The sequence below is a fragment of the Poromitra crassiceps genome, assembly GCF_964638095.1.
Source record: "Poromitra crassiceps genome assembly, chromosome: 6".
NCBI lineage: Eukaryota > Metazoa > Chordata > Actinopteri > Beryciformes > Melamphaidae > Poromitra > Poromitra crassiceps.
In genome coordinates, this window is record NC_139627.1 from 51,870,097 (window position 1) to 52,014,275 (window position 144,179).

The following is a 144,179-nucleotide window of genomic DNA, read 5'->3' on the forward strand; positions in this document are numbered from 1 at the left end:
GGGTATTTGCTTGGTCTGTCTTGGATTGGATTGTCTTGGATCAACAAGTACATTCATACTTTGACAAAAGGGTTTTTAGCAGGAAGGACGACTAGTTTTCAGCTGCAAAATCTTCGATCATCTGCATTTACTGTACATTACTAATTCTGAATTAGGCCTGACGACTCGACTTTGTACTCTAATTCAATGCGATTTCAACATTACGACGATGATCTCATTAGACAAAGCAGGGTCTGGGAACTTGACATAGCACCTGAAATAATCTACGCAACTTAAACACCTTTGATGAAGACAAGAAGAACTAGATTTCTAAATTCACATTTTGAAGCTGATTCATGTAAAGCAAGATAAAAAAAATATTAAGGCCTAACATGGGTATGTCTCATTTTGGCTATCAACAGATTGTCAAACCCTAGAAATGAGTGGTCGGACAATAGATATCTAGTTATGAACTTTCTAAACAAAAACAAACATGGCTAACCTTAAATGCAATTTTTTTTTAAAGGCGTTGGCAGCTGTGTTAACACTATATGAAGTACATCATTTCAATACTCCAATTGATGATCAAAGCAGACAATAAAACATAACTAAAAAAAACGATGGAGAAACTTGCAGCAAATCTGAATACCGAGCCATTTAGACAATGTCACGTCAGAGGGGAAGGAAACCTCTATGTCGACGCAGCCTCAATAGGTGTCAAACCGTTTCCAGAGTGAAGCAAAGAAACGCCAAAATGTTCCTTCTGGATGCTCAAATGGCTTGTGGAGGGCTTACGTAGTTCCCGGTCTCTTTAAGGACGCCGTGACAGTGTGGGGTGAGGATGTGGCGCCGCTCCAGTGGCCAGGGCTTAGTTGGCACAGAGACGCGAGACGTTTGATACACAGCGTTGACGACATCGCCACTCGATGATGGATGGCCGGTGGAACGCGCCACAGATGTACCGGGCACGGATGACGGGACACGGCACAGGGGTTGGTAAGAGACGAGGAAGTAGGGGAGGGGGGGGGGGGGTGGTACCACAACAACACACTAACAACAGGTTCTGATGGATGAGAGATGAGCTGCTGGACCCTGACAGCTGCCCCTCTGCAGGAAAAGCTCGCCCTGCGCCCCACCTCACTACGGAGCAGCTCACGAACACTGTCCGCTCCAATGCGGATCTGTGGGAGGATCCTTCCAACTGGATCCACCCCACCAAACGCGTTATCTCTCGTTTGGGTTGGCCAGAATTTAAACAGGGAAAAGTGAAGCTATAGCTGCTACTGCGACCTCGACACTAAGCTGGGAGTACAGTGGAGTAGGAGTGCAACCTTTAGAGTATTCCTTCAGTAGGGCGTTGGTGTTTCACACGGTGCAGACAGAAGTGACAGAAGACAGGAGGGACAGTGTCCACGTCACTAGCGTGATCATGGGTTATGCATAAGCCACTGCTTTGGGCTTTGAAATGGAGGCACAGGGCATGAATGAGATTCACCATGCAGGCAAGACCGCAGCATCACATTGCAAACGGAGCATGTTAACGCCGAGAAGCACAATATCCACACGTCCATCTCTCCCCTCCTTCGATAACACCCCCCTCCCCCCCCCCACCCGCCTAGAAGCCAAAGTCGAGAACGATGCGGTCTTCGAAGATGGCGATGAGCAGCATGATGCCGAACCCGGTCAGCAGGCCCAGGTTCTGGAGGACAAAGTGTCCCAGCTGGCAGCGCTTGTGCTCCTCACTGTCCCCGTGAAGCATCTCCGGCAGCTACAAAACAGAAGGAGGTGACCAGTTGGGACGGGATAAAAGACTTCCTGCAGTAGCAAATAAGTCTCCAGACATGAGATTAGGAAGAGTTTGAGTTTGAGTTTAATCATTCTGGCTTGCAATACACGATTGAATTATGCAGAATGTACACTTGAAAAAAACAACAAAAAATACACATACATTATGCATTATTAAAACAGACCGCAACATCAAAAACACAATCAACGCTACAGCCCATTAAAAAGCCTGACGCCACAAGAGATGGTGGACTGACAACGAGTGAGAGAAAGTTAAGATAATGATCTCTTGAGCAATATAATTATGACAACCTGGCAACTTACCATATCCACCAGAGCCACGTAGAGGAACATGCCTGCCGTGACGGCGAAGATCCAGCTGGTGACGTTGTGTGTGTAGGTGCCCACAGCTGTGCCGATCATCATGCCCACATAGGCCATGAGGGCAGACAGCAGGTTGTAGACGATGGCCTGCTTCACACTCATGCCCGCTTTCAGCAGCACCGCAAAATCACCTGTCAGTCACACACAAGAGACACACACTCATTTCAACGTGATTACATCAACTCACAGGCACCTGTCCCTCAACCCAATGCATGTGTGTGTGCGCACACACACACACACACACGTACACACACACACACACACACACACACACACACTAGGGCTGTGAATCTTCACTGGCCTCACGATTCAAATCAAATCCCCAATTGTCTATATTATTACTGCACATGGCTACCTTTCCATCAATTAATACAAGCAGTCAGATAAATATCAAGTCCCTTTTTTTACTTAGAAAGTGCTTTAAAATCTGAATGTCAACAGAAATTTAAACCTAAACTATTCATCTGTCAACGATTCAATTTGATTCACACGTCCGCATCACGATGCATGGATTAATTTCTTGACACCCCTAACACGCGCGCACGCACACCCACACGCACACGCACACCCACACCCACACGCACACGCACACACACACACACACACAGAGCAAGCAGATATGCATAAGCAATAAGCAACAAAAGCAAATATTTTGCCCGCCAGTTCGTGATCCAATTTTGGAGACGTGAAAAACGGTAAAAATAAAGAAAGTGGTGTGTCAATTTCTTTTTATATATATATTTTTTGGATAATTTTTTGGGCATTTCACCTTTATTATATAGGACAGTAGGCAGACAGGAAAGGTGGGGAGAGAGTTGAGATGACATGCGACAAAGGACCGTGCGAAGGGCCCAGCCTTCGTGGTACGCGTGCTACCAGGTGAGCCACCAGGATGCACGTGTGTGTCTAAACTTTTCACTGGTAGTGTGTGTGTGTGTGTGTGTGTGTGTGTGTGTGTGTGTGTGTGTGTGTGTGTGTGTGTGTGTGTGTGTGTGTGTACATATACACACATATATATTTATTCTAGGGGGGCTCCGATCCAATTTTTTGCCACCGATCACCTATGGGAATCATTGCCTATCGCCTATGGGAAATATCTGCCCAACCGATCATGGATCACCGATATATAAACTCATCAAAAAAAGTTCCGAAACGTTATTCCGGTCGATTATTTCTCCCCTTTAATAATACCAATTGGTATTGTATTTTATATCGTTAGAAAGCCTGATTAGTCACCTTTACAACGGGGTACAACTTGTAAGGACCGTGCATTCATGGACTGAGCAACACAGCTAAACGTGAGGGGTGGCGCCCCAATTTTTTTTGCCAAAATCTCCTGCAATATCCTTCTGTTGGTATTTGAGAGAAGGAGAGGAGAGAGAGATGCATAGAGAGAAGGGGTGGCCTACATTTCCTCCATAATGTAATGAGCCACCTCTTTTCCTTGCTAATTACTACAGTGAATATATCAGCACTCTGCTCTCCTCCATCCATCAAATGCTGCCTGTTTACGCGTCACTCCAGTGCCCCCCCCCCCCCCCCCCCCACTTCAACTTCCTCTGGCACTTCCTGCCTCCTCGGTTCCACTCCGTCACACGCACTCGGCGACGCCTGCCGCCGCCTCGTCTACCGCAATTAACACACCCATCACTGCCAATTAGCTTCACGATGGGTGGTTAAAGAACCCCCATAATCATGGTCTCTGCCTTCCAGCTGTCAGTCAGGGTAGCTTTTGTGTTCAGGAGGTGCACTCATCAAACGACCGCGGCGGTCTGGCACGCGGCCCTACGGAGGTGAGGTGACTGCTGCCAAGTCAACAGCGAATGGGAAATTGCTTGCGGCGAAGGAGAACGATCTCACGAATCTGCACGTCACACTGTGGTTTCGAGACAGGGTTCGTGTTGCAGCTAGCCATCTGCAAAACCCGACTTTCCAGAGGTTGTTTCGAGGCACCAAAACACAATTGGGTAAAGACAGAAAAAAAGGAACGGTTGGAGCAGAAGGAAAAGACTTGGCGCTCTCGTCCTGTACAGCCTCAAAGAGACTCTCGTCCTGTACAGCCTCAAAGAGACTCTCGTCCTGTACAGCCTCAAAGAGACTCTCGTCCTGTACAGCCTCAAAGAGACTCTCGTCCTGTACAGCCTCAAAGAGAGAGCCTAGATAAGGTGTGGCGCTGCCGTGCTGCTGAAGGAAACGGCACATCCTTCAATGCAGTTCCTTGCAGTGTCACATCCTTCAAAGCAGTTCCTTGCAGTGTCACATCCTTCAAAGCAGTTCCTTGCAGTGTCACATCCTTCAAAGCAGTTCCTTGCAGTGTCACATCCTTCAAAGCAGTTCCTTGCAGTGTTCGCTATGCACCAGATCGGCAATACGTCATTTTGTAGGCGGCTGCTGGCGGCACACGTTCCCGCCCCCTTTTAGGGGGGAAACGCAAGCCTCTCCCCGTTGACCTCAATGTAAAATAGCACTACCAAAAAAAATTATAGAAAAATAACAGAATCAATCTCGTTTATTAATGAACCCAAAACACCATGACATGACAATATATATTACAACTTGGCCGGCCACACAATGTGCAAGATACATGGTAAATATGACTTTGACCCGTCTAAAATCATGTGACTCATGACCCGTCTCTGACCTAGTTCTGGTGTCTGTCTGCCTGTTGCTAATTTAGTCTTCCGACATGAAATGCTGTTGTAGTGGAGCCCAGCGTCGCTGTAGGCTACTTGGCTCTGGGCTGTAATGTAAATATGTGACATGAGTCACATGATTTTAGATGGGTCAAAGTCATATTTCCGGTGTATCGTGCCCATTCTATGGTCAGAGGAGTTGTAATATATTGTCATGTCATGGTGTTTTGGGGTCATATAAATTAGATTGATTCTGTTATTTTTCTATATTTATTTTGGGTAGTGCTATTTTACATTGAAGTCAACGGGGAGAGGCTTGTGTTTCCCCCCTAAAAGGGGGCGGGGCCTAATTGCAGATCTGATGTTACTGTATGCTTCATCCTCCTTTTGTAGCCGCAAATGTTTTCCACAGCGGCCCATTTCCCCCTTTTTTAACCTTGGAGACACCAATAACACTAGGATGCTGTTAGTCAACACAAGGGTGGGCAGGTACACTAAAACACACAGTTATTCTCTCTCTCTCTCTCTCTCTCTCTCTCATTTGACAGTAGTCTATTTATCAACCACAGAAACAACGCATGGAAACTTGGCTACGACGGGAGACATCATTAGTACTGATCTAGTGTGGATGGTCCCGCACACGTTCCTCGTCTCTCATCCTTCTCTCTCCCATCTCTCCAAGTCTCTCTCTCACTTGTACGTACAGAATCAGAGGAGGAGACCTTGCTATGCGCACTAGTTGGGACAAACAGGTTCACTGTTGCTGCATCAAACACTAGTACAGATAGAGTCCTCACAGAGAACAGAGGACATGCAGATAGGGTCCTCACAGAGAACAGAAGACATGCAGATAGGGTCCTCACAGAGAACAGAAGACATGCAGATAGGGTCCTCACAGAGAACAGAGGACATGCAGATAGGGTCCTCACAGAGAACAGAAGACATGCAGATAGGGTCCTCAGAGAGAACAGAAGACATGCAGATAGGGTCCTCACAGAGAACAGAAGACATGCAGATAGGGTCCTCACAGAGAACAGAAGACATGCAGATAGGGTCCTCACAGAGAACAGAGGACATGCAGATAGGGTCCTCACAGAGAACAGAGGACATGCAGATAAGAGTCCTCACAGAGAACAGAAGACATGCAGATAGGGTCCTCACAGAGAACAGAAGACATGCAGATAGGGTCCTCAGAGAGAACAGAAGACATGCAGATAGGGTCCTCACAGAGAACAGAAGACATGCAGATAGGGTCCTCACAGAGAACAGAAGACATGCAGATAGGGTCCTCACAGAGAACAGAAGACATGCAGATAGGGTCCTCACAGAGAACAGAAGACATGCAGATAGGGTCCTCACAGAGAACAGAAGACATGCAGATAGGGTCCTCACAGAGAACAGAGGACATGCAGATAGGGTCCTCACAGAGAACAGAGGACATGCAGATAGGGTCCTCACAGAGAACAGAAGACATGCAGATAGGGTCCTCACAGAGAACAGAAGACATGCAGATAGGGTCCTCAGAGAGAACAGAAGACATGCAGATAGGGTCCTCACAGAGAACAGAGGACATGCAGATAGGGTCCTCACAGAGAACAGAGGACATGCAGATAGGGTCCTCACAGAGAACAGAAGACATGCAGATAGGGTCCTCACAGAGAACAGAGGACATGCAGATAGGGTCCTCACAGAGAACAGAAGACATGCAGATAGGGTCCTCACAGAGAACAGAAGACATGCAGATAGGGTCCTCACAGAGAACAGAAGACATGCAGATAGGGTCCTCACAGAGAACAGAAGACATGCAGATAGGTCCTCACAGAGAACAGAAGACATGCAGATAGAGTCCTCACAGAGAACAGAAGACATGCAGATAGAGTCCTCACATAGAACAGAGGACATGCAGATAGAGTCCTCACAGAGAACAGAGGACATGCAGATAGAGTCCTCACAGAGAACAGAGGACATGCAGATAGAGTCCTCACAGAGAACAGAGGACATGCAGATAGGGTCCTCACAGAGAACAGAAGACATGCAGATAGGTCCTCACAGAGAACAGAAGACATGCAGATAGGTCCTCACAGAGAACAGAAGACAGAGAACAGAAGACATGCAGATAGGACCTCACAGAGAACAGAAGACATGCAGATAGGTCCTCACAGAGAACAGAAGACATGCAGATAGGGTCCTCACAGAGAACAGAAGACATGCAGATAGGGTCCTCACAGAGAACAGAAGACATGCAGATAGGGTCCTCACAGAGAACAGAGGACATGCAGATAGGGTCCTCACAGAGAACAGAAGACATGCAGATAGGGTCCTCACAGAGAACAGAAGACATGCAGATAGGGTCCTCACAGAGAACAGAAGACATGCAGATAGGGTCCTCACAGAGAACAGAAGACATGCAGATAGGGTCCTCACAGAGAACAGAAGACATGCAGATAGGGTCCTCACAGAGAACAGAAGACATGCAGGGACTGTTGGGGGAGAATTCATGCATCCGCAGCTGCACGTCTGTACGAGTCTCAGTGTGTTGAGCGATGAGTGCCAGGCACGCTCTGCCATCTCCACTGACTGACACATTGACAAGCCATTTCGCTGCTGTCAGACAAAACCCATTTAGCTGGAAAAAGGACATTTTTCAGCGGTGAAGAGAAGAATGATTATTTTCTTATTGACACCCGTGGGTTTTTAGCAAGTTCCAAGGGAGCAAGGGTCACGAAAAAACTTTAAATTAACGCACAAAGAGAAAAGAAAGAAAAAGAGCAGCGATATGTGATGTGAACTGGCTGTGAGGCCTTGACAAAACCAGCATTGTTCTACTCATTGAATGGGTCGACTGTGCAAAGACTATAGTGGGTAATGAAGTCAATGACTTGTGTGAGATAACGGATGGGGCAGTCCACTTACCGAGTTCATGAGGTAATTCATGGCAGAAGACTGCCACTGATGTACTGATGCCTCCTGTGATGTTTGCACTGAATGCTGCACCTATAGAGACAGACAGCGATTCAACAGGTCTTTAGGGACAAGTCTGCACAAATGTAAATGACCAAATGCATCCAATGTAGATTAAAGTGATTCTGAAATGGGCCTAAAGTTTTTAGAAGCCGTATCCAAAGCTAATAATTTAAAGCGCCGTTCAAGTTTTGCTATTGGAGAAACTGCGCCCTCTGGGTGCAATAGCATCGGTATTGATATCGCCGTTCAAAGTCAACAAAACACAGCGCCAGAAAGCTCTATGTACATGTTGTGACATCGGATACTCAAGGCTTTACGCCGAAACGTCCGATTTTTCTCTGCCCAATAAAAGGCTTTTTTTTTTCAAATTAGCCTACCGTGAGTGCCGGCTCTCCTCTTACATCAGATACTCACCACGTGATAGAATAATAATCCATAGTTACGTGAAACGTCATTTTCGTAGCAAATCCGCACCAAGTTACTTCCTTGTTTTAGTGAACACAGCATCTTGCCTCCGGGACGCAGGCACCAAACTGCTTAGTCCCAGGAGAGGCCTTTGGAGGGCGGTGTGTGACCAATAGAGGTGACATTCTCCCTGTTACAAGTCACTCTACCATCTTCACTGACTAAAAAGCTGCTATATTAAGGTGAAAAAGTTACTGATTGGGGCTTTATGTAGTTGAAACTGTAACACAATTGATAAATCACCTCTGTTAACACTTAATGAATATTCACAGAAATATTGTTTTTTTTTTATGAGACTGGGAGGCATAAATTATGACTACGTGCTATGGTGAAATAAATTTTGGCTACATGATATTCTAGGTTGATTATATTTGTGGCGCTAATTATGTAATGCTTCACTGTGCACTATTGGGCAGTTATATACCTTGCTTACTAATTCTTATTCATTATTTGCTTTAACCATTTACTGTTGAGGTGACATTATGAATGTGAGAGAACTTTTTTCAGGTATTCCAACATCTCTTATTTTGATTTCATTTTGTATTTTTGACATTGTGGATTGTCCATTATGTGATGTTTGAACCTCTTGTCTTTTATGTGGACCCCAGGATGTTACTGCGCTAATGACTAATGGGGATCCTAAATAAACAATACAGAATTATTTGATTCATCCGTTTCAGCCTGATGCCATGATGAGGAGTAACTTGTTATTCCTATGAATTGTGTTATCCCACCAGTCATCCAGTCTATAGATTTGTCTATACATGTAGTTTTACTCTATAGTTTTGGGAGACCGGTGTTTCTTTTAAATACTGTATTATTCATGATCAAATAGCTATACTTAATTACAAAATTACATTACGTATACAAACTTCTAAGTGCAGTGACGCACAGCAATTCTTGATTCAAAATCAGAAACTCTGACCTATGGCGAGGCCATCGCTGAAATTGTGCATGCCGTCCCCCATGATGACCATCCAGGCGATGCTGGCGATGCCGGCGTCCTTCATCTCCTGGTCCGAGTGGCAGTTTCCACCGTGCGAGTGTCCGTGGCCGTGCTTCTTGGCCTTGCGTCCGTTCTCCTTGGTGGGCGACTGCTGCTCGTGCCGCGGGTCTGCGGGCGCCAGCGGGGTCTTGTTGGTTGGAGAGTCTGGCGTCTGGAGCTCTGTGAGCTGCGTGTCGTTGTGGCCGTTGTCACAGGAGATGGCCAAGCTGCTGTCAGGACCTTGGGGGGGGGGGGGGGGGGAGAGCAAACCTTATTGTGGAAACCTTTCATCCAGGCTCAAATCAGGGCCTGTGTCCACCTAGCGTCTTTTCCTCAGGTCCAGCGTCTTTTTTCAGTTGTTTCCAATGGGGGGAGAGCGTATGCGAGCGCACACGGACGTCTAGAGAAAGTGCGCTGCACCCAGCATCTATTTTCAGAGCGCTCCGGCGTTTTTGTGCACCGGCCCCCAGCGCTCCCAGCTGAGAATAATTTAACTTTTCAGAAAGACGCTGGTGTCGGGTGCTCCTTTTCTGGCAACTAATCATATGGAGAAACTATCGCAACAGAGACAGAAAGGCTCAATTGTGGGAGCAGATTGGCAAGACACTTCATATTTCTGGTGAGTGTTGTGCTTACTGCTTTTAATAGCGTAGCCTACCTGTGTTGTTAGCTTGCTAGCTGTCAGCTATCAAGCTACTACTGCACTGAACTAACGGCGGAGCGCTCTGAAAATAGACGCTGGGTGCAGCGCACTTTCTCTACACGTCCGTGTGCGCCGGCATACGCTCTCCCCCCATTGGAAACAACTGAAAAAAGACGCTGGACCTGAGGAAAAGACGCTAGGTGGACACAGGCCCTAAAGCTGCACACTGGTGCTCTTTCTTTCTGGACTGTAAACCTTACAGATCCTGTGAATACTGCCCGTTGTTCCGCAGATTGCTTTTGTTCACCGGCAAATACTGTGTCTTGAAGCGTTTATTCTGCACCCGGCATGAATATGACTTGTGTATTATTCTGCACCCTGCATGAATATGACTTGTGTATTATTCTGCACCCTGCATGAATATGACTTGTGTATTATTCTGCACCCTGCATGAATATGACTTGTGTATTATTCTGCACCCTGCATGAATATGACTTGTGTATTAGGTGTCTGTCTGCACCCTGTATGAATATGACTTGTGTATTATTCTGCACCCTGCATGAATATGACTTGTGTATTAGTCTGCACCCTGCATGAATATGACTTGTGTATTAGTCTGCACCCTGCATGAATATGACTTGTGTATTATTCTGCACCCGGCATGAATATGACTTGTGTATTAGTCTGCACCCTGCATGAATATGACTTGTGTATTATTCTGCACCCTGCATGAATATGACTTGTGTATTATTCTGCACCCTGCATGAATATGACTTGTGTATTATTCTGCACCCTGCATGAATATGACTTGTGTATTAGTCTGCACCCTGCATGAATATGACTTGTGTATTATTCTGCACCCGGCATGAATATGACTTGTGTATTAGTCTGCACCCTGCATGAATATGACTTGTGTATTATTCTGCACCCTGCATGAATATGACTTGTGTATTATTCTGCACCCTGCATGAATATGACTTGTGTATTAGTCTGCACCCTGCATGAATATGACTTGTGTATTAGTCTGCACCCTGCATGAATATGACTTGTGTATTATTCTGCACCCGGCATGAATATGACTTGTGTATTAGTCTGCACCCTGCATGAATATGACTTGTGTATTATTCTGCACCCTGCATGAATATGACTTGTGTATTAGTCTGCACTCTGCATGAATATGACTTGTGTTCTGCAACCTGCATGAATATGACTTGTGTATTAGTCTGCACCCTGCATGAATATGACTTGTGTATTAGTCTGCACCCTGCATGAATATGACTTGTGTATTAGGTGTCTGACCCTGCATGAATATGACTTGTGTATTATTCTGCACCCTGCATGAATATGACTTGTGTATTAGTCTGCACCCTGCATGAATATGACTTGTGTTCTGCACCCTGCATGAATATGACTTGTATATTAGTCTGCACCCTGCATGAATATGACTTGTGTATTAGTCTGCACCCTGCATGAATATGACTTGTGTATTATTCTGCACCCTGCATGAATATGACTTGTGTATTAGTCTGCACCCTGCATGAATATGACTTGTGTATTATTCTGCACCCTGCATGAATATGACTTGTGTATTATTCTGCACCCTGCATGAATATGACTTGTGTATTATTCTGCACCCTGCATGAATATGACTTGTGTATTAGTCTGCACCCTGCATGAATATGACTTGTGTATTATTCTGCACCCGGCATGAATATGACTTGTGTATTAGTCTGCACCCTGCATGAATATGACTTGTGTATTATTCTGCACCCTGCATGAATATGACTTGTGTATTATTCTGCACCCTGCATGAATATGACTTGTGTATTAGTCTGCACCCTGCATGAATATGACTTGTGTATTAGTCTGCACCCTGCATGAATATGACTTGTGTATTATTCTGCACCCGGCATGAATATGACTTGTGTATTAGTCTGCACCCTGCATGAATATGACTTGTGTATTATTCTGCACCCTGCATGAATATGACTTGTGTATTAGTCTGCACTCTGCATGAATATGACTTGTGTTCTGCAACCTGCATGAATATGACTTGTGTATTAGTCTGCACCCTGCATGAATATGACTTGTGTATTAGTCTGCACCCTGCATGAATATGACTTGTGTATTAGGTGTCTGACCCTGCATGAATATGACTTGTGTATTATTCTGCACCCTGCATGAATATGACTTGTGTATTAGTCTGCACCCTGCATGAATATGACTTGTGTTCTGCACCCTGCATGAATATGACTTGTATATTAGTCTGCACCCTGCATGAATATGACTTGTGTATTAGTCTGCACCCTGCATGAATATGACTTGTGTATTAGGTGTCTGACCCTGCATGAATATGACTTGTGTATTAGTCTGCACCCTGCATGAATATGACTTGTGTATTAGGTGTCTGTGAAATAAGCGTGTGAACTGTTGTGACCCTGCCCCTCAAACAATTGGAATTGAGATTTGTTAAGAAGCAGAATCGATAAGCAGAATCAGAATCATTAGAATCCAAACGATACCAACCCTATGCCTGCCTGCACCGAGCAATCGTCAGTTGTGGCGTTCATGCTGCAGTACAACCCACACACAAACCCAGGGGTCAAGTGTAGCGGCTCTGCTTACCTTCAGTCAGCGGCGTGAGGTGGAGCCACTCGGTGTCTGAGCGGCGGTTCAGCTTGTGATCCGACAACTTTCTGCCAATCTTGCCCTCCTCCTTCAGCTTCTTTGCGTCCTGTGAGGGAGAAGATGGCTCAGTTTCACACTCCATCTACAACGACTCATCCATTTTAAACACATCACTCTTGACTCATAAATAACCCCGACTGCATACTCTCCCCTTCAACAAGTACTTTTTAAGTTAATCTCTGGCTTGAGATGAACTAATAAAAAAATAAGAAAATACATAAATAAATATATCTATATCTATATATCTATATATATACATCTATATATATATATATATCAATCAATCTTTATTTCGTAGACACAAGGTCCATTAAAAACACATACAACAATAAAACCACACAATACATACAAGGAACACACATTACAAAAGGCTGGCATACCAGTGTTTCCATAAGGCTGACTGGTATCGTGTGTCACTGGACTTGGGGTCCACCAGTAGCACCAGTAGCATCTAATATATATATATATATATATATATATATTATGTATATATCGCTCTCACTCAAAATATAAGCGATGTCATGTATAGTTTTTGAGATATTAAGCTTCGTTTGGCACAACTCATACTAGATAACTGCCGCGGTTCTGGGGGCTTTGCAGTGTCGTGACGTCACGCTGATTCCTCGTACAGGCTAACTGTGTATAGGGGAGTAAATATGTGAGCAATTGAGGTACGTCATGCAGCCTAACCCAACAGCGCTCCCATCGGGTACAGCTGGGGTCTTCTCCATCTTACCCGTTGGTCTTTGTAGTGCTTGAACATGCCGATACAGTGTTCGATGATGAAGAGGAGGTAGATGCCGGCCAGCGCCGTCAAGCCCTTCCACACCCCGTCAAAGGCTATTAACAGATCCTCTTCCTCCTCCTGCTTTTCCCCATCCGGGCTGTGGTCATGCTGCCCTTGAGACTGTATGTGTGCATGAGAGGGAAGAGAGAGAGAGAGAGAGAGGGAGAGAGATAGGGAGGGAGGGGGAGAGAGCGAGGGAGAGAGAGAGGGAGAGAGAGAGAGTCGGAGAGAGAGAGAGAGAGGGAGAGAGCGAGGGAGAGAGGGAGAGAGAGAGCGAGGGAGAGAGAGAGAGGGAGGGAGAGAGAGAGAGGGAGAGAGAGAGAGAGAGAGAGAGAGAGAGAGAGAGAGAGAGAGGGAGAGAGAGCGAGGGAGAGAGAGAGGGAGAGAGAGGGAGAGGGAGAGGTAGAGAGAGCGAGGGAGAGAGGTAGAGAGGGAGAGAGAGCGAGGGAGAGAGAGAGGGAGAGAGAGAGAGAGAGAGAGAGAGAGCGAGGGAGAGAGAGAGAGAGAGAGAGGGAGAGAGAGGGAGAGAGAGAGAGAGGGAGAGAGAGAGAGAGAGGGAGAGGGAGAGAGAAAGATGAGAAGACAACAGGATTAGGAGATAAATGTAATTTCCAAGAGCAGACTTAGATGAAAGTGCGTATGCCTCCTGCCAGCGAGAGAGATAACATGAGATCAGTCTAAAGCTGAGAGAGATAACATGAGATCAGTCTAAAGCTGAGAGAGATAACATGAGATCAGTCTAAAGGCTGAGAGAGATAACATGAGATCAGTCTAAAGGCTGAGAGAGATAACATGAGATCAGTCTAAAGGCTGAGAGAGATAACATGAGATCAGTCTAAAGGCTGAGAGAGATAACATGAGATCAGTCTAAAGGCTGAGAGAGATAACATGAGATCAGTCTAAAGGCTGAGAGAGATAACATGAGATCAGTCTAAAGGCTGAGAGAGATAACATGAGATCAGTCTAAAGGCTGAGAGAGATAACATGAGATCAGTCTAAAGGCTGAGAGAGATAACATGAGATCAGTCTAAAGCTGAGAGAGATAACATGAGATCAGTCTAAAGCTGAGAGAGATAACATGAGATCAGTCTAAAGCTGAGAGAGATAACATGAGATCAGTCTAAAGCTGAGAGAGATAACATGAGATCAGTCTAAAGCTGAGAGAGATAACATGAGATCAGTCTAAAGGCTGAGAGAGATAACATGAGATCAGTCTAAAGACTGAGAGAGATAACATGAGATCAGTCTAAAGCTGAGAGAGATAACATGAGATCAGTCTAAAGGCTGAGAGAGATAACATGAGATCAGTCTAAAGGCTGAGGGAGATAACATGAGATCAGTCTAAAGACTGAGAGAGATAACATGAGATCAGTCTAAAGACTGAGAGAGATAACATGAGATCAGTCTAAAGGCTGAGAGAGATAACATGAGATCAGTCTAAAGGCTGAGAGAGATAACATGAGATCAGTCTAAAGACTGAGAGAGATAACATGAGATCAGTCTAAAGGCTGAGGGAGATAACATGAGATCAGTCTAAAGACTGAGAGAGATAACATGAGATCAGTCTAAAGACTGAGAGAGATAACATGAGATCAGTCTAAAGGCTGAGAGAGATAACATGAGATCAGTCTAAAGGCTGAGAGAGATAACATGAGATCAGTCTAAAGACTGAGAGAGATAACATGAGATCAGTCTAAAGACTGAGAGAGATAACATGAGATCAGTCTAAAGGCTGAGAGAGATAACATGAGATCAGTCTAAAGGCTGAGAGAGATAACATGAGATCAGTCTAAAGGCTGAGAGAGATAACATGAGATCAGTCTAAAGACTGAGAGAGATAACATGAGATCAGTCTAAAGGCTGAGAGAGATAACATGAGATCAGTCTAAAGCTGAGAGAGATAACATGAGATCAGTCTAAAGCTGAGAGAGATAACATGAGATCAGTCTAAAGGCTGAGAGAGATAACATGAGATCAGTCTAAAGACTGAGAGAGATAACATGAGATCAGTCTAAAGACTGAGAGAGATAACATGAGATCAGTCTAAAGACTGAGAGAGATAACATGAGATCAGTCTAAAGCTGAGAGAGATAACATGAGATCAGTCTAAAGGCTGAGAGAGATAACATGAGATCAGTCTAAAGGCTGAGAGAGATAACATGAGATCAGTCTAAAGGCTGAGAGAGATAACATGACATCAGTCTAAAGGCTGAGAGAGATAACATGAGATCAGTCTAAAGGCTGAGAGAGATAACATGAGATCAGTCTAAAGGCTGAGAGAGATAACATGAGATCAGTCTAAAGGCTGAGAGAGATAACATGACATCAGTCTAAAGGCTGAGAGAGATAACATGAGATCAGTCTAAAGGCTGAGAGAGATAACATGAGATCAGTCTAAAGACTGAGAGAGATAACATGAGATCAGTCTAAAGACTGAGAGAGATAACATGAGATCAGTCTAAAGGCTGAGAGAGATAACATGAGATCAGTCTAAAGACTGAGAGAGATAACATGAGATCAGTCTAAAGGCTGAGAGAGATAACATGAGATCAGTCTAAAGGCTGAGAGAGATAACATGAGATCAGTCTAAAGGCTGAGAGAGATAACATGAGATCAGTCTAAAGGCTGAGGGAGATAACATGAGATCAGTCTAAAGGCTGAGAGAGATAACATGAGATCAGTCTAAAGACTGAGAGAGATAACATGAGATCAGTCTAAAGGCTGAGAGAGATAACATGAGATCAGTCTAAAGGCTGAGAGAGATAACATGAGATCAGTCTAAAGGCTGAGAGAGATAACATGAGATCAGTCTAAAGGCTGAGAGAGATAACATGAGATCAGTCTAAAGACTGAGAGAGATAACATGAGATCAGTCTAAAGGCTGAGAGAGATAACATGAGATCAGTCTAAAGACTGAGAGAGATAACATGAGATCAGTCTAAAGACTGAGAGAGATAACATGAGATCAGTCTAAAGACTGAGAGAGATAACATGAGATCAGTCTAAAGGCTGAGAGAGATAACATGAGATCAGTCTAAAGACTGAGAGAGATAACATGAGATCAGTCTAAAGGCTGAGAGAGATAACATGAGATCAGTCTAAAGACTGAGAGAGATAACATGAGATCAGTCTAAAGGCTGAGAGAGATAACATGAGATCAGTCTAAAGACTGAGAGAGATAACATGAGATCAGTCTAAAGACTGAGAGAGATAACATGAGATCAGTCTAAAGACTGAGAGAGATAACATGAGATCAGTCTAAAGGCTGAGAGAGATAACATGAGATCAGTCTAAAGACTGAGAGAGATAACATGAGATCAGTCTAAAGGCTGAGAGAGATAACATGAGATCAGTCTAAAGGCTGAGAGAGATAACATGAGATCAGTCTAAAGGCTGAGAGAGATAACATGAGAGTGCAGTGAACTGTGGAGAAATAGGTCAGTAGTCACTAGTGGATGGAAGAGTTGTATCCCAAAATGAAATATAGCACCTGCCAAGTAAAACTCACTTTGGATTCTTATTGAAGTTGGTAGTTATCCGAATACCTTTTGTTTGATCTAATAGTGACATTTTAGATGGAATTTGGAATATTGACCAATGGACATGTCACATTTCTTATATCTAAAATATATAGCATTTTGGAATAACGTGCATTTGTATATAAAAGTAAAGAGCACAACTGTGAACTAAAATATACATCAATTAGACTGCCAGAAAAATATTATCTATTAACACTTTCAGTGCCACGGCCCTTGGGCAAAAGGTTGCTTGCTGTGCCACATAGGCCGCAATGCATTTTAAAACAGTCATATAATTTCTTTAATAATTACTATGTAAACACTGAACACGCACAAATAACGATGAGACTCTCTTCTATCACCTGCAAAAAAAAGTTTATTGATCCCATTTTCCGTTCTTTAGTTATGAGCCGGAGAAGATAGCTTGATTGAACGAAAAACAGAGCTTTTTTTCTACGAGCTGAGATAATGAGCCTTTTGTGAAATTAAACATTTCAAGCACATCACTGACTCTGAAGCTAATTTTCTGATGTAGTCACACCTCAAAAATAATTTCCTTCAATAAAACAGTGAAGGCAAGGGAATTTTGTTTGGAAGAATAATATTTTTAGCTGAAACCAGCAGCGCTGGCGCCTGCATGCGCTGCTGGTTGCAGCTTCTTGCTGATCTTTTGCTGCTGGTGGGCATCGGATATTCTGGCTTGCGTTTGCCAACCCTGTCCTGCTGTCTGGGTCTGTGTTGTGTACTTGGCTCTGCGTGCCCACCTCCCCCCCTCCTCCTCCCCCCCCCCCCCCCGTTGTGGGAGGAGTGTCTCTCTGCTCTGCTGTTTTCTCTGCCTGTGCTCAGCACTGAAAAAGTCCGCTAGATCCTGCTTTTTTACAGCCGCGTGTACCAGCTCCCATGCTTCGAGTTGAGAATAATAACAAATCCACGGCTGATCATGTGTTGCAGCGGACACGGAGGCTGTTGCAGCGACACGGAGGTGCTCAATTGTGATAGCAGATTGGCTGCTGCAGGGGCACAGCTAAACGTTGCTTCAATGAAGCAGCTGCATACGGACGGATGCGATGCGATTTCCTTCCCCCCAATGACTTCTTCTGTGTGTTTCACTCCACGTTCTCTCATCTGGAGAGCGCTGTCGCCACCTAAGGGTTCTGTAAAATAGGTTAGACACATTCAATACCTCTGAATATTGTAAGAGGCGATGTAAGAGGCATAGATCGACACCCCCCCGTCAAAAAAAAAAATTAGAGTTATTGACGCCATTTGGCGTCGCTGGCACTCTACGGTAAATTTCTAATGACGCCATATGGCGTCGCTGGCACTGAATGTGTTAATGTATCGTTCAGATTTTTTAAATTTGTATTATTATTAACTTCAGTCCTCACCATAAATTCCAAATATTCATTCCTTTTCAGAAGTTTAACCCTTTAAATGTCAGTTTTTGTGATTAGACCAAGAGGGGCAAGTGGGCAATGTCTGTCTGTCTTGTTTGTTTCAATTTTCATCCCACTGATGATGTCATAGTGATGTCATAAGAGCAAAACCATCTTATGACATCACTGATGTCATAGGCACTGATGATGTCATAGTGATGCCATAAGCGCAAAATCATCTCATGACAGCACTGATGATGTCATAGGCACTGATGATGTCATAGGCATGGTGACATCATCAGTGATCATAGACCAGCATGACATCATTGTGATGTCATCAGTTGCAGATGCAAAGTTGAGCAATTGTGCGCTGCGCATGTAAAGAAGTTGATCCTGATTTTGGAGGGCTTTCTGGATAGCAGTTGGGTAGAAGCTGTCCCTGTGACATTGGACTGCATCACAATGAGCTGTGTGTATCGTTATATTCACAATAGTTTCCAGTAATATTCCAGAAGTAGTTTTTGTCTCCAATCCAACATTTAATTCCAAAATTTATCAAATGTGATTTCTCGCTCGCTCCCTCGCTCTCTCTCACACTCACACACACACACACACACACACACACACACACACACACACACACCTTTAGAGACTTTAAAGATTATTACACTTCAGTTAATTATGTTGTTTTAACTCTATATTGTTTTGTAGAGAATGCTTGACCATTAATACTAATTTCACGAGTGTAAAGAAAACCCATTGCACTCGACCGTCCCACCCTCCACAGTCAGTCAGCACCCAGCCACCCTGCAGTACTCACATGTGGCAGCAGGTGGAGGAGGGCGTCGCCGCTGAGCGTGCCCACTGCCAAGGCCACCAGGAAGGTGAGCAGGAACTTGAAGCAGGACTGCTTGAGGATGGGCACCAGCACCACACCCAGCAGAGACAGCAGGCTGATGATGGTGATGGACACAAAGCCCCACACCCACACCATAGCTAGGGACAGAGACAGAGACAGAGACAGACAGAGACATATTCATACATAGATATTGTACTGTAGATAACAAATGGTCCCATGACAACAACCACAGGCTGGTGTAGAGTGAGGAGACCACCCGTCAACTGGAGGACCCCAGTTCAAGCCCCCATTTCAGAAACATCCTCCCTGCTCAAGTGTCCTGGAGCTAATCCCTGACCCGCCTGTGGAGGGCAAGCAAAAAAAAGACAATTTCCCTACAGGTATTACGTGATGAATCAACCACCTGTAGCATATCCTCTTGTGTCATAATAGGATTGAAAATAGCATTTGATGTGTAGCTGGTATTGCGTAGGCCGATCGGACGTATTGTTTATAATGAGTTGCCATGGTGACTCTGTTTGGGTGGCTCTTACGGGGGTTACGTCAGTACGGAGGGGTTAAAGAAGCATTTCCGGCAAAGGGCGCTCGCTCCCCGAGTAGCGTGCCAGACTGCATGGACAATGGTGTTCTGATAAGCCGTGAGGTGGACACATGGGTTGTGCATTTCCTCCTTTTCCTAACGGAGTGTCAAGTGTTAGTGCTGTGTAGGAGCGCACACTGAGCAGAGGAGCGCACACTGAGCAGAGGAGCGCACACTGAGCAGAGGGCTGGTGATCCACCAGAGGAATGGATTGGCTAAAGACAAGCAGCTGGACAGGAGCTAGCTGCTGGCGGCGCTACATCAACAGGTAAGCTCCACAGTGTTTCCCCTAGAAAGATGTTCAGGCCTGGAGGGATTTAGAAACGTACCCCGACCGCAACGGTGGGGGCCGTCGCTGGCGACGCTAAACTTTTAGCTAACCTGTTCGCATCTATGTTCGCAACGGCATCCCAAGTATCATCATACTATTATGGGATGCGATGCGAACAGTTGTATTATGGGATGTGCGTTTCCCAGGCAACAACACACGTTGACACGTTTTGGAACAGCGCCGCTGCTCCGAAAAACAAAATGCTTATGGTTTTGAATGATTTGGCATTTTCTATTACTGTTAACACCAGTATTGTTGTATTGTAATAATATGCCATAAAGGTTTATTGACATTTTGGGGAGAGCAGGAAAAATAATTTAAAAAACAAAAACAAAAACAAAAACTTTTTTTTCTGGCCAGGCGGGGGCGCCGTTGGCCTGGCGGGCCCGCCAGGCCTGTAGAATGGTAGGAGAAACACTGCTCCTCCATTCTCCATTCTCCAACTCACTAAGCTGTGGCAACCCTCCCCTTCTTTCTTTAACCCTATGATCATCATAGCAGCCGCGGCCGCCGGAAGCCCACAGACGAACGATTGCCTTAACGATATGAAGAATAACGATGCGCGGGGCCGGCGGTCACACTTATTTATGCATAATGCAGAGCGGCAGGTTCATCGCTTCATCACCTATTTCGACTATTTCTTTAAGCCTCTGGCTATGCTAGCTAGCTATCAGGGCAGAGAGCAAAAAGGCAAAAAAGAAGTAAAGACAGCAAGTACCGATATGAACTGACTGATGACTTTGCATGTATTCAGAGGCCGGGGCCACATTGTCTAATTTGAATGGCGAGCTGGAAAGATGTGTTCGTCAGTTGGCACACTTGGCAATGGAACATAGATGGACTGGCAAGAGAAAATGAGTCCGGTCAAAACTGGGAATAAACTTCAATGCAACTTGAGCTAATGTGGCTTTGCTGATAACATTTGGTTTCCTCTGACTGATGCAGACTTCTTTATTGACTCATGCATGACTCGATATATACAAGTCAATAATGTATCACATAATGCAAATATATTTTTTAAGAGATACCTGGCCAAGAAAGCATCATCAGTGAGACACACAATAAGTTGCAAGTTGCAAACCAACAACAACGCAAGACCAAAAATACTGTCAAACCCCCCAAATCGGGTAAGTGCAAAGGCAGAACTCCCTGCAGGAGCAGACAAAGTGTAGTCCAATAGCAGATCGGTAGGCCCGCCAGAACATCAGGGTCAGGAGGCAACCGAGTACAGTACAATTTGATTTTCATATTCCAATAAACACGGGGGAACTTTTAAGATTGATTCAGACACGTTCACTATTTTAGGCTGCCAACTATAGATTTTTCTTTTTAAGAATACGCCAGCAGAGGAGGAATTCAAAAGGATAGTTGCTTCTTGGTTGACTGCCAAAGTGGCTGTAGAGTGGACAAACATAGGCGGCATCTCCCCCTCTCCTTCTCATATGTAAAGACATCTATCCTCTGGAGGAAGAGTGTTCACTCCACGTGTCCTTGTGATGACACACGAGGCCTAAAGCCACCAATGGAAAGTGACACTTCAGCAGAATTGCCCGCGCCTCATTTGTCATTCAAGGCCGGAGACGTGAAGCAGAAAAGGGAAAGTGAGAAAGGTACACTATCATTTAAACTGTCACTTCACGTGTCATTGGAGGAGGAGGAGGAGGAGGAGGAGGAGGAGGAGGAGGAGGAGGAGGAGGAGGAGGAGGAGGAGGAGGAGGAGGAGGAGGAGGACCAAAAATGAGAACAAGTTTAAAGTTCCCTGCAGACTCAGAGGACAACATGTTTAATGTAGTATGAAATTCAATGTCACACTAAAGCTGGCGGTGTGTTTGCTAAAGCGATGCTGGGGCCCCTCCACTGCTCACATTCAGATATGGCAGTCATATTGACAGAGAGAGAGAGACACACAGAGAGAGACACAGAGAGAGAGACAGAGAGAGACACAGAGAGAGAGAGTGAGAGAGAGAGACAGAGAAAGAGAGAGAGACAGAGAGAGACACAGAGAGAGAGAGAGAGAGAGAGAGAGAGAGAGAGAGACACACACAGAGAGACAGAGAGAGGTAGGTGGTTGTAATGTGCATCTTACAGACAATTGAGTTGGGCGAGGCATTTGGAGAGTGCCATCTGAACATGCTGCTGTAAACTCAAGTGCTGTTCTGTGATTATGGGACTGCGCTGTCCCTGCCAAGGCTGGTATGGCAAATAGCTTTTTCTTTCTTCGGAGATGATGTGAATCTCATCAGAGACGTTTCTTTCTAAAAGCCAATGAGAAATATTCGAAAGGAATGACAAATAGCCGTGCCTCAGAATTTGGTCTTATCCAGTTGTTGTTTAGAGGCCAGGATGCTTAACTAAGCGTAAGGAATGGAGCGTTTTTAGAGAAGTCTTCTCTGTTCCCCATGTAGTAACCTTAGGAGTATTTCATTTGGAGTGGATCCACGTGACCCATTGCAACATTTGCTCTACTTCCCAGGCTTGAGGGGTCATTCTGCGACTGAAAGATAAAACCTGGGGTGGGGGGGGGGGCACCCCCAGCACCCCAGCACCCCATATCATAAAGCAAATACAGACAGCTGTCCATGCAACTCCACGGTTAATAAACATGACATACTGCAGTGTTTCCCCTACCATTCTACAGGCCTGGCGGGCCCCGCCAGGCCAGAAAAAAAAATATATTTTCTGCTCTTCCCAAAATTTCAGTAAAACCTTCATGGCATATTATTACAATACAACAATACTGGTGTTGACAGTAATAGAAGATGCCAAATCATTCAAAACGATAAGCATTTTACTTTTAGGAGCATCGTGCCAGCGTGCAGCGCTGTTCCAAAACGTGTCAACGTGTGTCATTGCCTGGGAAATGCACATCCCATAATACAACTGTTTGCATCGCATCCCATAATAGTATGATGATACTTGGGATTAGGGTTGTCAAAAGTATCGATACTATCGATAAAAGTCAATACTAAAAATTTGAAACGGATACAATACTCATTTGCAACAGTTTCGATACCATGAGTGCTTTATTTTAATAAAAAAATTACTGATTGTTCCCTCCCTATCATTGGTGGGTATCTGTTGCTTCAACAAGCTAAACGTGTTCTGATGGCTATAGAGCAGGGCTAATCTGCTGTCTAAATTCAAGGTTTTATCAGGCCTAGATTATGGAGAAGTGTGCGTCTGTCCGTCCATCTGTCTAACTTTATTCTTATGCCTCTTGATGTGTCGTCATCCCCCCTTCCCGTGGTATCGAAAATGGTATCGACTATCGATATTTTCCTGGGTATCGGTATCGAAGTAGAAATTATAGTATCGTGACATCCCTGCTAAAAAGTTTAGCGTCGCCAGCGAGGGCCCCCACCGTTGCGGTACATTTCGAAATCCCTCCAGGCCTGAAAATGTTTCCAGGGGAAACACTTGTATCTTGAGAATACCTGCAGAACTGCTGTTTACCTCATTTTCAGCATGGCTCCGATTCAAATGACTGCACGTGCGCTGAAAAAGTGTCATTCAGCGAAACAAAAGGGAGCAGGGCTGACACACAGCCAGAGGGAGGGAGGGAGGGGAGGATTTACTGAATACCAAATATATATCACTGAGGGAAATCACACTGGCAGACACCATCTAATCAATCCCAGGTGGTGTGGCTCGTGAGGAAGTAACGTTTGACAGAGTGGTCGTGGAGAGAGTGAATCAAGCTGTTCCTGTCCCGTTAAGCAGCTGTAGGATTACAAATCCTCTCACAACACACACACGCACGCACGCATACACACACACACACACACACACGCGCGCAAAAAAACTCCCTACAGGCAGCTTGTCCGCTTAGAAAACAGGAGGCTGGAGTTCCTCCCATGGGAAATATCCAAAGGAAAGAGTCTGATGTTTAAGTGCTAATTACATAGCCATTAGCTATTAGCATTTAGGAAGCCTGCCTGTTGCTAAGCCTGACTCTGCCACAGGTTAACATGTGCCCTCTACGGCCAGGTGCAGCAGCGAAGGTTGTGCATATCTCCATAAGCAACGGCATTTCTTAGTGGAGAGCCTCTCTTCAAACGGAGAGCCAAGAAGAGCCTTACGAAGACTGTGAACAGGTCATTTTCCTTGTATGCATGCAGCATCGTTGTTGTGTTGAGTGAGCGTGAAGCAGAGTCAGTGACTGCTCAAAGACTGACAGTGGTCGGGTTTCCCTCCACCTGTTTTTATGCGAAATTTCAATTTGCGCATAAAAAAAACGGAGTGGAAACGCTGCCTAATTCGCAAAAGCCTCCAAATATCGCAAACAAGTTTTCACACTTGAGGGAGGCGGAAAAGTCAGGTGTATCGATAAAAGGAAAATGCGAAATGTGTGGTGGAAACAGATAAAGCGATATTCCGTTGTCTCTCCATTCAAAAACCAGGCAGTTTGCCTTGATCACTGCAAAACATGACATGCCGTGTGTAGCCTACACGCAATAGGGCTACACACGGTAAATATAGGTAAATATGCAGCACAATACCCGCCGTGGTAAACAGAAGAAGACTGGGATATTAACTTTAAGGCTACTCACTTCTAGAATTGAATGAAATTGTATTCACTTACTATCTGCTCCGTGGATTATTATAACGTTATGCTTGCCGAGTCGCACCTGGTAATCCAGAAATGGCGTTTTATGGTACCTTTGTCTACTTGTAGATCATCAAGAAACTTTAAATGAATAACGTTAGATGTGTTTAACAGAGCTGTATATCGGGTCTAGCAGCTGATCAGCAGCTCAGACAGCCTCAAACACCAGGTGATTGACAGCTCTATAATTCGCAAAATAGCAGTGGATGGAAACGCGCATTATTTCGCATTTTCTTTTGCCGACTTTCTGAAAATTCGATTAAAAGTTGCGATACATTTGGATGGAAACACAGCTACTGACTATTATTAGTGTGCAAGATTCTATGACTTGGACGATGCTTTCCTCATAAAAACCTACTTTCATACTATAGAGACTAGAGAGGCAAAGTGAAACGTCACTTCCTGCTTTTCTCCCTGTACCAGCGCCGGAACGGAGAATACTTTTTTGATCCCGTTTGAATTGGGCCACGGGGTGCCAACGAAAGAAAGTCGCAGTTTGTCGCCAAACTGTTGCACTAGAAGTTATAAATCAGAAAGACTACATACACTGTCGCCTAAGTGACGTCACTTTCTCTACCGGCAAAGCTGAAGACCGGCGACATGCCACGACCTTCCACGAGCTATGTAGTTTTTATACGAAACTAACCCCTACGTTTCAGTTTGAGACAAACTGTGACTTTCTTTACATGCAAGGTTAGGTTTTAAATTAACAAAATTAGCGTTGGCACCCCGTGGCACAATTCAAACGGGATCAAAAAAGTAACCTTATTCTCCGTTCACCGACATTCATATGTTTTTCAGCGCTGGTACAGGGAGAAAGCAGGAAGTGACGTTTCACTTTGGTTCTCTATTAGGCCGAGGCACAGGAGAGCCTGGTGGGCATTAGAAAGCCCAGTGTTTGGTCCCAGGTTCACGTCCTCACATCTCACATCAGATGGAATTCTCTGTAATGACCTGCACACACACATTTGATGGTGAGAGGTCGGCACAAGGCACATACCCCACATTCCACAGGGCAGCTAAAACCACCAATACAATCTTTCTTTTGAGTTGGTGGGGGGGGGGGGGGGGGGGGAGGGTTGCACTTAATGTCAGATGACAGTGTTTCCCCTACCATTCTACAGGCCTGGCGGGCCTGCCAGGCCACCGACGCCCCCCGCCAGGCCAGGAGAGGCAATGCAAAAAAATAAAATAATAATAATAATAATCTCTCTGCTCTCCCCAAAATTACAATAAACCTTTATGGCTTATTATTACAATAAAACAATACTGGTGTTGACAGTGATATAACATGCCAAACCATTCAAAACAATAAGCATTTTGCTTTTAGGAGCATCGTGCCAGCGTGCAGCGCTGTTCCAAAACGTGTCAACATGTGTCGTTGCCTGGGAAACGCACATCCCATAATAATTGTTCGCATCGCATCCCATAATAGTATGATGATACTTGGGATGCCATTGCGAACATAGATGCGAACAGGTTAGCTAAAAGTTAAGCGTCGCCAGCGAGGGCCCCCACCATTGGGGTCGGGGTACGTTTTGAAATCCCTCCAGGCCTGACATTTCTTTTAGGGGAAACACTGGATGACCACACTGTGCAAAGGTATGCAAACACAAAAAGGTTCAATGCAGATCTATTGACCGCAGATCTACTGAGCAAATCCATGCTTATAGTCTCTTCTCTGGCCGCAAAGCCTCAATTCATCAATTATATATTTTGGAGAGAGTATCATCGGGTGGCTCGGTGGGTCGCCTCACAGCAGGAAGGTCGTGGGTTCGAATCTCCACCCCGGTCCTTTCTGTGTGTGGAGTTTGCATGTTCTCCCCGTGTTTGCGCAGCTTTCCTGCCACAGTCTAAAGATATGCTGTGATTGTGTAGTATCGCAATGTATACTGTTATTACAATATATCCTATAATAATAATAAGAATGCAAAGTGTCTGTGAGTGAGTGAGCAGAATTGTGTTTGGCCACAGCTAGCTGCCATTTTACGTGCGAACGGGGTGAATCTTTCAGGAAGTGTAAAGAGCACCCCATGCGGGTGACCCTTAACGGAGACAGATTTTTTAATTAGGTAATTGGGGTCGACTAAAAATGGCCAATTAGTGGGCAAAACGCCTCAACACAGGTCCGGCACCATGGAGAGCTCCAGAGTGGAGCAGCACACAGGCGAGTGCGCAGTTTGAATCAGCCAGTGAACTCCGGAGCAGCACACAGGTGAGTCTCTGAGTTGTCATCAGCCATTGAAGTGGACTATGAAACATCTCTGAGGAGCGAGAGGAGAGGCTGCATGCCAGCTCTGTGAGCGAGGCCGGACTAAATGGCCAGCCACACGCCGGGATGGGGTGTTCCGCCAGTAGCTAGTAAAATATCTAGTATTATGTATATGTATATAATGTCTGTAATAGATATGATGTAGTTATATGCAGTGTTGGGAATGTTACTTTAAAAAAGTAATTAGTTATAGTTACTCACTACTTGTTCCAAAAAGTAACTGAGTTAGTAACTGAATTACTCTATAATAAAACTAACTAGTTACCAGGGAAAGTAACTACCGTAAATTCCGGACTATAAGCCGCACCGGTGTATAAGCCGCACCTGCAAAGTTGACTATTTTTTTCTTATATAAGCCGCACCGGACTATAAGCCGCGGGTGTTTTAATGTTTTTTTTTTTTTTTTTTTTTTTTTTTAATGTTTAATTACCATATGTAAGGGTAGCTTACAGGTAGGAAGCTCCCATTTATTAACATTTCAACAAAACAACATAACACAACACCACCTGTGTTGTTTTTTACAGTGCACACAGTGTCATACAGTGTGGTGAAAAGAGGGCAAGAGAGGAAATTAAAACTTATTATAGTTATATAGGATTTATAGTTAGAAAGAGTGCTAAAAAAGAGAGATTTTTTTTTTTTTTTTTTTGAAAAAATCCATAGATAAGCCGCACCGTTATATAAGCCGCAGGGGCCAAAAAAGGCCAAAAAACGGGAAAAAAGGTGCGGCTTATAGTCCGGAATTTACGGTATTTGCGTTATATAACCACCTTGAAAATGCCAACTTTTCATCGGATTGCTCCGGACTCGCCATTTCTGCTGCTTCCTCGAATCTGTTTGGTGTGTGTGTGTGTGTGTCTGTGTGTGTGTCGCGCGTGTGAGCCACCCGATGGTACTCTCTCCAAAATATATAATTGATGAATTGAGGCTTTGCGGCCAGAGAAGAGACTATAAGCATGGATTTGCTCAGTAGATCTGCGGTCAATAGATCTGCATTGAACCTTTTTGTGTTTGCATACCTTTGCACAGTGTGGTCATCCAGTGTTTCCCCTAGAAACGAAACGACCCCAACGGTGGGGGCTCTAGCTGGCGACGCTAAACTTTTAGCTAACCTGTTCACACCTATGTTCGCAATGGCATCCCAAGTATCATCATACTATTATGGGATGCGATGTGAACAGTTGTATCATGGGATGTGCGTTTCCCAGGTAACGACACACGTTGACACGTTTTGGAACAGCGCTGCACGCTGGCACGATGCTCCTAAAAGCAAAATGCGTATTGTTTTGAATTCATTTGGCATCTTCTATTACTAGTGTCCAATGTCAACACCAGTATTGTTTTATTGTAATAATATGCCATAAAGTTTTTTTGTAATTTTGGGGAGAGCAGAAAGTTTTTTTTTTTTTTTTTTTTTGCATTGCCTCTCCTGGCCTGGCGGGGGCGTCGGTGGCCTGGCAGGCCCGCCAGGCCTGTAGAATGGTAGGGGAAACACTGTCATCTGACATTAACACGTTCAGTGCCAGCGACGCCATATGGCATCATTAGAAATTTACCGTACAGTGCCAGCGACGCCAAATGGCGTCATAACTCCAAATTGTTTTTTTGACAGGGGGGTGTCGATCTAAGCTTCTTACGTCGCCTCTAACAATATTGTAGCTATTGGAGGTCGATAACCTATTTTACAAACCCATTAGGTGGCGACAGCACTCTCCTGATCAGAGAAAAAGGAGCCAAACACACAGAAATAGTCACTGGGGAAAATGAGGAAATCGCATCGCATCCGTCCGTATGCATCGACGTGCCTCCATAAACGAGCACAACACCAGCTGTGCCCCCAGCAGCAGCATCCGCTGTCACAACTGAGCACTTCCATGTACGCTGCAACAGCACATTCACATAATCAGCATTATTATTCCGAACTGGAAGCATGCCAGCCCGTGACAAACACACGCGGAACCAAAAAGCTGAATGTCGCGCACCATTCACTGTGTGTGCGCAGCAAACTCAGCAGAGACTGAGAGCCACCAGACACATAAGACACACCCAGGAGGCGTGTGCAGTTGAGGGGGGGGGGGGGGGGGGAGCACGGAGAGCAGCAGAGCAGCATACACTTCACCCAGACAGACCCAGACATCAGAAAATTAGCTTCAGAGTCAGAGATGTGCTTGAAATGTTTAATTTCACAAAAGGCTGATTATCTCAGCTCGTAGAAAAAAAGGTATGTTTTTCGTTCAATCAAGCTATCTTCTCCGGCTCATAACTAAAGAACGGAAAATGGGATCAATAAACTTTTTTTTGCAGGTGATAGAAGAGAGTCTCATCGTTATTTGTGCGTGTTCAGTGTTTACATAGTAATTATTAAAAAAATTATATGACTGTTTTAAAATGCATTGCGGCCTATGTGGCACAGCAAGCAACCTTTTGCCCAAGGGCCGTGGCACTGAAAGTGTTAAGTGCAACCCTCCCCCCCCCCCCCCCACCAACTCAAAAGAAAGATTGTATTGGTGGTTTTAGCTGCCCTGTGGAATGTGGGGTATGTGCCTTGTGCCGACCTCTCACCATCAAATGTGTGTGTGCAGGTCATTACAGAGAATTCCATCTGATGTGAGATGTGAGGACGTGAACCTGGGACCAAACACTGGGCTTTCTAATGCCCACGAGGCTCTCCTGTGCCTCGGCCTAATAGAGAATCAAAGTGAAACGTCACTTCCTGCTTTCTCCCTGTACCAGCGCCAGTGTTGGGAACGTTACTTTAAAAAAGTAATTAGTTATAGTTACTCACTACTTGTTCCAAAAAGTAACTGAGTTAGTAACTGAATTACTCTATAATAAAACTAACTAGTTACCAGGGAAAGTAACTACCGTAAATTCCGGACTATAAGGCGCACCGGTCTATAAGCCGCACCTTCAAAGGTGACTATTTTTTTCTTATATAAGCCGCACCGGTCTATAAGCCGCGGGTGTTTTGATGTTTAATTACCATATGTAAGGCTTCGTGCACAGAGGGGATTGTCGGGAAAGAGATGGCTGTTTGGGGAAGCTCCCATTTATTAACATTTCAACAAAACAAAAGTCAGGTCACTAATCCCCAGACAAAATCTCACATTGTGGTATTTTTTGTTTTTTTTACAGTGCACACAGTGTCCGCGGTGTGGTGAAAAGAGGGCAAGAGAGGAAATTAAAACAGAAGTGGATTTATAGTTAGAAAGAGTGCTAAAGAAGAGAGAATTCCGTTTTTTATTTTTTTATTTTAGTTACTCACAGTACTATTGACCAGTCCAACTCAAAAGATATTCGGCAGTTTCACTTTGAGCTCTTGTTCCGCCGCTGTCCATCAATGGTTATGACGAGTCTCGCTGGGTACAGTACGCCAAAGCGATATCCATTGACTCGATGATGCTGTTGTATGTTGCGCGTTTCTGTTGCACCAACGCGGAGAGGTCCTGCCGGACGAAAAAGCGCGTACCCTCCCAGGTGAGGGGCTTCTTCCCCGCAGCCTGGAGGATGAGTTGACAGTCGGGCCAGCGGAGTAGGCAGATGAAGATGGCCCTCGGTGGCAGGCCGGGGTCTGGACGTGGCCGAGGCGCCCGGTGTGCCCTGTCCACCTCTGGTGGTTTCTCGCCTTCCTTCAGGTCCAGGATGTAACACAGGATTTTGCCACGAAAGCGTCCATGTCACCAATCTCAGCTCCCTCTTTTACATTGATCAGGCGAATGTTATTTCTTTTACTCCTGCTGATTAAGTCATCAACCTGCGTGTGCAGCGTTTCGATGTTTTTGCATTTTATCCACTTTCGGACTCACTGTGTTGTTTTTGTCCTCCAGTGCGCTGATGCGCTTTTCCGCATTATAAACTCTGTTCACGGTTGCCTTAGTTTCTTTAGTGAGTGGATGGACTTCTGCACGTTTTCAAACTTGTTTTCAAGCTGCTCAAAACCTCTGAGCGATGTCGGACTTAATCGATAGTGTTTCACGGAGTAAAAGTTTAGCCCAAGCCGTGTATCTCCAGCCTCCAGCAGGTGAGTCATTTCCTCATTCATGGCGTGATTGCTTCGTCTTTTTCTTTCTGCTTACCTGTGTTGTGTTATGTTATGTTATGTTATGTTGTTAAAAGAGGGCAAGAGAGGAAATTAAAACAAGTGGATTTATAGTTAGAAAGAGTGCTAAAAAAGAGAGATTTTTTTTTTTTTTTTGGAAAAAATCCATAGATAAGCCGCACCGTTATATAAGCCGCAGGGGCCAAAAAAGGCCAAAAAACGGGAAAAAAGCCGCGGCTTATAGTCCGGAATTTACGGTATTTGCGTTATATAACCACCTTGAAAATGCCAACTTTTCATCGGATTGCTCCGGACTCGCCATTTCTGCTGCTTCCTCGAATCTGTTTGGTGTGTGTGTGTGTGTGTCTGTGTGTGTGTCGCGCGTGTGATGTGTCCTGGCTCGTGTGTGAAAACACTGGCTCCGATTGGCTACCATGAAACACATGACTCTGCCTTAGCCAATCATAATCGTTTATCTCGTTATGTTAACCCACCCGGTCTCCTCACAATAGCTGTGTTTCCATTACAGTTTTTCGCAAAATAATTGCGATATTTCTACAACTTCGACAATGTACAATTGCGACTTGTAGGCGTTTCCATTGAAGTTGAGTTTGGTACCGTCTGACGGAGCGCACACCTGAACGCAATTCCCATTAGCCTACCAGCAGCTGCCTGCCACAGTGGATCTGCCCCATATCCCGTCCCCTGCATGCTCAAATCCAACCAATGGTCAATGCAAATCACAACATGAAGTTACAACGCATATAAACGAGCCTGATTATCAATTCAAAATAAAATGAGTCGCAAAATGTTGCTGGCTGCGGTGAATGCAGTGAGCGCGACAGGCAGAGGAAAAAAGCCTAATAGCCTAATAGCCTACAACTGATCCGATTTAGAGATGGAGGGGGGAAAAGGCTGATTTGGTCAATAATCACAATGTTGTGTAGCTATTATAATTATAACACTGCACGGTGCACCTGAAACGTGTGTAATGTATTACTCACAGTCACTGTATTCACTTCAGTCAGGAGCACGCACCGCACCGGTGTGTGCTTGCTTTTCATCCCCTCGCGCTGTGCCAAATGCGCGCACACAGGCAGCCTGTCACCATGGACCGATTTCTGCCATTAAACATTATCTATTTTATATATATTTTGCATAACACTCGTCTTTCTGCTAGCGTTGCTTCAAAGTTTTCCATTGCTGCGGAGGTTTTGCCACGGCTTATCGAACCGTTTCTTCCTCATTTTTCGCTGCTTTTCCAAAGCAGAATGGGTCACATGACGTGCTAATGCGAAAAAACTGTTTCCATTACACTTTTGCGATAAACTGCTATATCGACACGTCTGAAAAACCACCTCATGAGAGCGCAAAAACGTTTTGCGATATTTGGGAGGTTTTTCGAAATTTACGTGTTTCCATTACCCAATTTCTATTGCGATATTTAGATTTTGCGCATTTCTGAGGGTAATGGAAACACGACTAATCACTCGACAACACTAGTGTAGGCTACGGGTAGTTTACTCAATCATTTCATAGTAACGCACCGCATTTAGCGTTCAGTAACGATAACGGCGTTGTAACGACGGAAACAGTAATTAGTTAGATTACCCCGTTACTGAAAAAATAACGGCGTTACCTAACGGCGTTCTTTTAAACGGCGTTATTCCAAACACTGGTTATATGACTGTGATGATGCTATTTAAAGCCCTTTGAGACGTGCTCGTGTTGATATGGGGCTATAAACACAACTGAGCTATCATCACTACGAAGGGACCAATTGGCCAAAATGAATTCCTGTTCTAATCATCGTTGAAAATGTCTCAGAGTATAACCCTAATGTTCTCATCCTTCCATCTTTCAATGTGCCTCACAAACGTAAGGGTGCTACAGCCGAGTGCTTGCTGATTGGTCGCAGCAGGCAGAAGAACACCCTGTAACCCTGAGAGGCAACTGTAAATCAGCAAGACAGTGCATCACTGCAGGTCCTTCACACTTACGTAGCTCATCTATTTCTCCAAGCTCATTACCTCCGCTCGAGTGTGTGTGTGTGTGTGTGTGTGTGTCTGTGTGGAGAAGTGGGGTACTGGGAGTGGGCTGGCGGTGATGAGGGAGCAGAAGAGAGGCGAGAGGAGACCCCGTGGTCTGTATCTTCTCTCCAATTACGCGTCTCCTGTGAGCCGTGGCTGTGGGGAGAAATGGCCCCGGGTGTCGCTTAGGCTCTTCCTAATTGGCAGGTTGCAAAGGAGAGCGGGGAGCGGGGGGGGGACCACTGAGAGGCACGCTGCAGTCTTCTGAGCTCCCCGCGGATCCGCGGATGCCCGACGGGAGGTAAATGAGAGGTAGCTCCTCGAGCCGTGTGGCACGCCCATGCTTGTGTCTTGGTGCAGAGCATGCAGCGGCGCCTCCAGTTCTCCACTAATGAGGAGATATCTCTGGCCCTTTTTACTTTTTCACGCCTTCTTCCTCATCGTCATCATCAGCACTTTTCATTGCCATCTTCAGGGGCAGCAAACTGTTGCCCCGAAGCGCACGTGATGCTGGAGGGGGGGAGTGTGTGTGCATTTAATAATTAAAGATTGAAGAGGGCAGGGAGTGCCTCTATTCTCACGCTGTAAGTTTTAACGTCTGCTGCTTCGACAGCATCGTTCAAAACACTGGTGCGATCTATCGATGAGCAGGAGTCTGGAGGGATACAAAACCAAAACGCTCCGTTGAATTGACCATTTCCCACTACGCCTCGCTGTCGGGTGAAAAGAAGCGGCTAGCTAGCGACAGCGCGTGTGTGTCGGAGGAAGCATGTGCTAGTCTACAACTCTCCCCAGGTTGACCGGGACAGCAGGGGAATTGACCGAAGTACAATTGGGGAGTACAAATCTGGCCAAAAACAAACAAACAAAAACATAATGACTCACTCTGAACTTTGCTATCCCTAAACACCACCTTAAAAGTGCGTTCAAGACAACTCAGAACCACGTAAAAAAAACGGACTTGTCGAGGCCGGAATTACAGGTCAGAAATCCGGCTATCATTTCAGAGCTCCGGTTTGTCCGAGTTGACATCATCATCAAAGTGTTTGTTGACCTAATTTGAGGTGTAATTATGCAATATGCGTTAGGGCTGTGCGATTAATCGATTTTGAATCGTAATCGAATTAATTAGTTAGGACGATGTTAAAAAAATGAAAATCATAAAATCGTTTTTTTTTTTTTTTTTTTTTTTTTTTAAATTAAAATTTTAAATTTAATTTTCACTTTAACTAGGGTAATTACGTTACGCGGGGCGGCTCTCTCTCATGTACGCATGCTGCTACTTGTCCATTCTCCCCGCTGTAAAGTCTCTCTAGAGGCTGTGATACTGGCTACTAAAGACAGCAGCGCAATGGACTTATTTCAACACCTCCACCAAAAAGCACAGAGTGAGCACTGAGCGCAGCTTGTTGCACTGCGGGCTGTAGCCTACAAGATAACGATTGCCACAACACACACACGCGCGCACACGAACAGACGTTATCACCGGACGATGAAACGTTGCCTTTACAGTTCACATAATAACAAAACAACACGTGAGGCCACCGAGTACTGATAGATTGGCTGTATTCATGGCAGCTGTCAGCCTCAGCTGACTCACCTGTCCCAGTGTGTCTGAATTTCCCCCTAACTGCTATCGCAGTTCCACGCATTCCTGTTGTGACTTTGTGTTATTCTAGTACAGATATAACTCCGAGCACGGGTGGTCGCTTAGACACTAATATAATTATCTCACGGACTCGGAGGAACACGCAAATCCACCAGTGTCAAGTTAGCAAGCAACAGCCAGGAAGTTAAGCATAGCAGCGGCAAGCTAAAACCTGCCTTCAGAGTAAAAGCGTAAATTGTCAATTATGGAAAAAAGGGGGGAAAAGAGCTCTGCAGGGCAACAAATGTTTAGAGAAGTATAATAGTATAATAAATCGAAATCGAAATCGAAAATCGAGTTTTGAGAGAAAAAATCGTCAATTTTAGTTTTAGGCAAAATCGCACAGCCCTAATATGCGTTTACATAGTTGATATTTCGCTCTGATTATAGCAATATGTTGAATTCAACAGCTATTTTACAAATGAAATTGGCTAGCTCTGCATGTTTTTGTAACTCTGACCATCTCCGAGTTAAAAACAGCGTGAACGCAACTATTCCCGAGGTTGGGAAAATCCAAACTGAAAGTTCTGTGCTCCGAGCGAGGCGTCTGGAATGCAGTGTAAGACTCCAGCACAATCCACTCCCACACGTCATCACTCCTTTCCTTTATCCAAACTGAACTGAAGCAGCATTCACAGCAGGTGGAAACAATATTGCTGCAAAACAACCGGCTGTGTTGCCTAAGAAAGTGGTAAAAGATGAGCCCTTCTGCCTCCAATGCAAAGTACAGGCTGTATAGTATCACGTGTAACGACCCTCTGGTACCTGTCATGTTTGCTGTTGACGATGCCACCTCCCCACCTACTACTACGCCTGTTTTACATAGTGCAAGTGACAAATGACATCTGATCCCAATCAGTGTTGGGCAGTAACTTAGTTACAGTAACTTAGTTACTGTAAGTTTATTACTTCCCCCCCAGTAACGAGTAATGTAAGGCAGTGGTCCCCAACCACCGGGCCGCGGACCGGTACCGGGCAAAAAAGGATGTAAGGGATTACATTTTCCAAAAAGTAATTATATTACAGTTACTAATCCAAGTAACTTCAAGTTACTGCGTTACTTTTTCAGCGCTGGCACAGTGCCAAACAAACTGTGCGGCGATAGATAGGTCTGTCTATACGAGACTACTGTGTTGTCAGAACATGATCGGGTTTTTTGTCCTAGATAGGGAAATACAAGGTTGTTCACTCCTCCTGTAAGGTTAATTATTGTTCCCATAAAGTGGATTCAGTTCTAAAAAAGGAGCTGGCTAAACAGGTTGTATGTCACTCTAGCCGTTTTCCCACATGCGTACCGGAAAATTACCTGTAAGTCAATATCGGACATTTCCCTTCACACCTCTCCTCTGCATGTCGGAATCTAGCAGCAAAATTGCCTGTATGTTGGGGGGCGGGGCGGCACTGCAGAGCGGGTGGGGAGTGACGTGTCGGCAAAACTCTTGATGGTGAAATAAGTTTGCTTGTTTATCCGTTCACCTGCGTCGCGTTGAAGCACTTTTTACAGACTGGCTTCGTTTGATGTGTCCGGGCTTGCCTTCGCTGTTGGCAATGTAAGCAAAATACTTCCACATTTCGCTTCGTGCATTTGCTTCGTCTGTGTCCCTGTCGGGCTGTGACTGAAGGAGGAGGACGGACTGTGGCCAGAGAGCGAGCAGGAAGCAGAGAGGAGAGGGGAAAATCAGCACACCCATACATGAAGCTGACATAGGCTACTGCTCTTATTATCACAAGATCATTTCGCCAGTTTGCTTTAATGTGCGCGAATGATTAGATTATGCCTGCTGGAACATTAAGCAACGTGTGTACACCTCGCCCATGAGAGTGTCACGGGAAATGACTGGACCCGTTCTACACTTGAGTTCGCTATCGCGCATACCGCTCTTCTGACTGGCTCCAAACTGGTGAAATCTCCGCGATGACGGGGTCGCGCTTATACCGGCACGACGACTTTCACACATGCAGGCATTAGACCACGTTCCGGTCATTTAGCGGTACAAAGCGCATGTGGGAAAACGGCTTTTTACAGAAGGGGTGCGTAGCAAAAGTAATATAGTAAAGTAACGAGTAATGTAACTAATTACTTTTGATACCAAGTAATAAGTAAAGTAATTGTCTTACTTTTTAAAGGAGTAATCAGTAACATGTCACTAATTACACTTCCTGAGTAACTTGCCCAACACTGATCACAATACAGACAAAGTGAGCAGACCATGACACCATATTGTGTATATGGTATCAGGTGTAAATGCAAAGGGCGTGGTGAGATTGCTCATGATCCGAAGAGCCTATTCAGGTGATGAACGTGTTTTAATGCCAGGTGTCATTGGGCGGTCGGACCCCGTACCCCAGAAGTCAGATGGCCCTGTGTTTATCTATCTATTCTTGGCTAGTTACATGCTCTACCCACTGAGCTACACCGCATCACGGGGGAAATCGCTCCGTTCGCTCCAATAGACCAGCATAATTTTCCTTGAATTAAACATAGCTAAAAGCTGTTGTGTGGTGGGGCTGCGCAGACAACAAATGTAAAAAATTTGACAATTAAAGTTGTTTTGTACTCCTGAGCAAAACAAGGAAGCCATTGAGAATTTGCGAGACGAAAAATGTGGATCTAGCTGTCAAGGAAGTAAGTTGGGAGTGTTCATCTTCCATATATACAATCTTTTTGTGAAACACGCAACCATGCACGCGACATAGGAGAACGCCAGGATTGGACAGGAGTTTGTGTTTTCCCCCGTTTAGGGCGTGGCTTCTGAATGATGACGCGTTACGCAGTGTCTCTATAGACATTATACATTCTCTTAGGAAAATGCTGCCCGAAGGTTAAGGGCCTTTTCTATGGCTCCCTATTTTTGCTGAAGATCTTGTGTGCAAAAATGTTGGTTACTGGTACTGCTTCAATTTGTAGCAAATCTTTGACTTGTATGGGTTTATGAGGACTTTGTGACCAGGAACTCATTAACTTACAAACATTGTGATGTCATAATTTGCATTCTCATAAACCCAGTCCGAGGCTTACTACTGACCGTCACATGTCATTGCTAATTTGTACCTCTCTGTATCGCCCCCCCCCCTTTTTTTTTAAGATTGCCAATTTGAAACTGTCCATTAATTTTCTTTTTTTAAATTTTCCATTTATTTGGCATGCAGAAACTTACTTAATAAGTTACTTAATAAACATAAGCAACACGTGTCAACTCGCTAACTGGCTGCTACAGTAGCTAGTATAAAAGCACTTCCTCAAATTTGGGGGCAGTGTTAGCTTAAGCCTTTGTTCACATCAGGCGCTTAACAGAAGCAGAGCTGAAACGGCGCTTAAGCAGAAACGGTTGGTCACGCTAAACCGGTCAGACAAGAAGCGCTCTCTTTTCCTCAGCGCCTCGCTCGGCGCGCATGGAAAATAGAACAGAATCCTGAATGATCGCTCGCGGCTGGTGTGAACGGTCATCACGCCTGTTAACAAGGACGGCAAAATGAAAGTGCGTGGCTTCAGCGTGGCTTGAGCTTGGCTTTTGTGCGTACGGTGTGAACGAGAGGGCTAACGGTTAGAGAAGTGGAGCTTGTGACATGCAAGTTGCCAGTTTGAGTTCCAGACTGGCTGGGAAAATGAGTGGTTAAGTAAATGAGTAATGCTGTCTCCTCCTGCAACAAGGTACTCATGAGCAAGGCACTTGATCACAGATTGCCCCACCAGCAGAGCTGCTCAGTGGCCGAGTAGGGGTGTCAAAAATAATCGATTATAAGATGCATCGCGATGCGGACCTGCACGATTCTGCATCGATTCACAAATGTCAAAAATCAATTATAAAAAAAAAAAAAAAAAATAATAATAATAATAATCAAACAAAATATAATGGAAGTACATGCAGTTGTTTATTTTAATTATGGATCATAATACAATGCAATTCCAAATGCACTTTTATTTTAAAAGTAGCCACACAGTGAGAAAAAAGAAAGTGAGAAAAAATAAATCATGTATTGGGGAAAAAAGTGATGCATCGATTTAAGATGCATCGAGATGCATCGATAATTGTAATCGAATCGAATCGTAGCCCTCTGAATCGTAATCGAATCGAATCGTGAGACCAGTGAAGATTCACAGCCCTACCAACGAGGGGAACTCCTCAGACAAAACACGACAAATGACTCAGAACAGCGTATCAGCCTATCACACGTGCTGCGGCAGAAGACTGCAGTTGTATTGGACAGTTTCCAGCACTGAAGGAATGTGAAGCAGGAAGCAGGAGCTTTCTCTGGATAAAGTCCGGTTTAAAAGAGCTGTATAGCATTCTAATCATGAGACTGTCCTACACACTCTGCTTGCTGCGGACAACAACAGTGTGACTGTAAAACTCACAAGAGGTAAAGTCGTCCGCTGACCTTACGACTTGCACAAAGCTATCACGCGCCTGCAGTCTTACGAGCTCAGCGCTATCACACATTGTGCTTCCTCCATCCGTCTATAAAAGTTAATGATGTAGTTGGTGGTGGTGGGGTGGAAATGCAAGAAGCATGAAATGAGTAACCAGAAACGGCCTACTCACTGGGTCTTGGGGTCTCGGCCGTGTTCTCGACTGACTTAAAGGGGAATGGCGCTGCTGTTCAACATATTTTTTGCCCTTAGATAGTTCAATTTGTACTGGTGAGTGTTCACTGCTACTCTGAATAGCTGAGAATTGAGAGTAATAAGAAGTTTATATCCTGCCGCAGATTATTGCCACATCAAGGTACTGGGAATAGATTATTATATTATTTATTTATTTATATATTATACAGTATATATTACTTATTATATATTATATTTATTTATTATTATAGAACAGATTATTGCCACATCAAGGTACTGGGAATAGATTATTATATTATTTATTTATTTATATATATATATTATTTATTTATTATATTATTATTTATTATATTTATGTTTTATTATAGAACAGATTATTGCCACATCAAGGTACTGGGAATAGATTATTATATTATTTATTTATACATATATATATATTATTTATTTATTATATTATTATTTATTATATTTATGTATTATTATAGAACAGATTATTGCCACATCAAGGTACTGGGAATAGATTATTATATTATTTATTTATTTATATATTATACAGTATATATTACTTATTATATATTATATTTATTTATTATTATAGAACAGATTATTGCCACATCAAGGTACTGGGAATAGATTATTATATTATTTATTTATTTATATATATATATTATTTATTTATTATATTATTATTTATTATATTTATGTTTTATTATAGAACAGATTATTGCCACATCAAGGTACTGGGAATAGATTATTATATTATTTATTTATACATATATATATATTATTTATTTATTATATTATTATTTATTATATTTATGTATTATTATAGAACAGATTATTGCCACATCAAGGTACTGGGAATAGATTATTATATTATTTATTTATACATATATATATATTATTTATTTATTATATTATTATTTATTATATTTATGTATTATTATAGAACAGATTATTGCCACATCAAGGTACTGGGAATAGATTATTATATTATATTATTATTTATTATATTTATGTATTATTATAGAACAGATTATTGCCACATCAAGGTACTGGGAATAGATTATTATATTATTTATATATATATATATAATGTATTTATTATATTATTATTTATTATATTTATGTATTATTATAGAACAGAGTATTGCCACATCAAGGTACTGGGAATAGATTATTATATTATATATATATATATATATATATATATATATATATATATATATATATATATATATATATATATATATAATTTATTTATTATATTATTATTTATTATATTTATGTATTATTATAGAACAGATTATTGCCACATCAAGGTACTGGGAATAGAGGAGAGACCGAACAAACAATAATAATAGGCGGACCCAGGGGAATATGAAGGTACATGTTCTGCTTCGCTTCAATTAGCACTAAAGATGTAGCTTGGTTAGCTCAAATAAACATTCTATTATGATGTCATAAAGCCAGTCATTCTATTATGATGTCATAAAGCCAGTCTGCCATTCAGTCCCAAGAGAGGAGCTCCAGGTTCCTGATAGCATCGCATTATGCAACCAATGGTTTATGGTGATGCCCTGTGGTGTTCTCAATAGCTTGTTGTTGATTCCAGCCACTGCAGTCCCCCCCCCCCACCCCCGCAAGCGCGTGTTGGTTTTACAGTCATTTTAATGTGTATCCTTCTTCGGGATTTAGCATTTTCCTTCTTCCACTTTCCGTTATTTGAGGTACACGGTGTACGAATGATTGTATACAGATGAAGCTATTATTACTATTATTACGTGTGTTCCCAAATATTGACTGAAGTGTTTAAGGCCAGAGGAATAGCATATTAGAATCTGTAAATTGGATGTCATTCTGCTAGATTTTCTCCTAGATGTTGATGAGAAAACAACGAGTTTCCAGGCAGGAGAGAATCTGCTGAACAAACAGGGTTGATTGTGTTCTGGCTGTGATTGTTTACTGATGCGTGTAAAGGGCCACTGACTTATCCACTGTGCAAAGAAAGCCCATTGTGCTGCTCTGCTAAAGCAACAGTGATGAGATCAAACCATGTGTCAATAGACCAACTGACGAGTGAAGACATTAGTGTTACTTTGCTCTGGAATGAGCTGCTGTTTGTTCTTTACCATCCATAGGAAATGTGAAACGTCTGGTCAATTTAAGTGGACTGGGACTAGGCTTGAGCGGTATCTATTTTTTCAGACCTTCATACCTTCCTGATTTCACACCCCGGTATACGGTATTGACAGTATTGGTTTCATTAGCGGGGTGGGGGGGGGTGTTGCACAAGTTATCATCCAAACCAATTTTCCTGCTGTAATACATCTTTTACAATCTTTTATTTTTAATCAATAAAAAAAGGTTGCAACCTCTATGTTTCAGAAAACTTTCTTTTCCATGCACAATGTTCACAAATGTCCTTAAATTATGAGAATGGCAATTAAACGTTATGGACAGGCCTGTATGTAAAGCGGTCCCTCTTGCATTGCACCGTAACACGGGTGTTAACGTTTCAGATTTTTTGCTACATAGCAAATTAATCGTCTGAATCTTGCGCATCGAACCATGTCTTCCTTTTTTCGGATCAGATCAACACAGCAGAAGTTATAGCCGTCTTTGTACAAAGAGTGCTAAAAAAATGTCCGATTATTTGGCTTTTTCAAATGGCTTTTTGGAAATCCGCCTAGGTATCTCCCTACAAAAACCACTGCCAAATACTCATGTTTTGGTATTTGTTCATCTCCTTTGAGTTGGGATGTGGTAAGGCCTGTGGCTATGTCTCCATTGGGTTTCTAGCCATAAATACAACAACCACAGGTAATTGTTTACACTCTAAAAGTGTTTTTTATTCTAGGCGAGAATCAACCACTGTGTTTGAGCTGGTGTTACTCAGGGTCAGTAACACATAGAGTCATTCTGACACTTGGAACAGAAACTTCAAAGTCTTACCTTTCAGAAAAGGTCAGGCAGTTGTCTGTAACCCTAGCGGTTCAGCCACAGTAAGCATTTTAGTTTGGGTATGTCGTTTTCACCATTTTCTTCAGAAATAGGTGGCTTTTTAAGAGGTTTTAAACAATATAGTGTTGCTGGAAACACGCCTATTAATAAGGTAAAAAAAAAGTTGCCTACAAATGGCGAATAGAAAATAAAAATAAATAGAGTCAAGCCACCCCGGCACCTTCAGTTGCCATTTTTCTCTCAGCTTCCAGCTCAGCTGCGCAGAGTGCTGCCTCTGCCTGTTCCACCAGTAGAGACTACCTTCTACTGACATGTGCTGTGCACTACAACGTCACCTCAATGCAGCATCTCATTCTCCATCATTCAATTGAATAGAAAGAGGAGCGTCTGTATTTTTGACGGTATTGAAAATCATACCCCGGTATGATCTAAATACCCCGGTATACCGCCCAAGCCTAGCTGGGACTCTATACAGAGCATGCCACTGGGGTCTTCAGCACTGGAGACTGGGCCGCTACCACAGTTGAAGAGCCTTAAAGTCTTGTCAGTGTCAAGACACTGGATATATGAGGTATTTGTCTCTTACCGGAGTTGACGGGCTCCAAGGATTCCTGCTCCACATCCATCTGGTGGTAGTGGCGGATGCAGAAGCGGCTGTCTATCTGGTACAGCAGGGCGGGACACAGGTAGGTGAACTGGGCGGGGGAGATGGGCGAGTCAGGACTCAGGCCATAGTAGGCGAGGAGCTGGGTCAGGTTCAGACACTGCGGGGGAGAAAAAGCATGAAGGGGAGACACCACCGATCGCAAAAAAAACATCTGCGAACCCCATGACATCCAAAACAATATGACTAATGGGCAGCGTTGTAGGACTCGAGACCGAGTCCTAGACGCGTTTTCAGGACTTCAGTGACTCAACTTGGACTTGATGACTCGGACTTGGACTGGAGCATTCATGCCTTACTACTGGATAGACACACTCACTACTATGACACCAAACCAAACCAAACCAATGATGACTAGAGCTTAAAATGCTTTTTGGGTTAAAACAGTCTAGCCGCCTTCCCCGTCATCCAGAGTATAAAGACAAGAAAGCATGTTCTGTGATGCTTCATGCTGTGAGTTGTCCTTGTATCTAGATCCACGGGTGAAGGTGATTGGCTCCTAAATAATTGGGTCCAACTTCCAGCTGTGTGTAATCTCTGCCCTTGTTATATTAACAGACTGAATCTGTACTATTCAAATGCTCTTTGTTATATTAACAGACTGAATCTGTACTATTCAAACGCCCTGAAGAGGCTCTTTGCAGAAACGCGCAAGCGTTTTGTTTTTGTGATGTGAGCCAAATAGATCAAGTGAAAGGTGAGTATTTTGTCCTCTTTGACTTTTACAATTGAGATGTGCCCTTTCATCTTTTTTGAACATGTTTTGGATTTTGGGTTTAGCACTCCATGGAGAAGCCCATTGCTGAAGCGCAACCTTCTTTTTCTAAACCATACATACCGCATTCTTCGTTTTTTTATTTAGGCCCTAATAATTTGGCAGAAGATATTTTATAGCTATGACATTATTAAATGTTCATGCAACTGCAAAGGCAGGCAGGCACATGGTGATTCACGCTCATGTTCAGTAACTCTGGACTCAGAGTGGACTCAGGTGATGGGGACTTCACTCAGACTATTCTTTAGTAGTCTCGCTGGCCGGCCTCCCCTCCCTACCGTGAGAGGAGTCTGGCGGCGCAGGTCTCCATTGTGGGATTGCGATGGCCGGTGCTTAGCGGCAGTGCCCTTGGAAAATAGTTTCCAACAATCCAACTTGCCATTTTCAGCGTGTAGCAACGAGCTAGCGTGTAGGTTTCTGCCGTTAGCTTGCTAGCTAGTACGTAGTTAGCGTTGTTGTTTTCACTGAGGCGGCAGGGCACTATTTACAGCGACACACAGGGAGGAGGGAGCGGAAGCCGCTCTGATTGACATGGTCGGAGCCAATGACAGTTTGTAATAAGCGGTGAGCGGACATCCGGCAGTGACTGAAACAGTCGCTCCAATGGGAGAGCAGCTGTAGAGCAGGGGAGGACTTATACCAGCAGCCTGTTTCCGTGCAGCCAGACTCCTCTCCCTGGAAGGGAGGGGAGGCTGGCCAGCACTTTATTGAGTCAGACTTGGACTCGAACACTTGGGACTCCAGACTCAACGTGGACTCGAGAAATAGAGACTTGACTACAACACTGCTAAAGCCTATATGACTGATTGCTTAGCAAGCCCAAAATGAAAAATATTTCAGTGTTTTTGTTGTTTTGTTTTGTTCAAATTGGATGCAAACCCTTACTACTTCCTTAAAAAGGCTAACTAGGCATAACATCACTTTTTTCATCTGAAAACCAATGTATATGGTCATTTAGTAGTGTTGCTGATGGATTCAGGTCAAAATCTTGACATTTTAGTGCAAAATAGATGAATTCTACATACTTTATCATTGTCATGCATACAGACTGCCCTGTACTGGGTGTGGGTGAAAGGGTTGACCTTGGTGATGCGAGGTCACATCACAGAGCACCGGGGGCGGGGCTAACGCTAATGAATGCTTGTGTTGTTTACTTGACTTATGCTGCCAGCAGCGACAGGTCTCCTGGCATACAGAAACCTAACAAAATCGAGAGGCCTTCAAGAAAAATCGGTGAGGAAGCTGGACTAACGATATGCGGTCAATTCTGAAGACATATGTGTCTGTTACGTTAGTCCAGCTATCAGTTACTGTTATTTATTAGTTATGCCGGGAATGTCAGCAGTGCAGCTAACTTTATGCTACTAGGCCTGCCTGTGCAAAGGTTTCTTGACAGTAAAGAAAACCAGATAGCTGGAATAAAACGGAGACAATATTTTCAGAATTTACCACAAGAGTCAAACATCTTCGCTAACTTTTTTTTTTACAAGCCACGGTGAACCACACGACCCGCACATCCTACGGGAGCAGACAGGAAGTAGCTCCGTGACAGACAGCCCATGAGCTCGCACTGGCCCAATGACACGATGCTTGCACATGTGTGAGCATCGTTTCAGGGTGGGGAGGAGAGGAGAGCGGGGTGCGGAGGGGAGGGGAGGAGAGGGGAGCGGGGTGCGGAGGGGAGGGACGTGGGGAGGGAGGGAGGTGTCGGTTGAGACAGAGGCTGGCTGGCTGCAAATTACATTTTCCCAAAAATATCCAGTGAACGGAGCTAAGCTCAGACCAGGGGGTTTAGTTCTGCTTTAAGCTCGAGACTCTTAAAATAATTTTAATTTGTATTAACTTAGGGCATTTTCACGCCGGCCTCGTTTGGTTCGGTTGAATCGCACTGGAGTTTGTTTTCCCCCCCTGGTGCGGTTCGTTTGGGCAGAAGTGAATGCAGCTATCGAACTCTGGTTCGGACCATCATCAGAGAAGGTTTTCTTATGTGATAAGATTGTCTGATTGCAGCATCTTTATAATTGATTATTATTGTATTCTTGACAGCGGTCACATTCTCCATGATACTAGCCTACTGTAGGCACAAGTTGCGAGGGCTTTGTTTTACTTTTGACCAAATAGAGTACCACAGGGATGACATACATGCTGTCACCATTATGCAATGCCAAATACGGTCCTGCCCCGTGCCCATATACTGTTTTTTTTTATGAGTATGCTACAACTGTGATACTCAACTTGCGGCCCGCGATAGGGTGCCGAGCGGCCCGCCAACCAATTTCTAATTCACAACGGGTTCGAATCCGACCCGAGGTCCTTTGCTCCCTTCCCACCTTTCCTGTCTGTCTACTGTCCTGTTTAATAAAGGTAAAAATGCCCCAAAAATAATCTGAAAAAGAAAAAAGAAAAAAGTTTGAGTGAGCTCCAGCTGAATAGACCCTTCTTACAGGGCCCATGTTGTGTCAAAAAGGCAGGGTAAACACAGGCGCAAGCAAAACACTAATGAGGGTTTCCAACTTCCATGATTGGAATTTGGAAACCCTCATTAGTGTTTTGCTTGCACCTGTGTTTATTCTGCCTGTTCGACACAAAATGGCCCCCGTGAAAATTGTCTATTGTCAGATATCCCTGCCTGCTCGCTGCCCAGGCACTTATATGTACTTAACTAACTTAACTTAACCTAACTATCTATCCTGTGTGTGCACAGGTCGGAGACGTTTGGTTGATTTTCTTTATTGATTTGTTTGGGAAGAGGGTTCACTCTGTACTGAATTGAAGTGAACAAACTGAATTTCTTTTACTTGGTGTGAAACCCAACCAAACCAGCTGGAAAAAATAAACAATGTATAACTTTTGCTTTTGGTGCGAATCAAGCAACCGGACTAGGCTGGTGTGAAAATGCTACTTAAGAGAGGGCCAAGAGAGAAAAACATTGACTTAGGTTAGGTACAGTACAACTGCAGTGATTGGTGTTTGGTTTTCTCTCGAGTTGTACCTGGCAATCTCCCTGTGTGTAATATGGACAAGCTTCACCTATGTTTCAACTGGTATATGAGGGTGAGTAGATGATTCCCATGATCATTTTTGGGTGAACTGTCCCTTTAACAAGGACTCTGCATTTGCTATGCATCCTACAATTCTTGTTTATGAAAAGGGCATCCTCTACATTTGACCAAAATGGTGATGATCAGAATGCATGAAGTGTCGGTCAGCATGAAACATCACATCTGACATCACACGCGCACACACACACACACGCGCACACACACACACACACACACACACACACACACACACACACACACACAGACACACACAGACACACACGATGATCAGAATGCATGGAAGTGTCAGTCAGCATGAAACATCAAATCTGACATCAAAGTGTCAAATCTTAGGATTTTAGTTTCTAGCACTCAAAATCTCCCCTTTCTTCTTTGAATCACCGGGTCACTGAAACACGTCCTTTGATCTACTGACCCAGTGGTCTTTGATCTACTGACCCAGTGGTCTTTGATCTACTGACCCAGTGGTCTTTGATGTACTGACCCAGTGGTCTTTGATCTACTGACCCAGTGGTCTTTGATGTACTGACCCAGTGGTCTTTGACGTACTGACCCAGTGGTCTTTGATCTACTGACCCAGTGGTCTTTGATCTACTGACCCAGTGGTCTTTGACGTACTGACCCAGTGGTCTTTGATCTACTGACCCAGTGGTCTTTGACGTACTGACCCAGTGGTCAAAAGGTTTTGAGTGCTAGAAACTAGCAAAGATTTGCCCTTGCACTTGGGCGTAAGATACGGCCCTCTGATTCTTCTCCCTTGACAGATAATTGTGGTCGTTTTACGAATCTGTTACCATTCAAAATAATTGCCTCGATCACACCGCTTGGCAGCGTCTTGCAGTAGAGTTTGCATTGTGAAAGCTGGAATCAGTGAGTCAAGAGATGGAGACCTACCTCATCATGCTGGTGAGACATGCCCTCTGGATGCCCACGCACGACGGGAGCTGGCAAGGTGGGAGCGGGAGGCCCTCCTGGTGCCTCTCTCTTAGCTTTATGGGAATGGCTGTGCCCATGTCCATGTCCATGATCATGGTCATGACTGTGTTCGTGTTCGTGGGTGTTTCGCCCTTGCTGCCCCCTCGCCCTGTCTGGTTTTCTCGGCCTCTTGGGCCTGCTACCTGTGGGGACTGTAGGGGCAGCAGAGGGTTTGGGGCTGGAAACATCCGACGCTGGAGCCGTTGCTCGTAGGGTGGCAGCGTCTGCCCGCTGGCCCCGCGTGGTCTGTGCCGGCTCCTCTTGGGCTGACGACGGCTGCTCCTGGTGGGCAGGAGGGGGAATGTCTGTGCTGGTTTGTGTTTGATGGGGATGCTCGTGGTCGTGGTCAACATGAGGTTGAGAGGACGTGTGGTTGGCAGGAAGCTGGTCCTGCTCATGTTTGTGCTCTTTGTCATGTGCATGATCCTGGTCATGGTCATGATTGTGTGTGTGGTCATTGTCCTGCACCTGTCCGTTAGAATGTTTATGGCCATTGTCCTCTATTTTGGCATCGCCGTGGCTATGGCCTGCATCATGCCCATGATGGTCATGATGGTGTTGATGGTCATGTTCCGTCGGAGGACCAGCAGTTGGACTGCACGGCGAGGGGGCTTGTTCTGAGTGTGGGTGTTGAGAGGCGGGCTTCTGGTGCGGATGCTCGTGGCCGTGCCCGTGGCCTTCGTCGGTGGGTAAATGCGAGTGATGCCCCTCCTGCACCTCTAGCAGGTCGAGGTGGGCTACATGGTCATGGCCCAGATCCTCGTGCTCCATGCCGACCATCTTCACCTCGCCCAGGCCCAGGCTGAACAGCAGACTCTGAAAGCCCTGGAAGTCCAGCCGGTCCTTCTGGCCATAGCGCCTGAACAGTTGCTGGAGGTAGAAGCGCTGCTCCGCCTCGAGCTCTTCTCCTGTGGGGCTCTTGGACCGTGGGGATGCGGCGGATCCTTTCACGTACGGAGCCTGGGAGATCTGCAGGTCGCTGTGGGCGTGCTCGCTATGGTGATGCCCGCTGTGCTTGTGGTGTCCTTCTTCATGGCAGTGGCTGTACTGATGGAAGAGGAAGGTGAGCACACAGAGGAGGCAGAACTTTGTGTGCACGTGGACTCGCATTGTCCCCTCACTTCTGGTCCCCTGTCAAAACAGGAAACAAAATGTCAGAAAGATGATCAAACCTTTACAATATCAGAATGTGAATCACTTTATTCATAAAGTGATTGGTGGCATGTGGAGGAATTTGTCTCGGTGGCAATGGTTAAGAGACATATCGACAACTTACATTGTAACAGTATGTACTGATCGTCAGCAGTACCACTCATACAACTTACATTGTAACAGTATTAGGGATGGGCATCGAATTTCGAATTTTCGAATAATCGTTGTTATTATCAAGGTCGACTTTTATTATTGAAATTCGAAATTCGGAGAAAAAAAAAAAAAAAAAAAAAAAAATTGAGTGAAATGTTGCATTGTCTCCCCTGATTCTAAGTATAGTCAAATCGCTTGGTTTGAGCAAGTAAAACAATTTTTATAAGCATTTTAAGCAAGGTTTATGGAAAAATGAATGGCGGATTAAATCCCATGAAGAGGGAGAGGGGGTGACTTTGGCACCCCTTTGGCACTCAGACCTGAGCCTACTAAATATTTAATGAACCACTCATGATTGTCAAAACTGTTTTTTATTTTCGAAAATGTCAATGTCATGTAACATGTTCTTTACTTCAGTGGTGCAATGCTTGTTTGAGCTAAAAATCCACAGCAGAAGCTTTTTATATTAATTAATAAAGCCGTAGACTTAGAATCAGGGGAGACAATGCAACATTTCACTCACAAAAAAAAAAAAAAAAAAAAAAAAATTACATTTTTAATTTTTTTTACATTTTTATTTTTATTTTCGAATTTCGAATTAAATTCGAATTTGGCCAGCGAATTTCGAATAGTGTTTTTGCTAGAAATGCCCATCCCTAAACAGTATGTACTGATCGTCAGCAGTACCACTCATACAACTTACATTGTAACAGTATGTAGTGATCGTCAGCAGTACCACTCATACAACTTACATTGTAACAGTATGTAGTGATCGTCAGCAGTACCACTCATACAAACTTACATTGTAACAGTATGTACTGATCGTCAGCAGTACCATTCATACAACTTACATTGTAACAGTATGTAGTGATCGTCAGCAGTACCACTCATACAAACTTACATTGTAACAGTATGTACTGATCGTCAGCAGTACCATTCATACAACTTACATTGTAACAGTATGTACTGATCGTCAGCAGTACCACTCATACAATTAAACAGTGTAAGACTTCAGACATTGTTAAGTTAAGTTATCCTTTATTTATCCCCATGGGGAAATTAATCCTCTGCATTTTGACCCATCCTCTACTAGGAACCTTCCTAGAACTAGGAGCAGTGGGCAGCCGCAGTGCAGCGCCCGGGGACCAACTCCAGTTCTTTTTGCCAGTGCCTTGGTCAGGGGCACTGACAGGACTATTAACCCTAACATACATGTCTTTGATGGTGGGAGGAAACCCGGAGAAAACCCACACGGACACGGGGGAAAGAACATGCAAACTCCACACGGAAAGGACCTGGGACGGACCGTGGGTTCGAACCCACGACCTTCTTACTGTGAGGCAACAGTGCTAACCACTGAGCCGCCTCACTGTGCCCATCACATCGCTGTGCAGCCGTCGCTCAGAGCAACAGATCTAATACAAATAACAATAAGAAGGAGCCTTCTGGAACACAATAAACTCTCCACTGAGAATTGTGTAACAAATTGCTTGTTTTCCCCTCGCTCCAAAAAAGCCAGAAGCAGCAATAGCATTCCAGTCAAATGATGCTCATATGGTCTCTTGAGAAGCCCGTGGGGGGTTTGGCTGAGGCACGACGGAGGGGGGTTCAGGGTTAGAAATAGTGCTTGATAATAGTAACGCACAAACGCATGCCTTGTTTCACTTTGCCAGCGAGCTTGTTAGCGAGGTGCATCATAAGGGAATACAACCGCTGTCCTACAGGACTACAGATACTGAGCTAAAAGCCCAAAACAACAGCTGTGTGATAGATCAGTCTTCACAGTTGTCGTCAAGCCTGGCCACTACATTGTATTGCACGTTCAAGTTTATTTGTATAGCCCTAATTCACAAGCATGTCTCGAGAGGACTTCACAGAAAATAGGTCTAGCTAAATCTAGCTGACAGAACAGTAGCAAATTACAGTAGTAATACTAACAAGATTGAACAATCATACATGTATGATAAAGGGGAGAACATAGGAGAAAAGGGGGGTGGAGCAGGAGGAGATAACAGGGAGATGGGGAGGGAACGTGGGAATGTGGATGCAACACCGCTCAAATTAAACAGAAATAGAGTCGAACATCGATTGCTTTTGGCTACCCACAAAAAGCAAGAATCGACATTTAGACAAACCGAAGAGAGGATATGGAAAATTGGTCATTCGTCAATTGGACACATGAGCCTCAGTTTAAAAAAATGAAATAGACTTTAAGATGGTGACACACTTTCAATGGGCAGTAATAACTTCCCAGACCATGTGGACAGAATTCAAAGCACACAGGAAAATGTATATTTTGTGTGTATATCCATATTAGAGCATTTTACAAAGCAACCCCTCTGAAAATGCACTGAGTGAGCTCTGTTGAGACAGAGCCATTGTGTATTCTCCAAAGCTTTGACCATCACGCAGACGACGTCAGAGCTTATCAGATAATAACTATGAGCTCGTTATGGACTTTCTGGTGCCTGCATAACAAGATCAAGAGCCACTGCAGAAATGCCGTTTATGATCTCTAATTTAAAGTGAAAATCAAATGAAAACGCAAGAGGCCCAACTTTTATAACGAGTTATAAACCGTCTACTGCAGATCCACACCTTACAAAGACCCCGTAACCACTGTGGCAAACTGCCGAGACAAACCCTGTTCTGAAATCTGAAAATGCCAGCCGATAAAATCTAGAAGACACAGTTGATCACTTGACACTAGTGGCCTCATTCTCATTGAATCTTAACCCGTAGGGAATTGGAAGCGAAACTACTTACCGCCGTGTCCCTTTCTTGAATGAGCGGTGTGTGTGTGTGTGTGTGTGTGTGTGAAACAGCGTCGGGCCAAGGAAGTGTGTGCGATGGTGTTGTGGCTCTAGGTCGCAGACAGTAAAGTGTGATTACAAGCTTACTTGACGAGACAGTGTTTATAAACAGGAGGCAGCAAAGTGACCTATGCACCTCGGAGCAGATAGGATGGGCCGGCGTGCTGCGTTTACTGCTCACACTCTCTGCTGCACACAGGACATGTGAGGGAGCAGACAAAGGAATCTTTATGCAGCAAAACAAAAACAAAGATAAGAATCATGGAGTCCTTTTTAAGTCGGCCCAATTATCGTTTTCTCTTGATTTATCGGAAATATCTATTTACAACTTCATAGTCTTGTGAATAATACAATCCGGTTAGCCACACTCTAGAATATTCAGAACTGCAGGCCTAATGGTTTGTTTGTTTCTATCAAAAAGGCCACAGACGCATGTTAACAGCACATTACGTAAAGTCATTCCCCTGAGTCCAGGCTGACGTAATCGCAACTGGTTTTTTGTCAACACAACATGACAAAGAATTAACTGTATTCAAAGTTTACAGTTACAGCATAGAGTAAACAGTGAGCATCCCATATATACTAAATGCATGAAACACTTGATACAAGAACAGGAAATCTAGTACATATGGTGTGTAGATTCCTATACTGCAAGTTCCAGAGTGAAGCAACTGTTCATTTTACACATTGTAACATGTGATCCACCGATAACGGTAAATAAACCCTATCATTACGCCCAGTGATCACGTTAACTGAATATTCTCTGTCTTTTACCGAATATTTTCAACGAGGACCAGTTAATTCTGAAGGCTGTCCGTCATTGGGACGGAATGGAATTAGCAGCGCTGACATTCATTTGAATGTGTCCTATTATTAGACATTAGTCCTCATGTGTCCTATTATTAGACATTAGTCCTCACTCATTCTATTATTAGACATTAGTCCTCACTCATTCTATTATTAGACATTAGTCCTCATGTGTCCTATTATTAGACAATAGTCCTCACTCATTCTATTATTAGACATTAGTCCTCACTCATTCTATTATTAGACATTAGTCCTCGCTCATTCTGTACCTTGGAGCACATCTGTCTGTCTGCGAGAGGAGTAGGGCTGGGCAACATAATCGATACGGCAATATATCGCAATATTTTATTTCCCGATACTTGGACGCCTAGTATCGCGATATTAAAAAAATAAAAAAATAAATTGCAGGCCATGCCACGCCAGGCCTCTGCATCTGGTGATTCCCACCCCTAATCGATACTGTATTGAGATTTCCCATATCGACGCGTTCAGTAACACTCAACACTCAGTAGTTTTGACTAAATGTGTCCACTAACTTATCAGTATAAAGTGATGTACATATTATTACACTACCTGGGTGGTACACAGTGTGTTGTATCTTTAGCTCTATTATTTAATTTTGAGTAAATTCCGTAGAATATCGCAATATATCGCAATATGTATCGCATCGCAATATATCGTGATACAATCGTATCGTGACCCAAGTATCGTGATACGTATCGTATCGTGAGATCCTTGCCAATGGGCTACATGCACAACTCCACTACTTCCTGAAATTAGTACAGCTTCTTTATTTCCTGTCATCACTATTGGATGAACTGATTAATGTCAGGTGTGCTGCAGTCACAACAATGATCAGGCACACCTGATTAATCAGTTCATCCAATAGTGTAGGACAGGAAATAAAGAAGCTGTACTAATTTCAGGAAGTAAAGAAGTTGTGCATGTAGTCTATACCCAGCCCTAGAGAGGAGAGGAGAGGAGAGGAGAGGAGAGGAGAGGGGAGGAGAGGAGAGGAGAGGAGAGGAGAGGAGAGGAGAGGAGAGGAGAGGAGAGGAGGGAAATCCTCAGTTCAGAGTCAAAGCCTTCAGAACAAAATGTAAATGGTGGTGAAGCCGTCAGTCGGAGCGAGGCACCGCCGTCTCTGCAGCATGTGGTTGATTGATTATTGATTAGGCACGAGCGAGCCGGCCGCACAGTTGAAGCGGTGCAGGAAGGTTTGAGTTCAGCAGGCTGCAGCAGCTCAATTGAGTTCCATTTCATTTCTTGTAAATCGCTTGTTCATATTTTAATTGTAATTGTCTACATTGCATTGTTCATATTTCAGAGGTTATACATGTAGAAGGATTCTGACCGTTGTGTGTGCTTCTTGTGCTGAAAGTGGCCGCATGGTCACATCTCTATTCATCTTTTCCTCTCTTACTAGCGGAATGCTCGTCCCGTGCAGTGTGTCGAGTGTACATGTTGCGCTCTCTGCACGCCCAAACCATAGGAACTGTGTGCTGCAGGCTAGCCAGCGCAGACAGACTGTTCCACAGCACCATAAATGCGCGTAAAAATTTAACCAGAAATAGCTCCCCAACAGATACAAACAACTGCCACGATGGGAGTTGTGAAACACGCATTTAAAAGAATCACGATTTCCTTCTGCCTGGAGCTGCAGGTTTCTCCTCTGACAGCTCCTCAACTCGCCTCAAAAGGCAGCCAGACTGCGGGAGCTCCGCCACCGGCTGATTCGCGTGGTGGAGGCTGCGTAGCCATTGTACAGCATGGCCAAGCGCGTTCGGCAATTAATCAGCAATTAATCGGCCCTAATTAACTAATTAAAAAAGACGGCCCTCACCCACAGGGGTGCTCTTTACACTTCCTGAAAGATTCAGCCCAATCACACATAAAATTACATAGCTGTTGCTAACTAACTCTGAATTAACTAATAATTAAGCCAATTGTATGTAACATACCAAATAAAAGCAAACGGCAATGTCTAAGAATGCAACCCCATGTAACTGGCTCGTTAAGTCTCGCATTCCAGGGAATTACATTTAACGTCTGTGGGTCTTATACGTAGATGCAAGTGGCTCGAGCGCTCGGAGGAGAGAAAACTATCTGAAGCTTTCTTTGTTGGAGTCCAGGTATGTTTTACAAGAAAGTGCTCGTCATTGTCGACGATAACGTTATCTGACATGGCTAACAGTGGATACTCGCTTGCTTGCTGTGTACCGAGCTCAAAGTAGTAGGCTACGTTCTTTATTTTATCCGCTACAAAAACACTCTTCTTCATGACGTTCTTTCATATTTGGCGCCGTGACCGCCGGAAGTGTTAACACTACCCGGAAGAATTTGGCCCACCCCCACGTCTGAACATAAGGTGAATAGGATAAATAAATGCATAATCTAAGTTTTTTCTTCTGTAGCCTATTCACCTTATGCAGCCCCGCCCACTTTTTCTCTCTTCCGTGTTATGCCTACCCCACACTACAGGATAATTTGCAAGATTATGGCCAAAATTCCCCCCTCCCGATTTTCTCGGGGGTGCTCCCGATTTGAAGCGCGTCGGGCAGATAATCTTCCCAAATGATCCTGTAGTGTGTGGGGTTCAAAGATTCACAATCGGGAAGACTGCCTCTTCCCGATTGTGAATCGGGCATATCTAACATGTTAGATATTTACAACCCGACAGGCGATTGCATCTTGAGCAGAGAGCCAGTAGTAGCTGCGTTTCCATTACAGTTTTTCGCAAAATAATCTGGTCCGCGTCCGCTCGCAGCCCCGCACAGAAACAAAGAACGAGGAAATTGTCATCGAGGTGAAATACCCGTGCGTCTTTGAACGGGACGGAAAACTAAATGCTATAGCCTACTGCAAAGCATGTAGCCTACAACAAGCGCTTAGGTCTCAGCTTCCCGCATCGGCGAGTGTCCGCACGGAAAAGTGAGTCAAATCAGCAGACGCGCCCCTCCACAAGACACCTGTGCAGACGGTTTTCGCCTGGCCGTGCACAGTAGGCCTACACCCCGAATGGACGCGGCTGTCCGCGCAAATATTAGTTAAACAAATCCTTTCAGTGCAAATGCATTATAAAAACAAAAAATAAAATTTGTTTAGAAAACGAAATGACACTACTACACCCGGTGCGCACACTGAATAGGCATTTTAAAAGTTAACGTCGAGCCCTGCTTCCAAGGTGAATCTTCGGCATAATCTTCTAGTGTGTGGGGTTGCGTTTGAACAGACGCGATTGTGTGTGTGTCCCAAGATTGAAATGTAAAAAAATCGGCTCTCTCTGTCCTGTAGTGTGTGGGCTCTCAAGATTTTTATAATCTTCAAGGATTTGAAAATCCTGTAGTGTGGGGTAGGCATTAGACGCAATTGTATTTGTTCTTCCGGTTCATCGCTAGTTGGCGGCCAATTTCAGTTTTGGCAACATTCAGCAGCTACACTGCGGCCAACTTCAGTTACATGTTCATATCGTTACTGCTGCGAGGAGTCGATGGCTGTACCCGGTCGGCATTTAACGTTAGTTACAAAAGCACGTCGACAGTGTTTTCTAGGGGTTGACAGATACTAGCTAGTCCAACTGTCCTTGCTGCTCGTTAAATATTTCCAAATAGGCGTTATTCTGATAAACTGGTCACATATTTGGAATGTTACGTTCTCATCCGAAAAAATATTAAAACTTAAAAAAAATTTTTTTGCTTGAAAACAGCTTTTTGGCAAGTCTAAAAATGACTACGGTAGGCGTCATCTACTTCCGGGTCTAAAACGGAAAGACGATTACAAAATGACGTTATGCGGAAGCGTCCTTATATGGGCAAATAATAAGGTGAATATTAGGCCTAAATGTTATTGTCATCGATTGCTTTTGGAAATTAAAGCTATTAAATACGCTTTATACAACAGGTAGTTCCGGCCGAGCAATTTGATTGGACAAGAGGGATCCTACGAGTGCCTATATTTCATGATAATGCACTGGCGCTTCACTGTGTGTAGATCACTCCGCTTCACAGCTGCCCTAATCAACAAAATGCTTCACAGCTGTAGAGTAGACAGTAGTAAAGTACCGTAGACAGCCTGCAGTTAATTAGGCTGATTAGGCTACATTTTCTGCAAAGGGAAAGCTGGGGGGACTATTTTTGTTGGCGGAGGAATAAATACAGAAATCATCTATTTTCTCAGCTTTTTGTCATTTTTTTAATCAGCTTTGTTTAATAGAACTGTTGTATAAAAGCAATATCACACTCGAGGTCGTGCATTGTTGTCTAATATTGGCACTGCTGTGATTATCTACGGCACTCGGCCTGCGGCCTCGTGCCTGCGACCGAATCACAGCAGTGCCAATATTAGCCAACAATGCACTCCCTCTCGTGTGATATTGCTTAAATATCTCATTATCAATCAAAAAAACAATGAACATTATGACTGTCCGTCCTCGTGAAGGACAACGGAAAGTCTAGCGGTACCACTGATTACACCAAGACAAGATAGGTAGAACTTGGTAGCTTACCGTAAAACTTTTCCACCTTCTTGGCCCCCAATCCTGATGCTGAGGGGGTTCTCCAACTCTTCAGAAACATTCACTCTGGAGGAGCTACCAAGACACACACACACACACACACACACACACACACACACACACACACACACACACACACACAAAGACACACACACAAAGACAGTGGACAGTTAAAATTGGCTAAGTGATGTCTGTAGGGGCAATAGAGGACCCGCAGGGATGACGTATTTTTGTAGGCTTAACCAGAAATTGGAACAAACAGTAATTGCCTTTATGCCTTTGGAAGCGTTTTCTAAAAATCACGCATTTACAAAAAAAACGTATTTACATTCCAAAAGTCATAAAAGTTATTCACGTTTGTGAAGATTATCCTGCTGAACCCAAATTCGTGCTCCCATAAACTTTTGTTAACCACAGACCTTATTTTAAGCATTTAAGTGAAATCCCCTTTCTAAAACCCCATTCACTTTTCCCCTGACCAACCCAAGCGCTACTTCCAGACTCATTCCTGCGGTGCTCAGTGTGTCACGACTGTGATGTGATGATTGTGATGTCATCAGTGATGTCACTTGAGCAATTGTGATCTCATCATTGTGATATAATCAGTGATGTCACTTGATTATTCGCATTATTCTTAACACGTTGACTGCCAACGACGTATTGATACGTCAAAAAAAAATCGTTTTTTTTTTTTTGACGGTGGGGCGTTGATCAATCCCTTTTACCTCTCCTATACAATTATTGGAGGTATTGAATGTGTATAATCTATTTTACCGACCCACTAAGTGTTGACAGTGCTCCCCCAGACGAGCGAAATCAAAGAAAAAACTGCCGCGGGAGCAAGCCATTCAAGGAAATGACGAGGCGATTTTACAGTAATCCAGTCTTGTCTTGCCCGAGAGCGGCCGCGCAGGCAGCAGCACACAGAGAGCGGAGAGCGATTTGCAAAATAGATTATAGGTGAAACACACTTTGAAACACCTCAGAAAGGCCAGAATCAACATCTGCCCATCGCCCACGCATTCCCCGGCCCATCTTGACTCGCACAAGGAGCGTCCGCACGCAGGCAAGCAGGCAGGCAGGCACGCAGGCAGGCAGGCAGGCAGCAGCAACGCGCTTCTGACACGCCCGCTGTAGAGCCAGGAGGAAGGAGGAGAAGACACACGGAGGGAGGAGTTTGAATGAGAGGGGTGTTTCCTGCTGTTATGGAGGAAATTACTGTTCAAAACTATTGTTTAGAATGTCTGACGGTCTTACTGATGCCAAAAATGAATGGTTAAAGTGACTGTTCTATCGAATTCACAAAAAGCCATTTATCTCTGAATAAATTTCCAGACGCTGAAACCATGCTGTACTCAACGGCTAATATCTACATAACTACTAACTCTACAAACTAACTCTTTTAGACAGAGAAAGCACACATTCTATTAGTACTTTTCTGAACTTTGTGTTCACAAAGTCCAACCAGAAAATTATGCTCGGCTCTTGTAAAATGAGCCAGAATCCTCAAAAAAAGGCCTGGCAGAAGCTACCTACAGTAAAAAAAAACGGCTGGCAGTCAATGTGTTAAGAGAGACAAGAAATATAAATAATAATTAAATAAAAGATTTTCGACTTTCAATAATAAAAGTCCATCTTGATAATAAAAACGATTATTTCGATGCGAACGATTTATGCATGCAGTTTAAATGTGTTATCTTTGCCTATTCTATTTGCATATTTCTGCATACTGGGCTTCCTAAACAGTCTTGGAATTATATAACTTGGGCATAACTGGAAAGCTGAGACTCCCGGGGAATTAATTATCCTAATCATATTCATGTGTGATGATGTTAGTCCCCATAATTAGCCATTTCATTGTGACACCATTTTTTTAAACTTGACCTCACTGTATATATATCTGTTGTTGTTGTTAGTATTACAGTCTTTGTCTTATATTTTTCTGTAGTGTGTGTTGAGATAATGACAGACTGTGTGAACAATGCTCTGAGAAAGTGAGCAGAAAGCCTGGGACGCTGTGAACGCTGAAAGAGTGCGTGCCCGTCCGCATGTCCTCGAGTGCCCACCGCCCGGGTGGGGTCGTCAAAAGGGCCTTTCTGTGTGGAGTTTGCATGTTCTCCCCGTGCCCCCTGGGGGTTTCCTTCATATAGGAACCCCTTCACCAAAACATGCAATATCCTGGTTGCTGATGTGGTGCCTCCTCTGGTCGTTAAGGGCGCCTGTTCAGAGGGAGGGGAACTCGTTGGAATAGCGTGATCCTCCCACGTGCTATGTCCTACTGGTGAAGCTTCCCCTGTCAGGTGAAAAGAAGCGGCTGGCTAACTGCCCATGTCTCGGAGGGAGCATGGAGCCGGTTTCGGCTCTCGGCAGAGGGTGGAGTAGCAACCAGGATAAATTTTAAAATAAATTTAAATTAGCACTAATGGGGGATAAAAATGGGATAAAAAATCGGGGTGGGGGAGGCTCAAAGCGTTACAGTTAGGCAGTGCAAACACTAAAATATTGACTTAACATTTTTGCCTTGGGTTTGTAATACCGCAGTAAGCTAAAATATCTACACTGTAGGACATTTTCCTTACGGAAATGACACATGATGATGATGATGACATACAGGCAATGCCGCAGGATGTCCAAGCAAACATGGTGTAAGTTTAATAATGTGTACAGATGGAGTGAAGACGTGTCTGCTCAGATCATATTGTACTCCGCTCTATACGGCGCATGCTTAATCGTCAAAATGTCATGTTTTTAACGTGCAAAGTGGAAGGAGGGAGGCACTTCAAGTGTGGTCACCCTCGGGCACCACACTGCGTTAATCCGGCCCTGAATATTGTCTTATGAGAGGGGTGCCTCCATTATTCCCGCACATGAGCACCTGCCCCCCCCCCCAAATATCTGTGCACGGCACTGCGCAAGGGTGACATTTAACTTGCAGCGCTTATACAGAGGAAGCAGACAGCCAAGCAAGCAGGCCAAAAGTCCAGTGTGGGAGAATTACAGGCAAAAAGACCACAGTAATCATTGAAATACAGCACGTCTACAAGCACAATGACAGCTAATGCAGCAAGTTTGGTTGGTTGATTAACTTGTGGGCCTAAAGACGGGTGTAAAAACCCATATTTTGTATGTCAAAAGCTGTCATGTATATATATATATATATATATTTAAGCAATATAGCATGAGAGCCAGTGTGTTGTGGCAAATATATCCCGCTGATCAGCTGTTATCCCACGAGGCCGCAGGCCGAGTGGGATAACTGCTGAGCAGCGGTTTCCAAGTATGATAATATAATAATAATAATAATACTATAAGTCCGACTGGCATGGCATTCTGATAGAGTCAGTTGAAACACTACTGTAAGGCGGGACCTCTAGCAAGAAGATAGACGTGCGGGTGATTTGATTGGATCGTTCTGGAGACTGAAGTTGACATTGGCCAATCCTGGCGCTTGCTGAGAAGCTGAGAGCTTTCTGCAAAGCCCGACACCAACTAACGTTACGTCTTATTTAGAAATGCGGGGTTAACAGCCTTTTTTTTGCAAAGAAGACATTAGCCCGCGTCTATTCTTGTTTCCAAGTATGATAATATAATAATAATAATAATACTATAAGTCCGACTGGCATGGCATTCTGATAAAGTCAGTTGAAACACTACTGTAAGGCGGGACCTCTAGCAAGAAGATAGACGTGCGGGTGATTTGATTGGATCGTTCTGGAGACTGAAGTTGACATTGGCCAATCCTGGCGCTTGCTGAGAAGCTGAGAGCTTTCTGCAAAGCCCGACACCAACTAACGTTACGTCTTATTTAGAAATGCGGGGTTAACAGCCTTTTTTTTGCAAAGAAGACATTAGCCCGCGTCTATTCTTGTACAAAACATAATTTTCTGCGAAGTATTAGTAAAGTTATAAGCGAAGATCGATTCACAAGGATCTGACAGCTGTCTCCGCCATTTTGTTTTTTCTACATTGTCATTTGAGGTAACCAAAGCCTTTTAGTAAGAGAGTTGCGTCTCATAACCCATGGCCATGGGTTATGGCCATGGGTTACGGTATTTATACCATGGCTGTGAACCAATCAGATTGCTTGATTTGAGAGAGCCGTTTTATAAATATATATATATATATATATATTAGGCCTGCACGATATGAGGGAATTCTGCGATGTGTGATAACATTGTTCAATATTGCGATGATGATATGACTTGCGATAAATACATATTAGCACATTAGCTATACAGTTCCTATGTCTTTCTGCTTTAATATGTACACTGTTGACATACAGTAGACCGCAATATTGAATAGCCTATGCCTACAGAATAAATAAATGAAATACACACTGCCTCGCGCTGAAACTACACACAGCGTGTTTGGGCTTTGGCAGAGGGGCGGAGCGCACTGTTGCAAGGGAAAGGTGTGCGCTGGATTTACAACACAAGACAAAATGATCAGCTGAGTGGGAATGCATGACGCATGTCAATAAAACCACTTTTGTTATTCATTGCATTTCAGGCAGTCTTTGCGATGTGTTTATTGCGCATGTTCATATTGCGATGACGATGAAAATACGATTAATTGTGCAGCCCTAATATTATATACCGTACTGTATACATATATAGCCTACCTATATATACCCTAACTATAAAAATATCCCTAGCTTTAACCTCTCTGTTATACAATAATTACCGATGCGATGCAGCAGTGCTATTCAAATTACATCACATATGGCACTGCGCGGTCAATATTTGCCTATATTTAGAGTTTTTCATTTGTTTCTTCAAATAGCTTAGCAAGCAAAACTAGCAAACCACCGGGACTTACAGAGGCAGAAATGTGTTATCTGGTAGTATTATTCCTTCAAAACAAACTGCTTCCTAGCAGCCTAGCTTGATTTATACTGTTGAAAAAATAATTACAGATGTCTATGCTATTTCTGGAACCTTTTGCTAGACATTAATCTCCGACCAAGTTGAAGCTCCCGACCCACGGCTCTTCCCGGCTGTCTATGACTGTAGCAACAATGCATTTCCTCTTTCGCTCATCTTTGAACACATGACAAAAGAACTGGCTAAGGCCCTTAAGCTGCTTCATATGATTCTCACATGGGCCAGTGTCTGCAAGGGCCGGGGAGACAAATGAAGCATCAAATCTACTTCTCAAGTCAAATGGTTGAGGGCCAGGCATGTCCAAAGTCCAGCCTGGGGGGTCAAGCCTGGTTTTAAGTGGCCCTCCTCGGCTTGTCTCTCAAAATATGTGGCCCTCCACACGGTATTGATTAATCAAGCAAGTTTTTTGATGACACGAACGATGACAAGACACTATCATACAGTTTGTAAACAAGCACCATGTAGGAACACCACAGGCAGAACTAGTGTTTTCAGATGGTAAACAAGAGTACAATTGTATTGTTTTTTTGTGTGTGATGATCTTTTTATTATAATTTTTTAATAACCCATATGATGGGAGAAGCCCCCAGGTATTTTCACATCATCTAATCTGGCCCACATTCAAAAAAGTGTGGACGTCCCTGGTTTAGCCTATATCTGGTGTAGCAGTGATTTTACTCTAAGCTGAACTCTTGAAATAAATAAAAGTAACTCACACAAGTATATTAAATAATTAGGCGCTGCTCATGTTCTCAGTAGAATGAACAATAAAATACTAGAAACCGCAGTCCAAGTAAAATTCACAATGCAACAAAAATCAAATTTGATCCAATCATAACATGCATGGACGGCACTGAGCACAAGTCAAGAAGGTGCAGGTCCTCCAGTGCCAAACCAGTGAGCGAGTACATTGTAAATGCCTATGGCACTTTCACATGGATGACTCTGAAGAAGCATTTTTCTTCACACGAGAGATTTTAAGTGGGGCAAATTGGATCACTACAACTGTAAAGGCCTCAGCATGTGAAATGTGATAAACATGGTTTACCAAGCAGGCAAAGAAAGGCCTATGAGCTTCTGAGATGTAATAAATCCTCAGAAGAATAAAGGCAGTTTCCCAGGGCTGTGCAGGCATACATCAAACACTAGTTTGATACATACTGCTGACCCAAAGAGCTCAATGACAAAGTGCTGTGCGAGTCTACCAAGTAGAGAGGCACCGATTGCAAAATTCTGGGCCGATCCAGTGTTTCCCCTACCATTCTACAGGCCTGTAGAATACAGGCCCGCCAGGACAGAAAACATTTTTTTTTTTTTTTTTATAATATTATAATAATATGCCATAAAGGTTTATTGACATTTTGGGGAGAGCAGGGGAAAAAACCTTAAAAAAAATCAAATCAAAATCAAAATCTGGGCTGGTGGGGGCGCCGTTGGCCTGGCGGGCACGCCAGGCCTGTAGAATGGTAGGTAACTGTTATTACAATACAACAATAGTAGTGTTGACAGTAAAAGATGATGCTAAATCATTCAAAACAATAAGCATTTTGCTTTTAGGAGCATTGTGCCAGCGTGCGGCGCTGTTCAAAAAGGTGTCAACGTGTGTCGTTGCATGGGAAACGCACATCCCATAATACAACTGTTCGCATCGCATCCCATAATAGTATGTTGCGGTCGGGGTACGTTTCGAAATCCCTCCAGGCCTGAAAATGTTTCCAGGGGAAACACTGTAATACCGATGTGTAAAATAAGAATTTGGCCGATACCGATATGTTTTTTTACGCCTTTTTTGAGAGGGAAACAAATAAATCTTCATTATAAACAAATACGGTAACTGACCTGTTTTTAAAGTCTTTTGAGACTCGTCACACTATCTTCATCACACTATCTTTGAATGAGCACAAATTTAATCATACTGTATATAATTATGAAACAAACAAACAACAAATTATGTGACTGAACTGATAGGCTAAATATCTTGCCACTGCAATCGGTGAACAGCACCTTTTTTTGCCGATAGCTGATTGCAGTCAACAAGGCCAATATCTGCCCATAGCGATATAGGGCAGATTAGGGCTGTCACTTTTTCCCAAAATAAAGTTCGAACGAACTTTAATTGCCCGCAAAATGTTCGAATATATTTGAAGTTTTTTGGTTAATTATTATTTTTATTTTTTTTTGCAGGCCAGGCCACCGGGCATCGGCCCGACGTGTTAGCTTGGACGCTCACAGTCACAACACTGCCTCACAAATATAATAAAATAATAATAAAAAAATAAATAAAAAATCGAACAGGTCAATTATACATTCGAACATGCCCTCCTCCCCCCACATTCGAAGTTAAATTCGAAGTTCGAATAAAAAGTGACAGCCCTAGGGCAGATATATCAGTGCATCCCACCTAACAACCATTAATTTACCGGTAACTGATGTTGAATACAAACATGACATGATGTCAGCCAGGATGGAGTTTTCCTTACTAAGGTCCAAAGCGAGCAAGGAAGGGCAGATGTCTACTGCCACATGGACCCCAACTCACAGCAGATCACAAGCTTCCTAACAAGAAGGAAACATCCACAAACACTGGAGACAGCTGGACAAATAATAATTGTCTCCCACCCGTCTCGGTCCGTCCATCACACTGTACTGTTGATGCAATACACACCCACTGAATAGCACAAAACAAGCGCACACCTTTAAGAGCACGGTGCCACTCCCCCTACAGACCCTTTTCCATTGCACCCCCACCCATATACAGCTAGGCACTAGCAACCTAATCCACCCCTCCAATGAGTTGAGTTGAGCCGGGTCGTTGAACCAGTTTACACTACAAGAGAAATTCAAACATGTTTGATATCATCGTTGTGGCTCCGACTGGCTCTGACTGGAGTCAGGAGGCAGTTGACACTTGACGATTAGAAATCTGTACCCATAATACACTAACAGATTTTGCTGCTAATTGGCACAACAACTGCAGACTACAGTCAACAAAGACAGACTGAGAGCCCAACTGGAAATCCTATCGAAAATCAGAGGGAAACTCTTGTAGTGTATTTTAAGTTTATCATCGTTATCAACTTGGGAGTTTTATCGCAATCCCCCATCGAGATCGTGTTATCACCCAGCCCTAATGTTTTCATAGGTATGTCATTGAGTATCGGTGGGGCAGCATAGTCAGACGGTGACCACCCCACCACTGCTGTGAAGTCATGGCAGCTTCGCTCAGCTATTTTCAAGAGACACCAACAGGTATACACCCAGTGTTTAGACATAGACACCAACAGGTATACACCCAGTGTTTAGACATAGACACCAACAGGTATTACACCCAGTGTTTAGACATAGACACCAACAGGTATACACCCAGTGTTTAGACATAGACACCAACAGGTATACACCCAGTGTTTAGACATAGACACCAACAGGTATACACCCAGTGTTTAGACATAGACACCAACAGGTATACACCCAGTGTTTAGACATAGACACCAACAGGTATACACCCAGTGTTTAGACATAGACACCAACAGGTATACACCCAGTGTTTAGACATAGACACCAACAGGTATACACCCAGTGTTTAGACATAGACACCAACAGGTATACACCCAGTGTTTAGACATAGACACCAACAGGTATACACCCAGTGTTTAGACATAGACACCAACAGGTATACACCCAGTGTTTAGACATAGACACCAACAGGTATACACCCAGTGTTTAGACATAGTGCTTTTGTCATAACATGGTCAGTAGTGGAATGAAAATCAAGGTGTTACAACTAGGGGTGTCACGATACACTCAGTTCACGATACGATACGTATCACGATACTGGGTTCACGATAACGATACGATACGATTTTAACAATATTTTTTTTAACTTGAATAATGACAATATATGACTGGAAAAGTAGTATTTTATTTGAAATGCACAAATACAAAACATGCTGTTGTGGGAAATTGTTATTACAATAACAACTAGAAAAAACATGAGATTGGAGATAAGGCTTATCTTGAAATAGAATGAGTTACACCGTCACTTTTTTTTACTTTGAACTAAAAGGTTTCTCAGCAGTATAAATTCTCATTATGCATCTTCAGTTTTTCTTCAAACTCAAACAACAAGACTTTTCTTAGTCTATTTTTTATGCATCTTCAGTTTTTCCTGTCAAGTAAACAGTTTTGCCAGAAACTCAATTGAATGGTTTCTCTCCTGTATAACTTCTCATGTGTCTCTTCAGAGACTTGTTCAACTGAACTACTTTCCACACATTGAACTTCAACAAACAAAGACGTTTCTTTGTCTATTTTTGAAAAAAAAAAAAAAAAAATTGCGATATGAGATTTCATCTCAACGATACATATCGTGACGTTTTACTATCGCGAAATTTCGTGGGACGATATATTGTGACACCCCTAGTTACAACCACCATCTACTACGGCTACAAAGCAATTACAGTGAAAACACTGATCAAGGTAGTCCTTTCCACAGGTCATACTTGCAATCCTCTGATCAAAAGCAGCAATTCTATGGAATCTGTCATAAGCTGTGCGGTAGGTCCACTACAAACCTCCTGACTCAACGTGCCTGCTACATTCAGACATGTAGGGAGCTGTAATCTTTTAACAGCTAGCCTGGTGCAGAGCGCCAAACATCTACATGGTACATGTGGGGGACAGCACGGTGGCTTAGTGGTTAGCACTGTTGCCTTACAGCAGGAAGGCCCCAGGTTTGAACCCTGGTCCATCCCAGCTCCTTTCTGTGAGGAGCAGGGATGACGACGCTTAACCACCGAGAACATTTGTGACCGGTTAAGTCGTTCAATGGGTTAATTTTGATACATCAGTGTTGCCAATCTGGCGATTTTTCCCCCCTCCTTCGTTGGAAGCAATCTTAACGTAAGTATTAAAACATGGCACTAGGGGTTAAACTTAAATCACTAAACTTAAATTCCTAATAGTCTTAACTATTAGGAACATCGATAAAATAGCTTACACTTAAAATAGCTTGTATCAAAATACTTGTGATGTTAAGATTACATATATGGAGTGAAACTAGTCCATAAAGCATTACTTAACTAATTAATATTAAGGTTAACGTTACAATAAGGGTTTTATTTTGAAAGCCCACTGCGGAAGACCTATTTTACATTCTGGCTGACTTGACGCCAATGCTTGGCACTCGCTGAGGAGAGAAGACAGTACTGTAATAATGCACAGCTTCCCCGCCACTCGTGCTGATGAACGCCGACGGGTCTCTGTGCTCGGCCAGAAACATTCTTCAACAGCAACTCGGCGCAGATTCTAGAGATGATTTTTTATAACATCTTACGATGGTAGATTAGTTAAAAATCCCCTTAACCCATTGATACCTGATGCAGCATTTGCGTGTATATCCCTCATTTGTGTGTGTATCCCTTTAAGACCGCGAACCGCATGACGCGGTTCGCGGTCTTAAAGGGATACACACACAAATGCTGCATCAGGTATCACTGGGTTAATATCAGTGGACGAAAACCAATTAGTGATCATCCCAGTAAACGCCAATATAGAATTTGATCGATAATCCTCCCATCCTTACTCCACATGCAGTACCACGGCACATAATGCCTTAAGGAAAATATGAAGTATCCTGTGCACTGAAAACAAGCTTATCTTCTTAACACTAGGCGGACAAACCATGTCTTACAGACGATGGCCTACTTCCATCTGGGCATGAAGTTGCAAGGCTGTTGGCTACCAGGACACATAGAGGTGGTTCAAACAGAGTCAGTGTAAACAGGCCACAACCTCTCTGAACTCCACAGCAACAGACATCCTACCTGCATGAAGGTCGGGTTTTCTGGGCTGCACTGTTAGCCAATGAATCTTTGAGCGCAAGGTCACTGGGGCAGCATGCAGGTGTGCCCGTAATGCTCTGTAGCCTGGAAGCAAGTTCATCATAGCGCAAAAGAGGTTAGGACCGCGAGGCGATGCGAAGAAGCAGGCTGTGTAGATGGCAAAGAAACAACACCTAGGGACCCAGAAGCAGGCTGTGTAGACGACAAAGAAACAACACCTAGGGACCAAGAAGCAGGCTGTGTAGACGACAAAGAAACAACACCTAGGGACCAAGAAGCAGGCTGTGTAGATGGCAAAGAAACAACACCTAGGGAGCCAGAAGCAGGCTGTGTAGATGGCAAAGAAACAACACCTAGGGACCAAGAAGCAGGCTGTGTAGACGACAAAGAAACAACACCTAGGGACCAAGAAGCAGGCTGTGTAGACAGCAAAGAAACAACACCGAGGGACCAAGAAGCAGGCTGTGTAGACAGCAAAGAAACAACACAGAGGGACCAAGAAGCAGGCTGTGTAGATGACAAAGAAACAACACCTAGGGACCAAGAAGCAGGCTGTGTAGACAGCAAAGAAACAACACCTAGGGACCCAGAAGCAGGCTGTGTAGACAGCAAAGAAACAACACCTAGGGACCCAGAAGCAGGCTGTGTAGACAGCAAAGAAACAACACCTAGGGACCAAGAAGCAGGCTGTGTAGACAGCAAAGAAACAACACCTAGGGACCCAGAAGCAGGCTGTGTAGACAGCAAAGAAACAACACCTAGGGACCAAGAAGCAGGCTGTGTAGATGACAAAGAAACAACACCTAGGGACCAAGAAGCAGGCTGTGTAGACAGCAAAGAAACAACACCTAGGGACCAAGAAGCAGGCTGTGTAGACAGCAAAGAAACAACACCTAGGGACCCAGAAGCAGGCTGTGTAGACAGCAAAGAAACAACACCTAGGGACCCAGAAAAAGGCTGTGTAGACGACAAAGAAACAACACCTAGGGACCAAGAAGCAGGCTGTGTAGACAGCAAAGAAACAACGCCTAGGGACCCAGAAGCAGGCTGTGTAGACAGCAAAGAAACAACACCTAGGGACCCAGAAGCAGGCTGTGTAGACGACAAAGAAACAACGCCTAGGGACCAAGAAGCAGGCTGTGTAGACAGCAAAGAAACAACACCTAGGGACCCAGAAGCAGGCTGTGTAGACAGCAAAGAAACAACACCTAGGGACCAAGAAGCAGGCTGTGTAGACAGCAAAGAAACAACACCTAGGGACCCAGAAGCAGGCTGTGTAGACGACAAAGAAACAACACCTAGGGACCAAGAAGCAGGCTGTGTAGACAGCAAAGAAACAACACCTAGGGACCCAGAAGCAGGCTGTGTAGACGACAAAGAAACAACACCTAGGGACCAAGAAGCAGGCTGTGTAGACAGCAAAGAAACAACACCTAGGGACCCAGAAGCAGGCTGTGTAGACGACAAAGAAACAACACCTAGGGACCAAGAAGCAGGCTGTGTAGACAGCAAAGAAACAACACCTAGGGACCAAGAAGCAGGCTGTGTAGACAGCAAAGAAACAACACCTAGGGACCCAGAAGCAGGCTGTGTAGACAGCAAAGAAACAACACCTAGGGACCCAGAAGCAGGCTGTGTAGACAGCAAAGAAACAACACCTAGGGACCAAGAAGCAGGCTGTGTAGACGACAAAGAAACAACACCTAGGGACCAAGAAGCAGGCTGTGTAGACAGCAAAGAAACAACACCTAGGGACCAAGAAGCAGGCTGTGTAGACAGCAAAGAAACAACACCTAGGGACCAAGAAGCAGGCTGTGTAGACAGCAAAGAAACAACAGCTAGGGACCAAGAAGCAGGCTGTGTAGACAGCAAAGAAACAACACCTAGGGACCAAGAAGCAGGCTGTGTAGACAGCAAAGAAACAACACCTAGGGACCAAGAAGCAGGCTGTGTAGACGGCAAAGAAACAACACCTAGGGACCAAGAAGCAGGCTGTGTAGACGACAAAGAAACAACACCTAGGGACCAAGAAGCAGGCTGTGTAGACGACAAAGAAACAACACCTAGGGACTCAGAAGCAGGCTGTGTAGATGACAAAGAAACAACACCTAGGGACCAAGAAGCAGGCTGTGTAGATGACAAAGAAACAACACCTAGGGACACAGAAGCAGGCTGTGTAGACGACAAAGAAACAACACCTAGGGACCAAGAAGCAGGCTGTGTAGACGACAAAGAAACAACACCTAGGGACCAAGAAGCAGGCTGTGTAGACGGCAAAGAAACAACACCTAGGGACCCAGAAGCAGGCTGTGTAGACAGCAAAGAAACAACACCTAGGGACCCAGAAGCAGGCTGTGTAGACGACAAAGAAACAACACCTAGGGACCAAGAAGCAGGCTGTGTAGACAGCAAAGAAACAACACCTAGGGACCCAGAAGCAGGCTGTGTAGACAGCAAAGAAACAACACCTAGGGACCCAGAAGCAGGCTGTGTAGACAGCAAAGAAACAACACCTAGGGACCAAGAAGCAGGCTGTGTAGACAGCAAAGAAACAACACCTAGGGACCCAGAAGCAGGCTGTGTAGACAGCAAAGAAACAACACCTAGGGACCAAGAAGCAGGCTGTGTAGACAGCAAAGAAACAACACCTAGGGACCCAGAAGCAGGCTGTGTAGACAGCAAAGAAACAACACCTAGGGACCAAGAAGCAGGCTGTGTAGACAGCAAAGAAACAACACCTAGGGACGCTTACCTGGAGGTCAGAAATGAGCTGAGCGGGTCAGACTGACACTGGTCCAAAGCCTCCTCTCTTCTGAGCTAACAGAAGGAACAGGTTGAATGTGTTGAGGCTTTTGAGTCAAGTGACTTAACTAATTTGGAGGAGGGGAGACAGAGTGTGGTGTGTGTGTGTGGTGTGTGTGTGTGTGTGTGTGTGTGTGTGTGTGTGTGCGTGCGTGCGTGCGTGCGTGTGCGTGCGCGTGCGTTTGCGTGTGCGTGTGCGTGCGTGGTGTGTGTGTTTGTGTGTGTGTGTGCGTGTGTGTGTGTGTGTGCGTGTGCGTGTGCGTGTGTGTGCGTGTGCGTGCGTGTGTGTTTAAGCAGTGTGGGAGCTGTGTCTGGGATCAGAGTTAATCAACCATCTGACCAGCTACTCACTACAGAAGGGGGGGGGGGGGGGGAGATATGTCTAACCTTCCTCTGATCAGGACTATCACTATATAATAGGACTAATTGAAGGAGTCAAGGTGAGAGTTTTGTCTCTTTTAAATCCATGTAATGTCTTTCTACGTAATATGGCGGTGCTAAGTTATGTTATGTTAAGTTATGTTTTGTTTGTTTTAGTGGGAGGTGGATCCCGCCCTAATCTAGGGCGGCGTTCAAACGCTTGTCGGCTCTATTTGCTCAACACCTGTAAGACCCTGAGGAAGCCGGCAGGAGACAAATGTAGTTCAACAAACACTTCTTAAGTTCTAGCATCACTCACAAAGGCCTTTTCTACCCCTTCTTTTAACCAGGTGTCCTGTTGAGATGAGGAACCTCTTGTTTAGGGGAGACCTCTGCACATTATGCACAACATATAAGCTGAGAAGATCACACAACCACTGAGAAGCAAAAACCCTACAGGGGCAAGAGAGGGTCATTTCATCGCACCGCTGGCTGAGGGCCAATCTGGGCATTAAAGCTGTGTTTCACACCGAGATATTTATCTTTCTCTCCGTCGCTCGTTTCAACCCTTTGGAATCACTCTGTTTAAATCGCCCGTCAAACACGCACAATAATTGACGGAGATCTGGGGGCTATAACGTTACGCAATGTCGTGATGTTTGTCCACCGTAGTTGTTTACAAGCTAAGCCTATCAGCGTGCTCCTAACGCAAGCTCTATCTTACAGTAGTACAGACTTCACTTCATGTCAGCTGTCAGCCTGTCAATCAGCTGGTCAACGCGGTTTGTTGCCACACAATAAACCAGCGGTTTGTTCCAAGCCAGTGTGATCCTTGACTCGCTCTCACACGGCAGCCAATCAGCGTTGAACAGCGAGCGACTCATGCCAGCATAATTTCGCTCGAGTTGGGATATTTCATCTCGGGCGACGAGCGAATTTTCTCCCTGTCCGATCGCTCTGTCTCTGTCGCTTGGACGGCCAGCGATTTTTCTCCCGGGCGAATATACGCTCATTTGCATTGACTTTGTATGTAAACTGAATGCCTCGAAAAACTTGAATAGGTCGGTGTGAACGCACCTTAAGAGGTGATTTCGGCAGCTAGGTAGCAAGATAGAATGCCCACATGCCTCTGTGCACCTTCATGAAACGGTACAAAATTCAAGGAAACCTGGAGCGCAAACTCAACTAAAACCCAAAGCCAGTACATGAGCTTTACAATCCCGTGTTGTGTTCTGCTGTGCACGCTTTCTTTGTAACTCCGTGTAATCCAAAAATAAGCAGCAAACCCATTCGTAAACTCTTAGATATACGGTAAGAAAAGCACAGCCGGCCGACGCCAAAACACAAACAAGTAGTTGAAGGAAGTTGGTAGTACAGGGAAGTTGGAAGTCGGTAAAACACCAGACAGATCTACTCTTTGAGAACATTTCTTTGGGCAGGGAAGGGATTTGCTGAGCCTGGAAGCTCTTTTTCAGCACATGGATCCCTGCTTCACATTCATATAATTACACTTCTCTGAATATAAATCTTGGGAGGTGCTATCATCCTGTACACTCAGTGTTTCTCCTATATGCATTCAGCACAAATATGGCCACCGCCGCTGAATTACACTGGAATAATAATAATAAATAAATAAATAGATAAAATAAATAAATCGGGGGGGAACTGTATCCCCTACTTCATTGGTTCCCAAACAGTGGTCCGCGGACCACTGGTGGTCCACGGGGCTCCGCCTGGTGGTCCGCCAGATAATTTTTTTTTTTTTTTTTTTACAAACAGTTTTTACATAGCAGTTGCCGGATTGGGATTCCGATTTTCGGAAATATCGCGATATTTGGGAAACATCACAATTTTGAACATTTAAGGCCTAAACATGGTCGTCCGTCAGAGCCTCGCCCCGCCCTCCCCGTGTGACGGCGGGTGGAGCCCCGTCCTACGGGGAGGCGGCGCCGTCGGCTGACGGGGGCTGCTCGAAAATGTGACTTCACGGCGACGATACGTGCGTGACGACAGCTGCAGGAGAGTTGTGATTGGCCGTTGCCCTGGCTCTTCGTCGTAAAGTCGCCTTTCAAAGCATGATGTTAGATTATAACAACTAGTTGTGTGGCTTAGCCTTCCCAAATGTTGAGGGTCGTTTTTTAGAATTTAATACATAGAATTGGGAACGTTACATTCAATTTCATTCAGACTGCCTGGCACACAATCTCCGCCATTTTCACACGGAGCTTCCGCGGGGGGGGGGGGGGGGGGGGCGTAGTGGCGTCCGAGCATGTGGGGCTCGCTGGCGCCGCCAGACGGCGAGACGGCTCCAATTCGAGGCGGACGGACGACCATGTTTAGGCCTTTACTTTCACAGGCTGCAGCAGGCTCAGTTTTAAAAGTCAGTCACTAGTCAGAGATAAAAGTTTGATGTGGTGGAATCCAGAATTCTTTATTTTGATACTGCAAGCACTGAGATGCCAAGTTGACATGAAAAGACATCATTTAATTTTACACCCTATTTTGAGCTGAAATATAGCCATGTGCAGCTGGAACCTCAGTTCTATTTGTTCTTCCTACAGCTCGAGCACCTGGCTCCAGTGCAGATTTCAGCTAAAAACAGGGAGTAAATGACATATTTTCAAGTCAACTTGGCATCTCAGGGCTTGTGGAGACTTGGATTAGGCCAGGTGAGCAGTATGGAAGAATTTTATGTTTTTTTCTTCTTCTGTTGTTACGTTTTTGCTCGTGGCCCCCTTCTCACTCAGCAGACGGCTCTACATGCCTGACACGGACGGTCTCCATTTCTCCAAACGGCCGGGGACCACACCGGCTGCATTCTACTGCATGTAGTACACTGACTGACTGTATGCAAGTACCTCATACAACCCCACATAAAAAAAAACGAACTATCCCTTTAATATTCTGCTTGCACATGTTACTTCCTGCCTTTTAGACACAAAATGACTGCTGGGAAAATGGTCAATTGTGCATTTATTGACTCATCTTTTAGCTTTTATAGTAGGCTAATTTCATTGTAGTCCTACCAATTTCAATCTATATGTATGTCCCTGTGAAATGACAAAAGGTGCTTATCGTGTACAAAATTGAGTCTATTTTCTGTGGGGCGAGACAAACTATGTGAATCCATCCACTGTTAAGAACTGTAGGACTGTGGCGTGCCCTAAAACGTTCATCTTTCATGAGTGAAACAGAGGGTGGAAGGCTTAAATCCCCACAATAGCATGTGACTGTTCCTACAGCCTTGGTTATTACATAAGCATTAAGCATAGACTGTGTGTCTCATGTACGACACGTGGCTTAAAGGAGAATTTCGGTTTTTTCGAACCTGGAGCCATCTCCTGCCATTAATTATGATTTGTCCACTCACCAGGCGATCCCCGCGGCGTATCTGGGCGTCCTAGCGTTGTTTTGATATCAATAGCGTCCAAGTCAGTCGTAAAGTGGAGTTGATTTGGGGCCAAGTGTGAGCCTGTATTTCCTGCATCTAAATAGCTATTTTTCTTCCCTTTTTCGCCAAATATCGCCGTAATCTGATCCGTCAACATCCAGCCGAGTGTTATTTCACCCCAGGCTGTTTCCTGGACTGCACAGGGATTAAATTACCTCAAACGTGATCTAGGTCACCAAGTCTCGTGAAGTCCCGCGATACTTTCCTGTCGACTGGCCAAATACAGGCAGGACGCTTTGCGGTCGTGGTTTTAGCGTAACCTATGTGGGGTTTGGCGTAACCTATGTGGGGTTTGGCATAACCTTCGTTATTTCGATATTTGGACGCCAAGTATCGATATAAAAAAATAATAATAATAATTTTGCAGGCCATGCCATGCCAGGCCGCCAGGCATCTGCCCGAAGCACCCAATGTTGCAGTCCGCGCCTGCAGTGGCGTATTGAGTCCAGAGAAGCTGTGTGTGGCCAAAACAAAACAAAGAAACACTGCATGTTTTACTTCCTGTGAGATCAAGGAAAAGGTAGGAAAAGGAGTTAGACAATATATCAAAATATCGCAATATTCAATATATCGCAATACTAGCATATCGCAATACTATCGTATCGTGACTCAAGTATCGTTTTAGTATCGTATCGTGGGCATCTGGTGATTCCCACCCCTATTTGATAGGGGACTTACTTAAACAGTGAACTTGTTATTTCCATTGCTATTCCTTAAAAAAAAAACTAGAACTCCCAGAAGGCAAAACTCAAATTTGACATTGAAAACTTCCACACACAAAAATCCTAAACAAATGTCTTTATTTTATTGATTTTTTGCATCACTGTCTGTCACTAACTGTTCTAACCACCTTTCCAGGCATTCGATGACTGTGGGTAGCATGGGGCAACGTAGTTCAGAATTTGATAAACACAACTTGGCAATGTTGCTAAACAAACTGTGTATTTGTTTGTCTAATGTGTTTGGTGTAAGCCTCGGTTTAAGGAGGCAACACTTAATACCAGGATGTTCCACCTTGAAAATCAACATTGGTATGCCTCCCAAACATGCATGACTCAGTCCTAATTAACTTTAGTTCAATCAACATCAGACGCTTTATTTTGGTTTTTTGCTTTGTTTTGAACGCACAGTGTTTCCCCTACCAGTCTACAGGCGTGGTGGGCCCGCCAGGGCAACGACGCCCCCACCAGGCAAGATTTTTTTTTGCAATATAGATATATATATTTATATTTCCTCCTCCCCCCCCGCTCTCCCCAAAATTTCAATAAACCTTTATGGCATATTATTACATTTACAATACAACAATACTGGTGTTGACAGTGTTGACAGTAATAGAAGATGCCAAGTCATTCAAAAGAATAAGTATTTTGCTTTTAGGAGCATCGTGCCAGCGTGCTGTTCCTAAAGGTGTCAACGTGTGTCGTTGCCTGGGAAACGCATTCGCATCGCATCCCATAATAGTATGATACTTGGGATGCCATTGCGAACATAGATGCGAACAGGTTAGCTAAAAGTTTAGCGTCGCCAGCGAGGCCCCCACCGTTGCGGTCGGGGTACGTTTCGAAATCCCTCCAGACCTGACATTTTTTCTAGGGGAAACACCGACGCATCACCAGTAAATTGTGTCTTTAAAGGTGTTCAGTCAATAATTCTGCCTACATAGGTGTTCAGTAAATTGTGTCTATATAGGTGTTCAGTAAATTGTGTCTATATAGGTGTTCAGTAAATTGTGTCTATATAGGTGTTCAGTAAATTGTGTCTATATACAGGGTTCCCACACCTTTGTCAACATCAAAGTCAAGGACTTTCAAGGCCCAATTCCTCAAATTCAAGGACCCAACATGGTATAGTTTGAGACAGGGATCAAGGTTAATTACTGCTACAAGTTGTAAATAACAAACATCATCGCTTTCTTTTCATTTTTATTTTAGAATAGTCAATGGCGTAAACCATTACTTAATTTCAGTGCGGTCAGTTCTAAGTACGGTGTCAGGAAAGAAAGTCACTTTTGATGGATAGTAGGAAGCACCCTACATGACACTAATCTGGACAGCAGCTACCCGGTTACTCGTTCATAATAGGAGAGTACTCAAGTATTTAAATTGCTTAAAATGTCCATGCCTAGCTACAACAACACTGATCATTTTATAATGAGAACTAGTCTAGCAGGCTTTACAGAAGCACAATTAAAAAGGGAGAGGCTTGAATGTGTGGATTTGTTTTCACTTGTCGAGAGATGGAGGTGGAGCGAAGGCAGCCACCTCGTTATTCTCTATGAAGGAAAACCCCTAAATTCAAGCACTTTCAATTAGGGGTGCTCCGATCCGGCTAAGCCACGATCCGATCCGATTTCGATTCCTGGGGTCACGATCCGATTCCAGAATCGATTCTCGATTCCAACGATTCTCGATTCCAACGATTCTCGATTACAGAATCTAGAATCGATTCTCAATTATGTAGTTTTATATTGCAATAACACACAAAGGTAAATATAAGACAAAAAATTACAAATGTATTAATGCTGAACTTCAAATTCTATTACAGTCAGGGCCTAAATTCATTTTGCAAACTAGGGGGGAATTCCCCCCTTATGTTCTTCAGATAAGATGGATTTATAGGCTGGGGGGGATCTGTAGACTTTGAGAAGGATTTATAGATTTTGGGGGGAATACATTAACCAGAGTTCTTAAGTGCAAGAGGTGGTGGCACCGTGGCAGTACAGTACACAAATGACATGAACATTTGGACACTTATTCAGCCGGTATCTTGCATGTTGCGTTCAGGTGCAGTTATAAAAAAAAAAAAAAAAAAAAAAAAAATCCGATTTTAAGAATCGATTCTTGGGAGTTTGGAATCGATCCAGGAATCGTGGCATCAAGAATCGCGATCCTTTCAGAATCTATTTTTTGGAGCACCCCTACTTTCAATGACCCATGTCTATTTTCAAAAACTTTTAATAATGCCTTGATTTGTATTTTTCAAATTCACAAACTCTCGAGGCTTTCAAGGCCCCATGGGAACCGGGTGTTCAGTACATGTCATGTTGAGTTAGGGTTAGAAATTGCCATGTTTTCCCCATTTAGGTTTGTTACATAACTGCTGATTAGAAGTTTGTTTCTGCCAGCAGCTTTCGACATTCAAAAAATATCTGATTGAAAGGCTACTCAAATACAGGCAGATGATTTTGTCTACTTCATGGTATCATTGCATACTATGCGCAGAAACGGCTAGTTTGCTCGAAGTATGACTGACAAAACTCATGTGAAAATTCTGGTCACCGAAATTTTCAGCAACAGTAATTTCATATAGCATATCCGTTCACCTTCCAATTTTAAAGAAAAAGGGGACATTGTATAATACTCCAAAATTAACACATTTATGACCAGAATCAATAGCACCATTAAATAGCCATAATTATGTATCACCATGGACCGGCACATACAAAAGCATCCAGTCTATTACAAGTTCAAATAGGTAAACATTTGAGTATATGAAAAGCATAAAATAGGCCTATAGAAATCTGAAAGTATACTAACTGAAGATGACAATGAGTCAATATGGCCGCGCAGTGGCTGACTAATCTTATGATCTTGATCTTATCAGTAATGCTCTGGCAAACCAGTCCTCTATCTGATTTCACTTTAAGCACGGGCAGCTGCTCATTTTCTGTTTCAACCACTTGTGCTGTTGCAGTTTCCTTCCTCAACCAGTCAGCCTCTCAGATCCTCTTGAGTGCTTCCCCCGAATTAGAGACTAACAACTGACTGAATCTCAGGTACGGGGAGATATCAACCCAAGTCCCCACTGCCAATCAAGAACTACTACCACTATCTCAACAGGGCAGAGCTGGCAAACGCATCAGTATACCTCTACAATTACCAGTATACAAGATGAACCTGTTGCACACACAGGTCACCAGCTCATTTCTCCAATTCTTAAAGCACATTCCAAGACCTACTTTGAAACCGTGGTGCGATCAGTAGAGAGCTAAAGTGAAGGTCACTTCCTGCTTCAGCACTGTACCAGAGATTTTCATCCGCCATGTATCTTCCCATCAACATTTCGTAAAATGCTTGTAAAAAATAGTTGTACTTGTTCAAACCAAACGGTTCAGATATATTTAGAAACAGGAAAGATTGCATAACATTTCACTCGGACCAAAAAATTGCAGATTTAAAGAAATTATTTTTTAGATGGGTTTTTTTTACATTTTGGTCAGAGTGAAAAGTTCTATGGTCTCTCCTGATTTTAAATATACCTGAACCGTTTGGTTTGAACAGGTAAACACTATTTTTATAAGCATTTTACAAAATGTCTATGGGAAAATAAATAGCAGATGAAAACCTCTGGTACAGTGCTGAAGCAGGAAGTGACGTTCACTTTGGCTCTCTAAGTTATTAGTTACCTTTTGTTAAATGTGTGAATGCTGAAATTGTGTATTGCAACTATGCCAAAAAATGCCCCTAACTAACAGCTGGCATTACCCCTGCCATCTTTTCCTGGCATCCGCACTGATGACGTTACACACTTGTGGGCAGTGACATTTCTTTACTCCTGCTGGGTCCAGAAGATGCGACTCATCTTCAAATGCAATAAGCAAAAAAAAAAACTCGTGATTCATGATGTAACAACCACTTCTCAATACATACTTATTGTTACTCATACAGTACATTCAGATGGGACCAAAGTAACTCAAATGTGAAGTCCCTACTACACTGACACACAAGAGGAGTGGTTCCACAGGAGAGCAAGCAGCAGCTGTCCCACCAACCACAGAGGGGTTGTGATTAGGATCAAATGCACGCCGCTTTATTTTATATACAGCTCAATGACGTTGTAAGCACGTGTTTGCGTTAAGTCACGTTATTAGGCCGACTAGCAAGCGAATCTGATGCCCATTATAATGCAATGCTCAGTTACTACAGCACGTGGTGCGCATAAACTAGCTTGCCCAATGCGTCCCTTCCGTCATTGAAACGCACCGACAACCAGCAGCGTCTTTAACACTTGATGAAACCACCGGGCCAATGGCCCCACACCGGGCCACGGCAAGTTTAGCAACGATATGCGTTCAAAGCAAAGCCCCCGCTTTGTCTTGGTTTAAGGCTGAGGAAAGCTAACCGCTAACGTTAGCTTGAAACACGCTAAGCGCTCCAAGAGTCCAGACTAGTCGGCAACATTCCAAATAGCTAACGTTAGCTAGCAGACGATTCACAGGAAATTAGCTTCATAGGGCTACTACAAAGCACAACACTCAGTTGTAATTCCGCGATACACGTTCGGAATAGGGGGCTAATATAACATCTGCATGTTGTTGTAAACGCTACACCGGGTCCATGTTGTGGGAGTGAATGAAAACAAATGGGGTTTTTTATATAGTTACCTCACTCGAGTGCCGTGTGCATCTCCTCTCCGCTCGGTACCAAAAAATCCTCCCCGTCAGGCTACGCCAACGCACACAGGCTGTGGGAGCGTGGATCTCATTCACGAACGCCTCTTGCGAACGTTCTATGGAATCCATGCTGCGGTGGGCCCGCCCGTCTACGCTATCTACGCAATGCATTGTAGAGTAGCCTACTACACAAAGGGAGCCAGGGAGGTTGCGCCACTTGTGTCTGGCTTGTCATATGACCAACTAAGGAGAGGATGATTGTGGAGTGATGACTATGCTACTGTAAACGCCCCAGTGACCAGGACTTTTAAGTCACTGTGTAAAAGTATTTCACCAAATCCTCATCATGCCTTTTCTCTGCTTTGGCAATCACGACAGCTGTTTTTGTGTGAACATTTTGTTTCCAAATAGTAGCCTACAAAAGAATACAAATCAGTTCACATGAGTGCATTGGATCCTGTACACAATTAAGCCATGGTTTTCTAGGAGTTTAACCAACAAATGCGTTATGTTGTCACACACAGTGTAGTGCCTAGTGCGTAGGCCTATTAGTCCAGTAAAAATGTCACTTGACCTCACATTAATTGCAACAAAACCAAACTCAACTGATTTTGTATCCTCAATATGTCCTCAATGAAGGAAAAAAAGTGTTAAGGAAAGGTATGAAGGGACATCTTTGAAAATGACCCATATGATGCTACCAAAAACGTTTATTTATTTATTTTTTAACATTTTTATTTATTTATTTTTTTATGTTTTTATTTTCTCCTTGAAGCAAAAAACACATACAGGATAAGTGATGAGATTTATGGCACATAAAAAAAAAAAAGGCTTCCATAGGCTTCCATAGGCTACCATCATATTTAGGTCATTTTCAAAACTTTCCCTTCATACATTTCCTTAACACTTTTTTTCCTTCATTGAGGACATATTGAGGATACAAAATCAGTTGAGTTTGGTTTTGTTGCAATTAGTGTGAGGTTGACCCACATATTTGCGTAAAATGCCTGGACTATATCAGAAGACATGTGAGTCCCCATGTGTAGGTTGCTGTGTAGCCTATTGGTTCTCAAACATTTTCATGTGAAGGAGGACCCCTGCCCTGTCCCTAAACTGACACAAATTAGACCATGGACCTCACACGATTAGATTTTTGCCCAGCCAAGGTCCGCCATCTGATAAGATGTTTTGCTTTAGATGTTTTTATTACAGAAAGTGTATGAAATCCACAACCAAAATAGTCATAGGCTGCATAGTACATTCTGTCATTGTGTCATTTATGGATGGACTTGAAAATAAATTATTCCCCTTTTTGCTGGGGAGCCCCTGGACCCAATGACCCCTGGCGGCGGTGTGGTTCAGTCATGATGATGTCATCAGTGACAGTGATGATGCCATTAGTGATGTCAATTGAGCAATTGTGATGTCATCAGTGATGTCACTTGAGCAATTGTGATGTTATCAGTGATATACTGTAAGTGGTGGGAGTAGAAGTAGGGAGAAGAGGACAAGTGGCGCATCATCTCCAGAGTCTAGGAGTCGAGCGCATGTAGCGCACAAGATTCCTAGTTCTATAAAAATGTGCGTTATGTAAATGGTAGGCTAAATGGACTGCATTTATATAGTGCTTTTATCCAAAGCGCTTTACAATGTGCCTATTCACCCATGAAAATGAAAATGTAAAAAGGTAGAGTCCAAAAATAAATAGAAAATTGAGTCTTTAAGAGTTAGTAAGTTCAGGGAATACTAGCTAATTAGCGAGGTGAAAAGGGGGAAAATGATCAGGAGTTCCACGAGGGTGATCTGAGGGATCCATGAGTCCGCATTGGTGGCATCGACCAAGATGAGAGGAGGGGAGGATAGGGGTCGGTGGTGATGATGAGGCCGGGGAAGGAGGGAGGGTGTCAGGCAGGCGAAGGAGTAGTGGGTAGATGCGCCAGAGTGATGACAGGTGGCCAGGATGATGACGATCGGATCGAGGGCTGCGGTGGCGGGCGACGGACGGGCGGGGGTGCAAGTCAGGCCAATGAAGGACACCTGAGGAGGAGAGAGAGAAGGGGGGAGAGCCAGTACGAATGAATCTGCGCAGAAGTGGAACTAATTTTGGCAGCTAATAATTTCCTGTCTATGCTGGGACAACTGATACTATACTACAAAATCAAGTCTAGATTTATACTGATACATTCTCCGGCACGGATTTTCAGAAAAAGTCACTGGCCACCGCCAGGGTTTTTGATCATTTTCATAAATTTTCCAAGACCCACAGAATATTTTCTTCTATGACTACGTAAAGACTGAATATCCCAAAAGAAAGCAGAGAGCCTCGACTTTCATAGGAAAAAAAAGTTTGATTCTACCACCATCCCTTCTTTAGTTATCGACACCTGAATGTAGGTTGTTTTCACCAAAAACAGCAGTCTCTGTAAATGAAGTCATTTTCACGGCGGAATGTCTGTGCAGAGGTGTAGCTTGTGAACAGGCAAGGCAGTCAACTGCTTGGGGCCCCAGGCCTTTAGGGGCCCCCGAAGGCTGATTTGGAATGACATAGGAAACCTGCCTAAAGGGCCCCATGTCATTCCTGTCAAACAAATAATAATAATAATCAAAAAAGTTGCTTTTCAGGAATCAACGGCCTTATCACATCATAAGTACTTAGGCATTTACTTTGATTCTCAGTTAAACTGTGCTCACCAAGTTGATTTTGTATGTTCTCGTATTAACCAGCACTTGCATTTTTTGAGAAGGCTCAGGGTCCATGGAGTGGCAAAAAAACATCATGATGCTGTTCTACAGGGCAGCCATTGAATCCATCATCCGCTAATGGCATCACTACATGGTTTGGTAACCTGTCCGTTAAACTCAAATCACAACTCCAAAACCTAATTAAGAGGGCTGGTCAAATCATCGGCATGCAGCCTCCATCCTCTCCAAGAGATTTTCGAGGAGACGGCGAGGAAGCAGGGACTCAAAATCACCTGCGACCCAAATCACATCCTCCATAAAGAGTATGAGATGCTGCCGTCAGGCAGAAGGTCCAGGTTACCAAACTGCAAGTTGAACAGATAGACATTTTCCTTTGTCCCACTGTGCATTAAAGCTCTCAATAGTAAGAGATGATGAGCTGCAGAGCATCCTGATACAGTTCATCATGCTTTACTCTCAGGGAAACGGTGCAATATTTAATGCTCTTTTTTCTTTTCTTTTCAACCTACTGGGGGGATGGGTAATATTTATTTTGTGAAGGGCGGGTGCAATATTGTACCACTTTATCACTTTGTATGTCTGATGTATATGTAGGTATTTAATGTTAATCGTCATCTGATTTGTCTGATTGTATGTGTCAATGTGCTATGTCTCTTGATGCCAAAGAAAAATTTCTCCCGAGTGAGACAATAAAGGCTAATTCAATTCAATTCAATTCAATCATGGGAGTGATGTCATTGTCAAGGATTGAAATGATAATCGATTATCAGTGAGATGATATAAACACAATACTACTCTCATCTCACATCTATATGTTAGTAGTGTCTTTTAACTTTTAGTCAGTTCCCACAAACAGTGACATATGAGATTACTGATTGAATCAGCATCACAAAGAAAATATATATCAAAGTGTGTATTTTCTTGTGTGTATAAACTTTGTACTGAGTTATTTTATTATTATCATTTTGGACATTTTGTAGTTGCATAACCTCTCAATATTTCCTGTTTCTGATTGCACAACTCTCTCTCACTTCTCGCAAAGCCCTTCCAGCAAGAAGTGAGAGTTATAACCCCCCCTCACATGAGACATAACAGTTTCAGTTCTGTGTACTACATGTCTCTGTCCAGTGTGCACGCACGCACGCGCACACACACACACACACACACACACACACACACACACACACACACACTCATGCACACACACACTCACACACACACGCACACTCACACACACACACACACACACACACACACACACACACTCACGCACACACACACTCACACACACACGCACACACACACTCTCACTCACACACACACACACACACACACACACACACACACACACACACACACACACACACACACATAAAATATAAAACATAATAGGCTGCACTGCAGTGCACTGTGCATACAGGTAGTTGTCAGCAGTGGTGTAGTGGTCCCAGGAGAAAGTGGGGGTATATTTAAGCAATATAGCATGAGAGCCAGTGTGTTGTGGCAAATATATCCCGCTGATCAGCTGTTATCCCACGAGGCCGCAGGCCGAGTGGGATAACTGCTGAGCAGCGGGATATATGCCACAACACACGCAGCTCGAGTGCTATATTGCTTTTATAAAACGGTTTCCAAGTATGATAATATAATAATAATAATAATACTATAAGTCCGACTGGCATGGCATTCTGATAGAGTCAGTTGAAACACTACTGTAAGGCGGGACCTCTAGCAAGAAGATAGACATGTGGGTGATTTGATTGGATCGTTCTGGAGACTGAAGTTGACATTGGCCAATCCTGGCGCTTGCTGAGAAGCTGAGAGCTTTCTGCAAAGCCCGACATGCAGCTCGAGCGCAGCGCTGCATTCTCAGCGCTTGCTGAGAAGCTGAGAGCTTTCTGCAAAGCCCGACACCAACTAACGTTACGTCTTATTTAGAAATGCGGGGTTAAAGGAACACTCCGCCCATTTTCAACCAGCTTTGTATCATTAGAACATCAGTAGTATATCAGAAAACTGTAAACGGTTTTGAAGTCTGTCATTTAATTTGACAGTTATTGAGTGTTAAAGTGTGGACCAGTGACATCACTGGTCCACACTAACTCAAATGAATAACTCATTAACTCAAATCAACTCTCAATAACTGTCAAACTAGATGAATGATGAATAGTTTGACAGTTATTGAGAGTTGATTTGAGTTAATGAGTTATTAATTTGAGTTAGTGTGGACCAGTGATGTCACTGGTCCACACTTTAACACTCAATAACTGTCAAATTAAATGACAGACTTCAAAACAGTTTACAGTTTTCTGATATACTACTGATGTTCTAATGATACAAAGCTGGTTGAAAATGGGCGGAGTGTTCCTTTAACAGCCTTTTTTTTGCAAAGAAGACATTAGCCCGCGTCTATTCTTGTACAAAACATAATTTTCTGCGAAGTATTAGTAAAGTTATAAGCGAAAATCGATTCACAAGGATCTGACACCTGTCTCCGCCATTTTGTTTTTTCTACATTGTCATTTGAGGTAACCAAAGCCTTTTAGTAAGAGAGTTGCATCATAACTCATAACCCATGGCCATACGTTATGAGAGTGGGTTACGGTATTTATACCATGGCTGTGAACCAATCAGATTTGAGAGAGCCGCTTTATATATATATATATATATATATATATATATATATATATATATATATATATATATATATATATATATATATATATATACTTACTAGTTTAAACTACTTTTGCTGGGCAGTCATTATTGGTGTCTACTAAAACAACAACATTGTGATTGAATTACAATGTAACAATGGAAACATTTAAGCTAACATAACCTGAACATTACTGAATTGAGTTCATGGATACACAAATTTCAAACCAACTCACTAAGTTAATTTGAACCCAAGTAGCTGCAAAAATAGTGGAAGCATTCAAGTAATTGAGGGATGCATTATTATACAAAGCAGGCTAAATTGCGCCCTCCCCCTCCCCCTCCTCAATGTGACTGTTTCTCTCTTGACATACAGTAACAGGTTTTATATTGAAAATCGACAGGATGGTTTATTTTATTATTCTCGTGAATTCCTGCCCAGCTCAATCTACTCTGTGCTGCTTGACGCAACTCAAAGAGAAAAGCGAAAATACACTTCACATTTGTTTAGTGGAGCAGAGCGGAGAGCCGCTTCGGGGGCGCCTCTGGTGGACACGTTCACAAACACACTAGACAGGCTGCAACCAGCTCCGGTGTCCGCCTCCCGGTCGTAATGCAACGTTTGGTGGAATCTCAATCTGCCCGGCAGAGACTTTAGGCAGAAAAAAGGAAAAACTTGAATGGATGCGCATCAGAGGAGATTTAGAAGTGAGTAGACGCAAACCTGTCTGAAAAATAAGTAGGTAGACGCTGTCTGCGTCTACCCTCCACCACACCACTGGCATGTAGGAACTAGGGATGCACGGTATACCGGTACTACAATGGTACCGCGATTCCCTGCCGTTAAAAACGGTACTATATCACGTTAATTTAGTACCGATACTTTAAAGAAGGCTAGATCAAAACCTAGCATAGGGCCAGCGTGGAAAAGAGTTGACGAGCCTGTTCGCTGTAGCTGTTAGTGGCAAAAGTATGAAGGATACTTGTCAAACATATTTCATTGCAGGATGATGTTGTGTGTTGGTGTGTCTACACCTTAAAATCTAATAGCCTACGTGTTTGATTTTAAGATATTTTTTACCCCAAAAATAAATAGGCAATTTATTTACCCCCGTTTAACCCAATGTTTTTGTGTCTTTTAAACAATCACCTAAATATCATATTATATTATCATATATTCTCTTAATTGTATTATATGATCTAATTTTGATATCTTATAATGTATAATATATCATCTATATATAGATAGATTTATAGAGCATATATACAATTGGATCTGATCAGTGTTGTAGCTACATTACTGATGTAAAATGTTATTTTAGGGGTATTTTTTTTAAAGAAAATATTGAATACTAGAAAATCTGGCCCTCACAAACACAACAAAGAAAACATCATCATGCATTCAAATCAGTTTGAAAAGTCTGTAGGTGATTGATATAAATTAATTATGTATTAGAAAACATTCACTTTAGTAAACGTAACCCCCAATCCGTTAGGGCCCCCCGACAGCTGACAAACTTCCTTCACAGCAGTGACCACAAACCCCTCTCCATTAAACAACCAATGGACAATTTGCAATGGCATTTAAACCTCCCTAAAGGGGTTTCATGTCATCGAAAGTGAATGAAGGAAATGAAATATCTGGATGTCAAAACAAATTAGAAAAAAGAGGATGTGGGAAAAAAACAAGTGGAGCAGATGCTGATTAGGCAGATAACGTTAGGGTTGTGCTACAACCCGGGTTTTACGAGTGAGAACGAGAGCTCTCACTAGTGCCTAGTCGCTGCGTACGCAGCCCTATGGAAGACTGTCATTTTGCTCCAAAATTACTTTTCATTAAAACCGACCACCCACCCGTAGGTGGCGTGGTGCCTCCCTGGGGCTGACGTGGATCCACGTGACTACGTCACGTCCTGTCAGTCCAGGGGACGTCACTCATTCTTCCAGCCAGCTGAGATCCGACGCACCCAACGACGCATCGACGCAGCAAGGCTGGGTAGTGAGAGCTCTCGTTCTCACTCGTAAAACCCGGGTTGTAGCACAACTCTAACGTTTTACTTCATTTCGAACTCAAGCTCTCACTAGTGCCTCAATTCAACCGACCTTGCTGCCGGGAGCACCCCACAGGCCGACCCGAAAGGCATCGGTGAACCACGGCCGTATGGCAACATTCATGCCTGACCGTCTGACATATTAGAGTGGCAACGATACTACTTCCCTGCCAACGACAGTACCGCGTGCGCGAACCGCGCACCGGACACGTCGAGACTGTAGTACCTAACAAACGCGTGATGAGAGGACCATGAGGCCGCGGCACACATGTCCTCCACCGAACACCGCGCAACAACGCAGAGGATGTCGCAACACCCCGCGTAGAACGCGCCCTGATACCCTCCGGAGGTATCTTACCCACGGCAGAGTATGCCAAAGCGATCGCCTCCACTATCCAGATCCTTGGAAAGGAGCCCACCCTGGGCCTTCTGCCCAAAGCAGACCAACAACTGGCTTGGAGTGCGTAATGAACGCGTCCTGGCCACATAGGCCGAGAGCGCCCTTACTGGGCACAGCATGTGCAAGCGTCACTCCTCACCCGAACTGAACGGCGGGGGACAGAATGCTGATAAGTCTATGACCATAGACCTAAAGCTGACATTAATATTCTTAGATTGGTAAGCCGGGTTAGGTCGCAACGTAACCCTGCGCCCATCATTCCCAAAACCATACAGGCCTGCTGCACCGAGAGGGCAAACATGTCACCAACTCTCTTTCCTGACGACAAGGCCAGCAGCAGCGCCGTCTTTAAAGACAGAACCTTTAAATCGGCGGAGTCCAAGGGCTCAAACGGATGAGCCCTTGGCTCATCCGTTTGAGCCAAGGGAGGGGTGGAACACCTCCCCCTCCGCCTGGGATAGGAGATCGGCCCGTACCGGCAACGCCCAGGGCGGATCTTGCGCCAGGGAGACGAGGTCCGCAAACCATATCTGCCTGGGCCAAAACAGACTAAAACGAGCCGGAGGCGCTGTTCCCTCACCCTGTCCAACACCTGACGGATCAGGGGGGTCGGGGGAAACGCATAGAGCCCCTCCCTCGGCCACGCGTGCGCTTTTAGCGCGTCATGACCTAACGGGGGCTGTCCTCCTGGATCGAGAACCACAGTGGGCAGTGTGTCGCGCGCCGCGATGCAAGAGATCGACGCAGGCGCGACCAATCCTGGCCAAAACCTGTTCCATCACCCGAGGGTGGAGGCACCACTCCGTATAACGGGGATTGCCTCGAGACAGCAGGCCGGTCGTAACTCCGCCGTCCCGGCAGATAGACCGCTGACACTGAAAGGAGACGGGGACACACCCACAGGTGAACCCCCGCTATGGTTCAGCGCCCCCGACCGCACACCGCCCTGTTGTTCAGGTGGGCGATCGCTGCCATATTGTCCGAGCGAATCAGAACATGGTGCCCATGTGTGAGCCGCTGGAAGTGTTACCTCCACAGGCTGGGGGGACTGCGGAGGCAACGTTCTCTTTCGAGTCTGGCCGCACGCGGACTTGTCCGGCAGTGTGGTCCCCAAGAGAGCTCCCAACCAACAATGGCCCCACGGCGCCATTGATGGTGGGCTTGTCCTGAAGCAGAGCCAGGCGAATCGGCTTCAGCTCTAGCACGTTTATGTGGCGAAGCTCCTGAGCCTCCTACCGGCCGTTCGCCGAAAAATGCCCGCAAATCGCACGCCCTCCCCAGAGGGAGGCGTCTGTGCGAATCACCATCCTGAGCGGGACAGGGCCCCACCGAGTACCTCTCGAGAGGTAATGGGGGTCCGCCCATATGGCCCGCGCCTGTGACGACGGTTCCCGGCCGAGTCCAGGCGAAGCCTGATAGCGGGAGCACATGCAGTGCTGAGGCCATCAGGCCCAACATCACTGTGCACTGATGCACTGACACCGAGGGCACAGACCTAACGTCCTTGGCTTGCTGTCCGCACCGTGCGAGCCCATCGCTTTGGCGAAAGCCTCGCAGGAAGTCTAGCTCGAGCCCCAGGAAGGTCGCTGCCTGCGCTGGGACGAGGCAACTCTTCTGGCCGTTAACCAAAAACCCTAAGGTTTGCCGGTGATCGGTCACCACCTTGGTATGTTCCATGGCACGGACCCTCGAGTCGGCCGCTAAGAGAACGTCGTTTCGAGATATAGGAAGACGCGGATCCCCCTCGCGCGGAGGGGAGCCGAGGCTGTCCCCACGCACACCGTGAGGGTTCGCGGGCTCAAAGACATGCCGAATGGCAAGACACAGAACTCGTAAGCCTTCCCCAGGAAGGAGAACCTCAGGTATTTCCTGTGTCTCCTGACCACGTGGACATGGAAGAACGCACCTTTCAGATCCCCGGAAGTAAGAAATCCCCCTGTCTCAACTCGTTGAACAGGCGGGGAAAGAGAGCATTCGGAACGGGACTTCCTCAGCGTCTTGTTGAGACGCCGAAGGTCCAATTTTGGACGCAGAGCCGTCCTTCTTGGGCACGATAAAGTACCTGTGGTAGAAAACCCAAGCGTACATCTGCCTTGGGAACCGAGCGAATCGCCCCTCTGGCGAGGAACGAATAACCTCCTTGTGGAGTATGTCCATGGCCTCCCCCTCCACGGCCGGATCGGGGGTCCCGTCGAACGTGGGTGTGGGGTTGGCAAACTGTGTAGAGTGTATCCCCTCTGGAGGGTGCGCCGTAATGGGGACCGGGAACATAGATGCTCCCAGGCATCGAGCCTGTTGGACAAGATGGTCTCTTGTGGCCAAAGGAGCGGAACCCGTCATGAGCATATTGCTGGGCACTGGGACCTTTTGATCCGGTACCCTGATGGGGGGGCGGGACGTGAGAGGCTACGCCCCCCCCCCCGCCGCATGGTCAGTTACGTAGAAGCTGTGCATGCTGGGGGAGAACTTCTTACGCAAGCTCCGCCTACTGACACGCTGTTGTATCGAAGTAACCCCCCCCCTGCGGAGGTAACGTTCTCTCTCGAGACCGGCCGCACGTGGACTTGTCCGACAGTGCGGCCCCCAGGCGAGCTCCCGACCAGCAATGGGCCCTCGGTGCCATTGATGGTGGGCTGTCCTAGGAGCCTCTAGCCGAGGCCAAGCCGTAGCCATGGACCAAGGCGAGCCTTGATGATGGGTATGAGACCCTGGGCGAGCTCCCGACCGAACTCGGGCCTTGGGCACCGAGGACGGTGGGTCTAAAGCTACAAACCGCAGGCTAGAACTGAGCCCAGCCTTGGTGAGCCGACCGGAGGGCTTGACCTGAGCGCTGCCAACCGAGGCCAGGCCGTGGCCATGGACCAAGGTGCGCTGTGCCCCCTGCCAGGCTCCCTGCGCTTGCAGGGGGCGCTCCAACAAGGGAGTGCGATCCATGGAGAGCTCCCAACCACCCCGGGCCTTGGGCACCAAGGGCGGTGGGCTTGTCCTTAGAGCTACAAGCCAAAGGCTGGCACTGAGCCCAGACCTTGGCGAGCTGTAACCCCCGCTGGACGCGTAGCGCCAGCAAGGGGCGGTACTTCTATTGTAGCGTAGGTAGCTCGCGCCCAATGTACTTAGCACACAGATACTAACTGCACGGGTGCACGCCAGCTATCTGCAACAATACTGTCGTTCTGTGCTAAACAGTACTAATGCTATCTGCACGTGTGCAAGCTAGCTTTCACACTCCTTTGAGAGCGGACCTTGGTCCGCTCTCAAGAGCTTAGCTGCGGCCCTGGGCATCGCCCCACGAACTGCTCCCTTGGAGGGCTCGCTCGTGAAGATAGCCCAGCAGCTGCAAGACCGAGGGTTCAAGGCGCCTGTGCAGCGTGCTCATGCTCAAGGCAGAACACGCACTTATCGTGCCGGTTAATACTCGGCCAATGTAGCGATACACACGGCCCATCCCCTCGCTGACTTTCCCTGCTAGTAGCAAGAGAAAGCCGGAAGCTAATCACTAATAGCAAGCTCCCGCGGGCCGCACCCTGTTAGCGGGAGTACCGTTTAAGCAAGCTAGCAGGCTAGCGAGAATCACATGTTAGACAGTAAGCAACCCGGAGGCTAGCGAACGTGCGCGTGCAACGGTAACGTAAGCGGCAATAGCCCAGCCCGAAGGGGAGGCAACAATACCCACAACCTGTTAACCCGCGAGAACAGGCGTGAACAAGCCACTAGCTAAGCTTGCGTAAGCACTGAGAGACAAGCGTGCGCTAACACAAGCCTGCGCACAAGCCGGTGCAGCGAGTCTCTACCCTGAGTAACACGGGGAAGCAAGCGTGACCGCAGGCAGAGGCCAGCGGCCCGCAAAGCTAGTCAATCTCAGAAGAAACCCCTCAGAGGGAGTTACAGTCTAGTAGATGCTATTTGCACGAGGAAAGCAACACTTAGCAGACAAGCAGGCTGGCTAAGATGGCGTAAGAACTGAGAGAAGCGGTCAACACAACTTTTAGCTAGCGAACTCGCTCAGCTAATCTCAGAGTGCCCCCTTCGGGGCCGACGCCAGTAATATCTACACTACAAACAGTATGTAGGTCCCAGCAACGCCTGTGCAGCGTGCTCATGCCCTTAGGCAGTGCACACATTAATTTCATTGTGCCGGTCGTAACCGGCCAGCGTAGCCTCACAGCTAACACAGCACCTAGCTGTTCCCCCCTCTCTCTGCTAACAGGAATAACGGGGTTACCGTGTAAGCTATCGCCTGCGACGGTAAGAAGCTGGAGTGCTACACAACACTAGATACTGGCTGCACGGGAGCAAGCTAGCTATCTAGCTAACTGAAGAGCATGGCTTCTAGCTACTACTCTTGCTTAACGCGCGCCCTACACAGAGGTAGTTGGCGCCTAAAGTAGTTAGCAAACAGACACTAACTGCACGTGTGCAGGCTAGCTATCTGCCACAACTGGGTGCGTTACCCTGTTCTTTCTGGGGACGCAGCCAGATAGCTGGAGTGCTACAAGCTAGTCCAAGCTAGCTGCACTGAGCAACTCGCTAACTCTATAGCTAACGTTACTCCTGGAGTAACGTGCGCGCTCTGACAATATAGCCAGCGCCTAAACAAGCACACGGACGGACGCTAACCACACGGGTGCACGCTAGCTTATCCGCAATAACCAGGCTAGCTAGCCTATTGTTCTAGTGCTACACTGTAGGCTAACAGCACGTATGCAACCTAGCCTAACAGTTTTGAGCGCGGACCTAAGTCAGCCCTCAAACGATAATGCTGCCCCATGCCGGGGGAGCGAAGCAGAGCTACACGGCGGCAGCAATAGCCCACTACACGGCGGTAGCAAGCACAGCTACATGGCGGTAGCAATAAACAGTTAACTAAGGAAGATACTCTTAGCTTTTAGATGACTTGTTCCGACGCCGCCGGTGGAGAGAAACAGGATCGGGTCCCCGAAGCCTGCTTTTACCTCGTTCCACGCAAACCTCTCAAGGTGGGCAAATAAGAAGGAACGAGCCTAGTGTCTAAAGCTATGTAGAGAGCTACTCAGAGTTAACCGCGGAGCTTTAGAAACACGTCTTCTCAGCGGCTGGAAGAAGCGATGAGTGACGTCCCCTGGACTGACAGGACGTGACGTAGTCACGTGGATCCACGTCAGCCCCAGGGAGGCACCACGCCACCTACGGGTGGGTGGTAGGTTTTAATGAAAAGTAATTTTGGAGCAAAATGACAGTCTTCCATAGGGCTGCGTACGCAGCGACTAGGCACTAGTGAGAGCTTGAGTTCGAAACGAAGTAAAACTAAATGCTGTTATTTTAGTAGGTATAGCCTGTGGGGGGATAGTTGGATAAATTCAGTTAGCAATGGTGTCACATTTTGTTGTTGTTAGTTAACCTGGCTAAGCTAATAGTTAAGCTATGAATTGCTATGAAAGCAGGGCACACAATTAGCACCAGTCACCACTGGTCACATCTTACCAGTCACGCTGGTAAAATATAAATGTGCAAGTGGCTGGTAGGTAGATTTGATTCACTCACCAACAGAGATAGGAAGTGACCAAGTACAAATACTGTACTTAAGTCGATTTTTCAGGTATCTGTACTTTACTCAGTATTTCTTTTTCGGACAACTTTTTAGTTTTACTCCCTACATTTTAACACAAGTATCTGTACTTTCTACTCCTTACATTTTCAAAACTTACTTTAGTTTCAATGCATGACAACAACGATTAAAGAAAGACCGAGAAGAAACGGGGCAGAATGAATAGAGATAGCTCATTCCAGGCTCCACCAATAGTATAAAACGGCACTCGTCGGGTCGCCTAAATGTCAGCTTGTGATTGGCTCTCTGTCAATGTTACGAAACTTCATTGGCTAGATCTCCGACAACCAAAATCAGATTTTCGTACAGGCGTCATTTTGATAAACTGATCTCATAGTGGGAATCTTCCTGGTTACTTTTGCGAGACAAAAAATATTACAACTTAAAGTGTCATATTTACAGAGCTAGACTGTAGCCTATATAAATACACAATGCACTGTGCACATTCTAGAAACAGCAGCTCTACATAAGAAAGTTCAGAGGGGCATGGAGCCCACAAAGGTTCTAAATCAAGGGAGCTACTGCGCAGACTCTGGTTCACCGATCTGGCCGGATTTTGGCTTCAATAAAACATACAGGGAAGAGATAGGGACACGCTCTCCCTTCATATATCTCAGTGGCTGCAACCAGCTCCGGTGTCCGCCTCCCGGTCGTAATGCAACATTTGGTGGAATCTCAATCTGCCCGGCAGAGACTTTAGGCAGAAAAAAGGAAAAACTTGAATGGATGCGCATCAGAGGAGATTTAGAAGTGAGTAGACGCAAACCTGTCTGAAAAATAAGTAGGTAGACGCTGTCTGTGTCTACCCTCCACCACACCACTGGCATGTAGGAACTAGGGATGCACGGTATACCGGTACTACAATGGTACCGCGATTCCCTGCAGTTAAATACAGTACTATATCACGTTAATTTAGTACCGATACTTTAAACAAGGCTAGATCGAAACCTAGCATAGGGCCAGCGTGGAAAAGAGTTGACGAGCCTGTTCGCTGTAGCTGTTAGTGGCAAAAGTATGAAGGATACTTGTCAAACATATTTCATTGCAGGATGATGTTGTGTGTTGGTGTGTCTACACCTTAAAATCTAATAGCCTACGTGTTTGATTTTAAGATATTTTTTACCCCAAAAATAAATAGGCAATTTATTTACCCCTGTTTAACCCAATGTTTTTGTGTCTTTTAAACAATCACCTAAATATCATATTATATTATCATATATTCTCTTAATTGTATTATATGATCTTAATATCTTATAATGTATAATATATCATCTATATATAGATAGATTTATAGAGCCTATATAAACCTAAAATGTTATTTTAGTTTTTTTTTTTAAAGAAAATATTGAATACTAGAAAATCTGCCCCTCACAAACACAACAAAGAAAACATCATCATGCATTCAAATCAGTTTGAAAAGTCTGTATGTGATTGATATAAATTAATTATGTATTAGAAAACATTCACTTTAGTAAACGTAACACCCAATCCTTTAGGGCCCCCCGACAGCTGACAAACTTTACTTCACAGCAGTGATCACAAACCCCTCTCCATTAAACAACCAATGGACAATTTGCAATGGCATTTAAACCTCCATAAAGGGGTTCCATGTCATCGAAAGTGAATGAAGGAAATGAAATATCTGGATGTCAAAACAAACTAGAATGTCTACATTTCCTAACGAAAATGTAATTGTACTTGCTGTCCTCGCCATGCACCGCCTGCCTTGCAAGGTCCCTGCCCATGCAATTAGGGGGACTAAAGCTTAATTTATACTTCGCGACCCCTTTAAAGGACTATGTATTTTTTCCCCCCGAATCCAATGTCGCCATCCGTGAGTCTGTACGAGTTACGGTTGCGGAGATACGTCCGCCCAGCCTGCAGGACTACAGGAGAGAGATAGAGGACAGTGGGGGGTTGGGGGTTTCAAGTCACTCACCAAACACTCTATTTCAGTGATTTCTGTCAGAATATAGAGCCATTTAACACTTATTTTAACACAAAAACATTGCTGAATGTAGCTTTAAGTAGTTATGGGTCGGCCTATGTGAGTAGATGCGGAACGTCCCAAGGAATCCAGCGAAAAAATAAGTTTGATTATAGACCCTACGGTTCAAAAGTTATGAACCAAACATAAAGAGGGCTGTTATAGCGCCACCATCTTGTCAATTGGTGCAATTCTTTTGTGGATAGTAAAATACCCCTCTGTGAACCTCCCTAACAAGTTTCTTAGCTGTACCTAGTATGGTTTCTGAGATAGTTAATTTAATGGCTGGATAATAGAGAGCAGTTTGTTTATTTAAATGGTGTCTCATCTACTAAATCAAGTATTCTTTTTGGGGTTCCACAGGGATCGATCTTGGGCCCTTTATTATTTTTAATTTACATTAATGACTTTCCTATGTCTTGTAATAACCTTCTCCCCTTATTATTTGCTGATGACACTAGTCTTATAGCTGTTCATGATGACTTCAAGTCTCTCATTGCAAGTGTAAATGATGAATTATCAACTGTTTCAAATTGGTTCCAGATCAATAAGCTAACTCTCAATGTAAAAAAATGTAACTTTATGATATTCTGCAACAAAAATAAATCTTATGCAAAAGAAGAAGCCAAAATATCAATTGACGGAACTGAAATCCTTCAAGTATCACACACCACATTTTTGGGTGTTGTTTTGGATGAAGGTCTAAATTGGAAGAATCATATTAATCAAGTTTGCAAAAGATCAATGAAGATGCTTGGCATACTGAAAAAGGTTTGTCCCCTGATCAATCCCTCTGCTCACTTGACTTTGTATTATAGTTTTCTATTTCCATATATGAATTACTGCAATATTGTCTGGTCTGCAACTTATCCAACATACCTCAACAAATTACTGATAATCCAGAAAAGATTCTTAAGAACGATCTCTCTGTCTAGTAGACACGAACCATCTGCACCTCTTTTTATGAAATATTCAATATTACCCATTCACAAACTTAATGTTTTTCACTCATGCTTGTTTGTGCATAAGTTTATCAACAGTAAACAAGATCTTCCATTTACCTTTCATAATTTCTTTATTTCTTCTTCTGATTTTCATTCATATTCAACCAGGCATAGTGGCAATCTTCATTTACCTTTCTGTCGAACATCTGGTCATCAATTTAATATCACATCTAGAGGTCCAAGACTTTGGAATGATTTGGACGTGTCTCTGAGGTCCACATTATCTTTCACATCCTTCAAAAAGTTATTGAAAAAACATCTTATGTCTTAACCTTCAATGTCATTATTTTCCATATTATGTAACCATGTTTTCTTTTATGTTGTTTATGTTTATAGTTTTTCTATGTTGTAAATGTCTTTGTTTATCTTGTGTTTTACGTATCCACTGCAGTAGATGATGGGAGTGGAACTCTGTACAAGCCCTTTGGGCTTCGTTCCCTCCTTGCACTGTTTTTCTTTTTAAATTGTGCTAAATAAATCAAATCAAATCAAATCAAATGGCTTATTTGTGTCAACATCATTCTCTTTACTCAACATGCAACACTCCTGCTCAGAGTTGCTCTTAAGCTCTATTTATCTGGTCAAATCTCACCGGATTCCTGCTTCCAGTACACTTTTTGCATGTGTTTTTTAACAGAGAAGAGCTGCAGCTGCTCAAAAGATAATCTGTAAAATTTATGAGTGAGACCATGAGTGATATAGCACTTGTAATACATGTATAGGTATGTCTGAAGTCAATACAATAGCGTGCGTGCGTCAAGTCAAGTGTCATACAAGAAGGAAGGCTGGCCATAATGACAATGAATCCGCACTTCCTGCCGCCCTTCAAAATAAAACAATTTAGAAGGGACAGGCACTGAATGCTGCTATAGCGCCCCCTAAAGGCTAAATGACACAATATTTGTGCTATAGGCTCAGAGTACATCCGTCCACACCTGTACCAAGTTTGGTTAGCATCGGACGATTTTTGTGAAATAGGCCCCACCCACAGAACGTTGGAAGTCGATTATATCGCAACGGTGCGTTTTTTTCAAAAACTTCCAAATCAGTGTAGTGCAGGACAGTCCCCACATGATGTGTGCGTTGGTTTGGTGAAGATTGGACAAAATTTCAAGGAGAAATGGCAAAAAAACGGTTTTGGACAAAATGCAAAATGGCGGAAAATCTAGTCAGACGCAAATGGGCGTGGCCTAGTTGAGTAGATGCGGGAGGACCCAAGGAATCCAGGGAAAAAAGAATTTTGATGATAAACCCTACGGTTCAAAAGTTATGGACCAAAAGGTAAGGAGGGCTGTTATAGCGCCACCATGTGGTCAATTGGTGCAATTTTTTCGGGGATAGTAAAAGACCCCTCAGTGCACCTCCCTAACAAGTTTCGTAGCTGTAGGTTAGAGTAGAGTTGCAAAACAAGTGTTTAACTGGGATAAAGCACATAACTATCCATGGTGTAATGATATTAATGATGTGTTCAGGGAAGCTGATCAGCAATTTATTTTCAGAAACAGTTTACGCTGTAGTGTTCGCTATATTAAACATAGGCTATTTCTTGATTATAAAGAAAAATGGGCCAATGACATCTGGCTCAAACCAAAACTTAGAACATATGTTCAAATTAAAAATATGTTCACTCCAGAACCCTATGTTACTTTACCCCTGGATAGATCCAGAAGATCTTTATGTGCCCAGTTGAGAACGGGTACCCTCCCTTTGGCTATTGAGGTTGGCAGGTTCAATTCTATTGCTGAGGAGGAGAGACTTTGTACTGTATGTGAATTAGGTGTTGTGGAAGATGAATTTCATTTTTTGTTTCATTGTACGCTATATGAGGAACCAAGATTATCTCTATTTCAGTTAATGCAAAATAAGAAACCGGAACTATTTTGGTCAGGAGATGATGCGAAGTTGGAATGGTTGTTCAGAGATGAAGTCTTCAGTTTGGCCAGGTTTATTGGGAGGGCTTGGAAACTCAGAATGGAGAAGCTGTTCATCTGAATATATAACTCTGTCTTGTTTATGTTTGAGCATTTTGTAGCTTGTTTGTTGATTTGTTTGTATTGTTGAACTTGAATGATTTGTGTCTTGTAAGCCCAGACGGGCTGGGCACCTTGAATATGGTGCATGACACAGAAATAAAAATATCTATCTATCTATCTATCTATCTATCTGTAGGTGTTATGGTTTCTGAATTATACCTAATTTACTGCAAGATTTTGCAAGGACCCCTAATTTAGTCCACCTCAGGGCCCCTTTGATGAGATTTTGTCTCTCAAACCAAAATCAGAGTTCCATGACTGTATTGTAGTTAGAGAGATCAAAGTGAAACTATGATCACAACAAACATTCTCTACGACTTTCGACTATCATTTCAAAAGTGAGACTTCCCCTCCAGCAACCACAGGGAGAACTGAAGGCAAGCCTCAGCAAGAGTTGGTAAAAACAGGAAGCATGCCCAGACGCTGATTCAGCTGAAGAAATCACACAGAATGATACAACACTTGACCATGGTTGGTTAGAGATCTCACAGAGGTAGACAGCCGCTGGACGAGTGCTTCTCGCCATCAGCTTGTTATCCGGTCAGAAACCTATGCTGCTACATGCTACAATTGATGTAGATAGGCTAACATGGCTTAACCTGTTAAATTACAGCTGATCCGGGATTCTGTACTGAATTGCCGAGCAACAGTAACTTCTTGTACCACCCCCCACAATTCCCCCCCCCCCCGAAACAAATGTCACTCCAAGCTGAAACCCACATACAATAAACTAGACTACACCACTGTGTGTTACATATCATCTGTAGATCTTCCACACCTGAAACAAATGATTTGCATATACAGCAGAACATATACAGTAGATTTTTCTTTTATTGCAACAGTGCAGTAATACGATTTTAATTTCGTCAATTGCTGTGCAAATCTACTGTACAGTAAAACTGTGTACTTTCAACAAAGTAGTAGCCTGATATAATAAAATACAATAAAATAAGAAAATAGATTCACATTCTGCAATCAAATTAAACAAAGATGACTTGTGTGAGGACATGAGGACATGAAACATTTGATCATGGCTCATGTACTCATATGATAACATTTCACCTTTTCGCCAAGTAGCTCGCTGCTAGATGATGTCACTAGGTTGACTGCACAGTACAGTAGCCTACAGTAGAGATAACAGGCTAGTTATGTTGGTAGAAAGGATTTTGAATTCTAACAGCTCACAGTTATCTACAAATGATTGATAGATTTCTCTCGCCAATCTATGGTATTTTGATCAAACATTTCTCCATAGGCCCAGGTTGGACTCAACAAGAGGCAGATACTTCAGCATGGCGGCCCTACATGCTGATATGAAAATATGCAATTACAGAGATGATCTTGTCATTTGTTAATTCAAATATATCTTTAATTATGTTTAAATGTTCTGTTCTAGGTCATTGGAGGAGCGGCTGAGTTTGTGTAATGATGAACTTTCTTCATTTCCATTAGGAGACGTGCTGACCATGGGAATTAACCATTAGAAGGTTTAGTGCTGTTTATGGCAGGTCTGGGAAACGGATAAGCTGCACAAGGACGGTCATTTAGGATATGGTCGGGGCAGAGGTCACGGAGATCAGCCGACAAAAGGACATTTTAATGTCTCTGCTCAGTCACTTAGTCACTTTGGGATAGGGACTGGAAAACAACACAGAGTTTATGGCTTTCTCTAAGACAAATGGCTGCAGAGCATCAACAGAGGAGGTGGGAGACACATTCCACTGTGAGAAGCATCACAGTGTTGTATGTATATTGATGCATATTGTGTATATATATCTTACTGATTGACTGAGATGATTGGATATCTGATATGAAATAAAGTTTAAGAGCATACATTAGATGCGCTGATTTTTCCACAGAAAAGAGAAGATATGCTCAAGGACACAGCACCAATGAGAGGAGAGTCTGATGTTGTGTGTTGATTAACTTCAATTTGTCCCACTTGCTGCACGATAGGAGAGTGCTATAATATTTAGATAAATGATAGCCTATTGATATTATTGTAATTATAGAATGGAAAATAAAGGTATAGTCGAATTAGTTGATAAGTGGTATTTGATAAGAGTTTCTCATCCGGTTTAAACGGGGTGAGTTTTTCTCTGATTTGTTGAATTTAACTATAAGAAACTGTCCTCTTGCTCTTTTTTACACCTCCTAGAGGTGGTTTTCGACCAAGAGGATAGTAAGTTTGAACTGTAAGATGTTTTAAATCCAGTTCAGACTGGGATTAACCCATGATTTAGCTGAATTTGATCATATCCAGAATATAGTTTAAGTTTATTTAGTCTAACAATAACCTTACATAATGTTCTAAACTAGGACTTTAATAGGTAAATAGCTAAATTAGCTGACCCAAATTATAAGAATCAAAATAGGAATTTAAAGTAAATATATTAACAGTTGCTTTGGTAGATAGGAACCAATAGATAACTATTTCAAGGAGAAGGTTAGTACTGTGACCTCCAGTGGAAGCCAGGTCACATGATTGCGGACCAAGAGGAGGAGAAAACATGCCTATCATAAGAGTGACAGACCAATGACAGCCCAAGCAGTGAAGGATGTCCCCAGATGGAGGAGGAAACCTGAGGGAGAGACCAGCCCACAAGAAGAGGCAGTTTAAAAGGACACGCAAAAGATAAGGGGGGGGTCGGTTTGCAGGGGTCTTCTTTTGACCTGCTACATATTTTGCTGTGAGGGAGAGACCACTGGAAATCCACCTCAGAGATCTCTGAATGGGTAATATAAATACTTGATCTGCTTTGTACTGAATATGCTAAATTCTCTATATAAAATAATGTTCTAAATATCAGAATTGCTTGTAGTATTGATTTTTCATATATCTGGAATGATTGGACACACTGGAAAGGTATTAACATATGTCACACCTTCTGATTGGAGTGAGCTGTTTTTAATTAGGTTGAACGAGGTACAGAGAAATCCTTTCCATCAATTGGTGTACCCCGACGTGATTATGATCCATATTTTGAAAAAGCAAGCATTCTGATCAAGCATTTCAGGAAAACAGTGGCTTAACATCCCGGGAAAATATCAATAAAGGGTTTACGGATTACCTTTTTCATAAAAATATCTGCATTGGCTATTCTAAATTATTGTTACACTAACTGGATTCCACAAATGCTGTAATTTATCAATCAAATTTAGGAACCGTACAAAGCTGGTCAGACACGTGTTTTGATATTTTGGAAAGATTTGTAAAGTGACCGAGCGCGTGTGAGGGTCGTAATTAACCCCAAGACCATTGCCCATGACCGAGCACGTGTGAGAGAAGTGATTAATCTCAAGACCATTGTCAGACCGAATGCATGTGAGGCGAATAGTACATTATTATTATGATAATACTAATTTTCCAAGACCATAGCAAAATGTGTTATTTATACAGAACCGGCGTGTTCTGGGGGAGTCCGTTTTGTACAGAGAGCATTAATGCTCAGGTTTTTGCATTTTATTGTAATATATCTTGAAGGTTTTGGTATAATATGAATTGTGAAAAAATCAGCTAACTAAGATCATAAAAGATTATATAAAATGGGGAAGAAATAACACTGAATTGTCTAATAATAGTAATATTAATATCCATATTTTGAGTTGAATTTTAGATTCTTCCAATTTATGTTGCTATGTAAATTAGACACAAAGGTTTATGCTATAAATTCAAACAACAAGGTGAATTTAATGCAAGATTAGGTCACGTTGGGTTAGTATTCCTTTGTATTTTTGTGTTATACTGCTTTATGATCCATAACTTTGCTGTAAGTTTGAGAAGAAGAGAATGAATGTAAATGATTTTTAAATTCACTGTGCAGGGACGCCTGTCACAGTGGAACGGTAATATGTAAGAGTATAGTATATAAATAGAATCAACCATATTTTGACGCTTATGAAAAAACTGTTTGTGGAAGAACAACACACCATAAGTTGATGCGCGCAGCTTCTAACCAAGGGTCCGGGTGCAGCCAAATGGCCGCGGGTGTAATTCTGCTGGCACTTTTGCTGTCTGAAGTGGGCTCTGGCGTCCATACAGGAGTAGCCTGTGAGTCTGTCTGGCGGAGTTGGGCTGCAGAGCGGAGAACCATAGATAGCCTATGAGTTATTTTGCCATCAAATTGGCGTAAGGTCGCGCGACAGTTCAAAATAATAGCGTATGCTTTTAACGTTAGATTTATTTAGAAATATAAATGGATCTTTTAAGAGAGTGGTGGATTCGTTAGAGGGTAAAGATATGGAATGGGATTAATGGCCTATGGCCTATGGATTATGCGAATAGATATAATAGGCGTCACATAATATGTCCTCCCAACTAGTAGACATGATGTATGCGTGAGACGGGGTAGATTATATAAGCATGACCGGCTCTTTACGCATTCAAAGAAATATAGCTCAGTTGGTAAAGCGCTCGGGTTTGAACCTGTGAAGTGTGCGGTTCCATAGTAGCCTAATGGAACAATGTCTGTATGTAGTAAACGATTGACTGTTAAATCAAAACAGACATCGACAACCTTTATTTAGTTTTTGTCTGTCCGTCAGTCTGTCTGTCTGTCTGTTTGGTTGTCTTTTATCCGTGGGTCGCTCGTAGTGCAAACTTCCCATGTCGTTGGGCAGAGAGTGTGTGTGTGTGTGTGTGTGTGTGTGTTTGTGTGTGTGGGCTGCTGTATGAGGAAGCGGAGTTTCCGGCAGTTTCCAGCGGAGGGAGAGGATTGCTGACGCCGCGGAACCCCGAGAGACGGGTCCGGCTCGAGGGGGGCTAAGCAGCTGTACAACAGGTAGACGTGGTTTTCTTTCAGGGCTGGTACAGTACGGGCCAAGGAGGGTCTGACAGCGAGCAGAGCACCAGACGCGACTTGCACCGGGCGGTGGCGAGCCAGCAGCTACCAGAATGAATAGGAGGGTGTTTCACGCTACTTTTGTCTGTTAAAATGAAGTTGGTAATGTACAGTTTGATCCAAGGGGGACAAACCCTTTCAGAGGAACTTGTAACACCAAACTGTCTGTTTTGCTGCAGCTCGCAGTGCTGTTTAGTCCAGGACCTTGCTTCCTGGATCTGTTGAGAGGTGGAGGGGGGCTGCTCCGTGAAGCTCCAGTGGGGGAGCTCCGTTCTGTTCAAGGTCTATATGATAAGTGACCTGGGCATGCGCAAAGACTGGGCGTGTCTAAAAACACACCATGTCCAAGAATGTTGTCCCTTGAGAAGGTCATAGAGGGCAGCCCTTTCCTAAGGGTGGGGCTGCACGAGTGGGGTAGGCTCCTTGAGCAAGGCATTACATCAGGGCAGCGTTGCTTTGGCTGATTATGTAGGCTATAAGTTCCATGTTTGAGTTGATTTGAGTGTGATAATTTGAGATAGATAGGATTTTATGTTACTGTATGAGTGATGAAGTTTGTGTAATGTGGGATTTTATGTGGATGGGTGGGAATACAATGCTGATAGTATGGGGCGTGAACGTTCATTGTTTCTATGGAGAATGAAAGCATTGATTATAATATTTAGATTGGCGAAATGGTGCTGTATTTTGTCGGTGTGGTTGTGATATGTAAAATGATGTCTGTTCAGTTTTGGAACATTCTTGATGACATCATTTGTGGTTGGTGTAGCCTACTCGAGTTACAGTGTGGATCGATTGGCGGGGAGGGTTCATTAATGATTATTCGTTTGAGGTGTCAATTGATCTGACCATATTGATAGTTGTTTGATTAATTTAGACCAAAGGGGGTCCCCATACATTGTGGAATGCATGGTGAATGAATGCATAGAATATAGAATGGACCCAGATGGAGGGTTAAATCTCAGCAAAAAACACACTGACGAAGTGTCAGATATAATGAGTTATGAAAAATAGATTGGACTGGGAAATTACAGCAGTGGGGAACACTGAATACTGTACATTATATAGTAATACGTACTGAATAGAAAGTTTGCAGTGACACATAAAATAACAATAGTTATATGATGAGTTTGTTTAGTTGACAACTTTGCATAAATGAAGGGTTTGTTGATTAACTTGAAAATTCTCTCTGTCGTCCCTATAGAAGAACTAGCTCAGACCCAGGTAAGATACACTATCATTTTTCCGTTTGAGAAAAGCTACACATAGTTAAATTTATACTTAAAGTACGCTGGAGATGTTTTTAAAAGTATTTATAAATAAGTCAATGCCCTCTGAGGACAGACAGTCTTGAGTTTGCGTTTGGAGTATTTGTGAACAATGTTGGCCCTCACTGTTTTACCTAGTGGGGTTATGCCATCCCCAAAATTACTCAAGTGAACTGCCAGGGGTCTAGCCCGCCCCTCCCCCACTCACAGCACCTTCTGGGGTTACCCTCCGCCCCATTGTTTATTGCCACAAGTTTACAAGGTCAGTACATTGTCACTCTGTAAGCTATGAATGTTCACTCAGGAGTCATCTTGTTTATGAGGATTCATTGCAATCAAATTATAAAGTAAACAATTGGATATGTACTCACAGAGTATCTCAAACATTATCTGCCATACAAGCGACTTGTTGTACTAATAAGAATACAAGAAATTATTTTGTTTAAAGTACAGGCACATTGTGAAATCTGATGTTTACAGGTACAGTGGTACGTCACCAGAGGACCACACACTGGGACAATTCCAATATCGAAGATGTGGGTTTCATTTTTGCATAGTGGGATCTAAGCAAATCATCATGCACTCATTTGGTTACAAATGGAATCAAGGGGGTATGGGTGCAAATTGGGACAAGGGGGCAACCAAAATATGACGAATTTGGAAATGATTAGATGCACTAATGGGGTTAAGTTGTGTTTGTGCTGAGGTTTAATGTTGTCTAAGTGGGTTCCAGGAAAAATATGGGAACAGTTATGCTACTGAATGAACTGAATGTTGTCGTTAGGGGGGTTTCAACTGGGGGTTATGTTAGATTCAATAAGGAGCAAAGATGAAGAGCCAAGTTGAAGAATATGTTTAAGATAACTCAAATCACAGTGCTATAATATGCTATGTTTCAGGAGAAGTAATTGGACCGTCCGGTGCCGCATTGGGACGAAATAATGGAGTAAAGTTCACACCTATAGAATAGGTGTGAAAGGGGGATTGATAGATTTCTCTCGCCAATCTATGGTATTTTGATCAAACATTTCTCCATAGGCCCAGGTTGGACTCAACAAGAGGCAGATACTTCAGCATGGCGGCCCTACATGCTGATATGAAAATATGCAATTACAGAGATGATCTTGTCATTTGTTAATTCAAATATATCTTTAATTATGTTTAAATGTTCTGTTCTAGGTCATTGGAGGAGCGGCTGAGTTTGTGTAATGATGAACTTTCTTCATTTCCATTAGGAGACGTGCTGACCATGGGAATTAACCATTAGAAGGTTTAGTGCTGTTTATGGCAGGTCTGGGAAACGGATAAGCTGCACAAGGACGGTCATTTAGGATATGGTCGGGGCAGAGGTCACGGAGATCAGCCGACAAAAGGACATTTTAATGTCTCTGCTCAGTCACTTAGTCACTTTGGGATAGGGACTGGAAAACAACACAGAGTTTATGGCTTTCTCTAAGACAAATGGCTGCAGAGCATCAACAGAGGAGGTGGGAGACACATTCCACTGTGAGAAGCATCACAGTGTTGTATGTATATTGATGCATATTGTGTATATATATCTTACTGATTGACTGAGATGATTGGATATCTGATATGAAATAAAGTTTAAGAGCATACATTAGATGCGCTGATTTTTCCACAGAAAAGAGAAGATATGCTCAAGGACACAGCACCAATGAGAGGAGAGTCTGATGTTGTGTGTTGATTAACTTCAATTTGTCCCACTTGCTGCACGATAGGAGAGTGCTATAATATTTAGATAAATGATAGCCTATTGATATTATTGTAATTATAGAATGGAAAATAAAGGTATAGTCGAATTAGTTGATAAGTGGTATTTGATAAGAGTTTCTCATCCGGTTTAAACGGGGTGAGTTTTTCTCTGATTTGTTGAATTTAACTATAAGAAACTGTCCTCTTGCTCTTTTTTACACCTCCTAGAGGTGGTTTTCGACCAAGAGGATAGTAAGTTTGAACTGTAAGATGTTTTAAATCCAGTTCAGACTGGGATTAACCCATGATTTAGCTGAATTTGATCATATCCAGAATATAGTTTAAGTTTATTTAGTCTAACAATAACCTTACATAATGTTCTAAACTAGGACTTTAATAGGTAAATAGCTAAATTAGCTGACCCAAATTATAAGAATCAAAATAGGAATTTAAAGTAAATATATTAACAGTTGCTTTGGTAGATAGGAACCAATAGATAACTATTTCAAGGAGAAGGTTAGTACTGTGACCTCCAGTGGAAGCCAGGTCACATGATTGCGGACCAAGAGGAGGAGAAAACATGCCTATCATAAGAGTGACAGACCAATGACAGCCCAAGCAGTGAAGGATGTCCCCAGATGGAGGAGGAAACCTGAGGGAGAGACCAGCCCACAAGAAGAGGCAGTTTAAAAGGACACGCAAAAGATAAGGGGGGGGTCGGTTTGCAGGGGTCTTCTTTTGACCTGCTACATATTTTGCTGTGAGGGAGAGACCACTGGAAATCCACCTCAGAGATCTCTGAATGGGTAATATAAATACTTGATCTGCTTTGTACTGAATATGCTAAATTCTCTATATAAAATAATGTTCTAAATATCAGAATTGCTTGTAGTATTGATTTTTCATATATCTGGAATGATTGGACACACTGGAAAGGTATTAACATATGTCACACCTTCTGATTGGAGTGAGCTGTTTTTAATTAGGTTGAACGAGGTACAGAGAAATCCTTTCCATCATGATGCAACACATTTCTGTGTGATGAATTGTTTACACTTTAGATCAGGGGATACAGAAAGCTTTATAAGTGACTTGTAAATGATTTACACATCATTTATTACAGTTGGGGAAGACTTTGTAGTTTGTGTTGCAGTGCTTCTACTGTAAGTGCTGACTGCTTCTGTCGGCCTGGGGAGGAGCTTCACTAACAGCTGGTACAGTTATGGTACAGAAACACTGATCATAATTGTTTTGAGACTTTTAACAGGCTATACCTTACAAGTAATGATACAAATTATATACAGATCATATAGTAATGATTTGTTCAACATTTGTTCATGATTAACAAATGTGTAAAGTGATGAAATAGATAATGATAGACAGAACAGATAGATAAAATATAACAACTGAATGACTTACAAGTGATCCATATTATATTGATGAATCACTTATTAATCATTTACTAATGATTTATGTATGATCATTTCATGATTTACTAAAAGTTTATAGATGACTTACAACACCATTACGACATGTTTACATAACACATTAACAATCAACTAATGTATATTAATGTTTTGTAAATGATTAGTTCATAATTAGTTCATCATTAACTAATAGCTTATAAATGACTTACTACTGAACGTTATTATAAAGTGTTACCCATGTATGTGGTATTGCATTTAATATACTGTATGCATCTCTGAGTCTTTGGAGGCAAAACTTTGGATGAAAACGTTAGGCCACGCAACAGCTTTAGTGTCTGTCCAGGGATCTTAGTATTCCATTCATTTGTAAGAGTTTGGAAACCTAATATTTTCCAATACTTTTTTCTTCTGATATAACCTGCAGCCAGCACCCAAGTGCCATGCCGATCTGAAACCAGCAATGCCAGTCACCTGCAATGAGCACCGCAGAGTAGAGGTCTTCACGGGTCTACTCGGACCCTAGGACCCGAGACCCGTACGGGGCCGGGTCCATATTTCTTATGGTCAATTAAGGTCCCCACGGGTCCGGGTCTATTTATCCTTATGTGTAATAAGAGTGGATCCGACAAGACCCGTGATCAGGGCTGATCACGAGAGAAACGCATCAAAACAGCGCACGTGGGGCTTGTTGTCACAAACTGCAAGTAAATCCATAGAGAAAATAAGTAGCAAAGAGCGTTCCCATCTGCAATGAAAATTACATTACTTCCTTGTTTACATGAGGCGCATGTGTGAGCGCATGCCATGGGTACACATGCGTCTCAGGCAAACAAGGAAGTGATTTTCGTTGCAGAGAGGTAACGCTCTTGCTGGCTCCTCTCGCTATGGATTTACTTTGAAAATGACAGTTTCCCGTACTTTGGATTATTATTTGATGATCGCATGGTGATACACAAGTCACAACATGTATGTGATTGTTTCTAGCGCTGTTGTGTGTGTTTTTGGGCGAATGAACGGCGGTAGCATAGAGACTGCCACTGTAGTAGGCTACTATCTAACTAGCGTTAACAGTAGCAGCCCCCATGTTTCACTGTGAAACGCACTTTCTAATGCATTGCACGCACAGTGAAGATGTTGGCGGCGTGTCCCTTCGCATTTAACGTTAGCCATGTGGCTTTTCAGTCAGCAAGAAGAATAACAGAAAACGTGGATTTATTTTTTTATTACACATTTCTTGGCAGGGATGAATGGATAATATGCATTACGTCACGGTCAGGCAGTGTCCAGCGCAGCAGCTCCACAGCGTCAACCAGGGGAGAATATGCTATAACGTTAGTTAATAAAGATCCCCAAAGTTTCATTTGATATACAACTTGTAGCAGTTAACAAGCAACTTTGACGTCGGCACCACTAGTCTCTGCCTCGGTATTTCTCGGATCTGCACGGGGCCGGGTCTCAGATGTCTAATAATAGACGGGTCCACTCCGGGTCCGACATTTATCGGTTCTGAACGGGGCCAGGTCTCAGATTTCTAATAATAGACGGGTCCACTCCGGGTCCGGGCACAAATGTCCCGGGTCCATTAGGGTCCGGGTCCGTGATTTTGGACCTGTGAAGACCTCTACCGCAGAGCAACGCCAGGATAGCAGTGATGAAACATGTGAGGTCTCTAGACCATATTTCAAGCAGAAGGCCATTCGTGCATAATCTAATCCGATCACCCCTGACGTCAGTCAAGTTCTAGTATGACGTGGTCAGTCAAAGTCTTAGTATGACGTCCGTAATGACGTCAGATATGACGTCAGTTAATCCTCATATATATAGCAAGGGTTCTACGTCACCTCTCTCTCTCTGGCCGATCATAACAGCAGCTAGCTTCACGGCAGTCCATCTCCCCTGAAGCCGTCCTCCGAAGCGTTGTTTTGCGGCTGTTTTGCACCACATCTGCAGACCGAATCAGCACCCCCAAGTCCTCTTTACCCGTGGATAATCCCCGTGGATCTCTCAACGCTCCCCACCCCACTCCTGGCATGTCGGATCCCGAGCCAGAGCAGTCCATGGACAGTGACGACAGCTTAAACAACGATACCCTGTTCCGGATCAGCCACGGAGCGTATTGCCCTCCGAGACGCCTGACGACACCGGCGAAGCGACCGTGCCACAGGCCGCCGACGTACGCCACGACGAGAAGGCACGGGGCGCGCCACTGCGACGGGCCGCGCCACAGCTCAGCAGCCGATCCTGTCCCGGGTGTTCAGCTGCGTCCGCACCCAGGCTTCTCCAAGCAGGCATCACAGGCCGTCCCATTCCACGTCGCTTGTGGTCAGTTGCACGGCAGGCGCGGATCCCTCTCACCGGGCAGTTAAGTCTTTACTTTAACCGTAAATAAACGGGAGGTTGCGTGAGTAAAATATGTCACGTCGCTGCCTGATGACGGTGACGTTATCACCGCACATTGTATATTTCATCCATAATTCTGTCAGCATGTTGTTGAGATCATCAAAAAAAAAAAAAAAAAAAAAACTTGGCTCATGGAGCACGTCTGGGCATCAGTTTGAGTGTCATAACCTTAAGACCGAAGTCAGACGGCCCAGGGGATGTTGACAGATCATCATCATTTTTCTTAACAGCAAAGCTTGAAACGTTTGCATTGAGGCCGTGTTGTTTATCACCACTCTGACAGTAACAGCATCGTCGTTTACATTCACGCTGGCTGTCTCATTTCACGTTTTTCCGCGTCAAGCTACCCAGTCCTAACTCACCACTTCCTGTTAACGAATTTCAAGGTAAAACGCCTTTGGCGTTCCTGTTGACCATAAATAATACCAAAAGCTAAAACAGTTAATACAGTGACATGCTAGTCATGTAACAAGAGGCTGCGAAACCCACCGTTATATAACCATATAACCAACCATAACATATCACTGCGAGTTGCAAACTAGCAGTATATGGTGCATTTGCAAGGGGGTGAAACTATTTTATTCGTTTGTTAACCAGTTTCTTTATATCTCATGCATTAAGCATTTCATTTCAGCTCTAGGGTTGTGCCAGAATGAACAGTTTGCCCCATGGATCTCTCGGTCTGCCCAGAGCGTCCGAGATGATATGGCACTCCCCCATCAGTGCTGCAGGCCGGGTCCCGTCAATCACCGTGAATCTGCCCAGACTTCCCCATGGTCTGGCCTCAGCTGCGCCAGCAAGGCTATGAGCAGTCCGTAGCAAACAGGTGTTTGTTGGGGAAAAAGATGGTCGCTATCTGATGACATCATCACCGGCCGTCACCGTATCTTTTTCATGCAATAGCTACTAATAATGCTTGCATTCCCATGAATTATTGGCATGTAATCTTGAAATAATTTGTCCCTGAAAGGATAAAAAAAAAAAAAAAAAGTGTTGAAGCTATTATTATAAGAATCTCGGCATCGGGTGAATCATGTCCGCCTCTCCACCTAGCGATCCTGTCCATGTGTCATATTTATTTTCAGCTCATCAATCTCATCATGTGATGACTGCTCCGGATTCGGATTCTGGACTCCTCATCGCACAATTCGGTTCACCAGACAAACCACTGAGTAATCCAAGTCCAGCGCCAAGTCAAGTCATTAAGTCACCCAGGCCACAAGTCATCCAAGTCCAGCACCAAGTCGGGAAGTCACTAAGTCACCGAGGCCAAGCTGGGAACCCCTAAGCCACTAAGTCACCAACCCCTAAGCCATCCCCTAAGCCACCAAGTCACCAACCCCTAAGTCATCCCCTAAGCCACTAAGGCCCAATCCCAATTACTATCTTAACCCTCAATCTTAACCCTCAAGCTCAACCCTCAATATTAGTAGCCCTTAAAAACAAGTGTTAAGGGCTGTCTTGAGACTTTAAAATGGGACACCCCTTAAAGGCAGATCCGTCCTCAGTCTGTAGGGGGCAGCAATACGCCAAAGCTCCGTCCAGTCTGTCAATTCAAAAGAAGAAGAAGAAGGAGTCATCTGTAGTAGTCGAAGAAGAAGATTACAGACGAAACAGACACGAATCATGCCGTCTGCAGCTGTGGTTATGTCTTTTGCTTGGGCTTTAGGCATCTTTCTGAGATTGTCTACAGCCAAACGGAGAGAAGTACGAAAAAGAAGACTTTTCCGACAAGTGGGAATACTGGTGAATCAGATTGAGGTATGTAGGTTAGATAGCAAAAACGTAACGTTGTTGTTGTCAATAAGTTGCGTAGCAGATATGACATCACATGCAAACAAGTTATTATTAACGTTAGTATAATGGAAATGTGTATCAATCCATTAGCGGCAAGGCCTTGTGTGATGGTCTGTGTGCATGTCTAATAGAAAACTGTAGACGTGTATTGTATCTAACGTTAGTCTGTTTGTAGCCTACCTTTGTTTGTTGGTTTGGGGGATGGGAATTAGGAATGCCTATGCAGTTGTTTTGGGGGATGGGGGGAATGCTTTCACGTTTTCAGCAGTTCACCCAGTTAAATCTTTCATGTTAACTTTTCAGACTGGACATCCTATGGCGTACTGCAGGCTGAATCACGACGTGCCAATACTGCGTTTGTGGTTTAATGTAGAGGCCGAGCTGCAGCAGGACTTCCGCCTTACCAGAAGAGCCATGCAAGGTTTGCAGAGACTTCTTGAAAGGGAACAGGACCATGGCTGGGGCCATCAAATGGAGGTCCTGATATATGTCTACTGGCTGGCTCATGGACTTTCCTATCGTGTTGTTGCAAGGGTCTTCAGCGTGCCAAAATCCACAGTTCACCGGGTAATCCACAGAGTGGCACGACTGATCTGGGATAACCTGAAGCTAGCCATCCGTTTCCCACAGCCAGGAGAGCTACATTCATTAGGACAAGGTTTTGGCAGGCTGTCAGGAACCCCTGTATTAAACTGTGTTGTGGGTGCAATAGATGGCTGCCATTTTAGAATCAAACCTCCCTCACTGCACAGAATTGACTACTTAAATTACAAAGGTTTTTTTTCCATCAACATGCAAGCCATCTGTGATCATAAAGGAAAGTTTTTAGACATTTTTGTGGGCTACCCAGGGTCAGTTCATGACACACGGATCATGAAGAACAGCACATTCTACAAGAAACAACAGTACCCACCCACAGGTTCCATCATACTTGGAGATGGAGGCTATCCCTGTCTGGACAAACCTATTACCCTAATTACGCCTTACAAAGAGCCGGTCAGGGGACCCACACAGTCCCGCTTCAATTATTACCATTCCCGGGGCCGCAGCATCATCGAAAGGGCTTTCGGTGTGATGAAGACAAGATGGAGGTCGACCCTTTTCAAGGCCTTGGAGGTCAAGCCCAATTTCTCACCTGTGGTCATCGCTACCTGTGCCTTTCTTCATAATGTTTGTTTGGACAATGGGGACATTCTTGAGCCAGACAATGATGTTGCACAGGACATCTTTGACCCGCAACCACCCCGTGGGGCCCTAGTAGCAAATGAAACCTCGGGAAATGCGACTAGGGACAGACTGGCTGCTGCAATCACAGGCCAAGTGCAGGCCCCATAGTAACGGCTGTCTGTGATCCAGATAGGATGTATATAGTTTTTACTGTTTGATACATGTTAAGTTTTAAGTGCCTTTTATTTTTAAACAGATTTTGTGTAATTTTTAACTTTTGTCTAATAAAACCTTTTCATAAAATGTATTACTGTTTTTTTCCCCTATATCATGCTTATGTTTCAACTACCTACATGGGAATATTGTTAAAGAAGATACTCGCACATCCGAGTGTCTTAGGTGCATGTGCGTTGGAGAGTATCACATGAAATTGAAGCATCACCATTGGTGATGCTTTTCAAGAGCAGTGTGCGGGATTTTCTTTTTCTCAATTTCAACTACCTACTTGGGGAAATATGATTACATTATAAATTACATGGATACTCACAATCTGAACTCTTTACTTTTTTATTAAAGAATTTATCAAAAGTTATTGCAATAGCTCACAAAATAAATGTCAACAACAAAACAATACTAACATGTAGAGGTAGTGCAGATCCGTCAAAAACAACGGAGAACAATAACAAAAATTAGAGGTAGTGCAAAACAACCTAGAACCAAAAATTAAGAGGTAGCGGAGGTCAGAACAGTGCAAAAGAACGTAGAACAATAAAAACAAAATTGAGGTACAGCAGAGAACAGTGCTCTACAGTTTGTCCACCATCTTTTCAAAAAGGCCAAGGAAGCGCTCCGTCTTTGCCTCGCTCTCCTCGTGGCGCCTCTGCTCCCTCTCACCCTCCTTCTTCAGAAATTCCACTACAGGATTTTTCTTTATTTTTTTCTTGGGTGAAGGGGTGGGGGGAGTGGCGGAGGTAGTGGTTGAGGTGGAGGGACCATCATCGCTGGTGGAGGGACGTTCATCGCCGGTGGCGTGACCTTCATCGCCGGTGGACGGACCACCTGCAGCGGAAGTTGGTGAGGTGGAGGGACCACCAACACACATCCCCTGAAAAAAATAACCAGGTGACATGGTTCAAGATTCAAGATTCAAGATTTTTATTGTCACTCCATGGTACAAGTATCACGTGTGAAATTCTAGTGCTGTGGACTCCGTTTACAACATAGTACAAATATAACAGGGCATCTGAGTGCAAAAACAACAACAGACACAACAAGCAATAAGGCAGTATAGTGATAAGACAAGTCAGAGACAGTGGCATATTCACTGCACATAGGTGCACATGTCATGTGCATACTTTAGACGTGCTTAAACATTTTAAATTTGGCGTATTTGACATACAGGTGCAAATAGCATATTCCTTATTAAACATTAGACATACGTATATATGGTCAGGAGTCACATACAGTATACATTACAAAAAAACCTGAAATGTCTGATATGTGATTGGTGCTAGTCTCAAAACTTACCTCTAGAATCGTCGTAGGGTCCGCTTCTGGGGTGAAGGACGCCACCAGCAGAGGAGGGTCAATTGATGGCCTCCCACCCAGAACCTCATGCATGTCTTCGTAATATTTCCAGCTGGATGCAGTGTCCTCACCTCCATCCGTACCCGACCCAGTTTTGGGATTCTTCAGCTCCTGACACACACACACACACACACACACACACACACACACACACACACACACACACACACACACACACACACATACACACACACACAGTATTAATAATACTGTCAGGAACAAAAAATACATGATAACAATGGGTGTTTCACATTACCTTGTATCTTGTTTTTAGGTTCTCCCACTTTTTGGATGCTTGTTGGGGTGTCACTACTCCCTCCAAGCCAGCCTCTTTGATGAATTGGCTGTGTAATAAAAATAAAAATTAGGGTTATGAATGAATGGTGAAAAATATGTATTAGGTCGTACATTGTCATCTAATAGACCCGTTTATGAAATGTTAATATTCAAAACAGAATGCTTGGTCACTAGGGCAACAGTTGCCGTTGTGATCGAGAATTATGTTATGAATAGATACGGTCCAAATTGCCCAAATTACTCACTCCCATAGCTTCTTTGGAGCCTGTTTGCTCTTCAGGAACTTCGCTTCATTGCTGGCCCTGAAATGGATCAGGGCCCGTGTTTTATCTGGTGGCCCTGAAATGGAACAGGGATAAATAACAGTAATTAGTGTAATTTATTTTTGTGGGTTACCTGTCAGATATTGGTTTTATTTTCATGCAATGTATTATCACAATGAATACTGTCATCACAACATCCAGCAGAGCCAGTGTGACCGTGTTATCTGTTGACTTTGAACTACGTTAACATTTCATTGTTTTGGGTTAGAAGTTGATATTTTACCAAATAACCTGGAACACAACTACCAAGTAACTTATTCAGCTGAACGTTAAACCGAAACACCAGCTTTAAACCTGCAGCTGCGGACACCGTCCGGTCATGTTACAAAAATGTCGGTGCAAACATTTCACCTAAAAGAATAGAACGTAACAACAGTACTGAAACGTGGTTCGTAACGTTAACTGAACGCCAGCCAGCTTGTCTGCACCGCGAGCATAAAGTTACTGACTATCGATCGTTAGCGAAAAAATGTGTTCGTGTTTACACTACAAAGGGGTCTGAAAATCCATACGCTTCATCACGGTGCTTATCATAATTTTTAAAGACATATTTACAAGGAAAATACTCACAGCTATAACTCTTCTTTTTTCCTCCTTCCGCCATCTTGCTTTGAATGAATCGTACGGACTCGGCAGCGCTCGGCTGGGCTCGGCCGGTGACGCGCAAAGGATTGTGGGATAGCACTCACCGCCAAGTGTGGTCGTGGAAAATCTCAAAACTGAGTGCCGTAGAGCCCTCAAACTCGACCCTTAACTTAACAAAGTGAGAATCGGGACAGCACTAGCACTTCGCGGGAGTGCGCATTTTTGAGTCTGAGGGTTAAGATTGAGGGTTAAGATAGTAATTGGGATTGGGCCTAAGTCACCAACCCCTAAGTCATCCCCTAAGCCACTAAGTCACCAACCCTAAGTCATCCAAGTCCAGCGCCAAGTCGGGAAGTCACTAAGTCACCGAGGCCAAGTTGGGAACCCCTAAGCCACTAAGTCACCAACCCCAAAGTCATCCCCTAAGCCACTAAGTCACCAACCCCTAAGTCATCCCCTAAGCCACTAAGTCACCAACCCCTAAGTCATCCCCTAAGCCACTAAGTCACCAACCCCTAAGTCATCCCCTAAGCCACTAAGTCACTGTTGGGCCAGACATATTGAAGGAATATTGATATTGAATTAACATTGATATTGAATGAGTAGACATGTTGATCGAACACTGACATTGAATGAAAGACATGTTGTTTGAATACTGGCTGGTATGTGGAGACACTGGGAGCACACAACCCCCACATACCTGGCCATGTGGGCCAATTTGAATACCACACCCGTGATAAAAGCCACAGGGAAGCGAGCCGATTCCTTTGTCCCACAGCAGCGAGATAAGGGGAACCAATCGGTGTGCCTAAACCACAGCAAAGACACGCCCTGCACCCCAAAACATATACAGGTTTGAAGCCTGAAAACGTCAGTTCCTAAGCAGCCTAGCTGCAGACAGGTCCTCCTCTGAGAAGTTCTAAGTGACTAATCGTCGCGACAGGACGTGCGTTTGTATCCCGAGACAAACCGCCCTTCCCCCCTGCCCGGACCCGAGCAGCCAAGGCCGCAACCAGGCCGACGACCTCCACATCAGGGCTAAGCCAGCTCTGATATCCTGAAACCGACCCGCATCGCCTGAGTGCCCTCAACCCGAAGAAGCGAGCTGTGAGGTTCCCCCTTTCCTCCACTGAGACGACAGCAGATGCAAGAACCCAGCGTGGCCAGCTGAGATCGACTGCCTATTCTCAAACCCCCGCTCCTTCCTCCACTTCTTCCTCTTCGGGACAAGCGGCCGCCCGCTCCACGAGCACCCCTCCTCCCCGCTGGAGGAACCTTGCGAGTCCGACCGCAACAAACCTGCATCCGCGTTTGCAGAGCTGAACGAACAAGCCAAGTAAGCAGACTGAATTGATCACTCAAGTCCGGGCTTAGAATTGTTAGAGTTAGATGATATATATATCTTTAGATATACATGATTGACTGATATGATACTGTAAATGAATCTGTGACTGTTTATGTCTGACTGTGACTGTGGGTTATACATGCATTACTGAATCCGAGTGTTTAGACGCTAGCCAGTTACTTCTTCACCGATCCACGGAGTGGATCTAATATAGCCAACGAGCCGAGAGGAACTTATTTCGCCAATTCAAAGTCGATTAACTAATCGTGGCGAAGTAAGAGCCTCGCGGCCCTGTTTTCATCTAGACGGTGTTATTTCTCACTCACGGGCACGTGCGCAAGCGCGTGAACGGACCCTTCCTCGCTAAATACTCACACACATAGCTACTAGTCGGCTAACCGCCATTTTGTGCCGAGAACACATTCCCTTAGTCTCCATCTTGGGCCGATCGCCATTTTGGCCCGAAAGCACACCCCCGTATCCTCCATTTTGTGTCTAGTCGGTCCTTCCGGGTCGGCCATTTTGAGGAAAGACCCCTCACTCACACACACACACCCACACACACACACACTCTGCCTCCCTCTAGTGTTCATCCGGTGCTTTACACTTTTGATGCAGATAAATACCCCTACCTCACATTTATCGACCATGCATTGAGATGTTTAGAATGTAACTCAGTTACAACTTGAATTTACTGACTGTATTGCCAATCCCTCTCTTTTATTTTATATATAATAAATATTGTCAACTTTTATTAGAATTCAACTGTTTCAGAGTGATTTTGTGGAATTGTGGTAAACTATTGTCTAAGGTGTAAGAACTCTCCCCTTTCAGATTAGACTAAAGGTGATTCAGATTAGGTCCGGTGATTAAGCCGGTGGTGCCCCTAGGTTAATCCTTATCAAGGATTACATATTTGATTTGAATAATTTTATGAAATATTAATAATTTTCGGATTATTAATATTTTATTTTACCTAACTAAATTCACCCAAATAACGAGCACAACATCACCAACCCCTAAGCCATCCCCTAAGCCACTAAGTCACCAACCCCTAAGTCATCCCCTAAGCCACTAAGTCACCAACCCCTAAGTCATCCCCTAAGCCACTAAGTCACCAACCCTAAGTCATCCAAGTCCAGCGCCAAGTCGGGAAGTCACTAAGTCACCGAGGCCAAGTTGGGAACCCCTAAGCCACTAAGTCACCAACCCCTAAGTCATCCCCTAAGCCACTAAGTCACCAACCCCTAAGTCATCCCCTAAGCCACTAAGTCACCAACCCCTAAGTCATCCCCTAAGCCACTAAGTCACCAACCCCTAAGTCATCCCCTAAGCCACTAAGTCACCAACCCCTAAGTCATCCCCTAAGTCACTAAGTCACCAACCCCTAAGTCATCCCCTAAGTCACTAAGTCACCAACCCCTAAGTCACTAAGTCACCAACCCCTAAGTCATCCTAACTCCTGGAAACAATCTACTCCCCATGGCTCGCTACATCAGGCTCAGGCCTCAGACTGGCCCCGGCTCCCCTGTTCCTCATCGCACCTCGTCACCACACGTCAAGATCCTGGTTCATCCTGTACCTCAAGCGGACGCTCCAGAATGGCAACCTCCCGATGAAGAACTACTCCAGCCACTCCTTCGGGATCGGGGCGGCCACCTCAGCCGCCGTGCAAGGAGTGCCCTCCGACTAAGTCACCCAGGCCAAGTTGGGAACCCCTAAGTCACTAAGTCACCAACCCCTAAGTCATCCAAGTCCAGCGCCGAGTTGGGATATCACTAAGTCACCCAGGCCAAGTCGGGAACCCCTAAGTCACTAAGTCACCAACCCCTAAGTCATCCAAGTCCAGCGCCCAGTCGGGAAATCACTAAGTCACCCAGGCCAAGTTGGGAACCCCTAAGTCACTAAGTCACCAACCCCTAAGCCATCCAGCACCTCAAGCGGACGCTCCCGCTGGTCTTCATCAGCTCTCCAGCTACACCCGCCCCGAGCAGGCGGCCATACCGTGGCCCAAAGAACCCTCCTTCCTCAATCGGCGAGCATGGCAACAAACAGTGTCCCGGGCTCCGTGCCAAAATGTCTCGTTGGTGGTGGCTCCCCGAAAAGCACAGCGCCCAGTAGGCGCAGTAAATCTCCCGGATCATTTTTGGGGGAGAGAGAGAGTCGAGAGAGAGAGTCAGGGTCAGTCAGAAGGCCAAGTCGTGCGGCGCGCAAGGCCCGACCGAGCTGGGAAGCGTCAGCCGCAACGCAAGTAGGGGGATCAAGATCGAAGGCCCGACCGAGTTGGGAAGCGCCAGCCGCAAGTAGCCATAAGTCGTTAAAAAGGTCGAAGGCCAGAAAAGTACAATCAAGAAGGCCCGACCGAGTTGGGAGCGCCAGCCGCAAATAGCTGTAAGTCGCTAAAAGGTTGAAGGCCAGAAAAGTACAATCAACTACCGGTGCCCGTAGATCTCAATTAACCTCCGGTAATCAGATCTTCCTTTTGGGGGATCTCCTAGCCTATGCAGATGCCCTCCTCTTGCGTCAAGAGCAGCGCCACTGGCTAATGGAGTCATGCGCCAAAGTATTTGCCATGCATGCCGATTGCTAAATAAAGTTTGTTAAATCCTACCAACTGGCCTCTCATGATTGAAGTGAGGTCTCTAGACAATATTTCAAGCAGAAGGCCATTCGTGCATAATCTAATCCGATCACCCCTGACGTCAGTCAAGTTCTAGTATGACGTGGTCAGTCAAAGTCTTATGACGTCCGTAATGACGTCAGATATGACGTCAGTTAATCCTCATATATATAGCAAGGGTTCTACGTCACCTCTCTCTCTCTGGCCGATTATAACAGCAGCTAGCTTCACGGCAGTCCATCTCCCCTGAAGCCGTCCTCCGAAGCGTTGTTTTGCCCCACCCACCTCCCCAGTCCGCCACCAACGAGTCGTGACTCCTGATCCCCCACGGGGGGGGGGATCTCCTAGCCTATGCAGATGCCCTCCTCTTGCCTCAAGAGCAGCGCCACTGGCTAATGGAGTCATGCGCCAAAGTATTTGCCATGCATGCCGATTGCTAAATAAAGTTTGTTAAATCCTACCAACTGGCCTCTCATGATTGAAGTATGTATTTTTTAATACTCTGTATGCAATATTGCAACAATACATTAGCCCACAGTCCACATACCTTTTGTTTTTGGGTCATGGTTTCACTAACCATTTTATGCATAAGGAGAAAAAAATGCTCCCATTTCTAAAATACTTTATTTTGCTTATTAGCAAAAAATCTATTTCTGGTCTATAATATGAAAGTATAAAAAAACACTTGCAAATGTAAAAGTGCTTCTTAGCCATGACTACTTGTAGGATAACCTAGGTAATAACATTACGAGACATTGTACATTTTATTTTCGAAGCAAATAGATAGCCGGAGCTACTTTCCTGATAAAACAGGAAAAATGTCAGGAAAGTAGTCTCTTATGGGGTTGTGTTTCTGTGGCTTTCTCTTTAAAGCTGGAGTGAGTACATTTACAATTTGTTTATATAAACAAATGTCCATTACATTCAAGGCATTGCCAAACAAGTTCCCACAATGCTGTATTTCTCAATATACCAGAGTTTTCAATCCGACACAGTCGTCCCCGACAGGTAGAAAACTCAGGTTGTCTGATTGAAAACTCAGGTATACTGAGAAATGCACAGAGAGAGTTATGTGGTGCAGATAGGCTTAATCAGCATTGTGTGAAGTTGTTTTGCAATAGCTGAATATGTGCATAACATAAACATTCGTTTATGTTATGCACTCCAGCTTTAAGCAGCGAGGCCCAGTTCCATGTCTTTACGGTGAGACTTGTGCAGTATATTGGATACTGCATGCCTACATTATGTTTTGTACTTTGTCATTTTCACAATGACATAAGGAGAAGTGTTCACACAGTGATTTTTGTTTTAAGAGTCGCTTTATTGAAACTTGGTTTCAGTATCTGGTCAGCAAAAAAATTATACAAAATCTTTTTCTCAGATTTGATGTATAATGATTGTTTTAACTGTGATTGTTTTTCTAATTGGTAGTTTTATAATCTTTTACATTGACTTTTGTCATCTAGGTTTCAGAAGACCCAAACGGTTTCCTGCGCCAACAACCTCTATCATCTCCAGTTGTGGTCACCAGTGAGGAAAACTGCATGATCGCCATGGGAGCATGCCAGTGGCGACCTTCGAAAGAGATCGGTTGAAAGAGGGACTTCTCTACCCGATGACATATTATTATGTCCTACACCTCACTTACTCCAAGTGTGACTCAACAGTGCTCTCAGTACTGCAAGCTGAGATCCACCATGATGCCATTCGTGATGGACATTCAACCCCTTCCTACAAAAAGCCTATGGGCGAATGGAAGGCCTTCATGAGTGAGGTGAGTGTGAGAGAGTGAGGGACAGGCAAATGGAAGGCCTAATAAAGGAATAATTTGCGTGCTTTTAAAAGAAATAATTTTATGTTACATGCATGTGACAGTGTGTCCGTGTGGGGGTGTGCGAAGAGTGCTCCAAGTGGTGCTCTGCTTTAACTTCCTGTCGTGGGCGTCCCCCCCCCTCCTCTCTTTCACTCATTCAGAGTTTCAACACAACAAACATGGCTGCTGTGAGCACATACGGTCTTGTCCGGTCTTGTCTTGGACATGGACAGAGAGCGAAATGATTATTTTGCTTACGTTACATTGCTGACAGTGACAGGGACTGACACTACATAGCCCGTCAGTAAACAATGTTTAAAAGTGCGGAGGCGAACTGGCGAAAGGAGCTGACCAAACGCCGACAAACATCCCGCCTTCAAAGAGCAACAGGTTACCGGAAGTGATCGATAACCTAATTACATTCCCTCAAATAAGTTGTCAAACGTTTTTTATTTTGTGACGAGCAAACATTTTTCACCGTCAGTTTGACGAGGAAATGTGCTCAGTACGAGCGACCCTCTGCCAAGTAACATTATTGAGTCATGACGCTGTTTATTTAATAGGGTGATCTGGTTGTAAAAATAAAACATTTACATCAGAAAGACATTGAAAGCAGTGATTGATAAATGAAATCCAATGTTTTTCTAAAAATTGCATCATTGGGAGGTTGATTCTGGCACTCAATATTAAGGGTGGGCAATATATCGATTTTATATCAATATTGTGATATGAGACTATACATGGCAAGGCTGTACAAACCTTTTTGAATGGGGGCCAGATTTGATAATGTGAAAATACCTGGGGGCCAGCTACTTTCTGTTGTATCTGAATTCTGTTGAATTGATACAGTACATAGAAGTTATGGCAAACTTAGTCTCGATGCCAGACCCATGAGAGTTCTTACGCTGATGCACTATATGTTACTGCATGCTGCAGAGCTCTCTCTGGGTCTGGGACACTTTCCCTCAGAGGGCTGGTTATGGGAGGGAACCGTTCACTTGGCCAGTCATATGCCAGTGATGGCTTCAGTCCTCTCCAATCAGTAACGACTTTGCGATCAGACAACACGGGAGGCGCAGCCCATTTGCTCTCTCATCGGTGCTACGACCTGTCACTCATTCAATTTCAACCCGCCTTCAAAACCAGCAGTGGCTGTTAACTCATTGAGTGCCATGGACGAACATGTTCGTCATTTCAAATAGTAACGTAGAGTGCCAAGGACGAACATGTTCGTCAATTGCGTTTTTTGACGGGGGGATGTCGATCTAAGCCTCTTACATCGCCTCTTACAATATGGGAGCTATTGAATGTGTCTAACCTATTTTACAGAACCCTTAGGTGGCGACAGTGCTCTCCAGATGACAGAAAAGTCAGGAATACAGCCTGAAAAAGCCGTGATCAAAGCGAAACCGCTCATGCTGCAGCCCAGAGCCATGTAGATTGCTCTGGCTGCTGCTTGACGGTGCCTGCCAACAGCAATCAATCCGCGCACACAACTGCTCCTCTGCCTCTGTCTGTCTGTCTGCATATAGTTTCTCCACACGATTACCCACCAGAAAGGCAGCACCCGACCCCGAAGGGCCAAACCTTACCTGCAGTCCCGTTTGGCATTTCCTTGTCGCTCTCGCGCTGTGAGCCGCTGTGAGCCGCACCGCCTGCAAAAACGGAGGCTCCGAAAATAGACTGGGTGGGTGTGGGGAGGAGTTTGCAGCTCAGGGGGGGAGAGGGGGGTGGGGCACGCAGGCTCCACAGAACTACACCAGGTCACTACATCAGAAAATATTAGCTAGAGTCAGTGAATGTGCTTGAAATGCTGCATTTCACAAAAGGCGGAATAACTCAGCTTCTAGATAGAAATGCATGTTTTTGCTGTTTTTGACCTTTCTTCTCCGGCTGATAACTAAAGAACGGAAAATGGTATCAATAAACTTTTTTTTGCTGATGATACAATAGAGTCTCCTTGTTCTTTTTGCGTGTTCGGTGTTTACATAGTAATATCACACAATATTCTGTGGGCCTCGAGAAATCACTGAAAACGCTCTGAAACTCTGGCACTGGGAGCGTCCGTTCTCCAAAAGTGGCTGGCACTCAATGAGTTAACTGGCACAGACTTATGTAGTATACGGAGCGCAGCGATTCAACGTAATATTTGAGTCTGGGGAGAGACTATGGCAAACTAAGACAGATGGAATTGAATGCTTATGGGAGAGGAGAGTGACTGCTGTGAGGAAGATGTTGAAGATGATGGTGGCTAAGACACATCCTTGTTTTACTCCTACTTTGACGTAGAAGGGGTCAGACTGTTGTCCACTTATTTGAACGTGGGCTTGCATGCCGTCATGAAATAGCTTTAGAATGGAGAGGAATTTGGGTGGGACTCCAAATCGACTGAGTAGGTCCCAGAGTAGCTTTTGATTTACTGTGTTGAATGCCTTCGAGAGATCAATGAAAGCCATATACAGGTCTTGCTTATGTTCTCTGCACTTCTCCTGGATCCAGGCAGTGGTGGCCGATACAAATTGGCACTGACCTCAAACTATCCAATCAGAGAAAAGTTGACATTTTCTCGGAAACAGAAGGTCAGATCGAGATGCCTACAAAGGACTATAATATATTTTCTCACCCCAAATCCATCCATGAGTCTCTACGAGTTACAGTTGCAGAGATACGTCCGCCCTGCATGCAGGACTACAGGAGAGACATAGAGGACAGCGAAGTTGGGGGTTTCAAGTCACTGATCAAACACTCGATTTCAGTGATTGCTGTCAGAATATAGAGCCATTTAACACTTATTTTAACACAAAAAACATTGCTGAATGTACCTTTAATGTGAAAATCTAATTTCACGTTCTGAAAATAAATCCTGTTTTCTAAAATTCTGTATTCAATGTTGATTTTTTTCTTTTTGTGATATTATAGTTTTAGCCAGCTCATGTTTTTTTCAATGTTGAAGGTTGATTTCACCCCAAAGTTTTGACATCAACCAGATTTAAATTTCTACCCATGTCTAGCCAACATTGGAGGCTGATGCCTAGCCAACGTTGGAGGCTGATGTCTAGCCAACGTTGGGTTTTGACGTCAACCCCAACCAAAATTCTGTGTCTATATAACGTTGGAGGCTGATGCCTGGCCAACGTTGGAGGTTGATGTCTACTCAACGTTAGGTTTTGACGTCAACCCCAACCAAAATTCTATGTCTATCCAATGTTTGAGGCTGTCTATCCAACGTTGGAGGCTGATGTCAGCCCAACGTTGGGTTTTGACATCAACCCAATTTTCATTCTCAACCAAACTTCTACATCTATCCAACGTTGGAGGCTGATGTTTATACAACGTTGGGGGCTGATGTCTGCCCAACGTTGGGATTTGATGTCAACCCGATTTTCATTTCCAACCAAAATTCTACATCTATCCAATGTTGGATGCTGATGTCTAACCAACGTCAGAGGCTGATGTCTATCCAACGTTGGAGGCTGATGTCTTGCAAACGTTAGGTTTTGACGTCAACCAGATTTTCATTCTCAACCAAAATTCTACATCTATCCAACGTTGGAGGCTGATGTCTATACAACGTTGGGGGCTGATGTCAGCCCAACGTTGGGTTTTGACGTCAACCAGATTTTCATTCTCAACCAAAATTCTACATCTATCCAACGTTGGAGGCTGACGTCTATACAACGTTGGGGGCTGATGTCTGCCCAACGTTGGGTTTTGACGTCAAGCAGATTTTCATTCTCAACCAAAATTCTACATCTATCCAATGTTGGATGCTGATGTCTAACCAACGTCAGAGGCTGATGTCTATCCAACGTTGGAGGCTGATGTCTTGCCAATGTTGGGTTTTGACGTCAACCCGATTTTCATTCTCAACCAAAATCCAACATCAGTTCAACGTTGGAGTCCAACGTCGATATGACGTTAAACTGACATCCCGTGCCAGCTGGGAAAAGACACTACTAAGATATAGATGTGAGATGATAGTATTATTGTTGAAGGAGTCTCTTGCTCTTCAGCCCCTCCACAGAGGGAGGTCAGTGCTCTCAGAACAGGACAGTATGAGAACAAAGTAAGGAAGATCCTGGAACACTTGATTCACTGGAAAGTGATTTTAATAGGGTGCAGTGACTAAGGTTTCGATGCACAGTGTCTTCCTCAGAGTATTTGACTCTGATGAAGACGCTGTGCGTGGGCCTGGGGCCCCAAGCAGTTGACTGACTTGCCTGTTCAGAAGCTACACCTGTGCAGGTAGCATCCTCCTCTTCTGCTTGCATTAGTAGTACAGACTGAGCTAGTAAAATCGCTTTGTGACACATGACACACAGTAGCCCTGTTCAAAACCGCTAACTATTACAGAAATATAGTGGACTATCTTACTAGTGTCAATGCACTGCAATTTCTAGTGAACAGCGAATGTACCCTACATTTATCTATACCACAATGCAATGCGGTCGTGTTTACCAAAGGAAAAGGAGAGTGAGGTAGGTGCCCGAAACGGCTTTGATCGTTCCCGATATAGTTCACTATTATGATAAACAATACATGGGGAATAGTAAGTGAGTGACTGAGTGAACCATTCTGAACACGGCTATATTGTCAAGCCCCACCCTTTGCTCGGCCCTATGGGATGAACAACACTCCAAGAGAAAATAAATAGGCCGGTGCGTATGTGACCACCAGGTAGACAATCAAAGCAAGTCATCACAGCCGGGCGGGGGATATAATAATTAACAATAATAGTAAGAATAATAGGAAGAAGACAACAATATTAAATATCAAATAGATAAACAATATAAGTAGAAAATACAATGTAAATATAGCCTAAAGGGAAAAAGAGAGAAAGAGACAACAGTGAATATGACAAGTTACACCAAAACTAGAATACTAATAAAAACAGCAATAATTCATAAGATTAAAAAATCAAAAGCCATGTCTAGTCCAAATGAATAATGTCATTATTCTTGGACTAGCTGGACTCTTGCACATAGTAAGCATCTAAGATGTGTTAAAAACTGGCTATTGGGGCTATACAGAAGGCACTCATAATGGTGATTGCTTAAAGAAAAGGTTTAATATTAGTCTCTCAAAACAGACTGTCTCATCTACATCCGGCGAATGCAGCTATACACAGTCTGTACGTTACACCCCCAGAACATGCACAAGGAAGTTGGGAAAAAAACCTTCAGACAGGAAAGAAGTTTGACGGAATCCGACCAATCACGATGCGTGTGTCCACGATCAGACGTCTATTTACTGTACGTGCCGAAATAGACTCTGGGTTCCCAGATTGCAAAACAGATACTTCCTCCCGAGAGCAGTTTTGTTTGCCCTACGTCACACAGCCTATAAGAGCAGCTCTGCTAGTTGAGGCGAGGACCACTTCCTAACAGCTCCTTCTAGAGGACGTGAGGACCACTGTGTTGTCATGGAGATGGCGGTGGACAAGAAGGACGATCAGGTGTACGACGACATCGAGCCACCCAGCAGAAGCGAACTCCGCAGCCAATTACAGATTAAAGGTGAGTGTGTGAAGTAGAGCTTATAGAGGTATTTTTTTCTTGATGGTCCCCCACCAGGAAATGTATGATTGAAACTTTATTTTTTGAAAAAATATACATACACTACATACACATAAAAAAACAAACTAAATAACTAATAAAATTGGCATTATCTTGTCCGAAAAGGAGTAGGAGGAAGCAGATGCTTGTCTAGTCCTACCCCTATTCCCCTATTAGAAACATTATAATAACACAGCTACTCTAATCAACAACCTTGTTCATTCATGAAATATTTTTTTAAGCCGACAACATTACCACGATCATGCATTGCATTCCCCTTCCGGATTTCTATATTTCCCCAAAATGGTGTTTCTGTACCTATTTTCTTCTTCCAAACTGTTCAACAAAGTCACCCCACAAATTGAGACGCACAAACTAAGACTGTTGCGAACATAGCGTTGCTTCAAATTAAGTTTTCCCAACTTAATTTATAGCCCCCCACTCTCTGTCTACGAACATTTTGTGTATGTTGACAGGAAGTAAATTATTTCCTGCTTTGTATATTATTTGTGCGGTTTTAAATTTGACCAGATCCATGAGCTTCAAACTATATGACTTTAAAAACAGTGTGTTAGTATGTTCATGATATGCCACATTGTGTACCATCCTTATTGCTCTTTTCTGCAGTCTGCATAACACTTTTGTGCTTTTGTAGGTGTTGCCCCATACCTCAATGGTCCGTGTACTTTGCGGCCATCCGTTTTGAAATGAGGAAACGAAAAATGAGTTGTTTCCCGTTTTTTATTATAAAAAAACGGGAAACGACTCATTTTTCGTTTTCAGAAAATGTAAAACGAGTCATTATCCATTATCCGTTATACTGTACATTATCCAATTTAATTAGATGTGCTTGTAAATGGAAATTGGGAATTAAAATACCCGTGTGGAAAACTCCTTTCTCAGTTTTGTGTTAATTTCTTCTCTGTGACCCGGAAGTGATAATGTTTCCCATGATGAAGGCATGAAGGCATGACCTGCCCATCTCAGCTTCTGATTGGCCTAGCGTCAAATGTTGTTGAGCCAATCGCATTCGCTTGGCTATCCTGCATTCTACACTGTGTGGTCAGACAGACAGCAGCTTCGCTTGTTAGCATGCATGAAAGACGGCACTGTGTTTATGTTTTTATAGTCTGGTATGGTTTACCCGCCGCCAGAGTGACGATCTAACATGCTGCGGGCTGCGGCCTCACTAAAGGTGGCCTGAAGTGGCGTCCATCTTTATATGTCGATGGTGTCAGCCAACAGGTTGAACGACATGTCGCTTAAAACTGCATTAAGCGATGTTTTTGTGTTAAATGATGGCTCTATATTCTGACAGCAATCACTGAAATAGAGTGTTTGGTCAGTAACTTTGAACCCCCAACCACTGTCCTCTATCTCTCTCCTGTAGTCCTGCAGGTAGGTTGGACGTATCTCCACAACCGTATGGCAGATGGTGGCATTGGATTCAGGGAAAAAAATACATATAGTCCATTAGAGGCATCGCGATCCGACCTTCCATTTCCCAGAAAATGTAAACTTTTCTCTGATTGGATAAAAATTGGCGGCGACCTCAAACTATCCAATTACGCAGTTACGCAGAGAGAGAGAGACACGGGGGAGATGGGTTGCCATGTTCCTTATCGATAACCCCCGAAGTGGCACATTTTTAAGACATTAAAACATGACATAAACAGCCCAAACTAGTCTAAGATAACAAACCAATAACAAAACTCCACAATACAACCCTGACAAACTTTAGAAACAGCGTTTTAAATTCTATAGTAGTCTATAATATAGCCTACCATTTACAAGTACTTACAAACCCGTTTAACTGGCAACGTGGGGAGAGCACGTGCAGCAGTTGGCAGAGTGAGAATGCAGAGAGCAGCTACAGGCTGTGTAAGTGCGGTATAGTTTCAGTTTTGTCACTCTACCTTTAAGAGCTTCAAAAGTATATTTAGCGGTCGAATTTCACAATAATCTTTACACAGAATAAAAGTCAAGGCTTTAATTTAACTATAATCTGATGAAACCCCAAAACAGCAGAAATCAATATTTTCTGATAAAACTCCACAAGCAGGGGAGTGCGACATCCGACTGATTTGGAGCAGGTCACATCATGTTATAGCCTACTTCCTGGTATTGTCGCAGTGACCAGACTGAGCACAAAACCAAACCAACAAACCATAGCTGCGCTCAACATGCCCTAACACAGTTATCTTAGATATACTGTATGTAGACTGTATATATATATAGATATATATATATATATATATCTATATATAGATATATATATATATATACACACATATATATATATATATATATATATATATATATATATATATACATATATATATCTATATAGATATATAGATATATAGATATATATATATAGATAGATATATATACACAGATATATATAGAATAATATACAATAATAATAAGTACAGTATATGTACATAGAATGTTCAAGAATGTACACACAGAACCAAGTTCAATGTCAATGCTTAATGTATATAGGACTGTGCTAGATGCTAAGGGGAATGTAAGTGGAATGTATATAGAGTGTACACAGAACAAACCTGACACTAGACACTTTTTACACTTTTTACTTTTTATTTTAATTTTAATTTTAATTTGATTACCTCATACTGTGATACACTAGACACTTTTACCCTTTATTACCTCGGTACTTTTATACCATTATCTTTATTACCTAACTTATTGTCTTGTCTAAACGCACATAATTTCGTTGTTCTTAAAACTTGTTTTTGTGACAATGACAAATAAAGCTCATTCATTCATTCATTCATTCATTCAAAGTCACGCCGGCTAAAGTCACATTCTCTCCTGCATTCAACATACACCCAAGGGATTTCATCCGTCATTCATTTTCCATCTACAGATTTTTTTTTATTTCCATTATGTTCATTTGACATTATACAAATGGAAGGCAGAGGGAAGATATATGGGCAAAGGGCGGATATGCGGTCGCTATGACGACCAGTTGTGGGCGGAGGCAAGTAAACTTGCAGTGGAATCAGACAGTCTATCAGGTCAAGACGAGTAAGGCCAGTAAGAGTAGAGCCGTACTGTGCTGTCATACAGTATGTGGTGGAAATGAGCCATATGTGTCCAGTGGTGAAGATTGCATCAGTGTCTTCCAGGGCAAGGGCAAAGTCAGCCCCCTGAAGAAGCTGCAGAAGAACCCAAAGTACCAGGTTGCCTTCAGGTGGCATGGCTCTCTTTTCATCATTTCACTTTCTTGACCCAAATCATCATCATCATCATCATCATTATTATCTTCAACCGCTTATCTGGGATCGGGTCGTGGAGGTAGCAGTTCCAGCAGGGAACCCCAAACTTTCCTTTCCCTGGCCACATTAGATTAGATTAGCCTTTATTGTCTCCCTTAGGATACATTTGTCTACGGGCATTAGCCAGCTCTGACTGGGGGATCCCAAGGTGTTCCCAGGCCAGCATGGAGATATAGGGCCCTATTCTCCCACAAGCCTTCGGCGCTAAAACGGGCCTTAAACGCAAAAAAACGTGCCTTGCGCCTGTTTTGGGACGATATCAATATGGCTTTAGGCTGCCAAATGCGCTTTAGGCCGAATGGGCGTGGCGCAGTCCCAGAATGGGCCAAAGTGGGCGTGTCGGCGCTAAATACCGGCGTACTGCTATCTTCCGACCTGGCGTTAATTTAGCGCCTTGCGCCTTTGAAAAGCAGGCCTATTCAGTGGGCCAGTTGCTTGGAGCGCTCCCCTCTGGCTCTCTCCCTCCCCTCTTGCTCTCTCCTCTTTCACCCTTCTCTGTGTCACCTCTCTCCCTCTCTCCTCAGTCTGACAGGCACAATACCGACTGTCTCTGACTCCCTCGCTCAGAGTCCCATAGAAAAAATAAGCTGTAACTTCACTGTAATGTGAATGTCCCAAGATGCATTGTGTTTCTCCATTTCGCTACTAAATAGCAACCAAATGAGCCGAAAACCTATATTAAGGGAGGATCTAAATAATGTGTAATGGTAAGACAACCTCCAATTGTAGAACATTTCAATATTGGACCAAATAAAACATCGAAATGAAAACACCACCCTATTTGAAACATATATGTCCTACTGGGGCTATAAATATCCCTTGTCGATTTAACGTGATTTAGATAAGTGACAGCGGAAGCTTCTACTGTCATCTGCTATACTGTGATGTCCGCTCCAATAACTTGGCCCTACTCCACATTTAGTTTTACAATAAAAACACATTTATGCAATGACTTTACATAATGTAGGCTATATTTATGTGCATCATCCTTCCTGCAGCAGGCGAGAGAAAATGATATCTTTCTGGACAAACTTTTACCAATCTAATAGGCTATATTTTTCTAGCTGATGCGTTTAGAACATTATTTTCACTTTGATCTTGCTATAGTGTAGCGTATTTACATGCTTGCAGTATTGAAACTGCAGTTAGATTGGTTTGAGAAGCATAATAATATGGAATAAGTAAGGGTTAATGCCCGACGAGGTGTACATTATCACTTTTTAAGGGACGACGCGGAGGCGTGAACCGTCCGAGGCGAAGCCGAGGATGGTTTGCCTCCGCGAAGTCCCTTAAAAAGTGATAATGTACACCTCGAAGGGCATTAACCCGCTTATACCATGGTCACTTGCCAACAAAACAATAAGACCAGTCATTTATATTTCCATGTGTAATAAATAAAGCAATCTAAATGGCTAAATGTCTGTTATTCATACTGTAAATCAGTCTTCCACGAAATAAAATAGTCCCTCCCACCTCCACCAATCTCCGTTTTAAAGCCGACTCAAACGTTAACTTCATCACAGGAATGCAGGTTTAACAATGTTTTGCGTTCTACATTAAATGAAGACATTACCGTTTGGCTGCTTGCTTTATTTTGTATGATAGATACGTATTGGCCAAGTATATTAACATTTAAGAGCGAAGAGTTTCAGGAAGTGAAAAGTGCAGCGGGGGCTCGCACTGCATGCATCTCTCTCTCTCTCTCTCTCTCTCTCTCTCTCTCTCTCTCTCTCTCTCTCTCTCTCTCAAAGGGCTCGCCCCCGCTCGTGCACGAGCCGAGGGAAATATCCTCTTTGTCGCCGAGAAGAGCTTGGTGACGCGAGGTTAAAAATCTCCGAAACGAAAATCAAAATTGTAAATAAGAGTTATTTTTGATAAACTGAGCACACAGGGGTGATTTAAATACTTACTTTGACCGAGTCAATTTTTTTCTCAACATCCAAAATTGTCATATTAACCCTTAACGGGGGTATAAAGCTCAAACTGCTCTCCTGATAACACTGATGAAACTATGGCGCATTGATATGAACGGTGAACAGACCATTTAGCTAGGTGTCCATTATCACTGTACAATATCACTTTTTAATGGACACCTTGCAGCCAATCAGAATCGAGTATTCACCCAGACCATGGTATAATAGCCTATAATGCAGACAGACAGACTGGATGAAGGGAGGGGGGGGGGGGGCAGAGCGTTTGGCTTTCGTCTGGTTTTGCGGGATCACTGGAATTGGAGCTAAAAAGGCAAGCGTGCGATTCGTTTATTGCAGTTATCCAATGAGCATGACGGTGCATAATTTTACGCTTAAAAGGCGTGGTTGTAATGGTTGAGGCTGCGTCTAGCGCCAGCACGATGATATCAAGTGCGCTGGTCCACGCCCACTGATTTGAGCTGCGCCAGGCGCTCGGCCTAGAAACAGCGCCGATGCAACGATAGGGACCATAATCTCTCCACCAAGCCCTCGGTCTGCCCTGTGGTCTCCTCCCAGCTGGACGTTCCTGGAACACCTCCCTAGGGAGGCGACCAGGTGGCATCCTTACCGGATGCCCAAACCACCTAGACTGGCTCCTTTCTACGGGAAGGAGCAGCAGCCATACTCCAAGTTCCTCATCGATGACTGATCTAAATGACCCTTGAAATTAAACTGCATTTGCCCATTTCAGGGAACTTGGTGTGGAATGGTGTCTCTCAAGCAGCTGTAAAGAGGAACTGGACGGTTTCACATGCCTCATGTATGGCCATGGTCGTGAGAAGAAAGTGTATGCAGTGTGTGTGAAGATGATGTTGTAGAGCAGTGATACCCAACTTGCGGCCCGCGGGCGCCCCCTGTGCGGCCTGTGATGGAATTGCAAAAAAAAAAAAAAAAAAAAAGTTTTACAGTGCACCTGAACGCAACATGCAAGATACCTGCTGAATAAGTGTCCAAATGTTCATGTCATTCTGGCCAATACTCCACTCCTGTTATAGCATTTCAGTCCGGAATATGGAATATCTTTCAATAATCTATGATTTAGCTGCTAAATTGTCAAATACCGCCGTCTGCTCACTACCCATGCACTTATGTACTTAAAGTCGAGCTGAACCCAAAAATGACTTTTCTTTTCTTTTACTTCAAATACCTGGGTATGCAGTGCACCTATTTAATGATGTATGCAAAAAAAATCACACAAATCTAATTCCTTTAGTTTTTCACACTTTTTCACATCAAAAGTTCATTTTTCAAGATTTAATTGATAACACTAATCTACAGTTTGCTGACATCACCTAGTACTATCACATTTCTACCCCATTTCAACCAATCATATCACCACATGCAGCTGTCAATCAAATCTTCATTTCAGGATAATTTTGGCGCCTAGTGCCTGTCATCTGGCAGAATTCCTTTCCCATAAACTAACTACTAACTTGGCCAATTGCATGAAACATGAACAAAAAACAAAAACTATTATCGCTAAGAATGCAAAGAAATGTAACTGGCTCGTTAACTCATTGAGTGCCAGCCACTTTTGGAGAACGGACGCTCCCAGTGCCAGAGTTTCAGAGCTTTTTTCAGTGATTTCTCGAGGCCCACAGAATATTGTGTGATATTACTATGTAAACAATGAACACGCAAAAAGAACGATGAGACTCCCCATATGGAAAAACAAATAGAAGAAACATATATGAAGTCCTGTTGCCTCCAATAGCAAATCTTTATGTATTATATGTATTGTATGTCTTATATGTAAACTCTTGAAAGTGGCCCCTTTCATATTCTCCTCATATGAGAGAATTAAGGTAATTATATATAAATCAAGTAAACATCATGTATGTAGCATATAAGGAAAGTGCATGGGAAATTGTCTTTTCCATACATGTTCAATATAATGTTTGTAATTTTTAATTATATGAGACATATGCTTTTTATAGATGAATATATACCATTATATCTATGTTTTTTGTATGTAAAATGCATTTAATTTAAAAGAAAAGTATGCTTTCTTTATATGTTTTTTCTAAGATTGTTATATGTCAGCCAATTAATATTACCATATAGGTGTAAAAAACATATACATTATATATATGTTTTTAGTATGTTAAGTGTATGGTAAAATATACTTTCTTTATGTTTTTTTTATACATTTTTTTACATGTCCGACAATGAAAATTACCATAGCAGTATAAAACATATATACTTTATTTATACAATTTCATACAGGTTTCTGTTGTCAAAAACATTGTTAATAATAATAATAATGATAATAATAATAATATTTGTGCTTTCATACAACTATTCACCTTATGTAGAAGCTTGAGAGACTAACAGGAAGTGTAAATACAATCGGAAGTTCCGATTGTATTTACACTTCCTGTGACTCATACACCTAGTCTGACTCATAATGTATGTCAGACTAGTTTGAGCAGGTAAAATAGCAAGCATTTTGAACAGTAAGTCGTGATACGATGGGTCAAGTGGGCTTGGCTATATAAGGTGAATAGCGACAGTTTTCTTTTCACACTTGGAGCAACTGCAATGTATGACACCACACAAAATAAACGAGTAAATAGATGAGACATGAAAGTTTGTTAGTAACTAGGAATTGCAGATAATTTACTAATACATTTAAATTACACAAGATTAATAATGAATATACAAGTACATTCATTTGAAAGAATTCTGACTAAATAAATGGCTAAAAGGGGATTAGGGAATGTCACAAATGATTTGCCCAAGGACACTTAAGGACAGTTGACATTATCATTGTCATTATCTACTCACCCACATGCCAGTGGAAGGTCAGGTGAAGTTTTTTAGTCCACAAAACATTCCTGAAGCCGACACAATTTATTTTCTTTCTTTTATACAGGGGTAGTCTCACTGAGAGCAATGCTCTCTTTTTCAAGAGCGTCCTGTTCACATTCACACACACACACACACACACACACACACACACACACACACACACACACACACACACACCTGGAAGCTGACCAGTACAAGCTGTCCAGTACTGATCTGTTGGCCACTGATCAGCTCCACTGGAGCAGTTGGGGTTAAGGGCCTTGCTCAAGGGCACCACAGTGGTGGTAATTAGGGAGGGGCAAGTGCTGCCTTTTCACTTTCCCCACCCAGATTTATCCTGACGGTCCCGGATATTGAACCGACGACCTTCCGGTCACAAGCTCGCTTCTCTATCCATTGGGCCAACATTGAAGTGGATGTGACCAACTTTCAAACTTTCTCGTAATCCAAGTGTCTGAAAGCCCTGAGATGCCAAGTTGACTTGAAAAAGACGTCCTTTACACAATGTTTTTCGCTGAAATGTTCATAGCTACGTAGCTCCCAGCCGTGTCCACGTTAAAGGAGAATTCCGTTTTTTTACACCCCGGACCTTATTTCCAGCTTAAAATATGTTTTACTCACCCAGATAACTTTGGTATCATTCGGATCCCCATAGAAAATATTCACATCTGAGTAGAGTCCTGGAACAGTCCAAAATTGGCGAAAACGGGACATACAAAGTACACACTGTAACTAACATTTTCTGCAATGTAGCGGTTCATATCCTCATAATATCGTCCATAAACGAATGTGAATCCGTCTATTCTCCTCCGGGCTGCCTCGGTTTCCTCATCCGGGGTCTGTGAATCCAACAGAGGCATTCCTCGTCTGTGGGCATAGGGTTATAGCGTCCACAGGAACATCACCACCAGTCACCATTTGTTCTCGGCCGTGCAGCGGCTTGTTCGTCCCTGGCCTGTTGTTCCTCTCTCGTCGTCGTCCGCTCTTTTCAAGAAATGGCGCCGGTGCGCTGTGACTCCCTGGTAGACAAAGGAGTCAGCAGGAAACTCACGAGACTTCAGCGGGACTTGAGCAAGAGTTGGATTCACAGACCCCGGATGAGGATATTGAGGCTGCTCGGAGGAGAATAGATGGATTCACATTCATTTATGGAAGATATTATGAGGATATGAACCGCTATGTTGCAGAAAATACGTTATTTACAGTGTGTACTACATATGCCCCGTTTTGGCCAGTTCCAGCACTCTACTCGGACCTGAATATCTTCTATGGGGATCCGAATGAAACCAAAAATATCTGGGTGAGTAAAACATATTTTAAGCTGGAAATAAGGTCCGGGGTAAAAAAACAGAATTCTCCTTTAAAGCTCTGAACTAGTGCACAAGCTTGAAGGTGCGTACATGCTGCATGCACTCTTCGTCTGGATCTCAACTGCTCCATTGAATTCCAGGTGTGTAGCAAACACTTTTCACAAAAATCCAGGAAAGAGAAATGAAATTACTCGCGCACCCACGTTGCTCAAGTAGAATCTGCAGGTTCTGGTTGTTGAGGTGATGTGAGAAGAGACGTCCAGCGGTCGTCAACGAACACACCTCGGTTCTTGGCGGTCGGGGATGGAGCCACGGCTATGTTCTTCATGTAGCCACAATGGAAGAACAGGATCTGCAGGGGTCCTAGTGAGAACAAGTGTGGAATAGAGAATAACCAGAATTAAAACTTTATAGGGGTGCAAGGGCCTACCAACAACACTGTGATCATGAACCATAGATCGCAAGAACAAAATAAAATTAAAAATAAAGTGCCTTGAAAAAGAACAACAGTATCTGATCTGTGATAAACCATTGACTGGGGTATAAATATAACAAATTACCATAAATAAGTAATAGTGAATATTTTTCATCAAGTTGAATTTTAGTTGAATACAAAATCAAACTTACGAGGTGTTCTTTGACTGGTTTGCCCACATCCTCCCTCAGGCACATATGAGGCACTTCACCAGGGACTCTTCTGGTATTCTAGTCCAGGCGAGCTCTGCAGCTCTCCCTCTCTGATTCTGAAAGTATTTTCTCTACGGCCGTAGCCTCTGGTGAAAGGGAAAATTAGGATTAGCGACAATAATGTTACTAACACAGAAACACGTTGGCCTCTGACATTGTAAAGCAGTTGCATAGGTTTCTTTTCCTTTATGCCTGTTGAAAACAGGATTAAATATGATATTTTAACACATTGAGTGCCACAGCGCTTCAGTAAAATTGTCTGGAGCCTGTGCCAGATTCACTTCCATTCAGTTGAAAACAGCTATAGAATTTTTTCTATTAGGGCTATATTGACAGGTCTGGACTCTAATGAAACATTGAACACTCCTGCTTCTTCCAAAGAAGAAATTTTGTTTCTAGACAGTTCCATTATGAAATGACAGCCTCTGAAATAAGTGCACTTTCAAGGGTTTTCTGCCGTTTTTTTTTTTACTTTTCAAGATATAGTCACTTTTATGAATACTTTTTGCACTCTAATTTCGAGCACATTCACTGACTCTGGCTGGTGTTTTCTGATGTGGTGGCGTGGTGTAGTTCTGTGCAGCCTGCTCCCCCCACCCCCCTCTCCCCCCCTCCACCTCTGAGCTGCGGGCTCCTCCCCACACGCACAGAGTCTGTTGTCTCACAGACTCCGTTTTTGCCCCTGACGGATCCTAGCGCAACAAGGAAATGCCAAACGCGACTGAACGAAAAGGTTTGGCCGTTCGGCTTCGGGTGCTGGCTTTCTGGCAGGGAATCGTGTGGAGAAACTATATGCAGATAGATAGAAGCAGAAGAGCTCAGTTGTGGGCGCGGATGCAGCCGAGCCAACTGTCCGCTGCAGACAGAGCAATCTATACGGCTCTGGCTGAAGCATGCATCGGTTTCCCCTTTGATCACGTCTTTCCCTGCTTTCTCCTGCACAAAGTAAAGGATCTGAGGTGGGTGGCGCAGCTCCCGTGTCGATGTTTAAGGTGGCGCCGTGTGATCCCTTGAAGGGATTCATGCTCACTGGCTAGGTACGACCTTAAACAGCAGAATTATGGAATAATATGAATTATGATTTTAGGACGTCCACAGACGTCCTTGGCACTCCTCGTTACATTTTTTTAGGACGTCCAGAGACGTCCTTGGCACTCAATGTGTTAATGACCATCATGTTCATTTTAAATGGTATATGCAAGTGTTGTACAATCTAAGACTGCATGCATAGCTTGTAAATGGGCAAAAACAATGGAAATATGAGTAGAAATGGCTAACAGCAACATATTTGTTGTTTTGTCTGTTCCCCCTCAATTGTACTTGGCCAATTTCCCCCTGCTGCCCTGGCAGGACGTAGCACGTGGGAGGATCACGCTATTCCCACCAGATCCCTTTTGCCCTGACCAGAGGAGGCGCTAGTGCAGTGACGAGTACACATACAACTAATCCGTCTTCCCACCCACAGACACAGCCAATCGTGCTTGTATGGACGCCCAACCAAGCCGGAGGTAACACGGGGACTGCGAACCTGCAACCCTCGTGTTCGTAGTCAGGGAATCTACCGCTACACTACCCAGACGCCCAACAGCAACATATTTGTTGTGGACCAGTGTTGTCATTCATGCACAAATTACACCAATGGTCCACAACTTAACTCAAATCAACCCTAAATAAATAACTGTCAAACTAAATGAATGTCTGGAAAACTGTTTCCAGTTTTCAGATGTGTGAGATCATGTCCAAAATAAATCAGCCTTGTTTTTGGTGACTTTCTCCTTTAAAGTCGAGCTGAACCCAAGAATGACTTTTCTTTTCTTTTAGTTCAAATACCTGGGTATGCAGTGCACCTATTTAATAATGTATGCAAAACAAATCACAACAATCTAATTTATTTTTTCTGTTTTTCACACTTTTTCACATCAAAAGTTCGTTTTTCAAGATTTCATTGATAACAGTAATTTACAGTTTGCTGACGTCACCCAGTACTATCAAACTTCTACCCCATTTCAACCAATCATATCACGACATGCAGCTGTCAATCAAATCTTCATTTCTGGATAATTTTCTCTTCCAAATGAAGTCGAAAATGGCGCCTAGTGCCTCTCATCTGGCAGAATTCCTATCCCATAAACTAACTACTAACTTGGCCAATTGTTAGAAACATGAACAAAAAACAAAAACTATAATCTCTAAGAATGCAAAGAAATGTAACTGGCTCGTTAAAACGCGCATTCCAGGGATATCGTATCGTTATAGCAACGATAATGGCGCGCGCATCCGAGAGCTTGGTTGTCAGGGGTTGCACCTCGGAGATTCCAGGCCGACGTGCTGCACTCTCCGCTCGGCAACACGAAGGCAGCTGGCTGCCTGCGGCTCGCTGACATCCACTCCTCCCGTCAAAAGGCTCTTCCCGAGGGGAGCGCCACAACACGACTGAATCCCACTCAATTTGGAGGCGGAACACGCCAGGATTGGCCAAAGCCCAATCCAGTCCCCAGAATTGTCAAATAAAATCATCGACATGATACTATGACCCGCCTCTCAACCTGTCATCTTAGACAAACTATGTTTTCAGTCTGAAACAGACTCATTATGCACGTGACGAACAGGTTCAGTTTGACTTTAAGCTTGAGTATAAATTCCAGTGTGGTCATATTACCTTTGTTGTGCTAGCCTATGGAATTTGTTCGGTCTGTTCCGTCACCTTCTGGAGAGATGTCAGCAACAGGACTCCTGTGTTCCTGAGGATACCAAACGACAACGTAGCAAATCAGCAAAAAAGCACAGTATACCAGGATGCATTGTACAATACAAACTATAACTTGATTACACGAAGTCTACTGTATATGTACAGTAGACTGTATATGTAATTAAAAATAATAATGTAACACAGGTAATCAGTGATGTTGGTGTTAAGGGCAGTTTATAGTACAGTGATTTATGATGCTTGCCACCAACCATGATCATATTAATTAATTCTCTCATCAATGTCCATTGATAGAATATGACCATGGTCAGTGGCGACATCATAAATCACAGTAAATTGCCCTTTACACTGTAGGTCAAGAGAACAGTGGAAAAAACAAAAACAAAAAAACACAGGCTATTTAGTTGAAAGCGGCCAATCCTAAATTCACCTCGGTTTCTTATCTTCTGACTTCTCTAACATGCCTGCTTATCAATGGTTCCCAAACATACAATTTAATAATTATGGCCCATGACATGCTCTTTTACATGGACGACATCAGTACATTATAGAAATGTAGACTTGAGCTAGCTCAACATGCTAGCTAAACTAAACAGGCTAGGTACATTTGCACTGGGGTAATGGCGTTAGCTACTAGGTTACTCAATATTCAAACTAGCAAAACTATCTAACAGAACACTAACTCAAATTAGCGTTAGTCCCAGAGTCTGAACACCATCATCATTTCACTTACTAGTATGGCCTGGCCTTACGCTGCTAGCCGGCGCTCAGTATAGCAACAATCGGCAAACGCAATGTAATACATTGGCTAAGCGGCTAAGGGTTAGCCTACAAACTAAAAGTTCTGCAATATCCTGCAAACAGTTAAAATATAAAGGCATGATCGTGTTGTAACTCACCCAAGGGCTCCAGACTGCAACCATTTCGCCGTATTAACCACTTCTGGACTGTGTGGACAGCTAACGTTACCCATGCCGCGCAAATTCAAACAAACAGTCCTGTCAAAGCGAGTCAAACACACGGACCAGACTTCCGTTGTTACCCTTCAAAATAAAGGCGTAAAATGCTCTGTAGTGTAACTGAATTAAACTTAAAGCGCTCTGAGCCATATTATTACAGACGGTTTTAACTTGCCAACATAAACATTCTACAGTGATGGCTCTGAGGTCTAACAAACCACACCGTTTTACTTAATATGAAGCTACCTAGACAAATTGAATGAGATGGCCTAAAAGGCTTTTCTTTTGAAAACGCGCGGTGTGTCGTGACTCGTGAGTGTGTATCTTTCCATTTGTCATGTTCTCATAACGTGTGTGTATGTGTGTGTGCGTGCGTGTGTTTGCTTGTTTGTCTGGTTTTATTTGTCAACCAAGCTCTTTGGACATGTAATGTTTTTTTTGCATCTTTTGGCATGCTTGGAGATTTATTTTCATTTATTGACAGCTATATTTTTACTGAAAATATTTCCCCCAAAATGGCCAGTCCTACACATAACATAACAGCAGGTTAAATTATATAATTTAATTTTCTTAATAAAACGCTGTTTGTGTTTTTCAATATAATAAATGCTGATGTTTTCTATAATTTAATCTGGTGATAAAATTAGTTTCTCATGTTGTACCCCAAGGCTTGGAGCCTTAGCTGTGAGGCAAATCCATAAACTCAATCCTGCGTGGACAAACACATTTTCCTTCCGTAAAACCGTGTATATCTCAGAAACCCTAAGGCCCACACTAACCAAATTTTGCACCTAGGCGAAACTCACCCACTCCTCAGAAACAAAAAAATTACACCAATCTACCAAAGTTTGGCGATACTACCAACACCTCATTTCCTGTTTTTTAACCATGCATACCACTGGGCCAATCCCTGAAATTTTGCCCAATGACAGATATTCAAGCCAATTTCGGGGCAATTATAGGCTTGACATCATCATACCACTGGGCCAATCCCTGAAATGTGGCCCTTTTATAAAAAAAAGTGTAGTCACCTGTAGGTCAGCAGTTTACCTGGGCAAAAGCACTTGCTCGACTGTGATGTCATCAGCCTCCTAGGTAGCCTACATTTAGGGAGCAGTGATGTCATCAGTGATATGACATACTGATGACATCATCAGTAGTGTCACGATACTGAGTGACATCATTAGGGAGCAATGGCTTCTCAAGCAGGGACATCTCGAACTGTAGCTGGATGTCACAACTGATGATGTCACAATGCATATGATGTCACAATGCATATGATGTCATATACCAATATGCTAATGAAGTCATAGAGACTGATGATGTCATCAATATGTGACATCACCGATGAAATCACTGCTCCCTAATGATGTATGAAGGATCTATGACATCATCAGTAGTCACCTGACCTACAGGTGACAGGTGACTACTGATGATGTCATAGACATGTCATAGAAATTTGGCCCAATGACCGATATGATGGTTGTTTGTCATTAAACATTTGTTTGTTTTGTTTGTTTGAGTTTATTTCATTCATGCTCACAGAGACTGATGATGTCATCAATATGTGACATCACCGATCAAATCACTGCTCCCTAATGATGTATGAATGATCTATGACATCATCAGTAGTCTGAATTGAAGGCAGAATTTACAAAAAATATCTCTAATAAAACCTAAACTCTAAAGCCATAAAAGCCATAAAAAATTCTAAAAATTAAAAGAACAAACAAATACAGCCAAAAAAAAAACATACACGCACACATACACACCCACAAACACACAGACACAGACAGACACACACCCACACACAAAGGGAGAAAGACAAAGCAGACTCTAAAGGACTTTAGCTATCCATTTGACTGTGTGTTATACAGTCTTACAGCTGTGGGCAGAGTTCCTGCTTTCGGCCTGTTTCTTCTGCACTGAAAGTCTGTGATGTTGCCTCTGTTCCGTAGCAGTCTCTGTGTGTTTTCTGCTCTTGTTTGTGGGAGCATGTCATGAAGTGGATGCAGTTCATGTGTCATGTCTCTGACCAGCTGAGTGGCTGCTTGTTCCTTCCTGCTCTGAAGCGACGGGAGTTGTGGCAGTGTGGTAGAGCCTCTGGAGATGATCCTGAGGGCCCTCCATCCATTGATTTCAATGCACCCCTGGTCGGATTGGGCTGAAAATTAGCATGGTGGTGGGTTATGATCCGGGGAAGGTCATGGGCAAGGCATCAAGTCCTGGAACCACCTAGAAAGTCCTGGAAAGTTCTGGAAACCACCTGGAAACCACCTATACGCCCACACTCTAGGTCAGATGTCGTAACCTCTCATTTTACTTTTTAAATACTTTATTAAATTATTCAGTCAGGGGTAACATTTACACGAATATATATTATATATATATATATCTATATATATAGATATATATAGATATATATAGTCTATTAGAGGGTGAGCAGCTGCCAGGTTGTGGGTCTTTTTGTTCTTATGTCCAGTGTTCTTTGTCTTTTCAGTTCTGATATGATTTGTTTATAGACCACTTCACCTGGGATGACAGCTTAGTGGATAACTGTGGCACACCTCGTCTTCCACAATTTTGCTGCGACCACACAAACAATTGTCCAGAAAAAGTCCTGGTGTGGTCCTGGCATTATTCCATTAAAGACACGATACATCACGGCATTATAATTCACAGTAATATTAAAACCAATACTTTCCATTTTCCCCCACACATATGTAGATCTCTCACATTTTAGGAGCAAATACTCTATATATCTTAAATGATAGAAAACATACTGTGCACTTATTCTTCAGCATTTATTATATTTGAAAATCACTCCAAACAGCCAAGGTGATCTCATTCGATTTTTCTAGTTTCATAAGTAAAATGGTATGGTTTGTCTTAGACCTCCCAGGCCAGGCAGAACCATCAGGAGGACCAGGTCTGTCCCCCGGGCCACATAATGCCCAGGTCTGCGTTAAAGTGTTGAATGAATGGACGGATAGACTGACACATGATATTGGGGCAATACAGCTGACCAAAAATCTATATTAATTCAATGTTGTCTTTTCAACATTGAAAAAGCACAAAATTAGACTATCAACATTGATTCAATGTTATTATAGCCTTGAATATTCAACCAACAAAAAATATTATTATGATGGAATTCCAACATTGAATCAATATCATCTTGCTATCTATCCATCCATTTTAATGTAAGATGCAGGATGTCCTGCGCACAATTTTTTTTTATGGCAAAGGCATGACCCGCCCTACTCTGCCTCTGATTGGCTTATACCCTGATATTTTACCCTAAGCTTAACCAATCATCACTCCTCATGGCTAAACCCAGCCATGCCTTCACCATCCTAGATGCCTTCTAAAACAATCCTAAGATGGCAAAGGCATGACCGTCCCTATTCTGCCTCTGATTGGCTTACCCTAACCCTAACAAATCTCCTAATGCCTAAACCTAACCAACCGATCTTCCCGTTTGGAGGCGGATCCAGAGTCAGCTGCTATCTGGGTACATAATGTCTTAT

General features: G+C 43.7%; 2 protein-coding genes across 2 annotated transcripts in view; one reads left to right on the forward strand and one right to left on the reverse strand.

Moving 5' to 3' along the window:
- Nucleotides 1–1,594: 1,594 nt before the first annotated feature.
- Nucleotides 1,595–79,751, reverse strand: slc39a10 (solute carrier family 39 member 10; the record flags this gene model as incomplete). Its single annotated transcript, XM_083639049.1, has 11 exons — nt 79,737–79,751; nt 57,009–57,092; nt 47,499–48,710; nt 42,690–42,867; nt 19,028–19,203; nt 13,263–13,433; nt 12,464–12,572; nt 9,136–9,435; nt 7,695–7,775; nt 2,089–2,279; nt 1,595–1,747 (listed from the first exon to the last, which is right to left on the reverse strand). Exons 3-11 carry the CDS (start codon nt 48,687–48,689, stop codon nt 1,595–1,597), a joined length of 2,550 nt encoding a protein of 849 aa, XP_083495175.1. The 5' UTR covers nt 48,690–48,710; nt 57,009–57,092; nt 79,737–79,751.
- A 46,986-nt stretch (nt 79,752–126,737) lies between these two features.
- Nucleotides 126,738–144,179, forward strand: part of LOC310777969 (complement C1q-like protein 3) — a gene marked incomplete at its 3' end in the record, with an annotated part of 39,924 nt that continues 22,482 nt past the window's right edge. Inside the window, exon 1 of the mRNA XM_083638300.1 lies at nt 126,738–126,861. Within this exon, the coding sequence (XP_083494426.1) occupies nt 126,768–126,861 (94 nt within the window). The 5' untranslated portion in view covers nt 126,738–126,767. The remainder of the gene's footprint in view (nt 126,862–144,179) is intronic.